Consider the following 121,896-nt stretch of genomic DNA (forward strand, 5'->3'; position numbering starts at 1 on the left):
CCACAGTCACTCAGGGGGTCTGTGTCATTGGCTCGATCAAACTACACTTTGCTATTGGGTCCTTTGTCCTTTGCTACGAGACTGCTGAATGCTGGAGGTGTTGGCCATAGCCTTTAAATCAACTGATTACCACCTCAGGATCAAAAGCATATTTTTATCTTTTAAATCTTGTTATATGTCCATCAGGTTTCTACTACCCCAAGCAACTCACTCATGAGAACGGAGGCAGGGTTTTCTAGCCAGTGGCCTTGCCTCTGAATGGGACCATCTCAGATGAGGTCTCATTCCCACAGGGGCCCTTCTTGATTCCTTGCCTGTCTGCGTCTAATTATGGAGGTTGTGGATTCTCAGCCTGGTCTCTTTTTGTTATGAAGAGATGATTTAATTTGTAAACAATTGCCCAGTGATTTAAGAGGCTCTGCTTGTTTATGTTTTGAAGCTTATGAGTTTGGTCTTCTGAAACAGCATAATAAATTGCTTCATCTATCAGAAAAAGCAGAGGCTTATTTCACTCAAGCATCCCTGTGCCCCCTTCTCTCTGATCAAGACCTCTCAGGTCCTGGGGCCATCAATCCCAAAGTGTCTCTAGCCTCTCCTACAAGCTTGTATGGTGCCCTTTTTCAAGAATTCAAGTTAGGGATTTGCTCCAGACTTGTCTGATTTCTGCTTATGGGCCTATCTAAATCAATAGTTCTTAACCTTGATTTAGAACTGAGATGGGCTCTGTGAGGTGAACTTGAAGGCCTGTGATCACCCAGCAATTGTATGTAAAATTTGGTGCATTTCCTATGGTGGGGTGAGGAGATGCCAATAATCCTCTTTATTTCAGCCGGGTGCGGTAGCTCACACCTGCAATTCAAGCACTTTGGAGGCCAAGGCGGGCGGATCACCTGAGGTCGGGAGTTCAAGATCAGCCTGACCAACATGGTGAAACCCCGTCTTAAAAAAAAAAAAAAAGAAAGAAAGAAAAGGAAAAAATAATTCTCTCAATTTCTCAGTGGTGTCTATTACTTCTAAGGGAACTTTCCTGCTTTTACTCGTCTCTCCTGCCTCTGAACTTTCAGGAGCTACATCTGTTTCTTTAATTGTATTCAAGTTGCTTAGGTTATATGTTTGCTAGACTGTAAGCTCTGTGCAAGTCAGGATGATAGCCGGTGCTATTCACACCAGAGCTTCCACCCTTTCAAGTGCAAAGCGCATTAGCCTCCTTGCGCCAACACACACCAAAGGAATTGTAATTTTGTGTATTATTTGTAGATAATGCTTGATGCATAGACTACTTCCCAGACCACTTAACAAAAATTCTAGTCCCTCCGCTCTGGGAATCTGTAGCTCACAGGTTAAGATGTTGATTATAGGTAAGAAGAAAGGAAACATCCTTAGATATTAACAAATCTAACACTCCATTTTACAGATGAGGACACTAAAGCCTAGAGAAGGGAAGTGATTTGCCCAGGATCACACGAACAGTGCCTATCAGAGCTGGAGCTGGAAACCAAGTATTCGGACTCCTCTAATTCCATGTCTGTCCTTCATACTCTCTTTGTAGCTCCAGCTACACAGATATTCTCAAGTAGAAAAGTTAACTATCGGGTACTGTGCTTAATACCTGGGTGATGAAACTAATCTGTACAACAAACTCCCATGATGCAAGTTTACCTATGTAACAGTCACATGTATCCCCGAAATGAAAATAAAAGTTAAACAAAAAGAAGTGTTTGTGAAATCAATGCATGAATACTGGGAAGGGTGAAAAGCTATTTAAAAGCCTGAATATGCCTAAAGATTCGAAGTTTTTGGCTGGGCGTGATGGCTCACACCTGTAATCTCAGCACTTTGGGAAGCCAAGGTGGGTGGATCTCTTGAGGTCAGGAGTTCGAGACCAGCCTGGGCTAAATGGCAAAAGCACATTTCTACTAAAAATATAAAAACTAGCCAGGTGTGGTGGTGTGTGCTTATAATCCCAGCTACTTGGGAGGCTAAGGCACAAGAATTGCTTGAACCCAGGAGGTGAAGGTTGCAGTGAGCTGAGATTGCACCACTGCCCTCCAGCCTGGGTGACAGTGCGAGACTCTGTCTCAAAAAAAAAAAAAAAAAAAAAAAAAAGGCCGGGCGCGGTGGCTCAAGCCTGTAATCCCAGCACTTTGGGAGGCCGAGGCGGGTGGATCACGAGGTCAAGAGATCGAGACCATTCTGGTCAACATGGTGAAACCCCATCTCTCCTAAAAATACAAAAAAAAAATTAGCTGGGCATGGTGGCACGTGCCTGTAATCCCAGCTACTCGGGAGGCTGAGGCAGGAGAATTGCCTGAACCCAGGAGGCGGAGGTTGCGGTGAGCCGAGATCGCGCCATTGCACTCCAGCCTGGGTAACAAGAGCAAAACTCCGTCTCAAAAAAAAGAAAGAAAGAAAGAAAGAAAATTTTCTCTAGATAACTAAAATAAGTTAATGGAGCCTTGTTGTACTCTCTGCCCCCGGCCCCAGGCTCTGGCTGATGCTGCAGTTTGAGCCTGAAGGAAAAGAAAGAAGGAGGCTTCTCTCCTTGGAGCCTAAAGTCAAGGAGCATTAATTTGATTGCATTTGACTTCAACTTCAGTTTTCTAGTAAGAAGGCTTATCATACTGCCCAGTTCAAGCATATGTGTATTTATTTGATCATTATTTATTGAGCAACTTTATGCATTGAGCACTCTACAGATGTGAGGGTTAGTAAATTACACATAACCCCTGTCCTCTGGTTGCCAACAGTTTATGGGATAAGGGCTACACGCTGTACACATAGGCCATGGAGCCAACGGTCCCTATTCTCCTGATTCCAAGCATGACAGGGTCTTCATTGAGCAGTTTAGTTTAAGCAGCCACGGTCATTTCCTTTCCATGGTGTGCACTACTACATCTGCCATTCCCAACGCCAGGACTGGAAGGAGCTTGGAGGTCATGCAATTCAATCCCTTTATTTCACATGGGGAAACTGACGCCCATAGCAGCCAATCGGAGAGTCCGGGGCTGAGCCAGGACTATCACCTGGGTTTTGGAGGTGGGTTCTGAGGGCTGGATCAAGCCATGGGAAGAGAGGAGGACATTGTAGGGGAAGGCAAGAGCAAGAGCAAAGCCTGGAGGTGGGACTCTGCGTGGGGCGACGGGAGCAAGGGAAAGGCAGCCTTGGTTCCTGGTACGTTGTTCTCGAGTCAGACAAAGAAAGGCTGTCTTTGATGGGAGGCCGATGTCACTATCACAGAAGCCACCAGGCCAGCTTCAGAAACTGAGCTCAGTCCAAGGACTGATGCTGCCCGCAGGTACCAGGGTGCCTGGGAGGAAGGAAAAAGAAATATTGTTATCAAATATATGGAGTACTTCTGTGTACCAAAACGTTTCTGTATGTTGCCCCTGTCAATGAGAAAATTGTTGCTCATCTCACCCCTTCTCAAAGAATCGTGAGGACCAAATAATCACCACTGGTATCATGATAATAGCAGCAGTCATTTATTTGGGTGCAAACATGTGCTGAAGATAGAGTTGTGAGCCAGCAAGCATTCTTATACCCTACTCCTCACAGAGATAGTCAGAGCCAGTGTGTGCTCCCTGATTGTACAGTGAGGATACTGGCCTGCAGAGGAAAAGGGCCTTGTTCAAGGTCACACAGTGGGCCAGCAGCAGGTGGGATTAAAACCTGGGTTCTCCTGCCCACAGGTCACATCCTAGCCTGATACCACCCTGGCTCTGCAGCCAGACCCAGAGAGGATGAGTCCAGCCTTGAACCTCCACAGGTACACTGAGTTCTTCCAACAGGCTCTTCCTGCAGACCCCCACTCCTGACTCTGGGGGACAGCACCCCTAGATCTGTGTCTGCTCTGTCTGCGTCAAAAACAAAGGCATCACTTACAGGCCCAGCTGTCACCAGACCTGCACTAAAGCAAGGCATTTCAGTCCAGCAGGGGCCTGTCAGCAGCGCCAGAATCTCTGGTGTCTCTGTTAGTCTCCAGGTGATGGGCCTCGGGGGGGTTTCTGGTCTGCCTCTTCTTATCCAGGGGAAAAACAGCAGAGGGAAGCCTCAGGCCTAAATCTGAGGGACTGCTTTTGCAATAATGCAAAGCTCTTCCAAGCTCAAGGAGCAGAAACCAACTGAACTCTCTGGACAACGTTTGCGTGGCCTGAGAGGCAAGAGTTTAGGTTCTTTTACCAAGTAGCAGAACAAGGAGTTTTACACTAGGTAAACCTAGGGCGGGGACATGCCCCACAGTGAGCCTAGGTGGTGCCCAGGTACAGCACTGAGCAACATGGAACCGCTTCATGAGAAAGAGATGCAGAGTTCAGTTATATTTTCAATCCTTCTCATTATACCGTTTCAATTTGATGCTAACATGTCTTTAATACCTCTCTAAACCTTGCACGTGTGTGTGTGTGTGTGTGTGTGTGTGTGTGTGTGTGTATTAAAACTTTTTTTAAAGAGCAAGCCTTGGGCTTGGAGCCTTTGGCAAGCAAGAGTATCTAGTTAGAATTTAATAGCATTGTTTTTATTGTATTTATTTTTACTTTTAGCTCCTATTTATGGCAGGTGAGATTGGTTTTCCATTTGCAATAATGATATAAAGTTTCCATTTTAAAGACATTTATTTAAGTTAAAAAAGTGTCTATTTAAAGAAAAAATACTAAATGAATAATAATACAGGTGGTATGCAGACACAGTCTATGTGCTAAAGGTGGAACAGGAACGAGCGAAATCTGGGAAACTCTGACATATGCAATCATGGAATGAAAAAAGTCATCTACTCTGAGAATCAAAGACCATTGAATTTTAGAAACTGGGGCCTCTGGAATCCCAGAGCACAGAATCTTAGCACCATAAATCCTAAAACGAACAACATAATCTATGAGATGCCATAAAACATAGTCTCTCACAAAATATTAGCATGTGGGAGAGAAAGCCTTGGAGCCATCTGTCAGTTCAATTCCCTCTTTTTGATGTGAAGAAACTGAGGCCCCAAGAGGTTTAGGACAGAATGAAATAACATATGTGAAAGAGCCTCGTGAAACATAATGTGTTCTTTAAATATTGGGATATTTGTAAAGGGCCCCCCAAAGTCACAGGGCTTTCCAGCAGAGATCTGGGACTGAGATCAGCGTTCTTGATGCCTGTCCCTGCAGATGGTACTTTCTTAGGCCCCCTCAGAGATGGCGAGGCCCTCGAGCCTCAGGCCTGGCCTCTGCTGGAGCTGGGAGCAAATCTGTGGACGGCTGGCCTGCTGGGCTCCCTCCAGAGACGAGAGCAGAGGCCACGTTCAGGGGTCGTGGGCAGAGGGCACGGTGCAATGCTGTGTGGAGGGGTTGGGGCATATTTAGTTTTCTCCATCCTCGGAGCTATACAGTTGTCACCTGTAAAACCAGTGTGGCCTCCAAGGGAAAATCCACTCTATGACTTGAACTCAGCTTTTTTCGTTTGCTGAGGCCTCAGTTTCTCCTTCTGTCTAATAGACAGACACCTAAACACTCTTCCTGTCCCTCAGGGCTGCAAGTGGATTTCTGGGGTCTTATCTGTAAAGAGAGTAGGGCTTCATTCCATGAAGTCTTGGAGAGTCTCAATGGGGTCCTTGACATTAAGGAAGGCAAGGTCTTGAGAACTATTGAGGTGGTAAAGGGAAACGAAATCCATCACCCAGCTGGGAAAGAACCCTATCTCCCTGCTTCTGCAAGCATGGACTTCATTTCTTCATGTTCCTGGAATTTACGGGCCCTCCTTGGCCTGGGGGCGGCTTCCCTGGAAATTGGGACTCCAGGGTGTGGTTCTAAGTTGGGCCATGTGGTTAGGTCAGAGGTGCTGTTCTGATCTGGTATTTCTGGGTACCCAGCTTCTAGAAATGCCCACCTAGCCACAGGCACAAAGTGTGGCCCCATCAGGGTCCAGGCCTTCATCACACCACAAGGAGAGAGAGGCCTCTGGAGGGGGGTGGGGTTCGCGGGGCTGCGGGCAGGGGTGGGGGGCAACAATTTCCTCCAACCTCAGGCACAGTGCCCTTCCTTCTGGTGATCACATTGAAGAGGATTCCTTCAATGAAGTCTCCAGGATGTACAAGACCACAGAATTGCCCCTTTTTTTTGTGGCTAGCACTTTGTCTGCCAGGCCCAAATTTTCACAGCCACCTCTGAAGTGTGTTCTCTCTCCCTGTCCCCCAAGAACTGTTTCATGTGGCTGCTGGGAGGGGAAATACCAGGGGTAGTTGCTTCTCTCTAGCTGCCTGGCTGGGACTGTAGCAGCCCTCTCTTCCTGAGGTCGCCCGCAGCCCACCTTCTGGGTGCCAGGAGCCCTGGGTGTTCAGTGATGTGGATTCCTGTACAAGTTCCAGGTGGCCCCACAGCAGTCCCTACCAACACAACTGACGCTTCCCTGACACCATTCTCCAGACAGGCGCCTGGGGAGGAGGAGAAAAAAGACCACTTCTCTTCACCGGCCCTCAAAAGCATCTAAGCCATTCTCTCCGCATTAATCATGGAAAAGACACCGTGCCCCAGCCTGGGAGGGAGAAAGCGCCTTTTTCATCTGTCTCAACACAAAGTTCAGTCCTGGCTAACCTCTCACTCCTGACAGCTGTCCCACCATCTCTGACCCATCTCACCTTCTTCCACCCACACCTTCAAAGGGTAACAGGATTAAGTCAATTTCACTTTTTTTGAGAAGCCGATTGATAGCCTGTCTTGTCCACTGTGCCCAGCTCATGGCTCTTTGGCACCCATCTGTGGGTTCCCCACCCTCCCTGGCCGTCACCCTGGGCTGGGCCTGTTAAGTATTTCCTCATTAAAGCTCTGGCAGCTCCATTCAGGTCTGCAAGCCAACACCAATAGTTACAACCGCCCCGGAATGTTTGGACAGATTTCTGCAGTTACGAGTTTATGAAGTTGAAAGATTTTATAGATGGGGGAGCATGTTGGTGTTAAGGGAGACCATTTCTCCAGGGTCCTGGGTCTGCTGTCTTAAGATCCTAGCAGCAGGAAGAGGAGAGGAGAGGGCCAAAAGGAAAACCAGGGCCAACGAAGGAGCAAGAACAATAGAGCAAGGCCCCTCCAGCCGAGGTGGTTGGCTGAGTTAGGGACAGGAGTGTGGGAGGGGGCACTGAGACACACGTTTGGCTCCAAATGAGGAAATATAAACTCCACAAGGATGGGGCGCCAAGTCCTGAGCACATTTTATAATCAAAGGAACACCCATTTGATCTTTGTTGTCTTCTGCTGCCAGATCTGAAAACCTCAGAGCATGATCAGGGATTCTGGGGTAGGCTTCAGAGGAGCTGGGGACCTCACTGGATGCACAATGTTATGTGTGTGCTTTCCTGAGCAGAGGATCCCTACATTTCATTATATTCTAAAAGACATCTGCGACCAGAACGATTGAATTCTCCTTACCCTCTAATTGTATTGCTAGGCACGTTGCGGCCCATTCACTCATTCATCAACTGTCTGTTGACTGTCTAAGCACTGAGGGCACAGTGGGGAACCAGACAGTGGGTCACTGGCATGGTGTTCGTGTCGTGGGGGACATGCAAAGATAATGAACACAAGAACATATAAACAGGAAACATAAGATGATAAGTGTGCTGTGAAGACACTGACCTGGGCTCATGGGACAGAGAGCTGTGTAGCTAGGGAAACCTCTCTGAGGGTGTCCTTTCGACTGGGGCTCAAAATCCAGAGTCAGTCAGGTGAAGAGAGTTCTAGGCAGAGGGAACAACCAGTGCAAAGGCCCTGTTAGGGAAACGAGCTTGACACAAAACAGGGAGGTCAGTGTGGCAGGCGGGGCGTGAGCAAGAATCAGGAATGGAGGCTGGGCACGGCGGCTCAAGCCTGTAATCCCAGCACTTTGGGAGGCCGAGGCGGGTGGATCACGAGGTCAAGAGATCGAGACCATCCTGGTCAACATGGTGAAACACTGTCTCTACTAAAAACACAAAAAATTAGCTGGGCATGGTGGCATGTGCCTGTAATCCCAGCTACTCAGGAGGCTGAGGCAGGAGAATTGCCTGAACCCAGGAGGCGGAGGTTGTGGTGAGCCGAGATCGCGCCATTGCACTCCAGCCTGGGTAATGAGAGTGAAACTCTGTCTCAAAAAAAAAAAAAAAAAAAAAAGAATCAGGAATGAGAGCAGACAAGGCTGGCAGAATGGACTGTGGAGGACCATGGGAAGGAGTTTGGGGTTTATCCTGGAGGCAGTCGGAACCATGGAGAGTTTGAAGCAGCGAGGACAAGGGATCTCAAGAGGGGCAGATACTGCTCACTGTATCGGAGCACCTGAGTTGATCTTCAAGTTAGAGTTCCTCTTCCCGCTGTACAACACTGCCCCATTCCAGACCGTCCTGCTTCACTCCCTCTCTGCTGCTTGTGGAAAAAGAGGAAACTCAGGAAAAGTTCTTGGTGGCTGGAATTGCTTCCTTGACTGTTGCAGTCATTGAGCTGTAGACCGCACTGTGTTAAAGGACCCCACTGTAACATCAGGCTCAGAGAGGGAAAGGGACTTGCTCAAGGCCACACAGCACATGCCTGGCAGAGCAGGGACTAGACTCAGTTTCTCTTCCAGGGCTGTGGTCTCTCTGCTGGACCACGTGCTCTGGTTGATCATAATACACTCTTGTCCTGACCATCAGTCATTGATTAGAGCCAGGATGGGAGCCTGAAGTAGGGTGGCAGGGGTCCAGAGTCAGAGAGATGATGGGCAGAGAGAAGTCAAGTGGTCCGGGAAGGGAAGCGAGGGAATGGCCAGGAAATTTACACCTTACCATACCTCAGTTTCCTTGGATGTCCGATGGCACTGACTGGAGTACACTCATCGCAGGACTGTGGAGAAGGAGAGATCGGCGTCTGAGGAGCCCTTAGACACGCAGGTGTCCTCTTAGGACACGTTCTGCTGCTGCCTCCTTCCCTCTCCCTGGAGTTCCCCTTGGCTGTGGGGGTGAGGTGGTACCTGCCTTCCAGGAATGCCCAGGGATGCATTCCCGCTCTGAGAAGGCTTCCCCAGGATTTGCATCTGCAGCAACTGCCCCTGAAGCACGCTCTGCACTCTGGCGGCGTCCTGTGAGGCCCCTGTCTCTACCTCAGGGTGTGATAACGTGTGTCTACCTCTTTCCTCCTACTCAACTGAAGAACTGAGGTTTCCCTAACCAGGCACATTCCAAAAGAATAAGAACTGGGAGACTGAGGGAGGATTGCCAACTACATTTTTTTTTTTTTTTGCTGAGGACACTTTTAAATAACTTTTGTTTGCCATGGTCACAAATTCCTTAAAGAAAGGACTTTTGACATCAAACAAAGCAGGGAGGGCATAACCTGCATAAAAGATGATCCTTTCAAAGGAGGGAATGGAGCTTTGGGAAAATCCTTTTCCTACTGCCCTTTACCACAGAGCTATGAACACGGTCCCTGGACCAGAGTTTGGGTCTGTTCCTCATCACGCTCTGCCTAAGCAGACCCTTGGCAGGGCTCCGGGTGGTTTTCTTCCCCCAGACCCTACCAGCTGTGATATTCAAGGGGTTATTCTTTTCACCTTGAAAGAGGAGCAGGGTCCATGGATTCCAAAAACTGTGATTAATCCTTAAAAACTTCCAGGTTCCAACCAAAACGTGCATATGCTTTTAAATGTTTGTAGTGCCTCCCTCTCCCTCTCAGCTTTCAAGAAGTGAGGACTTCAAAGGCCATTTCCTTGTTGAAATAAACACTGGGGCTGGAGGGAGGGGAAAGAAACATGGGCTTGTTGAGTGGAAAAGAAAACGGTATTTTTCTTCTGCAAGGGATCCAGACCCATCACTGTGTAAATGGCCTCTAGACTGGAGGACAAACATTCAGAAGGTTGAGGACAGGGGCTTGGGGTGTCTGTGGGATGCGACGATCCATCCCTTTGTCCCTGTGTGTTCCAAGTCTTGGGTGGAAGGTAGCCTGGACAAAGTGCGACGTCAGTGACTGCCTGAGAAATGCTTGAGGGAGGAGCGTGACTCGAGAGCCTACTGGGTTCGCTTGCAGCTCCAGCACTTAGTAGCTCTGTGGATGAGTTTCCATGCCTCGATTTCCTCATCTGTAAAGTGGGGAGGAAGTTCTTGCGAGGACTGAGCCAGTTAATGCAATTGCTTAGAACGGTGCCTGGCACAGAGTAAGCACCGGGAGAATGTCAGCTCCCGCAGTTATTGATATTTATGAGAACCTTCAGAGGACAGGATCCCTAATTCCCTTCTCCTAGGCCTTGCTCAAGCTTGGAAAGTTTCATGATTCAAGTCCCCTCCCAACCTTATCCCACCTGCCTTGTTAGAGGAAGCAGCGGGAATCTCTGGAACAGGAGCAGGCCCTGGGCCAGCCCTCACAGTGTCATGGAGTAGATGGGCTCCGAGGCCACGGCTCTTCTGGAGAGGCATGGAGTGGAGGGTTGCACAGGAGCCTTTGGTGTGGTCCTGATTTACTATATAGGTTAAATGCCAACTTGCATCTTCCACAGAAGATGAAGGCACAAAAGAAGGCTGGGGCATCAGGTTCACCTTCAGATCGCCTGGGCTTAGCACCATGCCTGGGCAGAGCTGGCCAACCACACATATTGGCTGAACAGACAAGTGCAAGCTAAAAAGACATACCCTAGCAACAGCAAGGGTGAGAAAGAAAAGGCATTTTATGAGATCTTAGGCTAGTTTCATACAGATAGGTAAACTCCTCCTCCCTTTCTCCCTCCTCCCCCACTCTGTCTTTCCTTCTTCCCTCCTGCCCTTTCTTCCTTCCAAAATACATCAAGTAGCTACTAGGTGCCCAGCTCTATGTTAGGCACTGGGTGCCATGTTGAATAAGTTAGAGAAGATCCCTGCCATTATGGGGCTTATATTCCATTAGGGCAGGGGTCCCGAAACTTTTTACACAGGGGGCCAGTTCACTGTCCCTCAGACCATTGGAGGGCCGGACTATGCAAGGTGTGACACCCTTCACAGCCAGCGCTGCTGCCTCCACTATCCCAGACAGCGGTATACAGTGTCACAGGCCCAGCACCGCCTCCAGTGCTGTACACAGGGATGGCGGTGATCAGCCTGTGACACTGTGTATACAGCGTCCTGGACATCTGCAGCAGCGGTGGGCCTCTTCTGTGGGAAGCCCACTGCTGCATGTTTCCCCTATTATAAGACACTTCCTAAAAATAAGACAGCCCCTGTCTTTTGGGGGTAAAATTAATATAAGACAGGATCTTATAATAGGGGGAACATGGTGTGTAGTAATGTCGGGGGAGACTTTTGGGCAAAGGGAGGCTATAGGGGCCATTATGTTGTTGTACATTTGGGGGAGTGTGGGGGCCATTGTACTGTGTAGTAGTGGTTATAGTGCTTTGCCTTTCTTCCTACTTCTGCTGTTATTTCACACTGCTTCTGGTGATGTGGGGCGCCTGCAGCCACAGACCAGATGTGCATCATATGATGCACTTCTGGAGCCATGATGCGTGCGTCCCGCGTCACTGGACGTAGTACTGTACGTGAGCAATGCCGCTCTTTGCGGTGCCGCCACATACGGTACTCCAGTGAGCTCCTCTCACTGACCACCAATGAAAGAGGTGCCCCTTCCTGAAATGCGGCGGGGGCCGGATAAATGGCCTCAGGGGGCCGCATGTGGCAGTTTGGGGACCCCTGCATTAGGAGGCTGGCAAAAAGACAGGTTGCTAATAAATGTGCGGTATGATATCAGGTAATGATCAATGTTTTAGAGAAAAAGACTATCAGGGCTGTGTATATGCATGTGACTTTAGGTTGCACGGAAAGGAGAGGTTCTGCTGAGTGGTGAAGATAGTGAAGACTGAAATGAAGAAATGCACCATGTGAGCACAGCGGGGAACAGTGGTCCTGTAGGAGAACATACCAGGTTAAGGCCAGGTGGCGAGGGTAACCATACCCGGTTCCAAAGGTGTTGGCTATTGGACTCCAAAAAAGCCAAACGGGAAGGGCTTTCATTCAGGGTAGACTCCTCTGTGATGGCAAGGGAAAAAGCCCTAAAGAAGGGAAGGAATTGGCTGGGCGCTATGGCTCACACCTGTAATTCCAGCACTTTGGGAGGCTGAGGTGGTCAGAACACCTGAGCTCGAGAGTTCAAGACCAGCCTGACCAACATGGAGAAACCCTGTCTCTACTAAAAATACAAAATTAGCAGGGCATGGTGGCACATGCCTGTAATCCCAGCTATTTGGGAGGCTGAGGCAGGAGATTCGTTTGATGAAGGTTGCAGTGAGAGATCACGCCATTGCACTCTAGCCTGGACAACAAGAGCAAAACTCTGTCTCAGAAAGAGAGAAAGAGAGAAAGGAGGGAAGGAAGAAGGGAAGGAAGGAAAAGAAAGAAAGGAAAAGAAAGAAAAGAAAGAAAAAAGGAAGAAAGAGGAAGGAAGGAAGGAATTGCTCAAGCATGTCAGTGGCAGAGTAGACACAGAACCTGGCATCCTGGCCTTTGTCTAAACTCCTGCCACTGTGCCTATCCTCAGGTCTGGAGCTAAAAGTGTCCTAAAGGACCACCCCAGGTTAAAATCACACAAAAAGAAAGGTGGCAGGGCCTCTCAGGTCACCTAAAGCCCTCCCTGTACCTACTGCAGACCGGAAGACTAAGGACCAAAGAGAGTGGCCATTCCCCAAGCCACACAACAAGCCACTGGGGTTTCCAAACGAGCAGGGCCCGTCCTCTCTGAAGGCTGGCAAGGAGCTGAGTAGGGCTGAAGCAAAGGCTGCTGGAAGGGTGCATCAGTGAAGGCCCGGGGATTTAGTAGTCAGGCAGTGGCCGCAATGCTCTGTATTGTATTTCCATATGTCACATGTGCTATTTCTCTATGGCAATGATGCTTGCTTCGATATAAAATCAAACTAATGAGGGCCAGGGGAACAGCATCAGAAGCCTCTAATTAGTAAGGTTGTGTAGAAAAACTGCCCTTGCAGGAACTCTCTGCCAAACTCACGGGTGAAGCATAAGAGTGCAGTTGGGACTAGGAGAAGGTCTTCTCATCTGTGCACCGTGTTCGGGCTGCAAAGCAGTCTTCCTGCTTTCATACCCCCTACCTTATTTGAGTTGCACAAGAACCTATCTTATGAGGGTGGGGGACACATTTTCTCATCTTACCATTAAGAGGAATGAGCTGAAGGCAGAGTCCAGGTGTCCTGGTTCCCGGGCTACAGCTCCCCAATTCACCCCTTCTCTCCTAGTTTCTATGGACTCCATGGGGGAAGCTCAGAGGTCCCAGTGTCTTGACTCCTGGTGTTATGGATTGAATTGTGTTTCCCCAAAAGGTATGCTGAATGCCTAATCCCAGTACCTGTGAATGTGAGATTACAGTCGTGAACTGCATAATGATGCTTTGGTCAACAACAGATTGCATATGCAACAGAGATCCTATAAGATTATACTGAAGCTAAAACATTGCTGGCAACTAGGCATGTCATAGCGCAATGCATTATTTACGTGTTTGTGGTGATGCTGGCATACACAAACCTATTATTCTTCCAGTTATGTAAGAGTATGACACATGTAATCATGGCAAGTTCATAATACTTGATAATGATAATAAGCAGCTGGTATACCACTGGCTTATGTATTTACTATACATTGTTATTACTATTTTATTTTTAGTTATTTATTAGTATGATCATCATTATTTTAGAGTGTACTCCTTCTACTTACACATGAAAAAAAAGTTGGCCTGGTGCGGTGGCTCATGCCTAGAATTCCAGCACTCTGGCAGGTGTATTGCTTGAGCCTAGGAGTTTGAGACCAGCCTGGGAAACATGGCCAAATCCCATCCCTACACAAAGTACCAAAATGAGCTGAACATGGTGGCACATGCCTGTAGTACCAGCTACTCAGGAGGCTGAGGTGGGAGGAGTTTGAGAGCAGCCTGGGCAACACAATGAGATCCTATTTCTACAAAAAAATGAAATAAAATAAAAAGTAGCCAGGTGTGGTGGCACACATCTGTAGTCCTAGCTACCCTGGAGGCTGAGGTGGAAGGATTAATGGAGTCCAGGTGTTCAAGGGGACAGTGCGCTGTGATTGAGCCACTGCACTCCAGCCCGGGTAACAGAGTAAGACCCAGTCTCAAAGGAAAAGTTAGTGTAGCCAAAGTGTACGTGGTTTATAAAGTCTACGGTAGTGTACATGAATGCCCCAGGCCTTCACATTCACTCACCATTGACTCACTGACTCACCAGAGGAACTTCCGATCCTGCAGGTTCCATTCATGGTAAGTGCCCTATACAGGTGTAATTTTTTTTTTAATCTTTTTCATCTGTTTTTGTCTTTTTTGAGAGATAGGGTTTTGCTATGTTGCCCAGGCTGATCTTGAACTCATAGACTCAAGGCTGAGTCCCAGCCTCAACCCCTGTAGCTGGGATTACAGGTGCCACTGTTCCCAGCTTGTTTGTTTGTTTTTTTATTAATTAACTTGTACATGGTATTTTGCTGTGCCTTTTCTGTTGGCTATGTTTAGTTACACAATTACGTACCATTGTGTTCCAATTGCCTACAGTATTGAGTATAGGAATGTGTCGGACAGGTTTGTAGCCTAGGAGCGATGGGCCTATCATCCAGCCTAGGTGTAGAGTAGGCTATCCCATCTAGGTTTGTGTAAGTGCACTCTGTGATGTTCACGCATGATGAAATTGCCTAACAACATATTTCTCAGAACATATCCCAGCAGTGAACTCACACGTGACAATATTTGGAAATAGAGTCTTACAGATTAACTCAAGGTGAGTTGTACTGGATTGGTGGGGAAGGCTAATCCAATGTGATTGATGTCCTTATAAGAAGTGAGGAGAGATATACACACGGAATTCCACGTGAAAACACAGACACACAGACACACACAGGGACGATGCCACAGGACAACAGAGGCAGCCATGTGTCTACAAGCCAAGGATTCTTGGTGGCCACCAGAAGCTAAGAAGAGGCAAGGCCAAATTCTACCAAGAGCCTCAGAGGAGCATGACCCTATTGACATCTTGATTCTGGACTTCTAGCTTCCAGGACTGAGAGAATACATTTCAGCTGTTTAAGCCACCCACTTTGTGGTTCTTTGTTATGGCAGCCACAGGAAGTGAATCCACCAGTATTCAGTCTTGCCACCTGAAAGTGAGGGAGAGGGCCCCAGGCTTTTGATGCACTGACTTGATAAGACCAGCCCCTCTTAAGAGGCAAGGCCAAGACCAGAGCCTTCTTGTCCCTGCATGAACCTCGCTGATACCCAAGGTACCCCTCCCTACCCTGGACTATTCTGTTCAATGTAACCCGCATTCCTTGGTCCTACTGTGTGCTGGGCTGTGTGCTGCCACTGTGAAGGGAGGCGGGGGGATCCCGATGATGAAGATGTGACTCTGCCCAAGAAGCTGAGAACCTAGGGCGTTTGAAAGCACTAGGCAACTTGCCTTGAGAGTGGGCAGAGTGCTTCCATTTGGGGGATTGCAGAAGGCTTCATGGAAATGGTGAAATGTAAACGAGTCCTCAAAAGGTAGGCAGGATTTCAGCAAGCAGGGCTGCTACTGATAGCTTAATGCTTATAAATATCTTACTATGTGTGAGACATTGTTCTATGTGGTTTCCAGATGTTAACACACGAAATCCTCACAATAGCTCTGTGAATAGTGGAGTCACGACTATCTCATTTTACATATTAGGAAACCAAGGCCCAGAGAGGTTAAGAGCCCAGATCACACAGCTGACAAATAGCAGAGTCCACGTCTAAACACAGGCAGCCTGTCTCTTTACCGTGTCGCCGACTGGGGCAGAGATGGAGGCATGTATCATTCCTGGCAGAGAGAAAAATGTAAGCAACACCCTGAGATGGGGAGAGTCAAGGGCACTTTGGGGAAATGGGTAGTTTTCCAAGGTAGTGGACTTGGGGAAGGAGAAAACAGCAAAGGTAGGAGCATTCCACAAGGAACATGAAGGCTTTGCTCCGGTCTCGACTTGGTCAATGTCTAGCACAACACAGGAATTAAGACTGTGGGCTTTAAAAACGGGGGCTGCATCTTTAATGTGATTTTAGATGACATGCTGTATGAGTCAGAATAGCTTAGATTACACTGCAGTAAATAAACAACCTGAAAGTCTTAATGACTTATAACATCAAGCTTATTTCTGGCTTGTGTTACATAATCACTGTGGCTTTGCTGGGGGCCCTCTCTCCTCTGCACTGTCCTCACTCTGGGACCCAGGCTTTGGACAAGGGAGGGCTGACTGGCCTCACACCAGGAATTAAAATGTTCTAGCCCAGAAGTAATGTGCCATTTAGAAAGGGCCAGAACTGGTCACATGGCCCCACCCAATCACAAAGGAACCAGGAGGTGTCAACCCTCCATGTGCCTGGGAGGCAGAAAGCCAGAAATGTTTGCTGAACAGCACTAATGATGACGGCGTAGCTAAACCGTATTAAATAACAGTGAGGCACACGGTGAAACACTGATTTCCTTTTCCATCTCATTTTAGCTTTCAGATTATTTCAAGAGAAACCCTGACTCAGTTCAATGCTTGTGTATCATCAACACCTTTCTAACATTTGTTAATCTCTCCTGTTCATCAGTTGAATCAAGGTTTCAGATTCAGCTCGTTGAACAGCAACCGTAACTAGCTGGAATTTGCTAACATTATTTGATTTTCTTTGCTTTTATGTTTACTTTTGCCTAACATGTGTTTCTATTAATAGCAGTATTATGATAAATTCCCTTTGGGGGAGAAATTAATATAAGGACATAAAACACAATGAAAACTAGAGTCAGAAGGCCGGGTTCAAATCTTGAGTCTCCTACTTAGCCGTTGCTTGATCTTGGGCTTGTCATTGAATCTCTGAAGCTTCAATTTCTCCATCTCTAAAATGGCAGTTCCACAAGTAACCACACCAAAGGTTTGTTAGATATTACTCAAGCTCTGACTATACTGCCTGACCCATAGTAAGTTGTTGATGTTAGCAATTTTTATTACCTAGCTGGGTGGCCCCGTCCTTCTCTGGCTTCAGGAGATGATCTGTGGCAGGCTGTCTTCCCTGCTTAGGATAGTCAAGGTAGACGCAGGTCTTTGAATGCCAGTGTGACTGAACTTTGCAGGAAGGGAGAGGACCCCAGCAAGCCTGGGCAGCCCCCTCCCCTGCCAGGCCCAGGCCCTCCTCTGCAGGTGTTATGCTGAGCCACTGGCTGACAGCTGTGTTTTCTCTGCTCAGCAAAGGCCTTAACCATAAACAGCAGAAATCGGGTGACCCTCAGCCCCCAGAAAGCCTCACCTCAGGGGCCTGGGTGAGAAAGGGCTCCTTGTGTCTGAGGTAGGGGTGGGCTCTGCATTCCTCAAGTTCAACCATTTGGGCAGATTTTCTCCTGGAATGCAGCTGGAGGGCCCAGCCCCCCGCCAGAAATAGCAGGGTGGCTTTTTGTGGTGTCCCTGCCTGCTTTGGGGAGGGGCTCACTCCAAGGTCCCTGCTGGTGCTGAAAGGGCTGATGTTCACAGCAGTCTGGATGGGTCATGGATGGGCCTCAGAAAGATGGTTAAGCTCTTCTCAGCTTAGTTCTCATTCAGGCATTCGGGAGTCTTACTCTGGACTCTGGCCTACGGAAGCATGGAATTGCATCTAGCAAGAAATGCACACGTTTTAACATGGCCCGCAAGGTCCTGCCACTCCCTGCCCTCATCTCACCTTGCACTGCTCCCTTCTCCTTGCAGTCTCACTGTCTCCTGGCTGTGTCTTCCACAGCAAAGCCTTCTCCTGACACTGGTGCCTGCCTTGACCTTGCCCTGCCTGAGACACTCCTCCTGCCTCTTTATAAGCCCAGGCTCCCCTCATGGCTCAGCCCTCCTGGCTCAGGAAATGTCACCTTCTCAGAGAGGTTGCCCGCGGCCTCTCCATCTAAAGTGACCTCTTCCCGTCACTCTCCTGTTGTTTTCTTGTTTATTGTCCATTTGTCTGTTTATTGTCTCATTTCCCCCCACTAGAATGTAAGTTCCATAATGGTAGGGATCATGTCTGTTGATATCTGCATTTTCTTTGCTCAGCGAAGGGGTTAACCATGAACATCAGTGATATGGTTAGGCTTTCTGTCCCGACCTAAGTCTCCTCTTGAATTGTAATCCCCATAATCCCCACGTGTCAAGGGAGAGACAAGGTGGAGGTAACTGGATCATGGTGGGTGGGTCGTGACAGTGAGTTCTCATGAGATCTAATGGTTTTATAAGGGGCTCTTCCCTCTTTGCTCAGTACTTCTACCCGCTGCCTTGTGATGAAGGTGCTTTGCTTCCCCTTCATCTTCCACCATGATTGTAGGTTTCTTGAGGCCTTCCCCACCCATGCTGAACTGTGTGAGTCAATTAAACCTCTTTCCTTTAAAAACAATTTTTTTGGCCGGGTACGGTGGCTCAAGCCTGTAATCCCAGCACTTTGGGAGGCTGAGGCGGGTGGATCACGAGGTCAAGAGATCGAGACCATCCTGGTCAACATGGTGAAACCCCGTCTCTACTAAAAATACAAAAAAATTAACTGGGCATGGTGGTTCGTGCCTGTAATCCCAGCTACTCAGGAGGCTGAGGCAGGAGAATTGCCTGAACCCAGGAGGCGGAGGTTGCGGTGAGCCGAGATCGTGCCATTGCACTCCAGCCTGGGTAACAAGAGCAAAACTCCGTCTCAAAAAAAAAAAAAAACAAAAAAAAACCAACAATTTTTTTTTTTGAGATGGAGTTTTGCTCTGTTGCCAGGCTGGAGCGTAGTGGCACGATCTCAGCTCACGGCAACCTCCCCGTCCTGGGTTCCAGCAATTCTCCTGCCTCAGCCTCCCAAGTAGCTGGGACTACAGGTACATGCCACCATGCTCAGCTAATTTTTGTATTTTTAGTAGAGACAGGGTTCCACCATGTTGGTCAGGATCGTCTCCATCTCTTGACCTTGTGATCTGCCTGCCTTGGCCTCCCGAAGTGCTGGGATTACAGGTGTGAGCCACCACACCTGGCCGTCTTTCCTTTATAAATTACCCAGTCTCAGGCAGTTCTTTATAGCAGTATGAAAACGGACTAACAGAATCAGCAATCGAGTGACCGTCAGTCACCAGAAAGCCTCACCTCAGGGGCCTGTCCCTGATCTCTGCCCCTCACCCCTGTAAGTACTCAATACATAAATACTCATCAAATGAATGAATGAGTGAGTGAATGAATGAAAGCAGAATGTGAGAAGAGACCCTGGATAATGACTACTATAATATTATCTAAATAACAGCTACCAATTGCCAAGAGCTTTATCAGTGTCCCACACTGTGCTAATTGCATTATATACATTATCTCATTTAGTTTTGCAGTAGCAGGCACTGGTTTTCCCAGTTTCCCTTTTTCAGAGGCCAAGAGAGGCTCAGCAACTTCCCAAGGTCACGCTGTAAGAGGCAGGGTTAGGACTCCAACCCCAACCTAGGTTTGTCTTGTGCCAAACCCCATGCTCTTAATACTCCCAGTCACCCAGAGATGGAGGGTGACTTGTCCTCAAAGGAGTAAGGGGGGTTATCAGGGAAACTTCTCACTCCTCCCACCATCCCTTCCCAGCCAGACAGTTGCTGGAACTTTCTGCCCAGTGCTACTTTACAGAGAGCACTCAGGATCAGTGTCCAGCTTCTGGACAGCATGAAGGCAGCTCTGAGTCATCTGAATCCTGGCGGACCCCAACAGGTCAGCTCTCAGGCCATGACCGGAGGCCACGCATACACTGACTCTTTTACTCCTAGCCTAGCTGGAGGATGTGCCAGGCTCACCAAGGTCCATGGGAAAAGCCCTGAGGCTGAGCTGCGCTGCTCTCAGCTGCAAAGAATGTTGCTGACTCATAGCAGTGAGGCAGGCAGATGGTGACTCAGGCAGGGGTCACACAGGCACAGCCCCTAGGGAGGAGAAGAGAGGGTCTCATGGCAGGGTGCGGATCAGGTCCTATTTCATGGCCTGACATACAGTGAGGCCTCTCTCCATGCCAGCGATTGTTCGATTGTTATCATCTTGCTGAATGATTCAGATTGCCTTCCCCTCCGTGGGCCTGGACCTCCCTGCCTGTGAATGGAGCAGATGCAGAGGATGCCCTATGATGGGATGCCATCTGTGATTAAGGTAATCAAAGTGGGCGAGAACCAGGTGTGGCAAAGCTGCGAATTCCAGTGTGAAGAATCGAGATTGGACTTTCTGGAGGCCAAAGCCCAGACCAGAGAGTCAGGAGTCCTGGGTTCAAGGCCTTCCCTTTACAAGGACTCATTGTATGAACTTGGTAAACATTACCTTGCCTCTTTGAGCCCTGATTCTTGCATCTGTCAAAAGCCAGCTTCTCATGGTTAGAGTGTCCCGTCACCAACTTGACTTTGTCCACACTCTGTCCTCTGCTGAGAATGCCCTGGCCACCATCTCAGTCTCCTTATTCTTCAAGGACTTGTTCAAATGCCACTTTCTGAAAAAAGTCTTACAGAATCTCCAGTTCAAAATGAATCTCTCACAGATATTAAAACAATGACATAAATCTATATTTGATGACATAAAAAATGTCCAAAATATATTAAGCGAGAAAAAAGCAGGAGACAGAATAAAATACATTTTAATCTATGTATATGTCTATGAATGGAAATGCATAGGGAAAAAAGGGCCTAGAAGGATATGTATAAGTGTTAACTATGACAATCTCTGAGTCATGGAAATTATGTCTTGGTCTTTATTTTTCTCAATTTTTTTGAGGGTTTCTAAATGGCATGCAACAAGCATGTTGCTTTTATAAACAAGAGACCGTAGAGCCTCTTTCCAATTAAAAACATCATCTCCACTTTTCCTATACAAAGCCCTGAGTGTTGGTTATGGCTGCGGCCCTAAATTGTTGTGTGTGTTTATATAAGTCACTTCATCTCTCTAGGCCTCATTTTCTTATCTATAAAATGAAGAAATCGGCTGGGCACAGTGAGGCTCACTCCAATAATCTTAGCACTTTAGGAGGCTGAGCCTGGAGTTCAAGAGTGGCCTGGCCAACATGACAAAACCCCGTCTCTACTAAAAGTACAAAAATTAGCTGGGTGTGGTGGCGGGCACCTGTCATCCCAGCTACTCGGGAGGCTGAGGCAGAAGAATCGCTTGAACTCGGGAGGTGAAGTTTGCAGTGAGCCGAGATTGCGCCAATATACCCCAGTCTGAGTGACAGAGACTCCAACTCAAAAAAAAAAAAAAAAAAAAAAAAAGTCATACTCTGCCGTCTCTAAATTAATGTTCTCCAATAGAACTTTCTGTAATGATAGAAAATGTCTACCTCTTTGCTGCCCAGTTTGGTACGACTAGCTCTTGAAAGGTGGCTATTGCTACTTAGGAATTGAATTAATTTAAATCTAACTAGTGGCCATCATATTGACGGAGCAGTTCTAAATTTTCTCCTATCTCCAATGTTTGGTCATGTCACATCTTATTTATTAAACTACAGTTTAATAAATCATCTTTGATTGTGTCATATCTTATTTAAACTATAGTTTAACAAATAAGAACTCTTTTCTAAGAGAGTACTCTGTCTTCCACCCTTCGAGAATGTACTACCCTCAACTGCAGCCGCCTGGCTCCAGTGGGAGCTGCCCTTTCTTTTGTGAGCGCCACTGTAGACCCTGTTGATTGATCATCATTTCAAAACGAAACCCTCTCCATTCCCCCTTTCCCCTAGACCCTGGCAACCACCAATCCACACTGTGTCTCTATGAATTGACCTATTCCGGATATTTCACACAAATGGAATCGCACAATAGATGAAGTTTTGCATGTGGCTTGTTTCACTTACGGCCATGTTGCTGAAGTTCATCTGGGTTGCGGTATATATATCAGGACTTCGTTTCTGAAGTTCGCCAGGGCTGTGGTGTGTATCAGGACTTCGTTTCTGAAGTTCATCTGGGCTGTGGTGTATATCAGGACTTTGTTTCTGAAGTTCATCTGGGCTGTAGTGTATATCAGGACCTCGTTTCTGAAGTTTGTCTGGGCTGTGGTATATATCAGGACTGTGTTTCTGAAGTTCATCTGGACTGCGGTACATATCAGGACTTCGTTTCTGAAATTTATCCTGGTTGTAGTATCCAGACTGTGGTATCTATGAGGACTTAATTTCTTTATGTGGCTGAATAATATTCTACTGTGTGTACTTACTACAGTTTACGCATTCATCCATTGATAGGACATTTGGGCTGTCTCTACCTTTTGGCTGTTGTAAATAATGCCATTAGGAACATATATTGGAGTCCCTGTTTTCAACTCTTTCAGGTATATACCTAGGAGTGCAATTGCTGGGTCACATGGCAATTCTGTGTCTAACTTTGTGAAGGATTGCCAAACTATTTTCCACAGTGGCTGTACCACTTCACTTTCCTCCAGCCATGTCTAAATTCTCTGATACCTTTTAACTTGTACCTACAGAGTGGCTCTTAGTCCCTTCCTGGTCATGATGAGGGCTACTTGTCTGGAAGGATGACAGTGATGTCCAAATAAATGTAAAGGTGAAAGATGGAGACAGTTCAAGTCACCTCTGAAACTTGACTCCATCCTGTCTCCTTCTTTGTGGTTACATGAGTCAGGAAATCCCTCCTTTTGTCTAAGCTGGCAAGTTGGGCTTCTGCCACCCAAAGAGTTCAGCCTGATGCCCACTCAGTGCTGGGTTCCAAATCTTGTGTTTCAGGGTGCCCAAGGTAGAACCATCTATAATGTCAGCCACCAAATGCCAACCTGGACCCTGCAACTGAATCGCTGTTTGGTTTCCTCTGCTCTTCCCCAGGTCTTGAGCCGAGAGCTCCAGACAGAACCCTAAGGAAAACTTGACCCCTGGTAGGTCACCTGAATAAGACAGCAAGCCCGAGAGGCTGGTGGCAAAGGCAGGCCGGAGGTGGGTTGGAGGGGTCCCCTGAGAACACTGTGGAACAAGGAAAACAGAAGGGAGTCTGGAGGCCTGGCCAGGGTGAGGGGGGGAGGGAGGAGGAAGAGGAGGAAGAGGAGGAAGAGGAGGAGGAGGAGGAGGAGGAGGAGGAGGAGGAGGAGGAGGAGGAGGAGGAGGAAAAGGTGGAAAGAAAAACCCAGCAGAATCGCCAATGTTTAGATGGCCTTTCCCAGCGTAATTGAGACAGCTCGTCTTGTCTGTGGCCAAACATGAAGGTAAAGTTTTTTTCAGGTTTTGAAAAGAAATAACTCCAATTTTATTTTCTGGCTGGGAGAAAGGAATGAAAAGTGATGAAGAAGGGCAGTTTCGAAGACAGAGTCCAGGCCACTCTGATCCCTTAATTCTCTAGAATCTCAGATCTGAGATCTGGGCCATGGAGGCAGAGCCCAGCCAGTTGCTTCTCTAAATAGGATCTGGACAGCACACTCAGGCACAGAGAAGTCCTAGCTGCAGATGACAGAAGAAGATCCAGACGCAGGAGCACTGCAGTGTTTGGAGGATGAGCATCGGCCACAGGTGTCACCATAGTCTTGATAGGAAAATGGTCTTGTAATCATTTTCTAAACATAGGACAAAAAGACAATCCACCCTTCCCTCTTGCATGGTTAATTGAATTTTTCTTTTTAGTGTTTGATGGTTGCAATGCATAAAACATGAGATGTGGTCACTGAGCGCAATGCTGCTGCTGGTTGGTGACCCACAGACACAGGATTTTTGATAAATTCTCCTTCACGTGCTATTGGCTTGCTAGGGCTGCCATAACAAAACACCACAAACGTAGCAAGAGATTTAATTTATCAGTCCAGGAGGCTAAAAGTTGGAGATCAAGGTGTTGGCAGGGTTGACTTCTTCTAAGGCCGTGAAGGAATCTGTTCCAGGCCTCTCCCTGGCCCCTGGTGGTTTGCTGGCAATCTGTGGGCTCCCTGGCTTGGAGATGTGTCACCCTATCTCTCCATCATCACTTGGTGTTCTCCTTTTATATGTCCGCCTGTGTCCAAATTTCCCCTTTTTATAAGGACATCAGTCATATTGGATTAATGGCCTACACTAATGACCTCATTTTAACTTGATTATCTCTGCAAAGACCTAGATAAGGTCCACATTCTGAGGTGGAAAAACATATCTTGTTTTTCTGTTTTGTTTTGTTTTGTTTTGTTTTTGGGAGGGGTGGGGACATAATTCAACCCACAACATGATACCCATCAAAAAAAGAAAAAGAAAGCAAAAGAATTCCAGATGTGCTAGCTCACGCCTGTAATCCCAGCACTTTGGGAGGCTGAGGCAGGTGGATCACTTGAGGTCAGGAGTTCAACCTGGCCAACATAGCAAAACCCTGTCCGTACTAAATATACAAAAATTAGCCAGGTGTGGTGGCGGGTACCTGTAGTCCTAGCTACTTGGGAGGCTGAGGCAGGAGAATCACATGAACCTGGGAGGCGGAGGTTGCAGTGAGCTGAGATCGTGCCATTGCACTCCAGGCTGAGAGACAGTGAGACCTTGTTTTTTTTTTTTAAAAAAAAAAAAAAAAAAAAAAAAGGAGGGCTAGTTAAAAAAAAAAAAAAAAGGTTTTGGTGTGTGTATTTATAATGGTATGCCCCATATTGTAGAATATTCCTGACAGGAAATAATTTCCATTTTGTTTAAGCATCTTTGAGCACTGAGTCTTTTGCTCAGAATTTTACAGGTCTGAGAGTTGGAAGAATTTTCCACAGCCTAGTTCCTGGCTCCTTAGATTTCAAAATTGTCCCTCTTCTCTGACACATATACTTCTATTGCCAGGGACTGGAAGACACCTTCACCCTGCCATCCAAGCTTGGGGCCTGCACCTTTGTGTCATTATATGTCAGGTGAGTCAGCTCAGCGGACAGCAAGAGCCCTGGAAGACATTTTTATACCGAGACAGCTGACTTAACTGTACCTGTATATCTAGTTCAACTTCCCGTGAGCCAGACCCCCAAAATGCCACGGCCCTTCTAAAGCCATCTGTCCTGAGGAAAAATGACAGTGAGCAGGTCAGAGGGAAGAGTCATTGATCACAGTTGATTGCAGTTCAGATGACGGGCTCAATCTTCACAGATACATGATCATGTGAACACGTTGTTGGGGCCCCCCTCGGGGCTTAGAGGTCCCTGTGCCAGGGAGGGGTCTGGAAGCTTAAGCTATACTAGTTTCATGGTCAGTCTGTCTCAGAAAGGGTGCTTCTCCTTATCTTAAAATGTCCTGTGAACAGGCTGGGCATGGAGGTTCATGCCTGTAATCCCATCACTTTGGGAGGCCGAGGTGGGTGGATCATCTTAGTTCAGGAGTTTGAGACCAGCCTGGCCAACATAGTGAAACCCCGTCTTCACTAAAGATATAAAACATTAGCCAGATGTGGTGGTGCATGCCTGTAATCCCAGCTACCTGCAAGGCTGAGGCAGGAGAATCGCTTGAACCCAGGAGGCAAAGGTTGCAGTAAGCCGAGGTCTCGCAATTGCACTCCAGTCTGGTTGGCAGAGTGAGACTCCATCTCAAAAATAAAAATAAAAAAATCCTGCAAACATTCATGCGATACAGACTTAGTCATCTACTCTAAGCCAGGGTCTGTACTAGGAACGAGGAGGCAGAGACAAACTAAGCCAGCTGAGTGCACATCCAATTTCTAGATACCACAACATGAGGGGCCTGGCCCGGAGGGCCTGGGTTTGCCCAAGAGACTAGGTTCTCCTAAGGGTGGGTCACGGGATAAAAGGAAAAAAATCTAGGTTCAGATTACGCTCTAACATGGGACTTTTCTGTTTGATAAGCATATCGAAAGCTCCTATGAGAAGAAGCCTCCCTCCAGGGTAATCTTGATGCTGAAAGGCCCCTTCACAATCAGAATTCCAGACCAAAGTGAGTCTACCCATGAAGCCAGGAGCATGGGAATTGACACCTTCAAATGAGACCTCGGAGCCATGCTGCTTGCAGGAAATGATCCCCTGCCTGGAGTCCTGGATCCAGGCGACTAGGGCCTCAGCCTCCAGGTCCAACCTCCAGCCTTGGTCTGGAAGCTTCCTGCGGAGCAGAAACTCACATTCCTAAACCAGCCCTTCTAGCCAGTGACCAACCAATCCCCGCTGCCTGCCTCAGCTCCAGCCCAGCTTTATGCAGGACTGAGGCACTCTTAATCATGTGAAAGACTCATATTTTGGGGAATTCTCCTCTCTGAGCCTCAGGGACTTAAGTCTAAGGGAATGACAATAGACCATCAACTCCAAAAGGACCAGGTGGTTTGTCTTGTCCGTATCTGAAGTCTTAGTCCCAGTGAGTGAAAGGCCTGTAAATAGTTGCTCAGTAAGTGCTTGCTGAGTGAATGAATTGAATAAAGAGATCCTCAATTTCTGTATGGATAAGATAGCATTCTTACAGTAAGTGTTACTCATCCAGCAGCAAGTGACAGACTTCAACACAAATTGGCGTAAGAAAAAAGGAATGTATTGTTCCCATAACTGAAGTCCAGGGGAGTAGTTCTACCTTCAGGTAGGACTGGAAAGGATCCATATACTCAAACGGTGTTATCAGGGATCTGTCTCCCTTTACCTCTCATTTTGCTTTCCTCTTGGTTGCAGTGAGCTCCAGGCTGGTCCCAGGCTTCCAATCTTCTTGCTCTAAGTCTAACAGCAAAGCGGCAACGTGCAAGGTTAATACAATGGACAATCTTCTTCTCAAAAACCTCAGAAAATTCTCAGAACTGAGTCTCACTCACCGTCTTAGATCACTTGTGCATTCCTGAACTAATCCCTTTGGCCAGGGACATTTGATACTCTAATTGTTCAAGCCTACTCCTGGAGTCAACCCATCAGTGGAAACCCATCAAGGAAAATCTAGGTTCTGTTTCCAAGAAACGGGAGCAGCTACAAGGTGGCCAACAGGTGCCCACCACGGTATTGGACTGAAGTCTGAACATTTAGGCAACTCTTCCCTTCTCTAAGTCTCAGTCTCTTCATTTGTCATTGATCACAGTGATGACACTAACAAAATTCCTGCCCATTTTTACATCCCAGAGCTTTTGTGAGGTCCAAACAAAATCATGAGTTCTGAAAATAATTAACATTTATTGAGGCATCACTGGACATCTAGCCGTGTGCTAAGTAAACCCCCCCCTTTTTTTTTTTTTTTGAGACGGAGTTTCGCTCTTGTTACCCAGGCTGGAGTGCAATGGCACGATCTCGGCTCACCGCAACCTCCGCCTCCTGGGTTCAAGCAATTCTCCTGCCTCAGCCTCCTGAGTAGCTGGGATTACAGGCACGTGCCACCATGCCCAGCTAATTTTTTGTATCTTTAGTAGAGACGGGGTTTCACCATGTTGACCAGGATGGTCTCGATCTCTTGACCTCATGATCCACCCGCCTCAGCCTCCCAAAGTGCTGGGATTACAGGCTTGAGCCACTGCGCCTGGCTCTAAGTAAACCCTTTAAACATTTAGTCTAAGCTTTACAGCAATCCACATTACTGATGAGAAGCAGGTTGAGAGGCTACATGGCCTGTATACTGGTCACACAGCTAGGAAGGGTGGAGCTGGGGTTTACAGTAGTGCCCTCAAGCATTAAGCTATATATAAACTGTAAATAATTTTACAAGTATAAGGGATTATTAGTAACAGCATGTACTATTAATAATAGTAATTTTTTAAAACCCTGAAAGGAAATTGAAATAAATTCATACGAATGTTTGTTTAGCACCGACTATGGGCTGATCACTCACGAGGGGCTCAGAAAGAGACACATAAATAACTGTGAAACAGGCAGGTTGTGATCTAACAGAAGCATAAACATGCCTCAGGGGACTGTGGAGAGCAAGAGATTGACTCTGAATGGGGAAGGAAGGAGAAGGAGGTCTGGAAAGGTCTCTTGGAAGTGGTGGGATTTGAGCTGGGCTTTAAGATTAAAGGACTTCAACAAAGGAGGGGAAAGAGAAAGTCAACTTTTAAGAGACCTGGAAGGATCTAAAGACTCAGAGCAGAGTTCTTGGATAAGGGTTCAGCACTTCTATGCAAAATAACTTCCGCACCAGCAGGAACTTCAAAAGTGATTGACTTAGCAGAGCACAGCAGTTGCCATGGGAACAGAGGCAAGCCTCATCCCTGTCATTAGTGAGCATCTCTGGCTTCGAGCAGTCTAGCCAAGGCCAGGAGGCAGTGGGGGCTGGGTTACGCTATCCCTTAGAAGAAAAACCCAGCAAGATTGCTGCCTGGGAAAACTGACTCATTTCACAAGGAGGTAGAACTGACAGGTGACACCTGGGTTTGAAAAGATAGAAAGCCAGAGAAAGCCTCTGCCTCGAGGGGCTTTGGGACATCTTCAAGCTATTGGAGCAGGCAAGGGAGCCTCAAGGAGGGAATGGGAAGCCAGGGAACAGGCCTGAGAGCGGTTTCCAAGACGGATCCATTCCCACTCAGTCCTGGAGGAGGGGAGCAGTGCTGGAGGCAGCTTTACCCAGGATCCCCGAGTGGCAGGGGGTGGAGGGCATCTCCCAGAGCATGCATCCATGTCACTTCTAGGCCCACTCGGACCTCCCAGGCCCGCTGCCAGGGCATTCCACTGCCAGGGCATTCCACTGCATTGGGAGTGCTGGCATCTAACCACTCAAGTACAGAGGGGACCTCATTCACAGGCTTGGTGACAGGAGCACATATGGTAGGGACTTTAATGTAGCAGGCAATAGGTTTCACACCTAGATTCAAATCATGGCTTTGACACTTTTTTTTTTTTTTTTCCCTGAGTGGAGTCTTGCTCTGTTGCCAGGCTGGAGTGCAATGGCTTGATCTCGGCTCACTCTAACCTTCGCCTCCTGGGTTCAAGCGATTCTCCTGCCTCAGCCTCCCAAGTAGTTGGGGCGACAGGCGCCAATCACCAAGCCCAGCGAATTTTTGTATTTTTAGTAGAGATAGAGTTTCATCATGTTGGCCAGTATGGTCTCAATCTCTTGACCTTGTGATCTGCCTGCCTTGGCCTCCCAAAGTGCTGGGATTATAGGCATGAGTCACTGCACCTGGCCAGCTTTGACACTTTCTAGCTGTGTGACTTTGGGCAAATCACTTACCCTTCGTGTGTCTCTCACTTTCTCCACCAGCAAGATGCAAATAATGATAATAATCTTACCTGCCTTCTAGGACTGTGCGAGGATTTAGCGAGATGATGGATATAAAGAGTTGTGCATGGCACTGACACAGATTTTCAATAAATGTAAGCTATTATACTATTATTATCACTTCCAAATTTCAATTTGGTATCAAGTCAGGTGGTTATTTTTTTTTTTTTCACGCAGAGTCTCTTATCATTTGTGCCAAAATCCAGTTTCTCCAAGTATAATAGATGATGACAATGACAGCAGTAATAGTAGTGATGGGACCCATTTAGCTTCCACATATCCGGTGACATTATCATGAAGAAGGAAGGCAAAGTTCTAGTGCCCAATGCCAGGCTAAGCGCGTGAGCTTTGTACTGCAGGCAGCTAGTGGCTATGGAACATTTTGGAGAAGAATAACTTGATCAGGGGGAATGTAGATTTTTGCCCTGAGGCAATACACTTGCAGAAATAGAATCTGAGTATAACAACAATAATGCTTAGTAGCAAAAGCAATAATAGCTACCATTTTCAGAGAGATAATTGTTTACCAGGCACTGTGCTAAGAGCTTCAGAAGCCTTTTACGCTGTAATCTTCACAACAATCTCATGAGATTATATATTCCTCTTCCTCTTCCTCCCTCTTCCTCTTCCTCTTCCTCCTCCTCTCCTCCTCCTCCTCCTCCTCTTCCTCCTTCTTCTTCCCATTTTACAAATAAGGAAACTGGGCCAGGTGCAGTGGCTCACGCCTGTAATCCTGGCACTTTGGGAGGCCAAGGGTGGTGGATCACTTGAGATCAGCCGTTTGAGACCAGCATGGCCAACATGGAGAAACCCCGTCTCTACTAATAATACAAAAATTAGCCGAGTGTGGTGGCACATGCCTGTAGTCCCAGCTACTCGGGAGGCTGAGGCACAAGAATCACTTGAACCTGGGAGACAGAGGTTGCAGTGATCTGAGATTGCACCATTGCACTCTAGCCTGTGCAACAAGAGTGAAACTCTGTCTCAAAAAAAAAAAAAAAAAAAAAAAGAAGGAAAGAAAGAGAGAGAGAGAGAGAGAGAAAGAAAGAGAGAAAGAAAGAAAGAAAACTGGGCACAGAGAGGTTAATTCAGGTAGCTAAGTCACACAGCTAGCAAATGGCAGAGCTGGGCTGGAACACAGGGAATCTGGTTCTAGGAGCCTCACATTTAACCAGAATGTTTTTTTGTTGGGGGGCAGCCTGCCATCCTCACTTTTGAGAGCCCCTCCGTTTTTCTGCATCTGAGCACTGCCACTCTGTTTGATTCTCTGGGACTTCACCTCTTTCTTTGAAAGTGTGTGTGTGTTTGTGTGTATGTGTGTGGGTGGGTGTTTGTATAAGAGAGAAACTGCAGCTGACCAGTGATGACAGAAGCCTCTGGACATCAAAGTGGGCAGAGCCCTGGATGGATGGGCTGGAGGCAGGCCTGGGTCCCATTAGGCTAATTCCTCTCAAGGCTGGAAGAGGCCAGGGCGGGAACTTCTGAGAACATGGAGAACAAGTCCTTTCATACGACCGCCCTTTGAGCTGGCCTCGGGGTGGGACCGGGGTCGGGTGGGTGGAGGGTGGGGGTGTGGGGAGAGGTGAGGCCACAGTCAGGCTGGGCAAACAGATTGGGCAGCGGCTGTGAGCACAGAGTGCCCATTGTGTACCCAGAGCTCTGCTTTCAATAATCTTCTCCGAAGAATGTTTCATTGAGCGCCAGAGAAAGGAGCCATTGAAATGCCAGGGCTGGGTCCTCTGAAGGGTTAAAGACAAAGAGGCCATGGGTACCCGGGCTCTTGCCACTGGCTCAAAGACCTGATATGGGGATCGTGATCACCAAGACAAGGGGCACTCAGTGAGACCACCCACAGGTCCGGAAGCAAGGGTCAGAGGGGGATGTATGTCTGCCGCAGAAAGGCTAAAAGCGGTGCCCTAGTATCAAGCAGGAAAACCCCTTTCTTCCCAGAACCATTTTGCCCAAGTAATATCCAGCAAGATGTTAGATATCTCCTCAGATACCCCCTCAGCCTGCCTACTGTGGAGAGAACTCATCGGGCAGGTGTGTCTCTGCGTGCACTTCCTGCATGAACCCATATCAGGGGCCCTGCAATCCGTTCTCTGCAACACAGCCAGCATGGCTTCCTTAAACACCTCTGGCCTTTCCATTAATCAGTAACTAATTGGCCAGGTGTGGTGGCTCATGCCTGTAATCCCAGCACTTTGGGAGGCCAAGGTGGGTGGATCATGAGGTCAGGAGTTCGAGACCAGCATGGCCAACATGGTGAAACCCCATCTTTACTAAAAATACAAAAACTAGCCAGCCATGGTGGCAGGCACCTGTAATCCCAGCTACTCAGGAAGCTGAGGCAGGAAATTCGCTTGAACCTGGAAAGCGGAGGTTGCAGTGAGCCGAGATCATGCCGTTGCACTCCAGTCTGGGCAACAAGAACAAGACTCTGTCTCAAAAAAATAAAAATCAGTAATTAATTATAATGAATGATGCTCTAGCAGAGTGTGGGAGTTACAGTAAGAACCAGTGGTCACTAACTAGGTGACCAAAAGAACATGTAGAGTTTTCTCTTCCAAATAGAAAGAACTACTCATTAGAGGGGTATGGCCTGTCAGAGAGGACACCAGAATGGGATTCTCTGCTCCCACACTGACTGCCACACGTCTTTGCCAGCTACAGAAGCTCGTGGGGGTAGAAGTGTAGGTAACCCCATGCTGGCCTCTGTGGGTGGCACAGAGGAAGCAGAAGGTGGATGAGAGGGGCTTGCCTCTGGGGAGACAGGGCACTCTTGTTGGGCAGCTGAGAATGACCTCCACCATCACTATGGAACCTGCTTAAGATGCTGCTTTCTCACTGAGCCTGTGTCTGCAGAGAGAATGTTCTGCAACTGAAGCAGACCTTACTTTATGAACTGTTCATGTCAACCATTTTGGATGGAAACCTTGAAAAACAGATAATGCCTTTCTGGCTTTCTTAAAAAGAGGATCCTCAACTGGATCTAAACCGGAGGACGATCTATCGTTCACTTCTCTGATGGATGGTGATTTGGCCATGTTGCTGGATATTCAGGTGAATATAGCTCTTGGCTCCTACAAGAAAAAACCCCAAACTCCCAGGCTTTTGGAATTTATCAGTTTGATTTTTTTTTTTTCTTTCTTTTTTTTTTTTTTTTAGACGGAGTTTTGCTCTTGTTGCCCAGGCTGGAGTGCAATGGTGGGATCTTGGCTCACTGCAATCTCTGCCTCCCAGGTTCAAGTGATTCTCCTGCCTCAGCCTCCCAAATAGCTGGGATTATGGGCAAGCGTCACCACGCCTGGCTTATTTTACATTTTTAGGAGAGATGGGGTTTCTCCATGTTAGTAAGGCTGGTCTCGAACTCCCGACCTCAGGAGATCCACCCACCTTGGCCTCGCAAAGTGCTGGGATTACAGTCATGAACTACCGCGCCCGGCCCATCAGTTTGATTTTTATGTTTTTTTGTTTTTGTTTCTCCTTAATTTTTCACTGTGAAACATATGAACATATTTTGCTGTAAAATAGGCAAGTGTCTCAAGTCACTTTCTTATATACGCCATCTGAGCTGCTTCTAATATTCTTGGACTTGTAAAGGAAATGATTGGCCTTGTAAGAATTGTGAATGAAGTAAGAGTCAGTAGGTTTAGACTGGTAAAGTCCTGAGGAGTTCTCCTCTGAGTTCAGTGATTGAACTCTGTGATATTTTGACTGTTCAGAGGCCTTCTATGTTTTTTTTTGGTCTTTATTTGATTCAGCCTAGACAAATTGACCCCTAGAGAGAGGGCGACTGCATGCATAATTTGTGCATAAGGTTTTTCCCAAGGGCAGTAAATCAGAAGAAAATAATATTGGTATGTAGATAATTTTAGTTCAAAGATGGCCAAACATACACATATACCTACCCACTAACATGCACATGTGTGTGTGCGCACGTCTGCACACACATACACACACACACACACACACACACACACGAATGCCAATGAGAGACAAAGCCATGAAACCAACTCACCCAGTTTTTCACTTTTATATCTCAGTTCCCTAAAAAGTTGTCTGGGAACAAATAATTAAAATCCTAACATTTTCAAATGGGAGAGAGCTTTCAAAGTCCTTGAGTTTTGCTCGTCCTTTTTTTAGTTCAGGAATCTCTTCTATTACCTCCTGGATAGACGGGCACTTTAACCCTCTTCTTACATGGATCCAGTAATGGGAAGCTCTGCTTCTGTACATGTGAATGGTTATGATGATTGCTCTCTGTGCTTTTGAGAGGAAGGACTAAGTCCTACAGGTGAAATTTACTTTCTGAAGTCTGACTTCATCAATGGAAATCTGTGACAGGAAGTAACAAAACTACACCCCAGCCACATCTCATCTGCATTTTGTGTGCAAATATTAGGCTTTCTGTAGTGTTCTACTGTGGATGTTAAGTGATGAGAGCACATCTATGTGAATGGGGGGACAGATCATTCCTGTGTGGGGTGGACATTCCTGGTGTCAATTGTCTTGGAAACACTGAGTTCTGAAAGAGAAACTGAAAAGGCTAGTTTAACTGGCTGGAGAGGGAACGTCTGATTCTCTGAGTCTTAATTCGTAGCCTGCACTTGAGACATCTTGAAGTCTTGAGAATCTGTGTGGGTGAGAGTAGGGCCGATGGACATTATCACAGGGAAGAAAGCAGGTAAGCACCTTGTCTTGCAGAGAACACAGATGGAAGTTAAGTGAGCCGGTCTTGAAAGCTATGACCATGATTAACATTACACGTTGTGTTTATTTCCCCCTTGGCATCCTTGAGCCTTTGGAAATGTCTGGTTTAAATGTTCCAGCCCAGCCTAGCTGTGTAATGGCATCATTGGAATTGCTGAGGGTCAGTGTTTATTTCCCTAGAACATTAGAGGGAGGACGGTGCTCTCTGAAGCCTCTGTGGGTTTTGGTGATTACCAGGCATCCCCAGACTTTTTACACAGGGGGCCAGTTCACTGTCCCCCAGGCCGTTGGAGGGCTGCCACATACTGTGCTCCTCTCACTGACCACCAATGAACGAGGTGCCCCTTCCTGAAGTGTGGCGGGGGGCCGGATAAATGGCCTCAGGGGCTGCATGCGGCCCGCAGGCCGCAGTTTGGGGACGCCTGATGTAGATTCTCAACAGAAAAGTGAGTATTGGGGAACAAGAGGTGGACCTGAGGTCTACCCACTCCTTTCCATGTGGTGATTCACCCATCACTGCCATTCTTTTATTAAGCAGTGGCCAGATTGCCTACAAAAGCAATCCTGTGAATTGGTCTGAAATCTGTCTTCCTGTAACTTCCCCTCGTAGGACTTAGTCCTTCCCCTCAAAAGCACAGAGAGCAATCATCACAAGCATTCACATTCACCAAGTGCTTACTTGGTGAGCTGGACACTTTAATGAACATTGCGCTCTACCTCATATATACTATTATCCCATTTTACAGATGAAGAAATTGAGGCTGAGGGAGGTAAAATAACTTGTGCAAGGCCAGACCCCAAACGAGCGGCAGGATTTGAACTCAAGCAGTCTGATATCAAAGCCCACTGTCTTGAACTCTGAAGTACTGCTTGTCTCAGTGACAGAGATCTGCCTCCTGTGATCTTGCCTCCTTGGCCCTTTTTTGGTTTGGGGGGAATCCCCACCCCAGCCCTTTGCCGTTTCTCTTTGTGCATGGAGTAGAAGGAAGGCATCCCTGCCCAGTTCCTCTTGCCCTGGGGCAACAGAAAGAACGCAAAACCCTAGTCCACCTGACCTCCTGGGACTTGTCCCACTTCAACCCCCAGGACAGCCTCGTGGAAGCCTTCAGAAGCACCATTTTAGCGACCTTCCCTTTAGGAGGCTGTATTTTTCCTGTCTGTCCTCAAACATGTCTCTGCCAGAACAACAAGCTCAGTTTTCCCTTCTGATAAATCTGGTCACCCTAAATATGGGGCTTTGAGCAAATGGGAGCGGCTGGCCCCACGCAGCCCTCATTTCGAAATGCAGATTCACACGGGCTGCTATTTTGGAGGTCTGGTTTCTTTCCCCACACGCAGTGGTTTTAAGTAAGAGGGAAGGGATCATGACAGAATCTTGGCAGGGGAAAGATGCTAGGAGAGAAGATGCACCTGGGTAGTCTTTGCTTCCCAAAGTCCCCAAACACTGGCCCTTCAAGAAGCTGGGTGGCGAGGGAGAAAAGAGGGTCCATGGTCACATAACACTGGGATATACCGCTTACCCAGCCCCTCCTGCAGAGCTCAGTATGCATGTGAAACAGCTGAAGTCCTAGCAGTAAAGAAGCCTGACTGGTTTTGTTTAGCCCAGTTTTTCCATTTAAAAATGTAGCCTAGTAAAATTTTGCAAAACAATGATACAGAGCAGAGCTTGCAAACCAGTACCGACGGTCTGACATATTCCTGGGAGAGGTTTGATTTGGCCTGTAATGTGCTTAAATTTTGCTTTCAATTAGTCACTAACATTTCACAATTGGAATATTTCTCCAAGAAAGAGGGTATTCCTCTTGAAAAATCAGAAGATTAGGGACCTGGAATCACCGGTCCGTATTCCTGCCTGACCATGGTCAGCTGGAAACCAGGCTGTGATTTTTAACTTGCTGTAGCCCCTATGTCTCCTTAGGGAAAGACAGCTATCTCCTGCTCTACTCATTTCGGTTGCTCCTCGGGTTCCAGAGTCCCCCAAGCTTGTCTTCTCTGGTGTGGAGGTTTCCTTGGGTAGGCGTTGGCCTAGGTGACCACTGGGGCCCATTCATCCATTCATTCATGCAACAGATACTGATTGAGCTTATACTGTGGGCTGCACCCTGTGGATACAAGACGGATAAAACAGCCCCTGCCCTCTGGATTCCAGCGCTGGCATTCTAAGATTCTAGTTGGGAATTGCAGGAGGAGGAGGGAGGGGTTGAGGAGAGGGGGGCTGACAGGGCGGCAGCCAAGCTTCCCGACTGGCCCCGCGTGCTTGCCAAAGGCTTGCCGTTCCCCATCGCTTTCTCCACGGGCTCACCGAAGGGAGCTGCCCCTCCACCAGCCACGGTGCGCCTTAGAGAAATAGCCACTGACTTGCTCTGTGACTTAGACGCGTTGCGGCTCATCTCAGGGCCTCAGTTTCTCCATCTGTAGAATGACCCGGATGGACTAGAAAATGATGGGCTTTCCTTCCAGGGCTGGCATTCAGAGAGGCTAAGACTCCATGATCGAGCCATTCCGGAGCTGTTCCATCGAACTCCAAGCAGCCCCACTCCCTCCTTTCCCCATCCCGGTCAGGGGCGGGCGCTGGAGCCGGCAGGCCGGGAGGGCCTGGGCTTCCCGCCCGGGGGTGGAGCCGCTGCTCCGCGTCCCGCCCCTCCACCTGGGGATCGGCCCCGGCAGATGTTACAACTTTTTCGAATTCTCTCCCGCGTTGTCCCCTCGACCCGCCCAACTCGTGCCTCCCTTCCCTCCCCTTCTGGGGTCCTGCCCACCTCCCTGCTGGGAGCTGGACTGTTCTGAGGACTCCGGGTGGGGCGAGAGGCCGGGAAAGCAGAGGCGAGAGAAATTAGGAGGCGGGAGAAATCCAGGGCAAGAAGGAAGAGGGGAGTCAGAGAATGGTAGAGAACACTTTTTGGAAGCCGCCACGCCGCGTCTCAGGCTGGCCGGGCTGAGCTGGGGAAGAGGGAGCGAAGGCGGCTCGGGGCCGGCGCTCAGGCAGCGGGAGGCAGCTCCGCGAGGGCCTGACCTCCCCAGAGCGCCCCGCTGCGGCCGCGCAGATCTGGCCCCGCTGTCCCGCAGCCAGTCCAGGAACAGACACCGGGCCGCCCCCGGGGGCGCTGAACGCCCTCGCAGCATCCAGGTCGGCAGGCCGGTGGTGCGCCCTGGGCGCGCGAGGTGGTGAGGCCCCAGGTGCCCTGCGCGCCGGGACGCGCGGGCCGGCTTGGCGATGCACGCCCTCACCGGCTTCTCCCTGGTCAGCCTGCTCAGCTTCGGCTACCTGTCCTGGGACTGGGCCAAGCCGAGCCTCGTGGCCGATGGGCCCGGGAAGGCCGGCGAGCAGCCCACGGCCGCTCCGCCTCAGCCTCCGCACATCATCTTCATACTCACGGACGACCAAGGCTACCACGACGTGGGCTACCATGGTTCAGATATCGAGACCCCTACGCTGGACAGGCTGGCGGCCAAAGGGGTCAAGTTGGAGAATTACTACATCCAGCCCATCTGCACGCCTTCGCGGAGCCAGCTCCTCACAGGCAGGTAGGCGTAGCTTAAGGCCTTGGGGCTGGGCACCTAAGCCCGAAATCAACCCATTTTGTAGATTTCTCCTGCCGGTACCACCCCATGCTGGGATCTGGGAAATCTCCTATTGGCTGTGTAATCATTAGTAAGTCCCTTGCCCTCTCTGGGCCTCAATTTCCCTTCCCTTACGGTGAATGGGCTTCATCATCTTTGAGGTCTTCTTGCTTTCATGTTCCAGGACACTCACATTCCACACAATGTGGAGACATCTGGTCATCCCTTTGTTAGAGGAACATGGCAGCCTTCGACGTTTATTGCTGCTTCTATTTGTGGACACTGAGCAAGTCATTTAATTTCTCTAAGCCCCAGTTTTCTTGTCCATAAAATGGAGCAAAGAACAGTTTTCATCTTGAAAAGAAGTGGCAAAGGTGGAATGAGCTGTGTGTGACCTGCTTGGCTGTCAATATATGGCAGGCTCTATGTCACCTGAGGGATTCGGGTCCCCATACTGTTTGATGAATACATTGGGAGAAGACCAAGGAATTGACAGGTGGAAGAGAACGACACATACGATGCCATGACCTGTGTAGCCTTAGGCTGGTGACTTCCTTTCTGAGCCTCTGCTTTTTCATCTGCAAAATCCTCCCAGGTTGGCTGGGAGCCCCAAGTAGACATGCTGCTTTTTCGGTAAGGAAATGTCCACAGGTGAGGCAGCAGGATTACAGGATGAAAAGAGCAGGGAAACAGGAGGTGGGGGTACGGAAGGCACACTCTGGCCACTTAGGAGAAAATCCTGTGGCAGAGCTGAAGCTAATTCTCCTTGGATGGGGTCCAAGGCAATCTTTCTCCCAAGTTCCACCCAAGAGCCACTAGTGTGATCTCAGGAACCAGAAGCCTTAGTCTCCCTGTTTCTTAGTCTCACTATTTCTTGGTTGGGAGCAATTGAGGCAAGGGACTCAGGGAGGGCCCAGCTTGGGGCCTGTGCTCAACTTCAGGGTCTGTGGGAGATGGGATTGAGAGGCCAGGTGTTTGGCAGGGGTGCTGGAGCTGGGAATCAAATGGTGCCCTTTCTTCCTTTGATCTGGCACCCAGCATTTAGATCCAGGAACCAGAAGGAGAACAGAAGAAAGAAGGAGGGGTGTGTATGGGTTGGGGTGGGGTGCAGGGTGGTTGTGTAGTGGTGAAGACCCATGTCGACTTGCAGAAGAGGGAGGAATCTGCATTCCCAAGAGCTGTACACAACTTAACGTTTCTGTCCTAAGAGGTGACTTTTGGTTTAAGCAGAGGAGTGAACAGACAGCAACAGGGCAGTGGTCCAGTCCCCTGATCTGCGTAGCTGGCCAGTGCCTGCCCTCCACTCCCTGCGGTTGGCTCCATCTCATTGATGCTTATAGTGCTCATTAGCGTTTGTTAACACATCCAGTTGTGTTTTGTGATGCTAGAGAGAGGCAAAGTTTCTCAGGTGACTCACTTGCAGGTGGGCTTTGGTGACTGTTAGCTGGCCCATCCACTTTACAAACCAGTGCTCCACGGCACCCCACCTCTATGAAGACAGGCCCAGTGTGACTCAAGGCCCTAGGGTGCTTCTCATATCAATTCCAATCACTTATTAGCTTGACTGAGGCCTGGAGAGGCCGTTATCACCAAAAGATTTTGCGCATAAGTTGAGTAGACCCGAGTTCAAAGCTTAGCTCCACTGCTTGTCAGCTGTCTGAACTTGGGTCATTGCTGCACTTTGGACTCAGTTTCATCTTGTGTAGAATGGGGATGGTAATAAACTTCCCTGCAGGTTTTAAAAATGAGATTTAAATTAGGTAATGTGTGTGTATGACACATAGTGTTAAAAACGGCTATAGTAGCTAGTTATAGCTAACAACAATATCAGCTTTACGATAAGGAAACCAAAACAGAGAAACTAGCTCCTGTGCTCTGGTTGAAGATGTCAAGTATTCAGGGCTTGGCTTTATTTGGATGCCTGGGGGTGAAAAAAAGGTGTGGGATTCTAACATACTTGGGAAGTTCCAGGCTTCTTATTTACTCTGGGACTTTCGAGACTTGAGTAAAGGCAAGACACCATAAGCAGATCACATGGGAGCCTTGACCGCAGAAGGAGGAAGCTGGGATGTGAATGAGTAAGTGAGGAATTCAGGATTCGCCTGACCATTCACTCCTGTCTCAGGGTGGTAGCCAGGAGCAAGGGTCATATGAGCTTACAGGCAGGCACAAGGGAGCTGGTCTTGAAAAACTGGGAAACTGGATGAGTCTTAGAGATTTCCCATTTCAGCCAACTCCTACACAGGAGCAAACTGAGGCCCCCGTATGGGAAGAGACATGGCAACCCAGTTTGCTGAAAAGGAGTCCCTGCTTGGACTCTACTTGTATTTATGTTCAAGTCCTGGCTCTGTTCCTGACCACTGAGTGACCTTGGGCACGGCCCTTCCCCGTCCCTTAAAAAGACCTTAGGTCCTTTTTAAGATGAGATGAGTAAACTCAGGGATGAATTGGGTCCCTTCTGGCTCTAAAACCCTCTTGCGTGTCATTCATTTGTTCATTTCATAAATAATCGAGTGCCCTTTGAACATCACCTGGGTGCTAGGAAGAGAAGGTTGAATAAAGGACAGTCCCATTACATGTCACTGGGCCCGGAAGCATGTGCAAATGAGTATAATCCCATGGCCAAGTAAGAACATGATGGTGTGTACCAAATGCTAGAGCAACCCAGAAGCAAAAGTGACTAATTCTTGAGGAGAGTTATGAAAGACTTTACAGCACGGATCACATTTGGGCTGAGCTTTGAAGAGTGAGTTAGAATTTGCCTGGGAGAGCAGGGCTTGCTCTAGGCCCCAGAGCAAGTTAACAGCGTAGAGCTTGGGGATTCTGGAGCCAGACTGCCTGGGTTATAAATCCCACTCCAACTACTAGCTGTGTGAATCATCAGGCAAGTAATTTAATTTACCAAGCCTCGGTTCCCTTATTTGGAAAATGGGAACAATAATATGTACCTTCTAATTTGTGGTGAGGATTTGGTAAGATAATTCATGTAAGAGGCTTAGTGTAATGCCAGGCTCACAGTGAGTGCTCGGTATTAGCTGTTATTAGTGTCATTATTAACCTGGGTTCAAATTTTAACTCCCTAACTTCCTAGCTGTGTGATCCTAGGTGAGTGGTTTAACCATTCTGAGCTTCAGTCTCCTCAGATGTAAAAGGACAATACGATCGACTTCCAGTGATTTTGAGGATTGGTTGAGATCATGCATTTGAGGTGTTTAGCACATTAGATAATACCTGGTGGTTGCTGTAATTATTTTTGCTGGTAGCGCTGAGACCAGAGCCCACCTCATAGTGGTATTGGGGACTTGGTGGCCAGAGCAATGGTCTGTAGCTCACTTGTGCCTTCTGTGCCTTCCCTTCCTCCCCACCAGGTACCAGATACACACAGGACTCCAGCATTCCATCATCCGCCCACGACAGCCCAACTGCCTGCCCCTGGACCAGGTGACACTGCCCCAGAAGCTGCAGGAGGCGGGTTATTCAACCCACATGGTGGGCAAGTGGCACCTGGGCTTCTACCGGAAGGAGTGTCTGCCCACCCGTCGGGGCTTCGACACCTTCCTGGGCTCGCTCACGGGCAACGTGGACTATTACACCTATGACAACTGTGATGGCCCAGGCGTGTGTGGCTTCGACCTGCACGAGGGTGAGAATGTGGCCTGGGGGCTCAGCGGCCAGTACTCCACTATGCTTTATGCCCAGCGCGCCAGCCATATCCTGGCCAACCACAGCCCACAGCGGCCCCTCTTCCTCTACGTGGCCTTCCAGGCAGTGCACACACCCCTGCAGTCGCCTCGTGAGTACCTGTACCGCTACCGCACCATGGGCAACGTGGCCCGACGGAAGTACGCGGCCATGGTGACCTGCATGGATGAGGCTGTGCGCAACATCACCTGGGCTCTCAAGCGCTATGGTTTCTACAACAACAGTGTCATCATCTTCTCCAGTGACAACGGTGGCCAGACTTTCTCAGGGGGCAGCAACTGGCCTCTCCGAGGACGCAAGGGCACTTATTGGGAAGGTGGTGTGCGGGGCCTAGGCTTTGTCCATAGCCCCCTGCTCAAGCGAAAGCGACGGACGAGCCGGGCACTGATGCACATCACTGACTGGTACCCAACCCTGGTGGGTCTGGCAGGTGGTACCACCTCAGCAGCCGACGGGCTAGATGGCTATGACGTGTGGCCGGCCATCAGCGAGGGCCGGGCCTCGCCACGCACGGAGATCTTACACAACATTGACCCACTCTACAACCACGCTCAGCATGGCTCCCTGGAGGGGGGCTTTGGCATCTGGAACACGGCTGTGCAGGCTGCCATCCGCGTGGGTGAGTGGAAGCTGCTGACAGGAGACCCCGGCTATGGCGATTGGATTCCACCACAGACACTGGCCACCTTCCCGGGTAGCTGGTGGAACCTGGAACGAATGGCCAGTGTCCGCCAGGCTGTGTGGCTCTTCAATATCAGCGCTGACCCTTATGAACGAGAGGACCTGGCTGGCCAGCGGCCTGATGTGGTTCGCACCCTACTGGCTCGCCTGGCTGCATATAACCGCACAGCCATCCCGGTGCGCTACCCGGCTGAGAACCCCCGGGCTCATCCTGAATTTAATGGGGGTGCTTGGGGGCCCTGGGCCAGTGATGAGGAAGAAGAGGAAGAGGAGGAAGAGGAAGAGAGGGCTCGAAGCTTCTCCTGGGGTCGTCGCAAGAAAAAGTGCAAGATTTGCAAACTTCGATCCTTTTTCCGTAAACTCAACACCAGGCTGATGTCCCAGCGGATCTGACGGTGGGGAGGGAGGAAACCATCCTCTGGATGTTCTTCCCCACTCCGGCTTGGCCCTGCTCTTTCTCAGGGAGAAGCCCGTCACGTCTCCATCTACAGGGAATTGGAGAGTGTAGAGTCCCTTGGTTGAACTGGGCGGGGAACCTAGTTGGGGGTGGGTGGGAATAAACCAGACTGGGATATCTGTCTCGGTCCTGCCTCATAACTGACTTGCTCTGTGACCTCAGGTGACCCGCATGAGCTTTTGGCTTTGGTTCCGTCATCTGTAAAATGAGCTGTAATGACTTTGTGACTCTGTAGTGTGGCCCGGGAGTCTGGGGCCATGGTGGAGTTCCTGGCTGGCCTTGCCACCTGGCAACTCATTTAAGGCTTCTCCCTTAATTCGGGATCTTTATGGTGGTGTTTGGGTGAGGGGCCGCATGGGAGGGATCTCAAGGCCTGGCCCCCAGCGGAAGGAAGCATGGCAGTCTGGCTGCTTTCTACAGGGACTTCCTGAGCGCTGAGGGTGGAGGCGCAGGGATCAGGGCGGGGGCGTTGAACCTGGGTCTTCACATGGCCTGGGTCAGTCCTCAAGTCAGACTGGTGTCGGGGGCTGTGGTGCAAAGCTCTTCTTCCTACCCCTCCAGTACCCAGAGAAATTGGCTGGGCCATTAACCACTGCAGCACCAAGGGTGGTGGAAACAGCTGTGAAGAGCCCCCAAACCAGTACCCAGGACACCTGGGTTCTCCTCTGACCTTGGGCACAGTTCTTCCCCTTTAGGCCTTGATTTCCCCACCTGCAAGTGGGGATGCTAGCCCTGGCTCTGCCTCCCTCACGAGGCTGGGGAAGACTGGCCAAAGCGAGCTTGTGGAGGAGCTTGTGAACCTGATTAAAGTGCCGCGATGTGGAAGCGAGGGCTGCAGTGCTAGCTGACTGTGAGCACCTGTGGGTGTGCGCAGGTGTGTCCTGGGGGCAGGTGTGAGCTCACAGTTGGCCGAGTGAACAGGAGAGGAGGTGGACAGCCCGGCTAGGAGGTAGAAGGGATGGGAGTCCTGCCGCAGACTCACTGTGTGACCTCAGGCAAATCTCTGACCCTCTCTGGGCCTCAATATTCCACTCTGTTCAGTGGATGAGCTAAGAGCATTTGACCATTCTGGGCTAGTGTGCATGTGTGTGTGCACATGTGTGTGTCTCTGTGTATGTGTGTGTGTGTGTTGGGGTAGGGGGCAGGCTGAGTGGTGGAGAGGCCACGGCGGTTGCAAAGCCTGCCTGCCGCCTAGCGCGCCTCCATCCGCACACTGCGTTCTGCATATCTCCCTTCAGGTTCCAGTCGGCGCAGTGTGTGTAGGCGAAAGCCCTGCTGTGAATTTTGAAAATAGTTATTTTTGTCACTGGCAAAGGAGGCCTGTTAGGACTCATCAGCTTGTGGATGAGCAGGATGGGTGGGGTGGGTGCGGTGTGTGTGGGGGTTCAGGTACTGGTTACAGAGCTACATCCCCACCGCAGAGGTGGCCAAGTCCAGGAGTGAGGGTCTGGCCTGAGGCTGCTGGGTGAAGGTGACCATTCACGTGATAGGCCCCTTCCTCCTGGCCCTGTTCTTTTTACCCCTTATCACCTCCCCCAACTAGAATCCTTCCCTGCCTCCATGATGTTGATGCCTGGCTATGGTGGGCAGGACCCAGGACAGGCAGAGGCCTCTGGATTCCAGTGAATTTCAGTCTGCTCGGGAGGGAGACTCTGAAGAAGTCACCTGCTAAGGCAGTGGCCCAGGCCTGACACACCCTGGGAGATGAGCTGTCCATGGCTCGCCCACTCCTCAGGGTACTCCAGCTCTGCTGGGTGCTTGTCCCAGCTGTGTGGGCGGGGCCTTTCCAGGGTGGCATGGAGCCAGGGCTTCCCTGCCACTCCAGGCTTGCACGAGTTGTGTGGAGGCCTCTCCTGTGCCTGCTGAGTCAGCCCTGCCCGAGGCCTACCCTCCAGCTTCAGTCCCCACCTTTTTCCCGCAGCCCCTGCCCTTTGGGGTCACAAGTGCAGAACCATGAATGGCCCTTTCTGCTGTCCCCTAATCACTGAGGCTTACTCCCCCTGTCACCAACCTAAACCAAGAAAGGCTTACTCCCCCTGTCACCAACCTAAACCAAGACCAGCTGAGGAGGGGCTGGCACCTGTTCCTGGTGCCCTAAGAAGGAGGCTTGGTCCCAGGGTCCCAGGTCTCGGTCCAGTCTCAAATCCAGTCCAGAAGTTGGCTGGCTCAACCTAGCACCCAGCAAACAGCCCGCTGGCCCCACGCAAGCTTGAGCCTGCAACCTGGTCTAGGGAAGCTGGCGGCTGGCCTAGGCCTGAGATTGGTGGAGTCTTGGGTGCCCCAGAGCATTCAAGCACTACGACGACAGGCTCAGCCTGTTGCGACTTCTGCTCTTCCCAGCAATTAGCATGGCTCCCACCAGCCCCCTCCCATCTCCTGTGGCCCGAGTTTCCTCTAGCCGGGGCATCTGGATCTGGACTCTGCCAGGCTGCCAATTGGCACTGCCAGGCAGGTGCCTGTGCCATTTGAGCACCTGTGCAGGTGGGGAGGGAAGGGAAGGCAGATCAGAGACAGCTCTGGCCCCTCAGGCCACAGATCTGGGGAAATGGAGCCCAGAGATGCCTGGTGAGACCCCCTGTCTCTCCCTTGGCTGCACCAGATGGCAGCTGATCTGCCAGCTATAGAGGCCAGAGCCAGAGGGCAGCCTGTCTAAGCTGGACCCTCCCAGTGGGGCCGTGGGCTCTGGTGACCCATCTCCCAGGGACCAAGAGATAGCGCCTCACCTGGGAGGGCTGGTGCTCTGGGCTCCATCTTTCTCAGGAGAAAGTGGAGGTTCCACTGGGGAAACCTCCTGCAAGCTCTTCCGGGACTCGAACTCAGGCCCTCTAACTGCAGGGCGTGCTGTGTGGCCCTTGGCCCAGGAGCCACTGTCCTCTGTCTCATGGATGGCTGCTTCACTCTCCCCTGCACAGAGTGCCTTCTGTGTGGGGAGACCTCAGGGATGGTGCTGCTCCCTGACCCGTGACTTCCCCCACTTCTTCATGTAGGCCTAGCCTTACTGCAGTGAATGAATCCAATCACCCTTCACCCAGACCCTCAGCAGGACCATTTCTCTCTTGGCCCACTTTCTACCATTCTGCCCCCCACGCTCACGGCCCTTAGTGGAACAGGCCCGTGGGGACCCTTTGGGTGGCACGCTTTCTGTGGTGCCTACCCAGGCCCTGCAGGACCCCGAGGCATTCAGGCATATGTGTGTGAGCGCCTGTGTGGGCTATGGAAGGTGGCATTTGAACCAGCTGTCACAATGCCACTGGGGCTACAATCACCCACCGTGGAACCCAGCCCTGCTCTCCTTTTGTCCTTTCTGTCTCTGTGAGGCACTGCCTGTGTTCACATGCCAATCCCTATTCTGGCATGCCAGGGCTGGGTTCAGCAACCTCTGGGCCCCCATCCCTGGCCACCAGCCCATAGCATGCAGGTCTGCTCTCGAGCGCCACACGCATGTTGCAGATGGGGGCACACGTGCTGCCTCTTGTGCCTGCCTTGGCCCTGGGGAGTGGGGAGTTTGGCAGGAACAATGCCCCTGATGCAATCATCGGCTCATTCTCTCAGCGCCACAGAGGCACGGCTGGCTCTTCAGTGCCCGCCACCAGCGGGCACAGCTGCTAGCTTCTCGGGCTCAGGGGAGGCGTTGAATTAGCAGTCGTGCCTTCTCAGCAGAGTGGCTGTTACCCTCAGGATGGGGTGATGCCCGTCCTAGGCAGTGCCCACACCCCTGAGCTAGGCTCTGGAGGCCTCAGAATCTCAGAAGGGCATGTCTGTGTGCTCATGTATAAGACTTTCAGAGGGGACTCTTCCTCTTCTCCCTCCTTTTCCTCCCTCTTCTGCCTCTCCAGCCATCTCTCCACCACCGGGGTCCTACAGCCGGTGACTTGCCCTTCCCCCAGGACTACATGCACAGTGCAGGCCAGCAGGGGAGGGAAAGAAGAGTGGCAGAGAGGGAGATGGAAACCAGAAAGGAAGTCAAGAGGATGAGAAGGACAGAGAACCGAGAAGGAAAGATGCGAGGAAGGGAAGAGGAAAGTGAGGGGGAGGGGAAGGCAAGAGGAGAAAAGAAAGGAGAGTTGAGGCCGGGCGCGGTGGCTCACACCTGTAATTCCAGCACTTTGGGAGGCCCGGGTGGGTGGATCACAAGGTCAAGAGATCAAGACCGTCCTGGCCAACATGGTGAAACCCCATTTCTGCTAAAAATACGAAAATTAGCTGGACGTGGTGATGCCTAACTGTAGTCCCAGCTACTCGAGAGGCTGAGGCATGGGAATCTCTTGAACCCGGGAGGTGGAAGCTGCAGTGAGCCCATATCATGCCACTGCACTCCAGCCTGGTAACAGAGCAAGACTTTGTCTCAAAAAAAAAAAAAAAAAAATTAAAAATAAAAAAGGAGAGTTGAAAGGAGAGATGTGGAAGTAGGGAAGAAAGAGAAGTGACAGGAGCAGGGCTGTGCTGGCCCTGCTCCCAGTGGCCACAGAGGCCGCCCCCATGGTCCCCATCACAGACACAGAGAGAGGTGGCCATCTTCCTGCCTGCATTCCGTCACACCCTCCTCTGGGGGACCTGATGCCAGGGCCTTCCCCACATACTCTGCTCACTTCTGAGCATGCTCCATTCCATCAGGGGGAATGGGCAGAGGAAACAGGTCAGGCCAGCACCCATGCAGGACTGTCCCAGTTCAGAACTTTACACTTTCATTAATACAGCCTCATAGTCTCACAGCATGGTTGCTTTTTTGTTTTCCTGGTGAATTTTTAAAGCAGCATCATCGTTCCTTCGGCACCCGATGAGCTGGAGAGCCTTGTGATTCCTTTCCTTCTAGCTCTAGTCCTTTGTTCTATGGAAATTGCTGCAAACTAGGCTTAGACAAGGTGATCTCCAAACCATGAGCTAAACTCCAGTGCGGACTCAGGGAACAGTGCCCTGGAGAGCGGGGACTCAAGATGATGGTGTGTGCTTCTGTGATTCAGGGAGAGGGGTGTGAGGAGAGAGGACTTTTGAGTTTCTTGATAACAATTTCCCATTTGTTGAGCATGTATGGTATCAGCCACTGTGCTTGTCTTATTGAATCCACAGAACAGCCTGGAGGTAGGGAATATTATTGACCCAATTATGCAGATGAAGACACAGAGAAACAGAGGTTCGGATGTTCATCCAAAATCACACAGCCTGTAAGTCACGGAGTCACCCTAACTACTAAGCAACACTGCCTCACCTGTCCCTGTGCGATGGCAGGTGACCTCAGTGGTCACTACGGGCTCTTCCAGCACTTTCTCGTGTGGAAGCCATCCCCTCCTGGGGAACAGGCTAGAGGGTCTGGGGCAGGAGTGGCAGTGCAGCCCTCCCCTACCTCCCCACGGAGGCCTGTAGCTTAGTGTTCTGTGCCCTGCCTGCTGCCCACTGGCTGTGCAGCCCCCGGGCACAGGCCTCTCCTCTCTGCCTCTGAATTGCAACGTTGGCGGCAGAAGCGGGAAGCATATTGTGCGCAGAAACAAAGCTGAGTGGTTTTCCCTTTTTCTGAAGGTGGTAATGGTGCAATTAGTGGCTAAGCCATTACCCCCCTCCTCCCTTGCTCGCTTCCCCTCTTCCCCTCTGCCGCCCTCCCTTTCCTTTCCTGGGATCAGTGGCTGAATGGGAGAGCTCGCCCATCATTCTCCCCCACCCCCCACTCCCAGGAGGAGGGGTGGAATGGAGGGGTTATCTGGGTGTCTCCAGGGGGCCCCTGGATGTAGGAAAGTGATTCAGGGACTTTGGGGGGTTAGAGAATCCCAAGAGGCAGGTAACATCTCCTGCAAGTGAGAGGACTAGCAAGGCGATGTGGAGGCTCAGAAGGGGTGGGCTACAATCGCTGAGGGTCTGGATGGCTGGATCCTTTTCTCCAACCCATGTGCACCGGGGGCAGGTGCCGGCATGAAGCCTCAGCCCACCAAGCTGTGAAACGAGCCAAGGCGCCCCCTTTCCTGAGTGCAGAGGGGAAGGGGTAGGCAGGGTCTGAGATTCCAACTCCAAGCTATAGTGGTGGGGTGCTCATGGGCCTGCTTTAACCCTTCATTTTCCTACTCTAGAACCTAGAAAGAGGCCTCCTGTTTATATAGTTCTCAAAGGCCTTTACAGCCCTTAGCGCATTCCATCTCCATGGCCTTCCTCTGCAGGGCATCTTCATTCCTCTGTTGTGTAGAAAAGGAGGTAGAGGCTGAGAGAGGACAAGTGATTTGCCCATGATCACATAGCTAATAAATGTCGAAGACTCAGAGCCCAAACTCAGATTAGGCTTAAATTCCTTAGGCTTAAATTCCAATCTCTTTTCTTTTTAACTCCAAGACCTTGAAGAAAGATCGTGTGACTGTAGGTATGGCTGATGCTCTGAAGAGCTGAAGTCAGCAGGGAAGGTGCCCACAACATTTGGGAATGAAGATTTCAGGGCAGGTCTCTGGCCAGTGGCCTGGCCCGGGTAAGCCACGCCATGCTCACCTCCCTACAGCTGCCTCTCACCTCTTTCACCTTGAGTGGAAACACAAGCAGAAACTGGGACATGAGCCCCAGGAGACCAGATCTCCATGGTCCCCTTGGGGGCATGGGGTGGGAGAGAGGTTGTAGAGGAGGGCTCAGGAGGGGAGCAACTGTCACAGCTGTGAGAGGTGGGGGTGAGCAGGGCTCAGGGACAGAGAGGCAGTGTTGCTTAGTAGCAACATTCAGGGCTGCTCCCTCCAGAATCCTGGGGTGTCCTCTGCACTTCTCCCCCAGCTAGAGTGCTAGTGTGATAGATACGGTGGTAGAAGAGCTGAGAGAGCAGAAGCATAGCAAGAAAGACAGAGGCAGAAGCCAAAAAAAAAAAAAAAAAAAATACAGAGAGCAACAGGGAGACAGTTACAGAGACTACAGTGATCCGCAGAGGGAGAGCCATCCCCGTGAATTAGCCAACGTTTCCCTGTAAACCTTAGAACCCAGCTGTTGCCAGGGCAACGGGGCAATACCTGTCTCTCCAGAGATGAAGTTGCCAGGGTAACTGCATCCTGTCATTCTTTCCTGGGGACCATCCGGAATGCGGCACCCACTGGCCGTTACCATGGCAACTGCCTTTTTGCCCCACTTAATCCTATCCCGTCTGCTACAAGGGCCCCACAGTTGGAGGTGGGGGAGGTGGGAAGAGAAAAGATCACTTGTGGATGAAGTTTGTTCTATTCCACCTCCTCCAGCCCCTCCTTGGGTCCATCACCCCAGGGGTGCTGGGTCCGTCCACCCCCAGGTCCACACAGGCTTGCAGTATTGTGTGCGGTATGGCCAGGGCGTCCGAGAGCAGGTTTCGCAGTGGAAGGCAGGCAGGTGTTGGGGAGGCAGTTACCGGGGCAACGGGAACAGGGCGTTTCGGAGGTGGTTGCCATGGGGACCTGGATGCTGACGAAGGCTCGCGAGGCTGTGAGCAGCCACAGTGCCCTGCTCAGAAGCCCCGGGCTCGTCAGTCAAGCCGGTTCTCTGTTTGCACTTGGCAGCACGGGCAGGCAAGTGGCCCCTAGGTCCGGGAGCAGAGCAGCAGCGCCCCAGTCCTGGTCCCCCAGTCCCAAGCCTTGCCTGCCTGCCCAGCGCCAGGATGGCCACCATCACCTGCACCCGCTTCACGGAAGAGTACCAGCTCTTCGAGGAATTGGGCAAGTGAGTTGTGCCTCAGGGAGTTCTGGAGGGCATGGTGGGGGGGAGGTCAGTATCTTGAGTGAGGTGTGTGTGCCTGCCGTGCTTGGGGAGCATTCCTGTGTGTACAGATGAAGGCAGACTACATGAGTTTGGGGGTACCTGCCTGTGCACAGAGCGTCCAGAGTCGGGCGTGGGCATGTTTGTTGGTGCATAGATGTGCCAAGCTAGCCAGGCGAGTGTGTATGTAGGGATGAGGGGTTGACAGTGTATGCCAGTACACACACACACACATACACACACACATGCACACAAGTACGCACAACCTGGATACACACATATTCTTAGAGACTCAGGGTTAAAAAGGGATTTTCCTAGTCAGCTGGGTTCAAAGCTGGATTCCTTCTCCAGTTTTGCTTGAGGTGGCCATTTGGCTTCCACTTAGATACCTCCAGTGGCAGAGAATTCACCAGCACCCGGTAGTTCTTCCTGACTTTAGACACCTACAGTGACTGTACAGAGTGGCCAACTTCTCACTCCCTCCCCACCTCCCACTTCTCAGCGCCTGCCAGGAGTGAGGGCATCAGTACAGTAGGGGTTAATATCTGAGCCCGACAGGCTTCCTGGGTGTTGGGAGGTGGGGAGGGGCAATCAGGCAAGCTGTAGCGGGGGCAACGCTGTTTCAGGGGCTGGGGTATGAAGGGTGCAGCGGCTCTGGATCTTTGGCAAAGTTGCCCAGCCCAGAGCTCATTTTCTGTCCTGACGACTGCTGTGGAGAGAAGGGAGGGAGTGGAGGAAACAGGGGAGCCTCTTGTGGGTGGCCTGGTAGGCTGTGGAGTGGCAGGGAAGGGTTCCTGGATGTCCCAGTTGGGTTTCTGGAGGATCCTGGGACGGGCCAAGGGTTGAGTGCATTTTGGAGGCAGAGTTTGCCTTGTGGGCAAAGAAACACCAATGCCCTGTAGGTTTCTGCTGTGGCAGCAGGAGCACAGGGGCCCTGGAGACAGGTGTGTGCTGGTGTGAGTTCTGAATGTGTTTGCACCAGTGTGCATTTTGAGGAGTGATGTGTGTTGCTGTAAAAGGACTTTTGAGGGCAATTGATTGTGACACTGGGGTACACTTGTGTGGCCTGAAAGGGTGTGCAAGCATTCATGCATGTGCACCAGGAAGAGGTGCTTCATGTGTAAGGCCTGAAAATGCAAGTGTGCCTGGAAAGGGTGCATATGTCCTGTGAGTATCACAGGAGTGCTGTTGGTTGGGTCGAATGAGAGCAAGGGCGTGGACATGACTCATTATATGTGCACATGTATGGCAGGTTAGAGCTGTGTGCACATAGGAAGCCACATGTATATGAGGTCTGGGGGTGTGTGAGGATGCTCGTGTGAGATGTGGACACAATGGTGTTCCTATGAGGTCTTGGCATGCACATCTTTGAAAGCTGGGGTCATGCACACAGGAAGATGCACGGGTGTGCACACACATGTGTGTGCATGTGTGAGGCCTGGGCTCACAAGCTTGTGTGGGAGTATGGGTGTTACAGGCATGTGTGAGCTCATGCTGGTGTCTGCATATGTGTAGGAAGGAGGTGGCCCTGTGACTGTATACAAGAAGGCTGCTTGCACGCACACACACACACACACACCCCCCCACACCCAGGATATCCTACAGGCATATACCGCCTCCCATGAGCACACATACCCATGTGTAGGTGTGTGTTCACTCTTACCTGCAGACTTTCTGCTTTTCTGAATGTGCTTTTATTGGGGTAGGGGCAGAAACAAAATGTTTGGGGCTTCTCTAGAGGACTGAGGCTGTCTACAAACTTGTGCAGGGACCCCTCTCCAGGTGTTTTCCAGTGCGCGCCTAGAATCCAAGAATTCCCTGATTAGCGACGAAGCTGCCTTTCAGGGAGTGACCAAGACTGGGTTCCGGCAGGACTGCGTCATGAGTACAGTGAGATAGAGTTGAGATGTGACTCAAGCACTCAAAGTGAAAATAAAAGTGATGTTTTGCCCCGAGAGGAGATGGATATCATTAAGACTGGGTTTTGTGGGGACAACTTGGCAAAGAGACCCTTCATGAGACTTCACAAGGAATTTCAGGGGCAAGGGAGCCCTGGTGTGGCCATGGCAGGACAACCGAGGTAAAAGGCATGGCTAGGCCTTCTTTAATCAATTTCAGGCTTCTTTCTTCCAGAACCATCAGTGCTCTTAACCTTTTTTAGGTCACATATTCCTCCAGGAATCTGATGAAAGTCTAAATCTACGTTTCCCAGAAAAACGCACAAAGCTACGAAATGTTGCATGCAATGTCAGTAGCTTGCAGGACATCGGGAAGGCTGTGTATGAGCCAAAGGTTGCGGAAGCTTGTATTGGAGAAAAGGGGATGAAGCGGCCTGGTTCCACACCTCTGATGTCTGTGTTAAAAAGGCCAGAGCACATCACTGAGGAGCCTGGGGCTCCTGCTCTGCACAGCAGCTTCAGTCTGAGCATCCAGTGGTGCAGGGAGGGGCAGTGCCCTGTATGGCCATTAAAGACACAGGCTCTGTCCCTCACCACCCATAGCTCTGTGACACCGGGCAGGCTGTGCTACCTCTTCCCCTCCACTTGTAGTCTAGAGATAAAAGGAGCTGTGAGGATTCCATGAGATGGTGTATGTAGAGACACAGCCTTGAGCCTGGTGCATGATGGGCCCCCAGGGCCGATTGCTACCAGGGTGACTGTTGTTCTCAAAGGCTGGGCAAGGCTAAAAGCAAGGAACGGGACCTGCTTGTACCTTTTGCCTCCTCCAGGGCTGGGAGGAGGTTGACCAAACGGTGCTTCCCTGCTGGCGGGCCAGGAGGCAAATACTCCTCTTCTGTGGAAGGAAGCAATGAGGGTGCCTGCAAGGCTTGTCCTTCAATTGATGACCCATGGTTCCTGCCAGCTGGGACACTGCAGTCACCACCCAAAAGCTGAGCCCCCATCCCAGAACCCACTTCAGATCACTAGCAAGGTGTCTGGAAGAGGCAGCCAGGTTGGCCCTCAAAGGGCACATGGGAGCCTTTGGGTCTCCCTCTTCAAGGCCTTGGGCTGCCCAGCTGGAGAAGCAGGCAAAGCCCTCTGGAGGGCTTCTGGCATCCTGCCCAGTGAGGTCTGGCTCAGAACTGCAGGCCTTTGCAGAGGCCCAGGTAGGGCTGGCTACAGATGTGAGAAGAGCTGCTCTTCTCCAGCCCTGCTGGGCAGCCCTCTGGGAACCTGTGACTGGGGCTGGAGCCCTGGGCAGGGCCTCTGGAGCCTCTTGATGCTACTGGACTGCAGGTTCCACTGAAGCATATGATTTCAGAGGAGTCAAGAACTTGATTCCGGTCCCCTAGAAGGTTGGGGTGGGGCTGTCTCTGGGGATCCAGGATGAGCTCATCCTTCCTCCTTTGACCCAAGCCTCTTCTCTCCTGAGGATGAGAGAAATAAAAGCCCAGACCCTAGAGGCACAGAAGCTTGCAGGAAGCATGCTGGACCAGCTCCAGGGTTCAGTGTGGACTGAAGTGGCCAGGCCCGAGCTCCCAGCATACCCAGCCTTCTCCAAAGACCTCTCTGAGAAAGGGAAGAGTCCTAGTTATTGGGCGAAGGGGTGGACACAGATGCACCAGAGGGCCCAGGGAAGGGGTCACGTTCAAGGAAGTGGAAAATGAACCTTTTCCAGCCTTTGGCATTCTCTGGGCTTCTGATCCTTTCCCCAGGACGGGTTAGAAAGGCAGAAAGTTGCCCTACAGCCTGTGTCATCACTGGGCTGTATGGGAAGAGTCTCCAAAGGAGATTTTACTTGAGAGAGGGAGAGGGAGGGAGGAAAAGAGACTGGAGAGAGAGCTTAGCCCACTCTTTCCTCTCTAGAAACAGAGATTTGAAACTGACTCAAGGCAGAGCTGCAGTTGGAGACAGGGTTGTCAGGGCTGCAGTTGGCCAGCCCGGTTGACAGAGAGGAGAGGGCAGCTTCTTCCACCCGGGCTTCTTCTCACCTGGGCTGATTCATGGGTGGCAGTGTGGCCCAGAGGCAGCTCCCTGCACTGAGGTCCTGGGGCCTGGGTGCTCAAGTCTTCTCGTGGGACCCGAGCTCTAACATCTGTAGAATGTGCTTAGCAATCCTGCCTTTCGCAGGCAGAGCCGATGGGGGATGGACAATGTCATGTTGGAGAGAGAACACTGGGCATCCATGCACCCGAAAACTGGGGGCCATGCTTTTCCTCCACCTTTTATACCCTCTCCTATCCACAGCACTTTGGGGCCGGTGAGGCTCTTCATCCATGAGCTCATCTCTGGAGGAGGCGGGCAGGGCTTACTCATCCATCTTACAGATGAGGAGACCGCAGCTTGAGGAGGTGGAGAGACTGGCTCAGGGGATTGTGTCCAGGCCTCCAGCACCCGGCATATGGGGAAGACTGCTGAGAAGGATTGCAACTGGTGCCGTAGCTGGAGAACATCCTTCTTCTTGCCCACCAACAAGGGAAGCGGAGCAGTGGCCACATGGGCAGGGGAACTCTGATGTTGCTGATTTTCCAATCATGATTCCACCTCTAATATACTGGGCCATCTTGGGTGAATCATTTGCCCTTTGTGTGCCTCAGCTTTACCATCTGTAAAATAGGGATCATCATACCTCTGGAGATGCCTGCAATGCCCCATTAGAGATGCCACCCTCTGCAGCCTCCCTCTGTGGAGGGCACACATGGGAAATTGCAGACCCCCAGAGCATCAGAATCGTAAGGACCATGGAGATGCTCTGCTCATTGCATAGATGGTCCTTGCCTTGGTCTCTGGGAGCCAACGTTTAGAGAGAAGTGGCTTGGTTTGTCCAAGGCCACAGGAGAGACAGGGCCTGGGCTTGGGGACTAGATGATGTGCAGTGACCAGAGGCCGAAGGATGGGAAATTGAGGGGCAAGACCTCAAGGAAGGGGTGGCAGGAACAGGGAAGGGACAAGCTTTCCTCCCTCTCCTCCAAGCCATCAGAGCCGCAGGCACGCACATGTTCTGGTGCACGCTGCAGCCCTCCACCCCCGCGCAGCCGCCCCCACACAGGCTGAGACACACTGACACTCTGCTGAGCCTCCCTCCCTCCCTCCCTTCCTCCCTACCTCCCTTCACAAGCACACAGTGACACAGCCGCCAGCATCCCCTGCAGTCCGGGCCACGGCTGGCTCTGTGGGTGTGGGCAGAGCCTCCGAGCGCAGCACCTGCATCCTGTTGCTGATGTCTGCATGCTCACACACACCTGCGCACCTTCACACAGCTCACAGGAGCACACACATGCACATGGACACACATACACACTGGCTGTGACAGGGCATAGAGCATTGGTCTATCTCCCAGTGCAGGGAGAGCAAGATGGCGCTGGCAGGGTTTCTGGGCTCTCTCTGACTCTGTTTGTCTCCCTCTATGCTCGTCTCTCCATCTCTGTGGTCTCACTCTGTCTCTGTCTGTCTGCCTCTGCCTCTGTCTCTGTCCCCCTTTGCCTCAGTCCCCTTTCTGCATGGGAACTGCCTGTGGTCCTCTCTCCCAGCTTCTCTGTGGCACTGTAAGAAGCCTCCCACCCCAGGCAAGCCTGGTGCAACCCACCCTGCTGAGACCCAGTCCCAGTCCTCTAGGTCCTTGTGTGGCATGGCTGTCCACCACAGAGTCGGTGGGGGGTTGGGGGGGCTCTAAGGCCAGTGAGACATTCTGTGCTGGAGAAGGTTGAGGGCCTTGGTGTCTTGGGGCCATATAAAAGGTGGAACAAGCCGTGCACAGTGGCACGTAACTGTATTCCCAGCTACTTGGGAGGCTGAGGCTAGAGGATTGCTTGAGCCCAGGATGCTGGGCTGTAGTGTGATGTGCCGATCAGGTGTCTGCACCAAGTTCAACATCAGTATGGTGACCTCCTGGGAGTGGGAGACCACCAGGTTGCCTAAGGAGGGGTGAACTGGCCCAGGTCGGAAACGCAGCAGTTCAAAACTCCCGTGCTGATCAGTAGTGGGATCGCGCCTGTGAGCCACTGCACTCCAGCCTGGGCAACATACTGAGACCCTGTCTCTAGAAAAAAAAAAAAAAAAAAAAAATTTAGAAAAAGAAAAGAAAAAAATTTTTTTAAAAAAGGAGGAACACATCCAGGATCCTTGCATCCTTTCAACAGATATTTCCTGAGCATGGACTCTGTTCCCAGCCCTAGGTTGAGCCCAGCATGTACCACATGCAACACTTATGTGGTCTCTGCCCTGGCGAGGCTCACAATGCGGTACAAAGCCAAAAGTAATTAAATCACTTCGGAAATCATTATTTAAATGCAACTGTATAAGGGCTTTGGCCACACACATCGAGTTGTGAGTGCAAAGAGACCTCAATTAGTTGGGGTGAGGGAGGTATCAGGGAAAGTTCCCTGAGGCTGTGACATTAGGGAGCTGGAGGCTGAATAAGAGTTACCTAGAGGTTAGCTGGGTGTGGTGGCTCATGCCTGTAGTCCCAGCTACTTGGGAGGCTGAGGTGGGAGGATTGCTTGAGCCCAGGAAACTGAGCCTGCAGTGAGCTCTGATCATGCCATTGGACTCCAGCCTGGATGACAACAAGACCTTATCTCTGTTTTAAAAAGAGAGAGAACGTGAGAGGAGGGAAGAAGAGTTAACCAGAGGGTAGAGGGTGGAAGAGTGTTCCTAAGAGTGGGAACAACTCAGACAAAAGCTCTGAGGTATGTATTTCAGTGGAGCATGCAGCCCTAGGGGCCTATGGGGTCCTACTCTTTTCTGGCCTGGTCAGCCTGACCCTAATTTCTAGATGCTGGGTCCTAGCAGGACTATTAAAAACCTATAGATTGTCTGGAACAGGGGACCAGGCAGGGTGGTGAAGTTCTGGAAGCTGAATCAAGTGAGAGAACACTGAGGGACTGGGGGGCTTTAGCAGACAGAAGAGACCTCTTGGGGGCTATGTCTCCCTCCTCCCCAACCAATCATTTCTGCAGAGATGTCCTGGAGCTTGAGAGGCCCTAGAGGCAGAGCTGCCAACTTTCTAGAGTAAGGGAGGTAGCTTTCAGCTCCACAGAGGGAAGACATTCTTATGGTCAGAACTGTTCCTGCATCCCAGAGCTGGCTGTGGCCTCAGGAGCGAGTGCTCTGGCAGCAGAGATGTGCAAATTCCCACCCTCATTCACTTACCTTCCTTGCATGCCTCCTGCCCAAATCCCTACCCTCACCTGGGGAGATGCTTTGCTACAAGAATGAAGTGGGAGATGGTTTAGGGCCAGGGTATTCCATTTAGCATATTGGAGGGAAGAGAACTCCGTTGTCTTACAGATAGCAAGCTAAGGCCTTGCCCATGGTGACGCAAGCCAGTGACACAGGAGAACTGGACACTCCAGCCTCTGTCCACTCCAGTGCTTGGCTCTCCTATCCCTGGAAGCCTCTCTCCTCTGATGCTTGGATCTCTAAAAGACTTTGTGGTGTATACTCTGGACAGGGTCAGGCCATCAAAGACTGAGGAGAAAGTCACCCCTTGGCATGTCCCCTGCCTTGCTGGGCTGTAGCCCTGCCTTTAAGCACTGTAAAAAGAAAATTGAGGCTGGGTAAGGTGGCTCACACCTGTAATCCCAGCACTTTGGGAGGCTGAAGTGGGTGGATCTCCTAAGATTGGGAGTTCGAGGCCAGCCTGACCAACATGGAGAAACCTGTCTCTACTAAAAATACAAAATTAGCTGGGCATGGTGGCACATGCCTGTAATCCCAGCTACTCGGGAGGCTGAGGCAGGAGAATCGCTTGAACCCAGGAGGTGGAGGTTGCGGTGAGCCAAGATTGCATCACTGCACTTCAGTCTGGCCAACAAGAACGAAACTCCATCTCAAAAAACAAAACAAATAAACACCCCCAAAAAAACCAACAACAAAAAAAGAAAATAGAAATTTTTCTGTTTTTCTTTTTGTGACCCATTCGAAAAAACCCTTGCACAGCCAAAACAAGGAATCTGTTGGAACTTCTGTTGGTTCAGTGTTCCCTGCAGCAAACAGATTCTTCTGGTTCCCAGCCCTTCTGTGTCCCCCACAAGACTTCTGCTGAGTTGGTGTTTGGGGGTGGGGGGCAGTGCGGGACAGCTCGAACACACTGCGTCCCTGCAGCATCTTCTAGAGTCTGGGAGTGGGTGGCTGCAGGCGGTCGAGAGGACGGAAGAGGCGTGGTTTCAGTAACAGGTCCTGGGATTTTCTGGCTGCATATATAATGCTTTGGTCTGTGGAGTTCTGCTCCCAGAGCTGGGAAGAAGTGGGGAGAGTCAAGCAAAGGGGATGGTGAGCCCCCAGCCCCATCTTCTCAGAGCTGTTTGCCATTTGAGAACTTGCATAGCTGTATTTTGTTTGTTGATTATTAAGAAAAGGTACTAAGCCGGGCGCGGTGGCTCAAGCCTGTAATCCCAGCACTTTGGGAGGCCGAGGCGGGTGGATCCCGAGGTCGAGAGTTCGAGACCATCCCGGTCGACATGGTGAAACCCCGTCTCTACTAAAAATACAAAAAAAAAAAAAAAAAAAAAAAATCAGCTGGGCATGGTGACGTGTGCCTGTAGTCCCAGCTACTCAGGAGGCTGAGGCAGGAGAATTGCCTGAACCCAGGAGGCGGAGGTTGCGGTGAGCCGAGATCGTGCCATTGCACTCCAGCCTGGGTAACAAGAGCGAAACTCCGTCTCAAAAAAAAAAAAAAAAAAAAAAAAAAGGTACTAATGCCTCAATAAAAAAGAAAGAAAGAGAAGGCTTAAAAATTACTTATCAAAAAAGATTAAAAAATGAAAAAAAAAAAGAAAAATAAAGACAAAAACAAAAGAAAAAACTAAAAGAAAACAACAACAACAAAAATTATTTATCAACAGTTGATTTCACAGATGGATAAGCTGAGGCCTAAAAGCTTCTCTTTGTTTCTGAATGAATTAGATCCCAGCTTTTTAACTGTTTTGGGAATTAGGAGCCTTTAGAGAATCTCACCTAAGCTATGGGTACTCTTCTCCTCCCAAAGTGCCCACTCACTGTGACACGCAGAATGCTATTATTTTCCACGGGTGCCCCTACTCTAAAGCCCAGCTGTGGACCTCGAGGTCAGAACCCCTCTGACCTGAGAGTACTGCGTATTGGCAAAAGCAATGGACTATGAATCAGCAGTCCTGGGTTCAAAGCCTTGGTTCCAGTTTCTTCAGCTTTGGAATGGGAGAGGGTGGACTGCAACATGATGGGATATGCCAGGTTCTGATGCAGCCACATGTGGCCCACACTCTAGCCCAGTGCATGGTGCTGCCTCTGTGTCCAACCTCAGCTCTTTCCCTTTCCCCAGGCATTCTAACCCTGTCTATTCTGGGTTCCACGTCCTGGGTGATCAAATCAGCCAGCCTGGGCTATGTGTTATTGACCACCAAGGGGTTTTGGATGCAGATTCTCTCACATGTAACAGGTCTATCTGCAATTGACCAGGAACTTTCTGAAATCCTCCCCAGCTCATCTCAGAGAAGTGAAATGCTTAAGTATCTTAACGGAAAACGGGGAAAATTTGGGGAGGAGACTGGGATTTGATTATGAGGTGCCTGCCATGTAGCATCCAGGCAAGATAATGAGTAGCTAAAAATACGGGGCTAGAATTCCAAAGACAGGAGGGGGCTCTGCATGTGGATTTCAGTCTTGGGCAACGGTCAATGGCTTTAACTATTTGGGGAGTCATGGACTCCTTTGTGGAGCTGATGACTACGCATCCTTTTTCCAGAACAATGCACAGACACAGAATCATTTAAATACAGTTTTAAGTGGGTTCTTAAATGCCTAGAGCCTCCCCAGAGATCACAGCTAATGGCCCCTGGTAGAGGGGATGGGCGGAGTGGGAAGAGGGCGGGCGGAGAGAGGCCAGGGAGCAGCAGTACTAAGGGAAGGTGGGGCAGGGAAGGCATTGTCAGTGATGGGGGAGGCCGGGAAAGCGCTGCGATCTAGAAACAAAAGGAAGAGTGAGCTCAAAGCTGTGTTCAGTGGGGCCAAATGCTACCTGGGGTGGGGCAGGCAAGGTGCATTAGGCTCCCCGGGGGACTGCAAGGGATAGTGGTGAGGGTGGGAGGAGGAATGGGTGGGCGAACCTGGCATCGGCATTTCTTCCATGGAGCCCTGGGGGCGGCAGCCAGATTGTGGTGGGTTCATGGAGTGTGGGAGGTGGGAAGAGGAGGCGGCGGATGTCGGACATTTGTTCTGGAAGTTTGGCAGCAAAGAAAAAGGGAGAAAGGAAACAGCTCAGGCTGCTGGGTCGAGAGAAAGGTTCTTGGTGGTTTTGTTTTATTTGACGGGGGCGTTTTATTTTTCTGGAAGGAGGGACACCTGAGCATGTTTGAAGAAACAGTCAATAAAGGGCAGATAGTAAAGACTACCCTAAGGGGCCCAGACAATCAGACCCCCACGGAGCCCAGAGGGGAAGGAAGTGTGCGGTGAGTGTGCTCCTGTCTGCTGAGACTCACAGGTATACCATGGGCTCTGAGTGGCTTGGGGTGAGGGTGAAGAGGCTTCCTTTCGAGAAAGTGGCAGCAACCAGTCTTTGGTAGCAAAGACCCCTCACAAGTGGCCCCACGAGGGAGGCAGGGCTGGCATTCCTCACCCCCGTCTTTCAACTGAGGAAACTGAGGCCCAGAAGAACAAGCAAACTGGTAGCCTAGCTGAGTGAGGCTCAGGACCTGACTCCCCATCTAGTGCTCCCGGAGCTGCACTCGGCTGCATGTCAACGCTTCCTACTGTTTCAGGCCAGGGAGGGCGGTGGGCCCCTGTGGCCTGCCAGCCAGCTACACCCAGGACACCTTGCCCGCCAGGCAGCCAGAAAGCCATTTCCCAGCGTGAATCTTGCTTTTCACAGCCCATTAGCACGTTCCCACATTCTCAGCCGTGCACCGGACCCACTGTCACTGTGCCCTCTCGTCTGTCTGCTGGAGCGCTGGAGCGGGGCCTCCCTGCCTGCCCACACTCCTGCTCGTCTACCCTCAGGGGCAGGCTGCTCAGCCACCTCACTGTGGCCCACAACACCTCCGCCTTGGCTTGCTTCTTCCCCAAGCTTGGCAAACAATGTCCGTTTTGTTTCTAATGATGCCAGCTGTCCTCCTCCCTTCGTGGATAATGATGCCTGCACAAGGCACTGTTCCCTGAGCATTTACTATACCCCAGGGACTCTGCCAAACTCATTGCCTACCTTATTATCTCATTGAATCCTTGAAACAACTGCATAGGATGGGTGCTATTATTGTCCACATTTTGCAGGGGGAGGAGACAGGCTTACTGAGGTGAAGTAGCTTGCTAGGAAGTAGCTGACCCGTGATGTGAACTCTGCTCCTCTGTGTAGAGCCACACTCTCCATCACCCACATATTGTTATTTAAATTAAATCAAGTGAGAAATTGGGTGCCTAGTTCCGCTGGTCCCATTTCAAGTGCTCTGTAGCGTCTGTGGCTAGTGACTGCCGCGGTGGACAGCTCAGAGTGTTTCCATCATCACAGGAAGTTCTGTCGGAACTGGTATAAAACACTGGAGCTGGAAGGCCCCTGCATTCCTGAGCCTCATCCCCACCCCAGCCTCCACATTGCAGATGAAGAGAATGTGGCCCTCACTGGGGCCGGTCAGGGCTGTGGGCTGAGACTCGGCTCCTCCAGTGTCTGACTGTCTGTCTCTCCCCGACACACCCCTCCCTGCCTACATTCTGTGACCCTCTGGCTCGCATGGATGCGTCATACCTAGGGTGATACACGTGTGCTTTGTCTCACCTACAGCCCCATAGCATCACACACTTAGGGGCTAGACCAGGTTGCCAATACACGCCTATGGCCAGACACCCACCCCTTGCACCAGGAACACTGCCACCACCCCTCCTCCTTTGCACCCAGGGCCACTGTCCCACACCCCTCCAGGAATTCAGAAACACTTTCACAGACACTTCTAGGACTGCCCATGGCCATCCCCCACAGCCCTCACACCCAGGCCTCATCCCTTCCTCTTGGGACCCTTGGCCATCGCCTCCTGTCCTTGCCCTCCCCACCTTGGCCTCCTTGCGTGTCCAGCCCTGTCCTGTTCCCAAGCTCCAGCCCACCCACCCATCTGCTGGCCACCTGCTCAGCTCAGGGCCACAAGAGGAGTGGGCTGGCTCTTCTGTTTGCCAAGGTTTCCGGGCTGTGGCCACTTGTTCATGCAGGACAAGAATATAGAAATATGGCTTTTTAAAAAAACAGAAGATAAAAAGAGTTTAGGGCTGCCGACTCACTGCCCTCACTCTCATTTTGGCTCTGACTTTCCTCTCATCCCCACAGCCATGGCAGGCAGGGACGGAGCCTGAGGCTGCCTAGGTAGCAGCCTGGCCCCTTTCCTTGTCTCATTCAGCCCCCCTTTCTCCCCCCGCCATGTCCCATGTGCTTGGTACTGTGCCAAGTGTTTCAAACCAGTTACCTCACTTAATCTCCTGACAAACCCAGGAGGTAAAGGCTATCATTGCCCTCTAATAGGAAGACGCAGAAAGGTGATGTGTCAAGTTCAGCGTCACACATTTAGGGGTGGAGCTAGGATTGGCCCACAGGTCTTTGTGACTCCAGAGCCTCTGCTCTTGAAGACCACATTGTCTTGTCTTTGGCTGAGTCAGAAGAAAAAGTGCAAGTGACCTGGATTCTCTTTACAGCCTCAATTTAGAACATGCCTGCTCATGTGAGGCCTCGGTTTCCTGATCTGTTAAATGGGAGATCAGAATTGATCTTCACAGACCCAACTTCACAGGATTGCTTTGAGGGTCCAAAGGGTGCTTAGTGGTGAATGTACATTTGAAGGGAGGAAGATTTCTGGGCTTGGGAGGGACTGGTACCCTCAGGATCAGCCGCTCTAAACTTGTTTTGAGAAACTCCTCCCTCTGAGCATCTGATAAAAGCTGTGCACCTTTACCTCCCCTCCAAAACAAGCACTTACGTATACTTGGATACACCGGCTGTCCTTCAAGGGTTCAGGGTTCCCACACTGCCCCACCTATGGCATGGACCCCTGGTGAGGAACCTCTAATTTACACAAAAGCTTGCTGCTGTTCTGAAGAGGAAGTTCAGCAAGTATGGCTTCTCTTGTTTTATAGACATGGCTCTTACGGCCTCTGCTCACTGAGCTAGGGCCCAGGCTCATGAGGCCCATCCGGCCTCCCTGCACAGAGCGCTTACTGGCCCCCACCTAGGCTGATTTCCAAGGGCGGCAGGATACGCGGCAAGACTTCCCCGGAAGGCATTGGGCAGTGCTGGGCTCCCTGGGAAAAAAAATCACCCCTAGATGGAGTTAAAATGAAATTGCAGATTTCCTGGGCCTACACCCAGACGTACTGATTTAGGAGGTCTGGGTGGGGCCTTGGAATTTGCTTACTTTTTTTTCTTTCGAGACGGAGTCTTACTCTGTCACTCAGGCTGGAATGCAGTGATGCAATCTCAGCTCACTGTAACCTCCGCCTCCGGCACTTAAGTGATCCTCCTACGTCAGCCTCCTGAATGGCTGGGACCACAGACGTGCACCACCACGCCCAGCAGTAGAGATGGGGTTTCACCACGTTACCCAGGCTGGTCTCAAACTCCTGGGCTCAAGTGATCCTCTCAGCTTGGCCTCCCAAAGTGCTTGGATTGCAGACATGGGCCACCACTCCCCAGAATCTGTTTTTTTTTTTTTAAAAAGATCCAGCTGGGCCTGGTGGCTTAATGCCCGTAACCCCAGCACTTTGGGAGGCTGAGGCAGGCAGATCACGAAGTCAGGAGATTGAGACTATCCTGGCCAACATGGTGAAACCCCCATCTCTACTAAAAATACAAAAAACTAATGAGGAGTGGTGGCATGCACCTGTAGTCTCAACTACTCGGGAGGCTGAGGCAGGAGAATCGCTTGAACCCAGGAGGCAGAGGTTGCAGCGATCCAAGATCATGCCACTGCACTCCAGCCTGGGTGACAGAGCGAGACTCTGTCTCAAAAAAAGAAAAAAGGAAAAATATAAATAAAAGATCCTCCAGGGGAGTCTGAGGCAGCCAGTTTGATAACCACCGATCTAAGGTCTTTACCTAGAAGGGCATTTTGTCTCTCTAATGGAGAAATTATCTTCATCCCTCCCTCCCTCTGTCCAACCATCCCTCCATCTATTCCCTCATCCACCCAGCACATATTAATTGAGCTCTAGCTTTGGACCAAGCTTTGGCAGTTGCTGCTGAGCAGGACAAGACCTAGCTCCTGCACTCTGGAGCTTATAACCTTCCCTGCCTTCTGCCCTTCTTTTCCTGGAGTTCTCAGAACCTTACCCAGGTGTGGCCACTTTCAACATTTTTTTCTCAAAGGGCTTTTGAGTATCATGGCCCCCAGCTAGATGGGGACCTAAAGGTCTTCAGGTCCATCCCCATGCCTGGGTAGGGTGGGCACCTTTGAGAGACCAGTTGTCCCCGACCTTCCTTAGATGCCTTTTGCTGTTCCTAACGCGCCATCTGAAAATTTCCTCTCTTGTCTCATGTCAGTTTCTCTCACTCTTGCTGAAATCCACCTCCTGCTCCTGCAAGTAACACTCATGGAGGCTCTATTGGCACCAGACACTGGATAGTCAACCACTGGGGGCAGAGAGAAGAAAGTGAAAGTCCTGGCCCTCAGATACTCACTGTCAGGGTGGGAGAGATAAACAGGAGGAAGACCCACCACCAATCTGAGCTAGATGGAGATGTAGGGTTATGATATTATGATATAGTAAGAAATATAGAAATATATATTTGGTCATTTTCCCTGGTTCTTGACACAGAGTTCCCCAAACTCTTGGGGGTACTAATAGCATCTTTTGTTCTAATATTTGGTCTTAGAACCCAGTTCCTGACTTGGAGGTCTCACCTGCCTTGGAATTTCCTGGGTGATGAGAACATCTTTTGTTCTAATGAGGCAGCTTTGGGTGGGTGCCTGTGTGGGAGCTGGTCACAGAAAGACCAAACCATGATCAGAAGCTTGAAACTTTCAGCCCCTCCCACCATTCTCAGGGAGAGGAGAAGGGCTGGGGATTGAGTTAATAATCAATCATGCCTAGTGACGAGGCCTCCATAAAGGACTCTGAAATATGGAGCTCGAAGACCTTCTGGGTTGATGAACACATCCACATGTCTCAAGGGTGGCACACCCCAACTCCATGGGGACAGAAGTTCCTGTGTTCAAGACCCTTCCAGACCTTGTTCTGTGCCCCTCTTCATCTCGCTGCTCATCTACCCTTTATCATAACCTTTACTGTAAACACCAGCGTGCGCACGCGCGCGCACACAAACACACCCCCAGTAAAAGTAAGCGTTTCTCGGAGTTTTGTGAGCCATCATAGAAAATTATAAAAGGAGGGGGTTGTGGGTAACTTGATAACCCACTCTTTGTGATTGGCATCTGAAGCAAGGGGACCGTCTTATGGGGCTTATTCCTTAGCCTGTGAGGTCTGGACTAACTCTAGGTAGTTAGTTTCATAATTGAATTATAGGATACCCAACTGGTGTCCAGAGAATCAGTTGGTGTGAAAAAAAAAAAAACCTCTCCAGAGCTGGTGGCCAGAAGTGTGGGAATGATGGAAGGAAAGTGATTTTTTTTCTAAGCAGAGGTGCTCTGGAAGCATGGAGGAGGGGCCGCATAGCAGAGGAGAGTCTCTGGGAAGAGCCTGGGGTCCTGCTGCTTTCTTCCTGGTTAGCATATGGGCAGGCTGCACACCCCAAGAGGGACCCACAGCTGCACAAGGCCCTCTGTGTGCCCATGAATTCTGGCCCTCTCTAGCTGTCATACAAGGTTATATTTCTTGGTCTCTAGTCAGTATCCTGGCTCCTTCCTCCTCATCCTTCAGTTTCCCAGCCGCTCATTTCCTGCTGCCCAGACATGAAGCCAGTGCTCGGGGCGGTGTGCAGAGCAGGCATCTGTGCTAGCCTGCAGACTTCCTCAGTGCCTGCCAGCATCCTCCTCTATCTTGTCAGCCTCATCTTTTTGTGTGCTCAGAGGTGCCCATAAGCTTGGGATGGGGGACCCAAGTTTGGAGGATGTGATGGGCGAAGCCATGTCAAAAACCTTGACATGGCCCTGCATGCCAGGAAGTGGAAGGCTTACTTGGTGTGGAAGTCACACGGAGTGCTAACGTCTGAGTTCTAGACACAGCTCTGCCTGTTAGGAACCATGTGATCTTGAGCAATCTACACTGAGCTACATTGGAGCTCAAAGTCTCAAGGAATCAGAATCTGCATTTTAACAAGGTGCCTGTGTGATTTCCATGGACATTTAGGTTTGGGAAGCCTGCCCAGGAGACTCTTCTTGCCATTAGCATGGTGTTAGGGTGGCAATCGCGGTGACCCTGGTCAGTATCAGGCCCTTTTAGGACTCTTCTCTGTATACAAAGGGGTTGGACCACATGGCTTTTGCGGCAAAGAGTGTAAAATGGCATCTAGATTCTAGATCTAGCCTTAGACAGTTTTGTTTGGCCTAATACCGTCCTCAAATTCTTTTGGAACAGGTGGCAGTGTTTAAAAATTGGGCAATTTCTCCTCAATATCTGAACTTGTAGTTTTTCCTGAAAAACCAAATGAGGTAGGAAATGGGCCACATTCTACATGGCAACAATATTTTCCCCTGTGAGCTGGAAAACTCACAGCCCTTGCCCCAAGTTCTCTTCTAATTACTGATAGTTTGAGGATAAAATCCCCAGGGCCTCTTAAAACATGAAAAGATGCTCAGCCTCACTCTTAACATGACAACTACAATTAAATGACAGCAAATTTCCATTTTCCACCTGTCTCTCTAGCAAAAGAAAGTTGAGTAATACACTGTGTCAACGAGGGTAAAGGAACTGGTCCCCTTGCATGCTAGTGGGAAATTGAGTTGGTACAATCTTTTTTTTTTTTTTTTTTTTGAGACGGAGTTTCGCTTTTGTTACCCAGGCTGGAGTGCAATGGCGCGATCTCGGCTCACCACAACTTCCGCCTCCTGGGTTCAGGCAATTCTCCTGCCTCAGCCTCCTGAGTAGCTGGGATTACAGGCACGCGCCACCATGCCCAGCTAATTTTTTTGTGTTTTTAGTAGAGACGGGGTTTCACCATGTTGACCAGGATGGTCTCGATCTCTTGACCTCGTGATCCACCCTCCTCGGCCTCCCAAAGTGCTGGGATTACAGGCTTGAGCCACCGAGCCCGGCCTTGGTACAATCTTTAGTATGGACAGTCTCTCATTATCTATCAAAATCAGCAAACAACACCTACGGCTTGACCAGATAACACAAGGTCTGGAAATGTATCCCATACAGACACATGCATACAAAGGAGATATAATTCAAATGCACACATACTCGGCTAATCTTCGTAGCATTGTTTGTGATGGCTCTAGATGGAAACTCATCTGAGCGTCCATCAGTAGGGGACTGGCTGAATAAAGGATCGGAGAGCCATACAATTACAGACTAAGTAACAAGGAACTCTTAGATTACGATATGGAATGAGGATCTCCAAAAATATATTATCTACTGAAAAAAGGAAGGTGGAGAACAGTATACAAAGTCCAGTACCATTCATGGGTGGGACACCATCCGTGGAAAGAGACTAAGGATGTGGTAACTGTGGTCATCCCTGGGAAGGGGATGTCAGAGGCTGCAGCATGGGTGTGGCGGGAAGTCCGTTTACTACCTATTCCTTTATTTCTTCTGAACTTGGAACAGTCTCCATGTATCACCTACTCAGAGAATAAAAAACTAAAAACTTTCAGAGACATGGATTCTGCGGTTCTAACAGTACATGATTCTAATGTTTTATAACACGGTGACCCCAACTTTCATAGCATTGGCAGCTCCTCTTACTGGAGGCCAAGCTCCTAATCTTCTGCTTCTGGGGGCATCTTCTGGGTCTCTCTGGCCTCTGTCCCTGAGTTGGGCCACAGAAGCCCCTGTGAGCTTGAGCAGCTCTGATGAAGGGCTCCCTTTAGCTTGGGGCAGCCACGTGAACACCAACACCTCCTAGGGACATAGCGTTGGGCGTTTCCTCACCCTTTCCACCTTCTCCGTCCTCCTAGGGGAGCCTTCTCAGTGGTGCGAAGGTGTGTGAAGGTGCTGGCTGGCCAAGAGTACGCTGCCAAGATCATCAACACCAAGAAGCTGTCAGCCAGAGGTAGGTGTCTGATCTCCATGCCGCCCATCCTCTGGGGCTCTCCTCTCTCCCGCTACCTGTACTGCTTGGTTTAGAACCAGGACCCGGGGCTGAGCCCCTGGGTGATACTGATGGCAGGGGTGGGGGCTGCTCTTCCTGGGGGTGTCATGAGAATACATCTTCCCTTTTTCTTTCTTTTCCTTTTTTCGAGGCTGGAGACCACAGCCTCACCCAGACAGGCCAAGCTCTGTGCCCTGACAGGTGAGGGCTGAGGCGGCGGATGGGCCCTCCTTTCCCTGCCCTACTGCCACTCCCCTTCCCTTCTCCCCTCCAGACCTCTACTCTTGCCTCTGCCTGAACGCGATCTCCTGGCTCCTTTCATGAATGGCTGTTTCTCAGTCCTCAGGTCTCAGCTCAAGGTCACATCCTCTGAGAGGTTTTCCCAACCCCCCAATCTGAAGTGGTCTCCTCCTCCATTCTCTGGCTCTCCTCTCTCTCTCTCTCTCTCTCTCTCTCTTTCTCTTTTTAACGAGACAGAGTTTCACTCTTGTCGCCCAGGCTGGAGTGCAGTGGCGCCATCTCGGCTCACTGCCACCTCCCCCGCCCGAGTTCAAGTGATTCTCCTGCCTCAGCCTCCTGAGTAGCTGGGATTACAGGTGCCCGCCACCAAGCCCAGCTAAGTTTTTTCTTTGTATTTTTAGTAGAGATGGGGTTTCACCACTTTGCCCAGACTGGTCTCAAACTCTTGATCTCAGATGATCCGCCTGCCTCGGACTCCCAAAGTGCTGGGATTATAAGCATGAGCCACCATGCCAGGCCCATTTCTCTCTTATTGCTGTTTATTTCCTCTATAGCTTTCCCTGATCTAGACTCATCCTGTTTACTGATTAGGCCCCTTTAATACCCACCTCCCTTTTTGGGCTGTAAACTCCAAGAGGAGGGGCTGCTGTGCACCCAGCGCCTGGGGCAGCACCTGCACTCAGAGAGCAGCCAGTGAACTCCAAGTGTATTTGGCTTCAGCCGCGCCATTCTCTGGCCCTCCAGTTAGTTGATCTGCGGTGTGATCTGGGCTTTGGAAAAGATGCCCAGCTAACTATAATTTCAAATGAGTTTGAGAACCACTGTCCTAGGACCTTAGAATTGGTCCTGGGCCAGTGGCATCAGCATCGCCAGCAGCTTGTTAGAAAGGCAAAGTCTTGGCTGGGCGCAGTGGCTCATGTCTGTAATCCCAGCAGTTTGGGAGACTGAGTTGGGTGGATCATGAGATCAGGAGTTCAAGACCATCCGGGCCAAAATGGTGAAACCCCGTCTCTACTAAAAATATAAAAAATTAGCCGAGCATGGTGGTGGGTGCCTGTAGTACCAGCTACTTAGGAGGCTGAGGCAGGGGAATCCCTTGAACCCGGAGGTGGAAATTGCAGTGAGCCGAAATTGCTCCGCTGCATTCCAGCCTGATGACAGAGCGAGACTCTCTCCAAAACAACAAAAAAAAGAAAGGCAAAGTCTTCAGCCCCATTCCGGACTTGAAGAATCTGAATCTGCATTTTAACAAGATGCCTGGGTGATTGTGGACATTAAAATCCGGGAAGCCTGCCCAGGAGACTCACTTCTTGCCATTACTGTGTGTTTAAGACAGTGATGGTAGCAACCACTGTCAGTGTGTTGGAGAGGGTTATCTTCAAAGATGGCAGCCCCCACCCTGAATGAAATGGTGTATAAGCTTCCCTGGGGACTGCCTGGTGGTGGAGGGAATTCTGTTGGGTGAGGTGGGTGCAGGTGTGGGCTGTACAATCCACGGTTTGTGCAGTGCAGGAGGTGTTGTGTGAGGGGCTGGTAGTGTCCAGGTGTTTGACAGGTGCAGCTGTGCGGGGCCAGCGCCCGGCAGGTGCAGGTTCGTGGCGGTCCTCACAGCGGCTGGTACAGGAGGCTCATGCTGCTCCCTGCAGGCCTCCCAGCAGGCTCCGTGTTGGACTGTGTGTTTCTTCTTTGCTGCCTTTCTTCTCTGGCTGTGTTGCTGGGAGCTCAGCAGTTTCTTCCAGTTACCAACATCCCCCCGCGTCTTGAAGGTCAAAGGGGATCAGCAGAGGGGTGACTGGGGGTAGGATGGGGATCTCTGAAGGACCAGGAGCCCCACTTGGACCACGGTCAGTGTGAAAAGTCCAAGCTTATGGAAAGTTGGGAGCTATAGACAGAGCGGGCAGGAATGCTGGCAGGGGTGCTGCCTCATGGCCAGATGCCTGGATTGGCCTTGTCATTGCTGTGTGACTAGCAGCGGTCTGGTGCCCTTTCTGTGCATTGGGTGTTGAGTGACTACGGGAGATGTCCCAATCCCTGAGGTACAGCAGGGACAGGTGGTGATGGGTTGAGGCTTTTTCAGTGGGAGAGAGGGTCAGGCGCTAAGGTCGCCTGGATGCTGGAGAATCTCGGGTTAGTTCACTGCACTCTTGGGGCACAACCACACACCCACTTGCGGAGTGACCAAAAGACACAGATGTGTGTAGGAGAGTGGAGGGGCCACGGCTCCTCTTTGGCAGGTGACTAGGCTCCCCTGGGACAGTGCAGACCCTGGGCTATGCAGGCAGTCACTACCCAAGCCACCTCTCTTTGGCAACTTGTTGAGTCCTTGACCTCTTGGAAGGAAGGTGGCCCCGGCCTAGGTGAGTGTGGATGGCGGGGGAGGGGAGGTTATCAGAGAACCTTCTGGCAAAGTCTGCCAACTGCCAGGCACTTTTCTTCCCAGCAGGAGAGGAGGAGCAGGGCTTCTTTTAGCAGGATTCTTTGTTTGCCGCTCATGGTGCCTCGGGGGCGGGGAGGGGTTTAATGCGGAATATTGGACAACACATTCTAAGCGTCTCCTGCTGGTGCTCCTGGGTGACTTTTGGCAGCACCCCGCAGGGGCTGTGCCCACCCTCCAGGGAGCTGTGGCTTTCTTTTGCCCACCCTGCCCGGCCTCTTCTAGCAAGTGGTTCCCAAACCCAGAAGATATTTTTATATGTGTTTTCAATCTAGTCTTTAAAAAATATTCATAGTATAAACAAGTCAAAGAAACTATGAAGAAATGAAATGAAAAGTGAATTTTTTGCCTGTTCCAATCCCTGCCAAGTAGCTTTGGGAGCTTTTTTAAAAACGCAGCTGCCTGAGTTCCACCCATGAGGGTTGGATTGAGTAGGGGGGGCCCAAGTCCCTGCATTAAAAAATTCTATCATCAGTGACAGTAGCCATTAACACCAACCTAATACAATGACACAGGCTCAGCGCTAACCCCCAGCAGGTTCTCTGCCGCCTCCTAGCTCGTCCTCCTGATGACACACACAGACGTAGCACGCTAAGGGTGCACTGGGCACATGCAGGAGGCTGACGCAGCCAGAGGCGACTGGCCTGGGCACTGTGACCTCCACAGGCCCCACTCTCCACCTTGAGCATGAGGGGGTCACTTTCTCGGCTCCCCAGTGACCAGTCTTGGGGCACCAGGTGGGGAGCATGGCATGAGTTCATCCAGCCTGCACTAGAGTGTCATTCGGGTCCCTGCAAGGAAGCCTCTGAGGGGATAGTAAGACACGTGCTTCCCATCTCTGCTGTTCTCCTCCCCACCCTTTGCCTGGTACTCTTGGTTCTTGGGATGAGTGCTCTGGCCTCCCAGGATTGGGAAGTCCTTTGCAGGGGGCAGGTACTCCCTGTTCCCAGACTTGAGGTCTCTTTTTCTCCTGGCTTGTATGCCTCTTGCTGGAATCTCAGGCTGCCTGCCTGCTGGAATCCACTCCCCTCTGGAGGCAGAGCCCTGCGCATCTGCGTGATTGCATATACTATCAGGCCTGCAGTGACTGTCAGGCCTGCCCTGTCTTGTCCCACACTGCTGGAACTGTCTGGCCCCAGGGACCTCACCCCAGAATGTCCATCCACCCCTGTCTGCTGAGCTCTGCTAAGCCTTAGCTCCCACACCCTGGAGGTGACCCAACCCTCCAGGAAGGAAGGGAGAAGTTTCCCAAGATACTATCATGGGCACTGGGAGAAGCCCCTCCAGGTACCCAGGCAGGAGGCTGAAGACTTCTAGCTTCCCTCAGCCCTCTCACCATTGTGGGACTCTGATGAGCTGGTGGATCAATTCATCAATTAATTAATTATCAGAATGAGGCTGGGCTTGGTGGCTCATGCCTTTAATCCCAGTACTTTGGGAGGCCAAGGTGGGAGGATTCCTTGAGGCCAGGAGTTCAAGACCAGTCCGGGAAACATGGCAAGACCCTGTCTCTATTAAAAATACAAAAAATTAGCGGGGCATGGTGGCAGGTGCCTGTAGTCCCAGCTATTTGAGAGGGAGACTGATGTGGGAGAATCACCTGAGCCCAGGAAGTGGAGGCTGCAGTGAGCCATGATCCTGCCGCTGTTCTCCAGCCTGGGCAATGAGAGTGCGACCAAAAGTTTATTAGAATGGGAAGCAATATAGTATAGTAACTATGTACATGGGTTGCAATCCCAGTGCTGCCACTTGGACAAGCTGCTTAGCAGCTCTATGTCCCGCCCTGGGAACGTGGCAGTGACCAACAGAAAAGGTCTTGCTCTCATGGTGCCGGTTTTCTAGGGAGTGAGACTGAAAAGAACACTAAACACATCCACCAGCTGGGTAGCTTCAGGTAATGACACGTGTCAACCAAGAAAATAAGACAGGGTATGGGGAGGTGATGAGGCACGAGGGACACGCTTAGAAAAGGCAGCCAGGGAAGCTCTCCAAGGAGGTGACATTGCGCTGGGCCTGCCTGATGAGAACACCCAGGGAAGAGCTTTCTGGACAGAAGGCACAGCCGGTGCAGAGGTTGTGAGGTGGGAAGGAGCTTGGTGTGTCAGGCCACAGAGGAGGCCAGTGTGGCTGGAGCTTCCTAGCCAAGGTGAGGCTGGACCTGGTGAGGAGCTTGGATTGCGCTCTAAGTACATTGGGAAGCAGCTGGAGAGTTGGAAGCCAAGGAGTGACAGGAATTAATTGATGTTTTGAAAAGAGCTCTTTTGTGGGGCCGGGCGTAGTGGCTCACGCCTGTAATGCCGGCACTTTGAGAGTCCGAGGCAGGCAGATAACAAGGTCAGAAGTTCAAGATGAACCTGGCCAGCATGGAGAAACCCCATCTCTACTAAAAATTCAAAAAATTAGCTGGGCATGGCACCGGGTGCCTGTAATTCCAGCTATTCGGGAGGCTGAGGCAGGAAAATTGCTTGAACCTGGCAGGTGGAGGTAGCAGTGAGCCGAGATTGAGCAACTGCACTCCCGCCTCAGCCTGGGTGACAGATCGAGGCTCTGTCTCAAGAAAAAAAAAAAGGAGCGCCTTGTGGGAGGAAGGTGCAGGGGTAGAGGTTTCAGAGCTCTGAGTTTTCAGTGATTTTGGTGAGCGATTTTGATAAAGGGACTGCTCCTTTGTCAATGGGCCTCAGTTTATCCATCAATGTAACAGAGCACAGCCTCTGAGGTCAAAAGAAACATTGTCTCTATATGTCTTGAGGTTCTCTGTATCTTAGAAAATGAAAACATTGCAAGCGGGATTATAAGAAATATTGTATAATGTATATGTTTACACTCAATAAGATGAACATTTTAAAAAGTGACAAGGCAGCTTAATTGCACTATGCACAGGATGCTGATGAGATTTACACAATTAGTTCCTAGCATTTCCGGCAGTGAGGTCTGCTAACCAGACACAAGCTGGAGTTCCTTCTTTCAATCCTGTCAATGTTCTCTGCTCCTGGGTAACCTCACAGGGAGAAAACAACAAAATTCCAGATTTGGGGCTCCCAGCCCCTGAATGTATAGCCTAGGCCAGAAGCCCCCTTCCCCCTCCGACAGGCCTGACCTTGAGCTGCCTGAGTTCTGGTTCGGCTGGGGGTGGATTGGGGAGGTAGGGCATAGGGCGTGGAGCAGGGGGAGGGACCCGCATGGTCAGCTCTGGATGGGCATCCACTCCTCTGCCCGGGTGTCAGCCTCCCCTACCCTGGAGGTTACGAAAGGAGCCCACGGAGGGAGGGGGAACAAGGGATGCCCCCCCCCAACTTGGCCACACCTCCTCATCCCCAGCTTGCAGCCGGTCTTCAGCTGGAGAGTTGAGCCATGGAAACTGAATTGGACTTAATTGCTTTGCTGGTGGAAAAGCCACCTTTCAGTATTGATTTTGGCTTCCGCAGCCCTTGGAGGACAGCCAGTGATTGCTGTAGTGAAGGCGGCAGGGGGAAGGGGAGCTGGGTTCCTGGGGACAAGGGCTGGGACTTTCTCCATTCTCAGCACCCCCACCCTCATACCTGCCTGCTCTGAGAGGCCAGGGTTCTAGTGCGGGCTCGGCATCTGGGTGTTGGCATGAGTTTCCTTCTGTGGGCTTTAATTTTCCTGTTTGGGAGTTGGGGGCAAAGGGAGGTAGTGATTCTGAGTTGGGGCACAGAGAACAGTATAGCCCAGGATCGAAAGCCCAGCTCTGGAGGCTGACTTCCTGGGTACAAAGCATGCCTCCACTGCTCACTGCGGGACTGAGTTTGGGCAGGTACTTAGCCTCTCCGAAGCTCTGTCTCCTCCTCCGGAAAGCCAGAAAAATGACAGTAATTCCCTCAAAGGATTACAGTGAGGGCTGGAAAGGCGTATAAAGCCCTCTACACAGTGCTTGGCACAGAGATTTTCAAAAGGGGGTTCTTTTTTACGGTTTTGTTTGTTAAATTAAGGTGTTAACTACCAAATTGTGAAGAAAAGGACCAAAAAGGAAAATGAGAAATGCATTTTCAGTTCCAGCTCTGCCACCACAGAGGTTTCAGCTTGTTCAGACTGCAGTTTCCTCATCTATAAAAGGAGGAGAGTGGTGCCTCCAGCCTGGGATTGTTTGGGGGCACTGAGTAGGGTCATGTAGCCTACTGTGCCCAGCAGCAGGAGAATCAGAAGTCACAGTGGCAGACCCCAGGCCTCTCCCTTGGGTGTGTGGGGAGCCCCAGGGAACTCGCACAGCAGCCCAGAAGGCAGGTTGGGGAGCTCTGGGTCGGCCCCTGCAGATTTTTTGGGGGTCTCTGTGTCCCTGGTCCCAGAGTATCCTGAAAGGGAGGTGACTTCTGGGAATTAACACAGCCTTCTGGAAGAATAGCCACTCCCTTAGAAAGGTGCATTCATTCAATCATTTATTTTTTCATTTGGTTCCTTCTTTTTTTTTTTTTTGAGATAAAGTCTTGTCGCCTAGGCTGGAATGCAGTGGCATGACCTCAGCTTACTGCAACCTCCACCTTCAAGTGATTCTCCTGCCTCAGCCTCCTGAGCAGCTGGGATTACAAGCGCCTACCACCATGCCCAGCTAATTTGTGTATTTTTAGTTGAAATAGGGTTTCACCATGTTGCCTAGGCTGGTCTTGAACACCTGAGATCAGGTGATCCACCTGTCTCGGCCTCCCAACGTGTTAGTATTATAGGCATGAGCTATCGTGCTCAGCTTCATTCAGTTATTTACTGAACACCTACTAAGTGCCAGGTGTTTGGGTAGATGCCAGGGGTACATCTACCCAAGTCCCATGTGTAGGACCAAGTCCGTGCCCTCAAGGAACTAGATGTCCATAGGACTGAGTGGGACATGCTGTTCAGGGGCTCTGAAAGCACAGAGGATGGGCGCCTGCCTGCCTGGCAGTCGGGACCTGCTGCCAGGGGCCTGAGACATCTAAGGGTTGGTAGGAGTGAGTGATGACCAGTGAGCGGCAGGTGGGAGGTCGAAGAAGTGTTTCAAGCTGAGAGAATTGTATGTGCAATTCCCAGCTGCTCAGGAGGCTGAGGCAGGAGAATTGCATGTGCATGTTCCGAAGTGAGAGGGCCCAGCGGGGTCTCCCTGCAGAGGTGAAGTTCAGCCACTCAGTCTGGCCAGAGTCTAGGGCCTGAGAAACAGGCCTGGAGGCGTCTTGGAGAAGCCTCTCATTTAAGAGCTGTGGAAACGGAGGCCAGAGAGGGCAAAGACTGTGCTTGAGTCACTGCAGCCCAGGCCTCTTCCTATTTCCCCTGAACCCCACGGTCTTCCTGGAGAACTCTGAGGCCCTGGCCGGAAGGTGAGCTTTCCCAGCACCCAGGGGCTGCCCTGGGAGGTGAAGATAATACGAGGCTGTGAGGAGGGAGAGATGGAGGGTGGCGGTTCCTCCCTCACCGGGGACTCACCTGAGCCTCTGTGTTTCAGACCATCAGAAGCTGGAGCGTGAAGCCCGCATCTGCCGCCTGCTGAAGCACCCCAACATCGGTGAGCCTTGCGGGACAAGATGGGCGCGGGTCGGGGGGGTGCAGGCCCTGCTCCCTGCCCACCCTGGCAAGTGGGTGTTTGCGGGTTGGGTGGAGAGCAGCTGCTCTCTTCTCCGGGGATGGAGGCAGCAGAGATGGGAAAGGGGGCGTCTTTAATGGTTTCCACATTCCTCAGAGCCAGCTTGTTTCGGGGGAAGGTGAAGAAAGGCCCTTCCTCCCATCCCACACTGCCGGCAGCCTCCTTCGGAAAAGCTGTTTCAGGAAAACTTCTAAAGCTCTGGGAGAGATGAAAATAGGCCAGGGGGAAGCGCATGGCCTTGACCGCTGTGGCCCATTCCCCAAAAACATCCCCATGTTGATTCAGCCTGGCAGCGTGGCCCTGCCCTCCTCCCTCGACCTGGCACCTGCCTGCCTACAGGAGCAAGCTCCAACTCAGGCCCTGGCCCACAGGCTGGGCATGGGCTGCGTTGAGAGGCTGGGCCACCGTGGGCTGGGCCAGAGCAAGAGCAGCACCCATGGGGGTGCGCTCTGAAATAACACCTCACTGCCTGGCCCCCTCCCCCAGCCCTTGTGCGATTGCGATTGCGGGGCTGATCCCTGCCTGTCAGGGTCCTGAGTCATGAGGGCAGGAAGTGTGGCTTTGAGAGCTAATTCTGTCAGGGAATGGCTGTGTGACCTTGGGCAGGAGCACTGCCCTCTCTTAGTCGCTTTTCCCCATCCTCATGAGGGAAGAGCTGTCTGAAGCAGCATCTGGGGCACCTGGTGAAAAGGTGGACTTGGACTTAGTGGGCCGGGGATGGGGCTGGAATTTTGCAGTTCTAACATGCTTCGAGGAGATGCCAAGCCTGCTGACTCACAGACCACACGGAGGAGCAGGGCCTAGGCGACTGCTATGGACTCTTCCAACTCTGACAGCCAACACGCCTTCCCCCCAGGCAGGGAAGCCTCTCTCCGTGCCCAGGGCCCCAAGGGTTAACTCTCCTGCCAGAGAGAAGCGGCTCCATCTGCTATTTATACCCAGAAGGCACCTCCCCTTCCCTGTTCAAACAGCAGCCAGAGGCTCCCCAGCCAGCATCAGAGAAGACACAGCACAGGGCTGGCTGGAGCAGCCCTGGTTGAACCCTGGTCCCTGACCTACTAATGTCCTCGCTGTGTGGCCTTAGGCAGCCCCTGCCCATTCCAGGCCTCCAACCCCCAAGTTGTGTGATGGAGGGGGTTGGGAGTGACCTCTGACTGTAAGATTCTATGGTTCTTAGAGAGGTGGCTGGCTCCAGTGGAAGGAGGGGAGTGTGTGTGTGTGAGAGTGTGTGGAGTGTGCGTGAGTGAATGTGAGTGTGAGAATGTGTGAATGTGTGTGTATGAGTGTATGTGAATGTATGTGTGTGTGGCAGTGTGTGGAGTGTGTGTACATATGAGTGTGAATGCTTGTGAGTCTATGAATGTGTTCGTGTGTGAATGTGTATAAGTGCGTAAATGTGTGATGTTTGTGTGTGTGTGAATGTGTGTATGTGAGGCTGTGTTGAGTCTATGTGAATGCATGTGAGTCTGTGTAGATGTGGGTGAATGTGTGTAAGTGTGTGAATGTGTATATCTGTATAAATGTGTGTGAATGTGTGTGTATGTGAGTGTGGAGTGTGTGTGAATGCATGTATGTGAGTGTATGTGACAGTGTGTGGAGTGTGTGAATGTGAATGCATGTGTATGTGTGCATGTGTGAATGCGTGTGTGTGAATGCATGTCTGTGTGTGTGAATGCATGTATGTGTGTGTGCATATGAGTGTGAAGAGTGTGAATGCATGTATATGACTGTGTGAATGTGTGTGTGTGAATGTGTGTAAATCTGTGTGAGTGCCTGTGAGAGTAGGTAGTGTGTGAATGCATGTATGTGTGTGAATGTGAGTCTGTGTGTGTGAATGTGTGTGTCTGTGTGTATTGAGTCTAAGTGTGAGTGTGTGAATATGTATGTGAGTCTGTGTGTGTGAATATGTGTGTGTGTCTGTGAGTGTGTGAATGTGTGTATATGAGTCTGTGTGTGTGAATGTGTGTACGTGAGTCTGTGTGTGTGTGAATGTGTGTGAGTCTGTGTGTGTGTGAATATGTTTGTGTGTCTGTGAGTGTGTGAATATGTGTATGTGAGTCTGTGTGTGTGTGAATGTGTGTACGTGAGTCTGTGTGTGTGTGAATGTGTGTATGTGAGTCTGTGTAAGTGTGTGTATTGCTGCACAACTGCAACTGTCTCAGGTCAACACTGCCACCTCCTGTTCACACCTCCCTCTCGCTCTCATTCCCAGCTATAAAATGGGGGGCTTTGGACTTTGTGTGTTTTGGCTTTGGGCTGACCACAGCTCAAATCCTTGATTTGCTGTTTCATTGCTGTGTGACCCTGGACATGTTGCTCAACCACTTTGAAGCTCCATTTTAACTGGAAAATGGAAATGATACCTACCTCCTAGGATAGTGATGATGAAATAGAGCGTAGCATCATGACAGTCATTATCATGAACCTGCCCCCTTTCCCTCAGTCAACACCTTCCCTCAGAACAACCTTGTCTGAAGACACCCTCTTGCCTGAAACTCCGTAAGACTGTCATTTCTTGGGGCCATCAAGATTTTTAGTTATCACTGGAGGCACTGCATACAACATGGTGGTTAGGAGAATGGCGTTTGCAGCCAGGCGTCCAGTTTCAATCTCAGCTCTGCTGTTAACAAAATGTTTGAGCTTGGGCAGGCTGTGAACCTCTCAGCCTCAGTATCCTCCTCTGTGAAGTGGCGATAATCACAGCACCTACCTTCTAGGACTGTTGGAGGGTAAAGTGAGACAGCGCGAGTAAAGCACTTGGCACAAAGCCTAGCACGTGGTAAAAGCTCAGAAATGGAAGCCATCATCACCATCATCATCGTCGTCGTCGTCATTGGATCATTTACTCCTTCCTTGTTTACCTGATGTCAGGTGCATTATAGACCCACCACAGGCCAAGGTCTCTGCGAGGCCCTGAGAATGTGCAGGAGAAGTGGGGATGGGAGATAGGAGTGGGGGTGGTGGCTGATGCACAGGGGATTGGAAAGCAGAGCTGAGCATCCGGCACAGGATGACCCCAGAAGAGCTTGGAGCTGCTGTCAGGGCTGGAAGGGTCCTTGGAGGGTGCACTTTCCTGATTTTCCAAGCATCTTCCTTCAAAGTAGGTTGTAATCTTCCCAAAGCTGTGCAAAGAGGTACAGATGTGGGCTCGAAACCCGAAAGGCGAGCCTGTGCCTAGAGAAACCGGACTGAGTCCTGTTCGGCCTGCTTGGCCAATCTAGACAAGGTTACTGGTCGCTGCTTCCTTATGGCCACTGTCCAGTCCCCATGGGACCAGGTCAGTGAGGTCCCTGGCTCAGCACTGGTCAGTCCAACTGTGCTGTGCACAAAGCGTTTACTTCCAAGATCCTTCTTGGGAGCGGTCAGTAACCTGCTGTCTGTACCATCACCACCTGCAGATGGGACAGATCCCAGAAGGCCACTCCAAAGCACAGTCCTCCAAAGGACTGTGCTAGGGACAATCTGAAAGCTTAGTAAGTGATTTGTGGTGGGGAAGGGAAGTATGGTAAGTCAGCGATGAAGATGATAATGTCTCCATTTATTGAGTTCTTCCTAGTGCCAGGGACTGTGCTAAGTGACCACAGCGGTCCCACAGTATTGGCACTACTGTTTGGAATGGAGGCTCAGAGAGATTAAGTCATTTGCTCACAGCTACACAGCTTGTAAGAAGTGGATCTGGGAGGCCAACGCAGCAAGTCTGATTCCAGAGCCCTCGTTCCCAGTCCTTCTATTTAGCTTCCTGAGTGGATATCACAAATGTGGTGTCAGGGGCACACGAAAATAAGGGAACAAGTACTATCCTTCAACTGCCAAGAAAAAAATGCACCGTTGGAGAATCACAGGGATACCAGAAGTGCATGAATCAAGCTACGTAAATAAAAAGCTAGGCTGCAGATTTGTTTGTTCTATGACAATATTTTAAACAGTCAAAAGTGACAGCATGACTCAATGGGCACAGACATGTCAGTCATTCCACCAGGAGACAGGATCGTGATGACAGCCTATGGCCCTTGAATCTTGGGCTCTGGCTGAGTCATTTCTCAGGGCAGCCTCCACTGATGGGAGGGGAGGCTTTGTGTGGGAAAATGGCCCTGGCACAAGAAATCCTGTCTCCTGGGCTCCAAGGTGTGACTCGATGCCCCTCAGGGACTGAAGCCAACTCTAGTACCATCATGCAGGTGGTGCACTGCAAAAGTGGGAGCTGAATTCCAACCTGTGTGCCCCTCGCCTAGCTGCTCAGAGGAATGGCCACTTATCATCAGCACAAAGCCACCATCTGAGTGAGAGTCAGCTCTGGAGAAAACCTCCCTCAATTCCGTCAATTGCCCTGAGACCCAAGGACTTTCTCTAAAGGGGTTGAGGCCCCAGGTCAGAGGGTAGATCTGGGACTCCAGTCTTCTTGGGGCTCCTTCCAAAGCCTGTTGCTGTGGTTCTAAAAGTCCTTTCTGAGATGATTCTAGCTGCAGCTTGGCTTCTCAGAGCGTCTGATACTCAGGAAAGAGAAGCCAGAGACCATGGCCCACCAGAAAGAATAGGAAAGGGGTCACTCCCCAAAGACCACCTGGAGGAAGGCAGGGAGAGGGAAGAGTCTTTTGTGAAACTTTACCTTGATATACTAACAATGCAAGTTTATTGCAGATAAATGAGAAGACATATACTTTTTAAGTATCTCCTATAACCTCACATTTAGAACTAACATTTAATGATATGTGCTTCCATATGATATATGACATATGTGACTTCTCAAGTACTGTATACACATATCATCTCAGGTCAGGTTCCCTGGAAGCAGAGCCTGAGTCAGGGATTCAGGTGCTATTAGCATCCCACACTCCAGCACCTGGGGTTTGAATGCACTGACTTACCAAAGGGATTCTGGGCAGTGCCCAGATGTAGAACTGTCAGATTCTACACACCAAAAATGCAGTTAAATACACATTTACACTTTAAAAATTCAGCCTGCACTTACTTTGAAATGTACTACAAATTAAATAAATCAATGGACAGAGGAATGGTTAGAAACGTAATAATGGAAGTATAGGAAAACATTAATGATAGAATCTAGATAGTGGGCATCTGGGTGTTCACTTAACTGTATATTTGATTTTTTTTTTTTTTTTTTTGAGATAGTGTCTTGCACTTGTCACCCAGGCTGGAGTGCAGCGGTGTGATCTCGGCTCACTGCAACCTCTGTCTCCTGGGTTCAAGCGATTCTCCTGCCTCAGCCTCCTGAGTAGCTGGGACTACAGATGCCTGCCACCACACCCAGCTAATTTTTGTATTTTTCGTAGAGACAGGTTTTTGCCACATTAGCCAGGCTGGTCTCGAACTCCTGACCTCAGGTGATCTGCCCGCCTCAGCCTCCTGAGTAGCTGGTATTACAGGCATGTGCCATCACAACCGGCCTGAATTTTTTATAATAAAATTTTGAAAGGAATCAAAGCAGAATTATATATGCCTTTAAGATCTTGTTTTAGAATATATTTAAAACATCTTTCCGTTAATGTTTACAAATGTGTCGTCATTGAGGAATGCTTTAAATTTACATTTTATTATTATCATTATTATTTTGAGACATTCTCAGTCTCTTACTCAGGCTGGAGTGCAGTGGGGCGGTCTTGGCTCAGTGCAACCTCCGCCTCCTGGGCATAAACAATCTTCCCACCTTAGCTTCCCAAGTAGCTGGGACGACAAGCGCCTGCCACCATGCCCAGCTAATTTTGGTATTTTTTGTAGAGATGGGGTTTCACTATGTTGCCCAGGTTGGTCTTGAACTCTTGAGCTCAAGTGATCCACCTGCCTCAGCCTCCCATAGTGCTGGGATTACAGGGTGAGCCGCTGTACCTGGCCTAAATTTTTATTTTATCTTATTTCTATCTTATTTTATTTATTATTATTGTTTTTGAGATGGAGACTTGCTCTGTTGCCCACGCTGGAGTGCAGTGGCGCGATCTCGGCTCACTGCAACCTCCACCTCCCGGGTTTCATCACGTTGGCCAGGCTGGTCTCAAACTCCTGACCTCAGGTGATCCACCTGCCTCAGCCTCCTAATGTGCTGGGATTACAGATGTGAGCCACTGTGCACAGCCTAAATTTTCATTTTAATTTGTGCGCCTTCCTTCTCCATCTCTGGTGCCCATCCCCCTCTTTCTACAGGCACCAGCTCTGGGGTATTGGATGCCTGCCTCTCTCCAAACTTAATGTGCAAATACGAGAGCCATGAACAATTCTACTGAGTCGGAAATACATGCACCTGGCAAACATTCAGATGGCACTAGGATTCATAGTGAAAAGTGGGTCTCCTCTCATGACCCAGCTCCCCCAGTTCCCCTCCCAAGAGGCGCTCCCAGTGCCTGCTTCACTTTATTCTTCCAGAGAGACTTATGCCATATATATACGTAAATGCATCCTTTTAAAAAAGCACTACGCATGCTGTTTTGCGCGTGGCTTTTTCACCGAACGACATAATTCGGAGATGACTCTGAACCAGTAGATACATAACTGCTGCATTATTTTAGCAGCTGTGCCATTTTCCATTGTGCAGATGAATCGTCATTCACTGAGCCAGCACACCCCTGCATGGACATTTTTAGGCTGTGGTGCGGGGAAGGATGTGAGCTCTGTCCTGTGAGAACTTGCTCTTGACTGACAGGATGCGGCCCCAGAGTCAGCCCCAAGACTCAGGCCCTTCCTTCTAATAGCTCAGGGGTGCATGCTGGGAGCTCCGGGCTCTTGGGAGCTTTGCCTCTGTTCTGGGTAAATGGAGTGTGAGGAGATGACAGCTCCTCAGCACGCCAGAACGCAGGGACCCTGTCACTCCTGCCTCTGGCCTCCACGCTCCATTATCTCCTCAGGCTTGAGGGCAGAGCAGGATATGAGCTCAGGCAGCACTGGGTGAGCACCAACTGTGTGCCTCCTGGAACTCTCGTAACAAGCCTGCAAGTCTGGGAGTTTCATTTCCGTTCTTCAGGCAAGTAAAGAGAGGCTCAGAAAGGTCTAGCAACTTGCCAGAAGTCACACAGCTGGTAAGTGGTAGAGATTGGAGCCACAGGCTTTCCATGACTTGGGCCTGGCCAGCAACGAAACAGGGTTTTGGAGAGGGGAGGGGACTAAACTTTCACCTAAACAGGCATCTTTCGAGTTTAAGTCCAAGCCTCTTTCGGTAATGCCTGAGGTCTATGCGGACTCAATACAGTGAGCCTTTGTTCACTGGCGCTTGCCAAAGCACCTGGCACCTGGTGTGTACGAAGTGGCTGTCTGGGAGCATGGGATGTTGGATATAAGCGGGAGGGGAGGGACGGAGGGGGCCTGGGCAGCAGTATGTCCCGCTGTAACCAACTGCCTCGCCCCGCCCACAGTCCGACTCCATGACAGCATCTCCGAGGAGGGACACCACTACCTGATCTTCGACCTGTGAGTTTGGCCCCGTCTTGGGAGGTGCCAAGGGTGTCAGGGCAGCCTAATCACGGCTGACCTCGCTGGACCTCTTGGGCTGAATTCCTTCCTGTGGTCCAGAGTTTCCCCAAATGTGTTGGGCCTGCTACCCAAGCAGTGCAAGCTGACTTTCCTAAAACACCAACAAACACTTTTAGCTTTCATCCTATATTTATTTTTGCTTCTCTTCTATTTGTGGCCAGTGATGCTGGTTTTCCATTTTCAGTGGCAATATAAAGTTTCCTTCTGAAATGTTTAATTTTTTTTGAAGAATGTTGATTCAAAGAAAACCAATAATGAAATGATAGGCCTCAGTGGGTCCTGGGATGGCAGCGAAAATCAGTGATGGGGCCAGCCTCATCGATAAAAAATAGCCCTTGAGATATTGATCACAGGAGATGCCATAGGCTTCCTAATGAGCCTAGTGATGTGCTCTGAATGTTCCTAAGCTCCGGACTCCGGCCTGGCCCAGGTGGGAAAGAAGGGCCAGGGATGGCGGAGGAGAGGGGACTGGATGCCTTTGAGCCAGGCAGGCAATGGAAGACGGGAAGGGGACTGCAGCAGGGGACACCCCAGTAGCCCTGGGGCCCCTCCTTTTGTGACTGAGGTCCTGAGGTCCCTGAGCCCTATCCTTAGCTTCCTGGAGACTCCTCCAGATGAGGCAGCACCTGGGGTTGCCTCTATTGGAGGGTAATTCCATGCCTGTCTCCCCAGGGTCACTGGCGGGGAATTGTTTGAAGACATCGTGGCCCGGGAGTATTACAGTGAGGCAGATGCCAGGTGAGTGTCAGGAGCTGCCTGGCAATGGTGCCCAGGGACAGGGTATTCTGTCAGCTTCCCAGGGGAGGCCTGTGCTCACACCACCGTGACCCCTTCCTCTCTCTCTCCCTAGTCACTGTATCCAGCAGATCCTGGAGGCTGTGCTGCACTGCCACCAGATGGGGGTGGTGCACCGGGACCTGAAGGTGAGCAACCCACCGTGGGTGCGGCTCACCCCGGGAGCCCCTCCCCCCTCTGCACATCCCTCCTCCTGCAGAGCTGGACATGATCAGAATCCCTTTAATTTCTCTGAGTTAGGCTGGAAGTGTGTGTGGGGGGGTGGGGGGTGGGGGGCAAGATTATTTTCCCCACTGTTCAGATGAGGAAACTGAGCTTAGGAAGGTAGAGCTGGAGGGGCTTTGCCCTGAACCCAAGTTCTGCCATTTGGAGCCACACACAGACCAAGCCTCCAGCTTGGAAGATCCCTAGAGGGACTCCGGCAGCTTTGTCGTAGCTGCTGAGCCCCTGCAGTGTGTACCCATTCCTGCCACACTCCCACTGGAATATGATTTCCAGGCCAGCCTCATCCTGGGCACCCTCCCTGGGCATGCTCCCCTGGGTCTGGGTCCCTCTTTGGGGCACAGTGCTCTGAAGATGGCCCTGCCCCTCTCTGACCATCCTGGGCAGGCCATGGCTTCTCTCCTGAGCCCCAGGCAAGCTCTCTGTGGCTCATTCTAGATGAGGCAAGTGTGCACTTGAAGAGGGTCTCCAACCAGACTGCAGGCCGGCTCTCCCAGAGGGCCTGTTCCCATTATAGCTGCAGCCCCTGCACTGGAAGAGGAAGGAGGAGAGGCAGCCCAAATTTAGGCCACTCTGGATACAATTAGTGACACATTCATCAAATCAGGGCAGGACGGCTACTGAGACCCAGGACATGTTAGGAACATCGTCCCCAGAGGACAAAGGATGCCTTTGAGCCAGGCAGGCGGAGGAAGCTATATTTGTTTGGACCCAGCCTAGCTTTAGACAGCGAAAGGTCAGAGGTGGGACCCTTCAGAAGTCCCACTGGGAAGGGGGTCAGAAGACGACTGGAAACCAACAGTCTTCAGAGACTCCGAGCCTCTCCCCAAGCAGTAAATAGGAGTACTAACATTTACCAAGCACTTACTGTAGGCCACAGCGAAGTGCTTATATCAACTCTCTCAGTCAATCCAGGCACCACCCCATAAGGTAGGCATTTTTCTCACAGGAAACTAAAGCTCAGAGAAGTGAAATAATTTGCCCACATGTCACGGCATAGAGGTGGCAGCAACTGGGATCAGAAACGGGGACTGTCTAAGTGAGCCCACACTCTTAGCTCCCCTCCATCCTGAGTCCCAAGGTGCAGGGACCAGCAGGAAGTGGAGACATTCTGGAGGCTGAGCCAGTGCCAAGCAGCAGCCTCAATGCCCCAGAGGCCGGGCACGGGACCTTCCCAAGTCAGCTGCTGGCCCCTGATATAAGCCCCATCATCTTTCAGCCTAGAGCGGTTCAGATGGAGTCAGACTTTGCCTCGATTCTGGCTCTTTCTCTTGCTAGCTGCGTGATCTTGGCCAAGTCACTTAACCTCTCTGAGCCTGAGTTTTCTCATCTTGATATACACGACGAATACTTACGAAGCGCCTGCTCTGTGGCCCTGCAGCCTAGGTGCCGGTGTTAAAGTGGTGAACAGCACAGAGAAGGAACTCACATTCCACAAGGCTGACAGATAATGAATGGGCACATAGACAGATGGGGGAAATGGGGCAAATTGCGATGAGATCTATGAAGGTAGCAAAGAGGAGGAAAGACATGGGGCACCTGAGGGCTTCTCCTCTAGATAGAGTTAACCGTGGAGGGTCTCCTCGTCAGGGTGACATGAGAGTGAGGGCTGGACAAAGTAAAGGGGCCCGCCTTGTGAAGCTCAGGGGAGAAAAAATTAGAGGGAAACAGGAAGTGCAAAGGCCCTGAGGTTGAAACAAGATGGACTGTTTCAAGGGGCGTAAGAAGGTCACTGACAAACGTACGTAATAATAGCTACCCAAAAGGGTCATTGAGAGGATACATGAGATGATGCATGCAGAACACTTCACCCAGCGCCGGGCACATAGTAGGGGCACGATCAATTCTGCTGCTGCTGCTGCTGCTTTATTGCGATGGTGACCGAATCACCCCACCCTCACCTCAGCCCAGCTCCAGACCATGAAGTGGGGAGGGAGGCGTGGCTGATGGAAAAAGGGCCTTTCTGTTGTAGCAGACGGAGGTCTTGCCGTAGGATAGTCCGTCTCTGGGGACTGAGACTCAGGAGCCTGAGGCGGGGCTGGAGGTGGGGCCAGGGGCCCTGGGGGGCCACTGGGCTGCTCTTCTGTGAGCCCGGGTCCCCAGAGATGAGGCTCTGAATCTGCTGACGGTCTCTTGGCGCTTTTCTCCCCCTTTTCCCTCTTCTCTGGTCCTGACAAGCCTGAGAATCTGTTGCTGGCCTCCAAGCTCAAGGGTGCCGCAGTGAAGCTGGCAGACTTTGGCCTGGCCATAGAGGTGGAGGGGGAGCAGCAGGCATGGTTTGGTAAGTGGGGTGGGCTGGCAGGAGTGTTGGGGGCCAGCACTCCTTTGTGTTGATACATCAGCTTCTGGGAACCCCCTGCCCAAGTGGGCGTGGCTAGAGATGCTGTTGGCATCCCACCCAGCCTCTGAGCCAGTGGGCAGCACCCATCTGTGTCCCTGGGGGCCAGGCATGAGACCCTACGGGCTTCCACAGGGCTCCCTGGGGCCCCCTTTCTCCTTTCCTGTCACTCCCCTCCACCGTCTCTCCTCCCTATGGTTGAAGGCCTTAGGGAAGTTTCCACAGAGCTGCCCTAATAGTCTAGGTGCTTGAGATCATCATCCTGATTTTATAGATGAGGAAAAAACTGGCAGACAACTTGCAGAAAGTCAAGAAAGTTGAAAAGGGGTACACTAGGACTTAAGCTCAGATGGTCCAGCCTGCTTTGTGATTTTGGTGTCACTGGGTCTCTTTCAGCTACCTGGGAGTACTTTTTAGTGGGCAATATTGAGCCATGGTTAAGAACCAGAGTTCTGGGGTCAAATCTTGACTCTGCTACTTATAAAGTATGTGACTTTGGCTAAGTCACTTCACCTCTCTGTGCCTTCGTTCCTCATCTGTAAAATGGGAATAAGAATTGTATGCTCCTGCCGGGCCCTCGGTGGCTCACACCTGTAATTCCAGCACTTTGGGAGGCCGAGATGGGCAGATGACCTGAGGTCGAGAGTTCAAGACCAGCCTAACCAACAGGCAGAAACCCCATCTTTACTAAAAATACAAAATTAGCTGGTTACGGTAGCGCATGCCTGTAATCCCAGCTACTCAGGAGGCTGAGGCAGGAGAATCGCTTGAACCCTGGAGGCGGAGGTTGCGGTGAGCCGAGATTACACCACTGCACTCCAGGCAAAAAGAATGAGACTCTGTCTCAAACAACAACAACAACACACACACACACACACACACACACACACACACACACACAAGAATTGGATGTTCCTCAAGAGTGGTGTGAGGATTAAATGTGATCAAGCATGTAAAGCTCAGCCCAAGGCTTAGCATATACACGCAGTAACTCGGAACTATTCTTAAGATCACTTGTTAGAATACCTTGGGTCTTCATTATTTCAATTAACCCTCTCAACAACACTGGGAGGCACTTAAGATAGGAATCCCTAATCCCTCATTTGACAGATGAGGAAATAAGGACTAGCAGATAAAGAGACCTACCCAAGGGGCAAAGTCAGAGTTAGGACAGGCCTCCCTACGTCCCATGACCAACTCCAACAAGGGGGTGCAGAGTGGGCCAGGGCTGACCTCTCAGCCGGAGGCTCACACGGCAAGTACGTTTTGTCTTGAGGCCACTAGCAATGGATCACTAATGACTCCTGGAAGCGTGATGCTGAGAAGTTGATGATCCTGAGTGAGGACCCAGTGGGAAGGAGCTCTGTGCCTGATGACTGCTCTCTACCACTGGCTCTGGAGTGGGAAGTGGTGACAGGCGTGCTAGTTGTTGATCTGATCTAGAGGCTTTGCTGGCTCATCAGGCTTATGTCTTGGGCCCACGGGGGTTGCACAGTATAAACCCAAGTGCACCTGAGGGCCAGGGGCTGTTTTCCTCCGCTCCAGAGCAACCCTCATCCCCTCTTCCAGCAGGATCTTGCTGCAAGTTAGTTACGAGACAACCTCTGTGTATGTGTCTGCCTGTCTGTGTGTCTGGGAGCAGGGTTTGCAGGGACTCCTGGATACCTCTCCCCAGAAGTGCTGCGGAAGGACCCATACGGGAAGCCTGTGGACCTGTGGGCTTGTGGTGAGTTCATCCTAAGGCCCTTTTGTGCCCCTGGCTGCTCCCTGGCATCTGGGACCCCCTCTCTCCTTTCCCATCGCACCCCTCCCCATACGTCTTTGCCCCACAGGGGGTTGAAGGTTCTCTGGTCCTCTCTCCAGGGGTCATCCTGTACATCTTGCTGGTTGGGTACCCCCCATTCTGGGATGAGGACCAGCACCGCCTGTACCAGCAGATCAAAGCCGGCGCCTATGATGTGAGTGTCGCTCCTCTCTTCAGCCCCCATCATCCTCTGGTGTCCTTTCAATGAAAGCCGGCGCCAAGCCACTGTCTAGTCCTGGCTCAGGGGTGAACCCCAGGGGAGCACAAAGACTGACCAGGGCCAGGTGGTTACCATGCCGTGCCTAATGATTGGAGTATCCTGTGGGGCCCGGAAGGCAAGAAGCCGCGCCAAAAGGAATGAGGAGTAGGGGAGAGGCAGCCTCCCAAGCCAGGTTTTCTCTTTCTCATCTATACAAATCGTCATAATAGCTAACACTTCTAGAACACTCTTCTGAATGTTTTATGCATACTATTACATTGAATCCCCAAACCAATCTATGACATAGGTACTATTATTATTCCCATTTTACATATAGAGAAGCTGAGATACGGAGAGGTCAAGTAACTGTCCAAATCACATAGCTAAGTAATGGTGGAGCTGGGATTTGAACCCGAGCAGTCTGGCTCTACCATTAATGCTTCTAACTACCAAGCTATATTGCTTTTACGAAGATAGCTATTAAGCTATGTGCTATGTGTTTCATATTGTATTTAATTTTCAAAACATCTCTAGGGATAGCTCAAGGGGTCATGTGACTTACGCAGGTGACACAGCCCAGGAGGCAGAGCCAGGACTTCAACCCACGCCTTTTGATTCTGAAGTCTAGCTAAAGCCCCTGGCTGGCTGCTCTCCAAATAAGGCACAGTCTCAGAATGATGGATGGAGGGAGGCCTCCTTTCCCTCCACCATGTTCTGATTTGCATAGGGTCAGGGCGCCCTGCCCCTCCCCTGCAGTGAGGACCCCCAACTCCTCCTGGTGTGGATGCCCGAGTGGATGGGCAGTAGGACCCCTGCCTGCTCCCCTGCCAGTCAGGGGCTAGGGGATCGCAGGGGTGGCCTGGGGCAGGCTGGGCAAACCTGGCCCCTCTGCCCCTTCCAGTTCCCGTCACCGGAATGGGACACTGTCACCCCAGAAGCCAAGGACCTGATCAATAAGATGCTGACCATTAACCCATCTAAACGCATCACAGCTGCTGAAGCCCTAAAGCACCCCTGGATCTCGGTGAGCCTCCCTCAGCAGGACCTCTCCCAGGAGCCCCTCCGGACCTCATGGTCCAGGCCCCCACTGAGTTCTGGCCCTGGCCCTGGCCCATGGGGGCCGAGAAGACTTAATCCAAGAGACTGCCCCTCCTGTGGTTCTCAGGGTTAGTATGGAAACAAGGAGTGTTAGTTGGCTTACAACTGAGGGTGCTACTGGCATTGAATGTCTGGCGCCAGGATGCTAAGCACCCCGAAACATCCCCTAAGACACCCTGCTGAGTGGTACCCTTGGGTGTGCCTGTCTTCCAGCCTGCCTTCCGCTCACAGCCCTCTCCCCCACTTCCTCCAGCACCGCTCCACCGTGGCGTCCTGTATGCACAGACAGGAGACCGTGGACTGCCTGAAGAAGTTCAACGCCAGGAGGAAACTGAAGGTAACAGGTCCTCACCCTCCACAGTCCCAGACATGGGAATAGCTCTGCCTGGGTCTCCACCGAAGCCAGGAGACTCGCTCACTAGTTCTTTCCTTCATTGATTCAATAAGCATTTATTGAACATGCTGGACGGCGGGCTGGGCGTGGGGAGTGAGCGGTGTGTGACTGAGCCCTTGCTCTAGAGGAGAGGACAGACAAGTACCTGGGACATTACAGGGCAGTAATGAGTGTTGTGCCTGGGCAAGCCTCAAGGTGGTGGGAGAACACAGCCGGGCAATGGCATTCTGGGTCTGGAGCCAGGGGCGTTTAAGCTGAGACCTTGAAGGATAAGCAGATATTAGCCAAAGGTAGAGTCAGAATGGGAAAGTGTGGCCGGGTGCGGTGGCTCCTGCCTGTAATCCCAGCACTCTGGGAGGCTGAGGTAGGCAGATCACTTGAGGTCAGGAGTTTGAGACCAACGTGATGAAACCCTGTCTCTACTAGAAATACAAAAATTAGCTGGGTGTGGTGGCGCACGCCTGTAATCCCAGCTACTCAGGAGGCTGAGGCAGGAGAATTGCTTGAATCTGGGAGGTGGAGGTTGCGGTGAGCCGAGATCATACCAATGCACTCCAGCCTGGGCAATAAGACTTTGTCTAAAAAACAAACAAACAAACAAACAAACAAAAACAAGGGAACATGTTCCAGACAGAGAGAACAGGCTGTGCAGAAGTCTGGAAGTGCACATGACCCCTTAGGGGTGCCACAAGGGGTTCACAGTGCCTGGGGAGAGCTTTTGGGGGTGAGATGTGACTGGACATGAAACCCTGGTATGGGAAGGGGCCCCAGCTGCCAAGTACTGTGGAGGAATGGCTGAGGCACTCAGACAGTGATCATGGTCCCAAGGAGGCTCAGTGGCACCCAGGTGGGCCCAGAGCTTCGCACGCTTGCAGGTTCTGTGTGCTCTCAGTGCGGCGAGGGGCCCCTGGCCAGTGGAACAGAAGAGCCGTCAGTACACTGAGTATGTGAGGAAGAGGTGGAGGCCAGAATGCATGTGGAACCTCCTTACCTGCTGCCTTCAGGCATGGAGTGGAGGCTCAGGATGGGGACACACACCAAGGGGTGGTGGCTGGCATGATGCCAGGAGAACAGAGTCCCACCCCCGTCCGACAGTGGAAGCTGTGTCACAGAGGAAGTCTCAAAATACCAGAATCAGGAACTCTTAACATCACACACAGTGGGATTCAGACAGTGTCAAGTCAGGTCTGAATCAGATGGCTCTGGAACCAGAGGGGCCATCAGCCCCCAGCCTGCTTATTGATGGAAGAGAGTTTCTCTACATTAAGAATCCTCCTAGGATTCTCTGAGCCCAGGGGCCATGGAGGGATGAATTAGTCCTGGAGAGGGATGCTTTCAGCATGGGGGTCAGGGGAGGCAAGGTCTGCTGTTGCTGCCCAAGCAAGAAAAGTCGCTGGTCTTCGGGAGCCTCTGCTGGTACGTGTCCCCCAAGTTCATCAGCTTGGGCCAGGCTGAGGGGCCTATTAATATCTGCTCCTAGGATGGCCTTGTCCCAGGAGCTGTGCTGGCTAAAGCCTAGCTCACCCCAACTTCTCAGGGGGCAAGGGATGGGCTCTGGGCCAGGGTTGGGGTTGGGACAAATGGAGGGCAGGGTGGAAGCTTTGGCTTCCTCTCGGAATGCAGAACCTGCCTCTCCTTCCCGTGGTCCTCCCGTCTCCCTCTCCCTCCTGTGTCCCCTCCCTCTGGCCTCCTCTCCCACTGCCCTCCTCTTATCTCTTGCAGGGAGCCATTCTCACCACAATGCTGGCCACCAGGAACTTCTCCGGTAGGTGACAGGACATCAGCGTCCCCAGTAAGCCCTGCACCAGTTCCCTGGGGGCACTGTCCTGTCGAATATCTGGGCGCCCCCAGGCCACCGGGCCTGGGGAGAGTGGCAGTTACAGAGGACTCTGTGACTGGGGGCTTAGCTCGCCTGCCAAGCCTGTACCCAGAAGTGAAGAGAGGTCAAAAGTCAGCAAGCCTAGGGCCTACCAGGACTGGTTAGAGGATTAGTCTGGCTCCCCACTCCCCCAGCAATACCGGGTGGCCGGGAGGGGATGGCTTCCGACTGCAGGGGCTGAGGTCTCTGCGGGGTGGAGCCAGGCTTAGGAAGTAACAATATTGCCCACCATGATTGGAGCTCTGTGCTAAGCAGTCCCGTGCGTGCCCTCAGGTGGCCTTCATGACAAGGCAGCAGACGGGGTGCCGGGGGTGCTGCCATCCCTATTTCTGGGATGAGGAAGCAGGGCGCAGGAAGGTGAGCTGACTTGCCCCAAGTTGCATGGCTGGAGAGACAGAGCCTGCATTCAGCACAGGTTTGACCAACTCCGGAGCAAGTGCTTACGGAGCAAGGGCTCCGGAGCAAGGGCTAGGTCACCAGGGAGTCCAGGGCAGGAGCCTCCCAGACCCTTGGCCAAACTGGGCTGGTTAAGGCAGGGAGTGCCCAATTACCTGAGGCATGTGGCCTCGCAGAGAGGAGGGAAGGGATTATTGTCAGGATTTAGCAAGAAGCTCCTATTGGCACATCAGGGAGGGCTGGGCCAGTGCCCGCCAGAGGCTTCCTTCTGGGGAGCGCAGGCCGCTGGCAGGCTGCAGGGCAGATATAGATAGCAGATAGAGCAAAGCTCACCCGAAGGGCCCTCTGACTGGGGCTGGGGCCAGCCGAGAAAGCTGCGGCAGACCTGTGGCCAGCACCACAGTTAAGACGACGGCTCTGAGGACAGGGCAGCCTGCTGCATTGAGCGGGTCCACCGGCCCGTGTAACTGGTTGGGAGGAGTGAGACCCAGAGGTGGGCAGATACTGGAACTTCTGACTGGGCTTTTCCCACCTCGTTAAACTGCCTTCCCACCCTCTCCCTGGACAACGATCCTGCCATTCCGTCAGCTGAAAGATGAGCTCCCAGACAGTCAGAGTCTTTTTTTAACAACCGAAGCACCCTGGAGAACTCTGGTCCTGAGCTCGCAAAATGGCGGGCTGTGAGCTGGATTCAATCTCTTGATATGCTTTGTGGAGGGAGGGGTGTTAAAAAAACTTTTTTCTTGAATGAGTTTCTAACACTTAAAAATTAGGAGATTTTGTAGAAAACCCCAGATGTCTGTTGTCTTTTGAAAATCAGACGCTGTAGCCTCACTGACCCCCCAATCCTGTGACAGTGGGCTGGAGCTGAGAGAGGCCTCCGCCTTGAGGCTGGAGGAGAAAGCACCCCCCACCGCCCCACTGCCCATCCTAGTCCAACCCCCTAAAGCCTGTGGCGAATGGATGGCCATTCCCATCAGCTTCGGGATCCAGAGGTGGCCCCTGCCTTGGTTTCCAAGTAGGGAACTTTGAATGGGAGCCTTGAAGGGGTCTTACGTAGAAATATGGGGGTGACTGGGAAGGTAACCTGCCATGAGCCCCATCTCTCAGAGCCCCTGGGACATCAGTGACTCGTATGGCCCTCCTCTCAGCTCCCCTTCTCGAGGCCTCCAGGAGAAGTCTTATTTTGGCTGCCATTTCCTGAGCATCTGCGGCATATGGGTCAAGTGCTGTGCTAAGTACTTCACAGATGCCCTGTTTCGTTGAAGGTATTTGTTTAAGTCAGAAGCAGCCAGATGCCAGGGGGCAGGGCTGGACATTTAGGCCATTTCCTGGCTGATGCCCACTTTCAGGGCTCCGGCCGGGAGATAAGGAGGGAGGTAAGGGGAAATGACAGCAGGGGAGGCCTCCAGGGAGCTGTTGCTCTGCTTGTCCCTGCCACCTGGGCTGTAGCTGGCGGCAGCATGGGGAGGCCTGTGTGGCCTGAGGAGAGAGGCAGGGGATGGGTGCTTTGGCAGGGTGGGCCCCAGTGGGGGCATCTGCTTCTTGTCACCGGCAAGACGCAGCCTGCAGCTGTCCAGAGTGAGTAGGCAGGGCTGACACATGACCTCCGCAGCAGCATGGGGCTAAAATTAGAGAAGGCCAGGGCGGGGAGGGCGTGTCTAGCCTGGGGCCAGGCAGCCGGGCCTCTGGGTTGGCCGCCAGCACGGTGGTGACCAGGATTCAGAGGGAATCCCCAGGCTGAAACAGCAGCCTGCGGTCCTGGGACATGTTGGACACCTCCCTCAAACCATGAAGCCAGAGGGTTACGCTTGAGATTGCGGAGAAGGCGGGGAACCCAGGCCCACCCAGCGGGCGACTGGCAGTCCCTGGGCCACCAAGGAGGAAGCTGGAGGAGGAGGAGGCGTCCCCCAGGGTCGCTGGGCCAGCTCTGCTCCCCGCGGTCTGCCTCCCGGCTGCGCGTGGATGCTGCTCTTCCTCGCCCTGTGGGCCCTGGTGCCCTGCCTGGTGTTGTTAACCCTCTACTTTTTCTCCTCCACAGGAGGGAAGAGTGGGGGAAACAAGAAGAGCGATGGTGTGAAGGTAAGCCCCTCCGGCACCTGGCAGGGCCTGGTTCTGGCAGCGTTTCTGCCAACGGAGACAGGCTTTCAGGCCTGGAGCGAGACCTGGGCCTTGCTGATGGTGTCCTGGGCAGACGTGGGTCACATTCGTGGCCAGCCTGTCTCCAGACCCACAACGTGGGCTTCGGTGGCCACCATCGCGCCGTGACTGTTGGGGGCAGATGGGAGAGGCGGACTGGAGGAGGGTGGAAGTGACAGGTGTCCTGGGGCTGTGGCAGGTGCAAGGCAAGGGGCAGGTCAGAAGGAGATTGCTGTGTCTCCCCAGGGCTGGAGAGCTGCTGTGCAAGAGACGGTGCGAGGTGAGGGCAGAAATGGTCATGTGGGTGACCTCTGTCCTGCCTATGCCTGGGCTGAATGGAGCCCCTGCCCCGCTGCACACCCTAGTCCCTCCCAGAAAGCCCATGGAGGATGGACAGCCATTTCTCCAGGCTTTGGGTTCCAAGGTGCCCCCTCCCTCCAAGGCCGACTGGTGCTGGTTCGGTGCCGGAATCCCTTCCCCGATCCACGGGCCTGCCCTGGCCCATCCCCAGAGCCCGAGTTACTCCCCTCCACTCCCTGCGGTCCTCCTTCCCGTCTCTTCTCTCTTCTTCCTCTGCTCTCCAGGGCCTGGTCCCCTGCTCTCTGCGGTTCCCTCCTCCTTTGCCACTCGATCTTATCCTCTCTTGAGACCCTGCCTTTTTCTGGGCTCAGAGCCCTGCCTGGCTAGGGCCCCAGGGGTGGGGTGTGCCTGGGACATTAGAAGGTGTGGGATGCTGTGTGGATACAGCCAGGTGTGCTGGTGGCTTGAGGGCTTTGTCTAAAGAGGGATTTGTGGTCTCCGGCTGCTGGTTTTGGTCTGTCAAGGTTGCATGGGAGGAAGTCTGGGCTGGATGTCCATGGCCAGGACTGGGTCTCTGCTCTGCCCTTAGCCTTCTCCCAGCTTGAATTTTCCATAACTCCAATGAGTGGGGTATGGATTTGATGATCATTTCCAAGATGACAGCTTTAATAAACACAAAAAAGGCAACAAAATTGGATCTAATCACTCACCCTTCTCATCTTGGGTGCTAGCTAGAGGAATACATAATGATTTGATTATTAGTCCAGGTCAGTGGTTTTCACACTGAACTCTTTAGAGCCCAAAGCCGAAGGGGTGCAGTGGGAGTAGGGAGGAGGATGCCTGGTTTACACGGTTCTGAGCTTCTCATACCCACTTCAACCAGAATGTGACAGTGGTGAAGGGAGACCCTGGGCTTGCCTACAGCTAGACCTTGGTTGGGCACTTATATTCCCTGAGCCTGTGCTTCCTTCATGCGATGAGGCTGAAAGAGGTCTCCACCTCCTATGGTCATTAGTGAGGATTAACTAATACAAAGCATGTTGAGAGCTTGGCATGGTGCTGGAGAGCAGTCCACAGGCACACGATGCTAGGCTCCGTTATCTTTCCTGTTTCATATATTAGACTTCTGGGTTAGATTTCTCTCGAAAACAAAGTTTTCTCAAGAATATTTGAAAACCACAGACCTAAAGCCAAGTCAGTTTAGAAAGTTAACAGGCACTCATCCCAAATCCTGTAATGGAATCTGGCATTGAGTTTTGGCTTGCCCACTGTTTTGGGTTACCCTGAGCCAACCCCCGCCCCTCCATGTGTAGGGGTAACGGAGGGCTGTGCAATGTGCGGGGGCTGCCAGCTTTGGAGTAGCTGGGGCCCTCTCTGAGCCCTATGTGGAGACGCTGAGCTAGGGGTGCTGGACCCCCTGGGGAAAGCAGACTCCCTGGCCCTGGTTTGGGGGATCTGGGGACAGAGGCCACAGGCGCTGGTGGGCTGTGGCCCACGTTACTGGAGGAGAAGGAGGTAGAGAGAGAAGCTGCTGTGATCTGCTTGGCTGTTGGATGTGGCCCTGGTAGACGCTGGGCAAGGGATCAGGAGAGACCTCCATCAGGCTGGATCTTGGGAAGAAATGCTAATTAGCTCTTTTAGGGCAAGGCCAGGAGGTGTAAGCTCCAGATGGCAAGGACAGCTCACAGTATGGCGGGGCTCTGCGGGCCACTGCAGGCTTTCCAATGAGTACAGCTGAACACAGCATCGCTGCTTCCTGCGGCGCAGGACAGACTTCTCAGGGCAGCCTGGGTGTGGAACAAGAGGGGCTCAAAGGCCACTCCTGGCCCACCCATCTCTTTGTAGCTCAGCTTCCTTCACTCCCTTGGATGGAGGAGGAAAGACGTCCTATTGGAGGATGAGAATAACCTGGGGGCCTGGCCCAGGATATGGGGAGCCTGGCCCGCCATGTTTTCCTCCCGGAAGGAGTGTGGGGAGAATGGTGGAGCTGGGGGTCCAGGCGCGTTTTCAGTATGAGTGAAACTGGACCACAGTCAAGAAGCCATGGGTTCCAGTCTGAGCCCCACCATTCTCTCGCCGGGGGACCCAGGCCTGAGGTTCTGCTGCCTGTGCCAAGGGAGCACTGCAGCTCTTTGCAGCGCGCCGGTGAGAGGTCACACCAGAGGGGCCTGGGGGAGCCACGTCACAGGCTCCTTTAACTGACTCACGTTCAGCCCCGAGGGGAGGCACATGTTCCTCCTACCGCTGGAGACAACCCCATTTCATCCGGGCTTAACTGAAAAGGCAGCGACTGGCTCCAGCACTGCAGGAAGGGCAGCGCTCTGATGCTGTATTGTACTTTACGGGCCTTGAAGGGCTTTTCAAGGCTAATTTTGACCATACTCAGTTTCTATCATCCTTGCTAACCTTAAAACCACGCTTCCACATGTGGTTCTAAGAGAGGTGATTTCTGCTTTTAGTGAAAGAGGAAGATTTCTACTTTTCGTGAAAGTCGCTGTAAATTAAACTCTAAAGTGCTGGTCAATGCAAGATTATTAGCATCATCGTTTGTGATTCAGGGAAGTTGAGCCTTCCTATCACCAAGAAGCGACGTCCCGCTCCCGGCCACCGCTAGGCCTGGACTTCTAGGAGGAGGGCCTACTGCTCACCCCACTCAGCCCACGCACTGCCCCTGTTGGTGTCCCATTGTGCGTCGTGACCTCTCTCCCCATGTCCCATCCTGTCACTGTGCGTCCGAATCTGATGCAGTCTCTGCTCTGTGTTCCCTCTTCGTGTCCCGCCTGGAACCTCCTGGCCCCCGCGCGGCTCCTCAGGTTTCTGCTGACAGCTGAGCTGTGGGGGGCCTGGCCCCTTCCCCATTCTGTGCCTGGCCTGGCTCCAGCCAGGGAGGGAGGACGACCAGGGGAGAGGGGAGGGGAGTGGAGGAAAGAGGGGAAGAGGGAAGGGAGAGAGGAGGAGGAGATGAGAGGGAAGCGGAGGGGAGAGAAGAGAGGAAGAAGAGAGAGGGGAGGGGAAGAGAGGAGAGGAAGGAGGAGGAATTGAGGAGCAGGAAGAGAAGGGAGAGGAGAAGAGAAGAAGAAAGAGGAAGGAGGAGAGGGGAGGAGAAGGAAGGAGAGGGCAGAAGAGAGGACAGGAAAGAGCAGGAGAAGGAAGAGAGGAGGGAGGCGGAGGGGAGGGAAGAGGAGGGGAAAGGAGAGAGGAAGAAAAGAGGGAGGAGGCGAGGAAGGAAGGAGGAGAGGGGAGGGCAAGGGATGGGAGGAAAAGAGAGAGGAGGGGAGAAGAGGAGAAGCGTGGAAGAAAACAGGAAGGAGGAGAGAGGGGAGGAGAGAGGGGAGAAGAGGAAGAGAAGAGGAAGGAGAGGAAGGTGGAGAGGGGAAGGGAGGGGAGGAGAGGAGGGGCTGACTGCTGGTTGCCGATGGCAGAAGCCACACCATCCAGCCCAGCCGGGGAAGAGGCAGGGCCTGTGAGCGTTTATGCCTCTGTGAGCACATGGGCATTGGACGTGCCCAGTGAGCCATCCTGTCCCCTCTGTGGAGGCCCCGGATGGAAGGCACAGGGCCCTGAGTTCCTGGCAGGCAGAGGCTCACTGGATCTTGGAGTCAGAAACCCCGAATTAGACCTGAGAACCTCAAGGCATAGCCAGTGCCTCTCATGGTGAAGGCCTACCCTGTGGGCTCCTTGAGTCCCTTCTTTGCGGCAGGGAGAGGGGCCGCGTGGCCTCTGTGGTGTAAGGGCATCTAGGATAGGATGAGCCTTTGGAGAGGGGTCGAGCTCTGGGTACCTGGAGGCCTGGACAGAGGACAGAGCTCTGCAGGTCGGGCTTGGTTCGAGCCTCAGCTCTGCTAGTGGCTTGCCGCAAGGCCTTGGGCAGGCGACTGTACCTCTCTGGGCCTCAGTTTCTCATCTGTGCAATGCAAGAGTCAGTCTTCACTTGCTACCTTCTGTGAACGGGAGTCTCGAAGACTCCTGGCTCAGAGAGCTGAGGGAAGGAGAAGGTAATTTACATTTGTTCCCCTCTCCTTCCCTTGGTTCCACAGCCAATACAGAGGTTGCTACAAATCCCCAAAATGCTAGTATAGGCTAAATGGCAGGGCCAGAAGACTCAAGTTCTAGACTCAGCTCCACCTCTGGCCGAGCCTCAGTTTCTCCAGCAGCATAAAGGAGTGGAACAGGCCAGCCGGAGGTTGGGAATGCAAGCTGGATTTCAAAGGCCATAGAGGACTGGCTTCCACGCTGGCCCCTGCTTCGGCATCACCTGCAGATATTGTTTAAAATGGAGATGCTCAGGCCACACTCCAGACCTAGTTATCAGACTCCTCAGGGGGACCTGGTTCTGTTTACTGAAACAAGTTTCCCAAGTGACTATGACAGTCAATTGGGAATGAGGTCCTCCTGGCCGAGATGCACGGGCACCCTAGGAGAAGACACTGGGCCTCACCTCCAGGCCTGAGCACATTTTGTCCTTTGAGAGCACTGGATTCTGGAGGCCTCCAGTGACTGGCATCCAGAGCCAGGGTTGGCTTTTGCCGTCAGAGTTAGGCAAGGTGGGTGGCCCTGGTCCCAGACAGACTTGGCCATGAGCTTGGCTGTTAGATGGCTAGACCCAGGCAGTGTGCATGAGGACCCAGAGCTTCAGGCTGAGGACTGGCCCCCTAGTCAACTGTTGCTGGTGGCCTTGACTCCTTGACTCCTTGTCCCGATGCCAAGCCAACAAAGGACTACAGAGGATGACCCCGAGGCCCATCCTCCTCCCAAACCTCCCCTGTCGTTCCTCTGCTCCCTGCCGTTTTCACGCTGTGTCTTTTCCTGTCCCATCTCTTCTCCTTGTTTTTCCAGAAAAGAAAGTCCAGTTCCAGCGTTCAGTTAATGGTGAGTGTCTGCCGTCTTCTAACGCCGGTAAATGCTGGGCCTCAAACCCTTGCTCCTGCCTCCCTCCTGCAGGCTGCACTGGGAACCTGGGGCGGGGAGAGGGTGCTCAGGGCGTGCTTGGTACGTGTGCCTTGTGTGACAATATGTGTGTTGTGTGTGTGTGTGTGTTGTTTGCGTGTTTCTGTTGACACCTCCAACTCCACGGCCCAGACCGGCAGTCTGACAGCAGACCTGAGCCCTCCCTCGGTGTGAAGGTGGATCTGAACCTAATCCTACGTCCAGCCCTTGGCTTCTCGCTTCTCCCTGCCCTTCTGCTCTAGAACTCATCTCAGGCTTGGTTTGTGCCAGTCGCGGCGAGGGTGGGGCTTGGTTTGGCCAAAGTAGGAGGTGCCATGGAGGCCCCTCTTGAGCTGGTGTAAGGCTACCAGGCCCGCCGGTGGCAGGGGGCCGCCAGCCCTGCCTCTGTCTAGGGTCCAGTGGTGGCGTGCTGGCCCACCTCCCTCTTCTAGTTCCATCGCTGTCTCGCTCAGTCGTGTGGTTTTTCTCCCCTCTCAAGAGCCCACTCTCTCTCACACTGGGCCTCCCTCTCTCTCTCTTCCTCCCCGCCAGCGTGTGCTCCTCCCCACTCTGCAGCCGCCACGACGTCTCTCTGCCCCTCCACACCCCTTCTTCACCCTCTCGAGCAGAAAGGACCCAGGAACCCCATCCTCAGCCCTTCCAGAAAGGCCAGGGTTCTCCTTGCAGCCATCCCTGTCCCTCACCCCAGCCCCCGGCCACCTGCTCAGCTGGGCCTTCCCCCTCTTGAGGCTGAGAGTCCCACAGGGTTTTCAGGACAGCATCTGGAAGGCAGAGCCCGTGAGGCTCACAGAAACTAGCTGCGTCACCAGGCAGCCAGGGCCTGGCCATGCCTCGTCCCGCTCCCAGGCAGGCCTCATCGCCTCCTGTATTCTCTTTGGCAGGAATCCTCAGAGAGCACCAATACCACCATCGAGGATGAAGACACCAAAGGTAGGGAGGGGCCTTCAGGGTCCTGGAACCAGCTGGGCAGACCCCTTTCCTGACAGCTCCCACGTGCCAACCTCCTTTCTTGCTCGTCTGCAGAGGGCACCGTTCTGGTGCCTTATAAACGGCACGCTGGCAGGCACCATTCCCATGGGGGGCACTAGACCCACTGCTGGTGCGTAGATAAGTTTTCTTATCTTATGTATTGATTTTTATTTTATTTTTTTTGAGATGGAGTCTCACTCTGTCACCCAGGCTGGAGCGCTGTGGCATGATCTCGGCTCACTGCAACCTCCGCCTCCCGGGTTCATGCGATCCTCCTGGCTCAGCCTCCCAAGTGGCTGGGATGACAGGCACCCGCCACCACACCCGGCTACTTTTTGTATTTTTAGTAGAGATGCGGTTTTGCCATGTTGGCCAGGCTGGTCTCAAACGCCTGACCTCAGGAGATCCATCCGCCTTGGCCTCCCAAAGTGCTGGGATCACAGGCCTGAGTTGCCATGCCTGGCTGGTTTTCTTATTTTAGAGGTTATGTATTTAATGTGTATTAGAGAAACATTTAACATATTCAAGTCATACATGTATGGTCATGGTATACGTGTTCCTTTTGAAATAAGTGTTTTTGAGTTTTTTATAAAAGTGAATTGATTGTAAAAACATGAAGTAATAGTTAAGGAAGGGAGAGGCAAAATCGAGAAGGCTCCGGTGGCTAGAGTATGGGAAACACGGTGTAAAACCCACCAAAGATGCCAGTGCCACTGGAGCGAGTGGCAAGCAGGCCTCAACAGCTCTCAGGTGGAGGAGGAAGCAAAGTGCCAGGTAACTGAGTGGGATCAAAACAAGAATAGTAATGAGCGCTGCCATTCATGAAGCATTTGCCGTGCGCTAGCCCCGGTCCCAGCACCTTACCTGGACTGACTTCCTGCAGCGTCACAATAGCTGCTGCTGTGATCCTCATTCTACAGCTGAGGAAACAGAGGACAGAGAGGCCGAGTACGTCGGCCTATATTCTATGGTCCTATACTCTGTTGTCCTCATAAGGATGGTGCTGGGATTTGAACTCCGGCAGTCGGATTCTAGAGCCTGGCTGGTAACCACCACTCTGAAGGCCCTGGTAGTAGAAAGTGCGCTTGGAGCTTGGAGGAAGGGGCAGGGACTGCTGAATTCTGCCTTGGGACACCAAATCCTCCAAGTGTTAGCAGCCAGCCTCCTCCTTCCCCAGGACAGGGAGCTCAGTGGTTCCCATACTCAGGTGTGTAGCAGACACGCTTGGTCGTGGTGGTGGGGGCCATGGTCTCTGAAATATAAAAAAAGGCCATCGACCTGGACGGAACTCAGCAGTACCAGTTTAGATGTTTTGTCTTAGACTATAGAGCACTGTGTTTTGTAGGAAACATTTTTGTATAACTGTGATTCAGGCTTTAAGGCAGTTTTGACACCCCACATACCACGGCTGCCTTGTGTTACTGCCAGGATGCCTGTAAGATGAGCCCCACCCCATGTGTGTCCCTTCCTGGTCATTCCCAGCTTGGGGTGTGGTGGGTACTCTATCACCACAACCTGGCCCTAGAGCAAATCCATCTTCTATGATGGCACCAGGGACAACCTTCAAAAATACATTATCTTGAACTACTCAGGAGGCTGAGGCAGGAGGATCACTTGAGGCCAGGAGTTTGAGGCTGCAGTGACCTGTGATGGTGCCTGCGAATAGCCATTACACTCCAGCCTAGGCAACATACCAAGACCCTGCCTCTTAAGAAAAAAAAAAAAAAGGCTGGGCGCGGTGGCTCAAACCTGTAATCCCAGCACTTTGGAAGGCTGAGGCGGGTGGATCACGAGGTCAAGAGATCGAGACCATCCTGGTCAACATGGTGAAACCCCGTCTCTACCAAAAATACAAAAAATTAGCTGGGCATGGTGGCACGTGCCTGTAATCCCAGCTACTTAGGAGGCTGAGGCAGGAGAATTGCCTGAACCCAGGAGGCGGAGGTTGTGGTGAGCCAAGATCGCGCCATTGCACTCCAGCCTGGGTAACAAGAGCGAAACTCCGTCTCAAAAAAAAAAAAAAAAGAAAAAAGAAAATGAAAATGAATGAATGAATGAATGAGAAAATACATTATCTTGAAGAATTCCCTAGTAGGGTCAAGTCAGCATTCTGATTTTCACAAAAGTCCAGTGTTCTAAACACATTCCCAGGCCTGCCTCTGTGAATTCTGACTTCATAGGTATGTGGCAGGCCAAGAAATAGTGCTTCTAAGCCGTTCCCCTTATTTGAGGCTAGCTGTCCAATGATAAGAGTTGGGCTCTGGGATGTTGAGGAGACTGGATATAGCCACATAATCCCGGCCTCAGAACAGGCAGAAACTGTGGGGGTAATCTGCTCCATCTTCTCCACAGAAGTCCATTTACTGAATGACCTCAGACAACTTGCTTAACCTCTCTGAGCTTCAAATGCCTTAACAGTAAAGAGGTGATGAAATAGTAGCATCCTCAGAGGACTGCTGTGCGGATGAAATGAGAAGAGGCATATGAAGTGCACGTGTAGTGTTTGGCCCAGGGTAACTGTTTAACAAATCTCAATTTCTTTTTTTCCAACTGGAGTTCATGGTTGAATGATAGGCAGCCAGGTGACATTTTCTTGGAGCACCAATTTTACTCAAAGATGATTTTAAGGCAAATTTATATGTTAAATAGACAGATAAATATTTTGACTAGAATACAAAATTCGTACGTACTATTATTGTAAATTAACCATCAAAGACATTTTTCTCCTGGGGTAATGGCTTTGGGCTGCATCCCTGAGGTCTCATATTTGCAATCCTTATCCTGTGCTTTAGAACAATCAGGATGAGGCAATTTGTAGTCTTGAATTTTGGCTCACTTTCCAGATTTCCCCCCTTCCCAGAGGGAAAGCTGAGGCCTAGGAAGGAGAAAGGGTACATATGGCTTATTAATGGTAGGACTGGGCCCCTGTTTCCTGCCTCAATTTCCCCACATGTAAAAAAACTCAGAAGCCGCATCTGATGGAAGAAACACTCAGCCAGGAGCCTCTCTCCGTGTTTGGCAGGAGAAAGGAGCCTGTGTGCCTCCCCCAGCCTCTCCCGGCCTCAGAGAAAGTTTCCAGAGAACTATTTTCTGGTGTTAATTTGTTAAGTCTTCTTACAAAGTGAGAATAGCAGCTGGTGGGGTGGACTCTGACCTGACATGAAAGTTAATTAGAAATGTCATCCTCCAGGGAACATATTCCCCTGAGGAGAGAAAGAGACATTAATATTTCAGAGCCCCTCTGGCTCCCTGCCCTCTGAGCTGTGTGAGGCTCTGCCTTCTCCCCACTCCCCCATCTCTTCCTGATTCGCTCCATGAAAAATTAATTTCCTCTCCAACTAAAGAGCTGTCTCTGTCTCAGGCAGAGACATTCTGGGAAATATCAGTCAGGAATGCTGATCCCTTCTCAGTCTTAGCATGCTGTATTATCTTGAAAGAGTGTCCTAACCTCTCTGAGGTCTGGACTTTCCCATCTGTAGGGGAGCATTCCCGGATTGTCTGGGTGAACAGCTGGCAGATGAGAAAGGCCAGTGGTTGCTACTGAGCAGCTGCTGAGTGAACACAGCAGTGGGGCTGCTGAGGACATGGAAGAGGCCCAGAGTCAGAGTGGACTTCTCCAGATGTAAGAAGCATCAGGACCCCTGATCTTCTGTCCCACGGAACAAAGCAAGGGAGATTCCTGCCCGCTAGGCTTTATTGTTGGTAAACTCGATGTCCTGAGTAGCTGGAGGCACAGCCAAGTCAGGCACTGTCTCAGGCTACGTTAATAGAGGTATAATATCCAGAATTGGGGAGGAGATAGAGAGTGCTACCCCAGACCTGATACACTGCATTATTCAGGCCAAACCTGAGACTGTGTGCGCATACTCAGAGAGGTGTCTAGACAGCTCCAGGACCTTCAAGGATTAAATCGCCAGCTTGAGTCAGTGCCACATCCTGGAGGCCCTCAGCTCTGAGAAGAGAAGACTAGACATAGAGGCTGAGGGAGCGGGTGTTCACTTCAGGGCCCCAGCAAGCAGAAAGAAGACAAGAACTATATCTAGGGACTTTTGGAAGAGCCGATTTCAACTTGAAAGAGGAGGAAGTAAAAATAGCCAGAGCCGTCCAACAGTGCAGCCAGCTTCCCGGCAGGCCGAGAGCCCCGGGTCCAGCCAGAGCCACACCCCTCACACCAGGCTGCTGGGAAACATCCCTGCCCTGGCTAGAGACTCCAGGATGTCCTCAGGAGGAACTTCCAATTCAGAGATTCCCAGATGATAATAACCACGCTCTCATTTCCCAAGTGCAAGGCACCGCGCTAACTTCTTTACATAATGCAACATCCTTTACATAAGTGCGTCGATCGAAAGGACTCGGAGTAGCAACTGGCTCTCTAGGAGGACCACGTACATGTTAGCTGTTTCTGTTGACATAGTCTTAACTCACTTAATCCTTAGAACAACTTTACAAGGTAAGTACTATTAGTATCTTCATTATACATATAGGGAAACTGAGGCATGGGACATTCCCTTGCCCAAGGGAACAGCTATTAAGTGGCAGAGCCAGAATTGAAACCCAGGGAGGCTGGCACCGGAATCCATGCCCTCAGCCACTGTGCTAGACTCTGTGAGATGGCAGTGAGAAGCAGCCCAAGGAAATGAGCCACTGAGCACAGGCTGGTAGAATGATGAGTCAGAAGGGTCTTAAAGTCAGTGCAGGGAAGGCAAGGAGGGTGACACAGGTCCCATATCAGAAGCACGTGGATTTGCTCTGGTGGTCAGCCCTGATTCCATGTGGGAGTGGTTAGAAAGAGGTGGCTCTGGACCAGGCACAGGGGCTCACGCCTGTAATCCCAGCACTTTGAGGCCGACGTGGGCCGATCACCTGAGGTCAGGAGTTCATGACCAGCCTGGCCAACATGGTGAAAGCCCATCTCTGCTACAAACACAAAAATTAGCTGGGCGTGGTGGTGCAGGCCCGTAATCCCAGCTACTTGGGAGACTGAGGCAGGAGAATCACTTGAACCAGGAATGGGGAGGCTGCAGTGAGCTGAGATCACACCGCTGCACTCCAGCCTGTGAAATACAGAGAGATCCTATGTCAAAAAAAACAAAAACAAAACAAAGCAAAAAGCATGTGGCTCTGCCCGGGCTAGGCTTCTTCCCATCCTCAGTCTCCAGCTTCTAGGAAGGAGGGCACAGGCCAGGTTCCAGATGTCCTAGGGATAGTGGCTACCAGGCAACCTGGGCAAGTCCAAGGGGCAGGACAAAGATAGCAGCCCAGACCCTGGTTTGGTCCCATTCACTCATTCATTCTTTCATTCATTCATTCATTCACTAAGCACTTAATGTATTGAGTGCTGCTTCTGCCCCAGCCCCAAACATCTCCCCAGAGGGGCAGGTACAGCAACACCTGTGTGACCCAATGGCATTCATGGTCTAAAAATGGACTCATTCCCAGCCCAGGTGGTTCTGATTGGAGCCAGGAGAGAGAGAGAATTACCTGTTCACAGTCGTGGCTGACACTGAATGATCATCGCTCTAACTACCGAGGGTGGTGCTGGGCATGGTATGGGAGAGTGTGATGGGCTTTAGAACTGCAAACTCTGATGAGGGTCCCAGCTCCACTGGAGCTAATTACTTAGCTTTTCTCACTTTCAGTTTGCTCATCTGTGACGTGACAGTGGAGTTGTGCTATGTGGCTCTGGAACTTGGTAGACTAAGCACACAGCACATGGCCTGGTACACTCCCTCACTCATTCATTCACTCAAATGATCAAGGCTTATGGAGGCAGAGTCTGTTCCAGGCTCCAGGACACAGTAAGCAAGGGATGCTCAGCCCAGCCCCGGTGAGCTCCGCTGTGAGTTGGGGCATGCATAAGCATTCGGGCAAAGCAACTGCGTGAGGTCAGTGTTCTGAAAGGCAGTGAGCTGGGACTTCAAGGGCCTATGGAAGAGGCCCTGAGCAAGAAGCCCGGCTCTCCATCTGGTATGTGCCATGTCCTTGGGCAAATCACAACCCCCTCACTAGGCCTCAGTTTCTCTAAAGTTTGATTAGGAGGCTCTGGCCTCCAAGGGTTCTCTTAACCTGGATGTTCTATGATTCTGTGCCCTCTGGGCCTGAGGTGAGCTCCTGGGTGGGATGGTGTGGCGTGGGCAACCAGTGAGGATAGGGCTGGGGAGGGCCTCTGCTAGGCTTGGACTCCCTCCCAGGCTCCCAGACTGAGAAGTGCTGAGGCCAGACTTGAGTTTGCAATCCGGGCAATGTTTTCATCTCTTCACCCGAGACAGCTCCAGTGGGCCAATGAGCTGGCCAGGTTTAAAGCCAAGTGTAAGCCCGTGGAAGGAGGGAAAGTGGGCCTGCCTCTGGGAGACTGAGCAAGGCTTCTGTTAGGCTCCGCCAGGAGCCAGGACACCGGCTTCAAATTCCTCCATCACTGAGGCTCAGTCACCTCATATGTGAAGTGGAAGGAAGCTGGCCTTGCCTACCTCCCAGGGTGTTAGTGAAGAGCAGAGGCAACCCCTGGCAGGGGTACAGGGAAACAGGACATGGCTGCACTTCGGAGGCGCATCCCCTGTGTGCCAGGCTTTGGCCATTGCTTCGTGTGCATCCCATCACCCCACCCTCATAACCGCCCTGGGAGAACACCATCATCTCCATTTGACAGACCAGCAAACCACCTTGTGGCCCGCAGTTGCACAGCTTGTGAGGACCTGCACAGTCATTGAGGTGAACATCTGTCTAAGCTGAAGCCTGGATTCTTTCCACTATGTATTTGGCTCTGAATGAATGAGAGGTGGTGGTGTCCCCATTTTACAGATAAGAAAACTGAGGCTCAGAACATCACACATCTAATAAGACTGCCATCTAACACCACCAGAAAGACCAGCTGTTTGTGGTGTTTCAATGGCAGACAGGGGAGGGCCAGGTCTCAGCAACTGGGATTCATTATTCCTAGAAAGTTCTAGACAGCTTGGTGTCTAATTCCTATTGGCACCCAAATAGAGCAAAAAGCTCACCTAGGTTCAAGTGATGGGTATACCCTAAGACTTTTCTTAGTGGTCCTGGTTTTGGCTGTAAGGAAGCCCCTAGTTCATGGCTATCAGTGACATTGCCACAGTTGATCCTGTTTTGATTCACATGACAAAGCAAAGGTGGTAGGAATAAGTATTTGGGAGCCAAGACCTGGAGGCGCATCAGGCGTAGAGTCAGAATGTCCACCATGTGTTAGAGGCAAAGACCGCCAACAGAGACACTGGCTCTGCCGTTTGTAGTTGAGGAACGTTCACACCTTTTTTGCCTTTCTGGGCCTCAGTTTCTTCTGTGGAACGGGAGTGATGACGCCTAGCCTCCAGCAGCAATGCAAGGATAAATATCATCTGCATGAGGCCTTCAGGTCCCAGCACAGGGTCTGGCACATGATAAGGACTCAAGAAGTGGTAGCTGGTGCTTCGTTACCATCGCTATTATTATCATTATTTCTGTGTCCCCTTCTGCCTTTCAGTGCGGAAACAGGAAATTATAAAAGTGACAGAGCAGCTGATTGAAGCCATAAGCAATGGAGATTTTGAGTCCTACACGTGAGTCAGCTGGGCTCATTCTGCATGTCCTGCCTGGATCGTTGTTCAGCGGGTTACCGATGGCTAGCTTTGGGGACCCTCGTCTCCAACCCTCATCCACTCACTTTGCATGCGCTGTGCATCAGACTGAACTAACATTTCTATTTGCATCTGGACTTGATGCTTATATTGAGCTTTCTGTTCGCGACGCTTCTCTATATGTCAGTCCTCCTCCCCCGTCCTTCCTCCTCCTCACATCTTGTTCCTTGGGAAGAACGCCAACAAAACTCCCTTGCTTCCCTGAGGAAAGAGGGGGTGGACAGCATCATAGCATGGGCCTCCTCAAGAGATGAGCTGGGAAGGTGGGAAGCGAGACAGGCCCCCCTCATTCCTGCCCAGTGGGCCTGGGGGCTCACCCTCCACTCCCTTGGACCTCTGATCTCAGATGGGCAGGAGCAGGCAGGATCCACAGGGAGTGTCCCTTTGGTGAGCAGGCATGAGCAGTACCTCTAAGCAGAATCTGAACTCCTCTGAGAAATAAGGCAGCATGCACAAAGATTACATAAAATGAGACATCCCATCCACACCTGGACTCGCCTTTGGATGGGGCAGCTCTGCGTGTGAGGGCTGAGCCAGGGTACCTGTGCTGCCCACTCACGCCTTTCCTGGTCTGGCCCAGAAACAAACTTCGGTGGGGCCCTCAGCTGGTCCCGGGGAGAGTAAGTATTCTGGGCTTAGTCTTTAAGAGTTTGGCCAGTGCTGACAAAGCCTGGGCCTGGAGACCAGACATATGCTTTTTGGAGGACAAAGACTGCCCACCAGGCAGAGTGATTTTTCCCTGCTGGGTTAAGGTGAGTTGGGCATAGCCTGGCTGACGTTCGCTCCTTGGGCAGCCTGGTCCTGGTTTCCAAGGTGCCCAGAGCTGGCTTGCCTCTCAAAGGCTTGGCAGGCCAGGTGCATTCTAATTGTAGAAGGGATTTCAGCGGCAGCAGGTGGCAAAGCCCCCTAGAAGGTCACTGGCTCCCTTTGGAAGAACAGGGGCTTGGAAGATGCATGTGTGGAACTGAGGGTGACGTGTGCCTATGTGTATGCATGCACTTGTACACATGTGTGCACGTTTGGGACTGTGCACAAGGAGGGTGTGCAGGTGCGTGTGCATATGTATACCAGAGTGTTGCACTGAAGCATGGAAGTGGGCTGTTCAGCTGGTCTCGCAGCCAGTTCTAGAAAGAGTAAACTTGGAATGTATCATGCCAGTGGCTCTGGAAGGACCCAGCCAGGGAATGAAGGAAAGCGAGGTGGGTCCTATGGTCCCCAAGCTCCTCAGTGGCACTTCTGGGGGTCCTGGGGAACCCCTCACACCTATGGGATGTCACTTCTGACATCTGCAGCCTGCTCTACGTTCTGACCCCTTGCCATGACCTCTGGGTCCAGGATGCCCTGTGTAACCCTATGTTCCTTCATCTCTCTGAGCCTCAGTTTCCCCATAGGTACAGTGGAGTTGGGGCAATGGCCTCCAAGTCCCTTCACTCTAGGAGGCAGGAATACCAAGGAGCCTCCAGGGTTGGGGATTCTTCAGTGGGGGTGCGTAGTCTCCCACATGCCCAGACCCCCACCCTTGGGGGATTCTGGAGCTGAAAGGGTCCTGGGTACCCCGTTTGGTCTGAGCACAGTCCGCCAGCTCCTGGCGTAAGCCTTCTGGAGAATCTGGGGTCATGAGTAGAGAAGCAAGTTGTCTGGGGCCACCCAAACAGACAGAACAGAGCAGGGACAGTGCACCCTGCAAATGCTTTCTCCAGCTCAGACGGTGCTGGGCCTGACACCCCCTCCTGGGTGTCCCCAGTGCTACCCTGGGTTGAGAGCTTTGCTTGTCCTGGGACATTTCCTGTCCCTGGCTTCATTGCTATTGCCATGGGGGTCCATGTTATGCCACAGAAGATCCCACAGACCTGTTTCCCTGGAACGAGGAAAAGACAGCTTGTTCCCTTCCCTTGTCTGGCTGTCAGGGTCTCCCAGAAGACTAAGACTTGGAAGGGAACAATAGCTGAAAATACACAGCCTCCGTCATGCCCTGTGCTTCTCCTCCCAGATATTACCTCATGTAATGCTATTTTTCTCATCCTACAGAAGAAGAAACTGAGGCTCACAGCCAAGGCGGCTGGTAACAATAGGGAACCCTTGTTCAAATTAGCAAAACTCGCCCCTTCCAGGTATATACCTGGCTTGATGAGCAGAAGTCACTTTTATGTGAAGGAAAAGGCGGTGCCCCCAAGTCCCGACCCCACAGGAAGATAAATTAGAAAAAGCCCCCTCTGGATCCACTGCCCTGAACCAGGGAGTGCAATTTGGAGAGTCGAGAGCAAACGGAATTTCCTCCCCACAGCACCATTAGTGCACTGTGCAGCCCTGCACACCACCCATGGTACTCTCGCTTAAAGTGGCTAAGCCACTTGCCTGGGGTCTCAAAGCCACTGGTGAGCCAGGGCCTGAACTTAGGCTTCCTGGATCTAGATGGCACACACCAGTCAGTGATATCCCATACTTTATAGCTTGCTTGCAAGCCCCTCCCCGTCCACTAACTTCAACGATCCTGTGAGGTGGGTGCAATCATTCCTATTTCACAGGCTCACCCTCCAAAGGTCCAGTGAGAAGCCGCCCCAGCCCCTCTTTCCTCTGGCTTCTTTCCCCCAGGAAGATGTGCGACCCTGGCATGACAGCCTTCGAACCTGAGGCCCTGGGGAACCTGGTTGAGGGCCTGGACTTCCATCGATTCTATTTTGAAAACCGTGAGCAATTCCTTCTCTCTGTGGTGCCTGTTGTCTGCTCTCGTTCCATGTCCTGCCGGATGGCACAGCAGGGTGACGGGCAGGGCCCCAGGGGCGGCTCAGGAGCCAGCGAAGAGGAAGCTCTCATGTGGACTGGGGTTGGTACCCTCTTGGTTCCCTCTCCTAACCCTGGCCCATCGACTACCAGCTGCCCCTCCTGTGGTTGAAGATGGGGCAGGCGAGGTCCCAGAGACCAGGGACACTCAGGACAAGCCCTCCCAGGCCTCTCCTTGCCAATGACTCTGGGCAGGGTCTAGGGAGGGCCTTGATTCCCATATTATAGATAAGGGAGCCTTCCCACTGGCACATACACCCCCAAGTTATAGTCATCTTGATGCCTGGGTCCAGCTGAGCTGCCCAGCTGGTCACAAGCTGGCTGGTGGGTTGTTACGCAAGTGGCCTCTGTGGGTGGGCAGTTTGGGAAAGAGGTGAGGACAGCGAGCTCACACTGCTGTGCCCCTGCCTGTTGTCTAGGTCTCTGCCCTGCATGTCTGTCCTTCCCGGGCCTCTCCTTTGCAGGAGAGACCTTGGCAGCTTTGCAACCAGGAGCCGTCAGCGGGTAGAGGCTGGGCCTGACCTACGGTGCTTTCTGCCTGTGTCTGTGTTTCCCTAGGCCAGGGGTCAGGTAGGGATGAATTAAAATGCACACAGGTTAGAATCATGCAGCTTAGGACAGGGAGGAAGGACCTAGGAAGTGGCATATCCAGGGTCCCCCAAAGTCAAGGGCATGTACCACTGAGGCTACACAGTGATTTCAGGTGCATGTGGGCACCACTTAAAACAGCATTGGTTTACACAGTGAGAGAGCTCTTTCCTTCTTAATTCTCTTTCAATACTCTGGCTTCATCAGGGGGAAAGTCTTTGCTAGGTGCTAGCCTGTCTTCAACACCTCTCTGCCGCTTCGTAATTTCCCTCTTTATCAAAGAGAAAACAAATCTCAGGCTCAGATCTCTTTCAGGCAAGAGCATGGTGCAAGGATTATATAACTTTCTTTCATTTTCACCAGCCTTATTGTTAGAACTTTATTCATGATACTGATTGTTCATTAATGGTTATGTCAATATGTTTTGTTTTAAAATAAATCTATAGCCAGGTACAGTGGATCACGCTTGTAATCCCAGCACTTCAGGGAAATACTTTTTTTTTTTTTTTTTTTTGAGACCGAGTCTCACTCTATCACTCAGGCTGGAATGCAATGGCATGATCTCTCCTTACTGCAACCTGGGTTCAAGCGATTCTCCTGCCTCAGCCTCCTGAGTAGCTGGGATTACAGGCACCTGCCACCATGCCTGGCTAATTGTTGTATTTTTAGTAGAGACAGGGTTTCACCATGTTGGCCAGGCTGGTCTTGAACTCCTGATCTCAAGTGATCTGTCCACCTTGGCCTCCCAAAATGCTGGGATTACAGGTGTGAGACACCACACCTGGCCTGGGAAATACTTTAATGAAGTAAGTACAGGTGGCACTTGTGAATGGGAAAAATAACGAAGAAGGTACTTCAATGACTGAAGTAGGATCTAGTCCAACTCTTCATCATACAGAGGGGAAACTGAGGCTCAGAGAGGAGAAGCGACTTGTCTAAAGGAATCCAGAAAGCCAGTGGCAGAACCTAGAGCTGACTCACCCCAGTGCCCTTTCCCTTCCCTGTAGCACCTGCTGCAGCTGCACATTAGCAAGCCTCTACTGGGTGACACTCCTCTCCTGGCTTGTACCCTCTCTGAATTGTATAGCATACAGAGGCTAAGGACACCCTCCAAAAAGCTGTGAAGAAGAAAGCAACATCTTCCTTTAGTAAATCAAACAAATTCTTGAAGGCTAGCAGGAAGATTAAATTCTCGGCCAGGCGCAGTGGCTCATGCCTGTAATCCCAGCACTTTGGGAGGTCGAGGCGGGAGGATCACCTGAGGTCAGGAGCTCAAGACCAATCTGGCCAACATGGTGAAAGCCTGCCTCTACCTAAAAATACAAAAAGTAGCCAGGTGTGGTGGCACACGCCTGTAATCCCAGCTACTAGGGAGGCTGAGGCACGAGAATTGCTTGAATTTGGGAGGCAGAGGTTGCAATGAGTTGAGATGGCACCACTGTACTCCAGCTTGGGTGACAGAGGGAGACTCTGTCTCAAAAAAAAAAAAAAAAAAAAAAAAAAAGATAGAATTCTCAGGCAAGGAGAGGTGGCTGGACCCTGTAGGTTCTACCACCCTGGAGCTCCCTCAGTGATTATGGTGGTCACCATCCTACAGTCTGTCCTCTGGGGGCACCAGTCCCCCAGGGTAAACTTACAATCCCCACAAAGCAGGGACCAGGCTAAGGCTCAACTGTAAAGGCTGAGGGATCACAAGATGGAAATCATCACAGAGAGGAAGCCACGCAGCCCTTTGCCTGCATCTATGCAGAGGCCCCTCTTAGCGTTGGCCCCCCAACCCCAGGCTTAAACATCTGGTCACCTCCAGCACAGAACTCACAAGGGCAGACCCAGAGTAACTGCTCACTCCTGGCCAAGCCCCACCTTCCAGAGCCCTATTTTTTCCTGTTGACGACTTGGCTCTGTCTCCCACCCTATGCACAACGATAGATATTGGAAGCCTCCTATCTTTTCAAAAGACATCACATCAAGTGGCATTTCTTTACAAATACCTCTTAAGACCCCAGCCCTTACGGACTGTAGCAAGGCCCAGTGCCCTCAACAATGCTAAGCTCTGTTTGTACCTCCTGGGATTGTTCTAGATTGTCCTAACCCAGTCTCACCTGGAAACTGACTTTTTTAAGAAATAATTTTATCTATCTATCTATCTATCTATCTATCTATCTATCTATCAACCAGGTTATGAAACTGGCTATTTTTCATATTTTTCGTGCTTTGTTGCCCAGGCTGGTCTCGAACTCCTGGGCTCACGTGATCCACCTACCTCGGCCTCCTAAAGTTCTGGAATTACAGGCATGAGCCACCGCTCCCGGCCAAAACTGACTTTTTTTAGATTCCACTGCATTTTTTTCAGGAATTAGCCCGGCCTGGGACAAGTCAGATTGCTTCTCTGGACCTTATTTGCATATCTGTGGAATGGATATGTTGAAGAGATGGTCTGGTATACCTCCCGCCCTGAACGCTGTCAGGGACACTTACAGAGCTCTCCCCAGATTCTACAGTTGGGCTGCTGGATGACCTCTGACCTCCAAGGTCACTCCCAAGTCTATGATGCTAAAGCTCTGCATTCTGCATGTCCAAGAGCCCAGAATTCTGTTATTCTATGTGGCTAAGACTTGGTGAAGTCCTTTATCTAAAGCCTGGGTGTAACGTGTTCTAACAGGAGATGGGTGCTATTGGATACTTTCTGCAATCCTAAAAAAAAAAAAAAAACAAGGCACTTTACATTTTTCAGAAAATCAGTGGCTCACCAACCTGGCTTGGCACCAGGATCAAGGGGTAAGGAAGGAGAAGGGAGATTTTTAACATTAGAGATTCTTGATCTCCGCTCTCTAAGGGTGGGCTTGGGGAAGCTGTGCTTAAAGTCGGCACTTTGCGTGATTCAGACCTGCATTCAGGCTACACAAACAGAAGGGTTCCTCTCAGGCCCCAGATACAGATCGCCACTGTCCAACCCCTCCCCGGGTCGTTGCCTTTCCATGCTTTCATTTTCTACCTTGAGGAGAGCATCGAGTTTCTAGAATCAACATAATAATAGTAACGGTGGTGTCTCATTTTATGTGGTGGGATCTGGCGTCAAGGACTTTGTCAGCCCTATCATGACTCCAAGAGTTACGTATTGCTCCCTAACTCTGGAAAGCCTCATGACCTTGCAATGACCCCCATGACCGCTAATATCATCCCTATCATTTCAAGGTTCTAAGATTCTACAATTCTCATATTCCCCCAAGTTTCCACAATTCTGTCTCTATCTACAGTAGAAGTGGTCAGCAGACCCACGGGCTGTGTCTGAACTGCAGATATATTTCACATGGCCTGCATGATGTTTTAAGTTTGAATTCGATGAAATTTTAACAATGAAGAGTTTTCATATAAAAATTCAGATTTCCAGATTCTCTTGAAAAAAACCAGGTGTGTCAATACCAGTGTCGCTCACATAGCAGCCACCGGGAAGCTGTGTGTGGGATGCCCTCTTTAGGTGGGACGAGGCATTCTGTTTGCCACAGTCCCCATCACTCCCTATTGCCTCCCTGACCCAGAGGCAAAGGGTCAGTTGTCATTTAGCATCTTATACCTGGCTCAGCCCCTGTTGTTTCTGTGCCTGCCTGGCACCTGGGGAGATCCGGCTTTGAGACTGTGCTCGGAGCTCATCTGGTTCTAGAATCATCTAGGCTTACTCCCATGTGGCTAACAGTCTATGATTCTAACATTCCATTTTCCCATGTTGGATGAATTCTGCATGTCTGAACTCCACTGTATCTAAGCTGGGGTGTGAGGTCCCCATCATCTAGAAGTTCTACCTTACCCCAGTAGCTGAGCCCCGCCACAGAGGCCCCCTCCCTGCAAATGAAGCAGGCAGGGCGCCTCCGCTGAGAGGGCGGCTGGGAGTGGAGAAAGTGAAGAAAGACAGTGAGAAGGAAGCCCCCGGTTGCATCTCCTCTGCCCCTCCCGTCCCCACCTCCAGTGTGGTCCCGGAACAGCAAGCCCGTGCACACCACGATCCTGAATCCCCACATCCACCTGATGGGCGATGAGTCGGCCTGCATTGCCTACATCCGCATCACGCAGTACCTGGATGCCGGCGGTATCCCACGCACCGCCCAATCGGAGGAGACCCGCGTCTGGCACCGCCGGGACGGCAAATGGCAGATTGTCCACTTCCACAGATCTGGGGCGCCCTCCGTCCTGCCCCAGTAAGAATCCCTCCTTCCCGCCTCCCAGATTAATGTAAAGGACAGGGGTGTTGCCCTGGAAGGGTTATATCGGGGAAACTGCTTCCTTCAGCTCTGAAGAGCTACAGAGTGGGCAGACCCCAAGAAGGAGACCAGGCCTGCAGGTCTGGGGGAAGAGCTGTGCGGGAGCTACGGGGGCTGCTTGGACTCCATCTAAGCCCTGGGGGCGGCAGGGTGGGTGGGTTGCCCATGCAGGAAGCACCATACCCTGAGAAGCACCCTGTGTGTGTCTTACAGCTGAGGGACCAGGCCAGGGTCGCTGCGTTGCTGAGCCGCAGAGATCCACTCTGTCCGTGGAATGGAGCTGCTGGTTCTCCCAGGTGGATTTTGCTGGAATTCCCCCATCTCATCACCCCACCACTGTCACTTCTGTACCTGCATCAAGAAAACCCGCTTGTCCACAAAAGTCATCGCGACTTCAGAGCCAATGGCCACATCTCTCCACCTCTCACCCCCACCCTCTCCCCGGCCAGGCTGGGGCTTCCTCAGGCCTGAGTGCCCATGGCACTGGCCCCCCTCCCACGCCCCAGCGGCTGTCTGCATGGCCTGCCTTGGGCTGTAGGCTGGAATGCCCGGGCTGTATGCCCACCAGGGGCTGGGGAGAAGCAGAGGTGGCACGGTGAGGAAGGCAGCATCCGCCAGTCCCTCTCCTGGACCTCTCCTCTTCCAGGGTGGCCGAGGAAGGGCAGATGACACCCCCAGCCCCCTAAGCCAACCGCTCTGAAGGAGTGGGGAGAGGAGCAGACGCCAGGAGCCTCCTGCCTCAAAGCGCTCCCCGAGTCTTCTCCCTCCTGTGCTGACCTCGGGGTGGTCTGACCCTTCCCTCAGTGTGGGGGTCGCGGCCCACTCAGGTGCCCCTACTTGCTTTCTGCTTCCTTCCGGTGAAGTCCACCTCCAACATTCACCCCCCCACACACCCCACCATTGTCCCTGGAGAATTCCAGCTTCGTCGTATCTCAGAGAGGAAATCTAATTGTTTTTTGGGGCAAAAGAAAGCAACGTTTAGGTATCACTTCTACTTGGACCGCATGCCTTTTTATAGCCAAATTTCTGTGTATTTCGTAAATGGATTTTGCGTTCCTGGATATTTATGTAATAACTAGACTTCTCAGATTATTGTGAGAAGGGTCGGGTTGGAAGGGGTGTAGGAAGAGGGATGAGGGGTAGTTTTTTTTCTGTTCTAGTTTTTTTTTTTTTTTTTTTTTTGTCATCTCTGAAATGGACCTTGTCACCTGTGGTTATTAGGGTCGAGGCGAACTCAGCTCCAGAGAGAAGGGCCTCTCTGCCGTTTCTGTCCCAAAGTGAGCTGACACAAGCGTTCCTTTTGGGACTGTGGAAGCATCAGATGCCAGCGCTGACTCAGGAATAGCAAGGCAGGGCAGAGAGGAGGAGGGAGGCTGTAGGGATGGAAATATCTGGACTTTTCTTTGCTTCCCTCCCAAACGGGGGTCTTCACTACCGCACTTCCCAGGATTTCATCTCACCATATCTGCGTGCCGCCCCCAGCACCCCCCACCCACCTCTGGGGGGCCCATGAGCATGTGCTCTCATTGCCTCTCCCCTCATGGCGTCTGATGACCACAGCAGAGCACCGGGAATTTCTCCTCTTCGCGCGTCATCCTGCAGCCTCGGGTTCACATCCTCTTTCTTTTCCTCTTTCCCTCTTTCTCTGGGATTGACTCTGAGTGGAATACCTTGGCACATCCACTAGGATCTACTGTCTGCACTGTTTTCTTTGCATGACTTTATATGCAGTAAGTATGTTGAAAACAAACGCAAAGAAGAAAACACTCAACAAAACCAATCTACATGTTTTGGACTAAAAAAAAAAAAAAATAGAGGTTGTATTCTCAGTGTCCGACTCGGAATTATGTTGCTGCCTCTCTGTGCTTTTGGCCTCTGTGTGGCCGTGTTTTGCCAGCATGAGATACTGTCCCCTCTGGAGGATTTTAGGGGAGGGAGAGCCACGTCCCCAGGGATTGGAGGAGGCTCTGGTACCCTCAACCCTCCTGGGTGTTGGTTGGAGCAGAACTGGTGAGGATGTTTGATCCAAGACTTTCTTCTGAGTTCTCCCCGATCACCAGCTGTCTGCTGGGTTCTTAAGTCCTGCTGCCCAGACCCAGGCAACACAGGCAGCACCAGGTCTGCAAGCCAGGAGAGATGCTGCCCAGGCCTCCTGGTTTCCAAGCTGGTCCATCACTGGCCTCTGTCCTTGGCAGAGACCTTGCTGCCCAGGTCCTGGGGTGGGCTCTTGGCCTGCCCCAAGCCCAGAGGGCTTCCCAGTAAGGCCTAGTGATGCCATTGTCCCTGGTGCAAAACCACCTGTCCCGCTTGTGAGCTGCCGGTTCCCCAGTCACGCGTGAGGGTGTGGCCTTCACCAGGGGCTGCTGCAATTACCGAGCAAGGTCTGAGCTCTTCTTCAGCCTCAGTCTCCTCATTGGTTAAAAGGGTTCATTGCTCCCATCCAGCTGATAAAGGAGCAAACATCTGGCGATGTGAAGCCTAATTTACCTGCAGGAACTGGCAGGGATAGTCACTGGCAGGACTCCTGTTTATTTCTAGAACTGGCCAGGCCCCACGCCCTCCCCCGCCTGCCCCAGATTCCCCTCTTCGGTGCCTGTCAACTGCTTTTCAGCAGTGGACTGCAGGGGAAAGAGCAGTGGTTTGGGGTGAGTAGGCTTCAATTCTCGGCTCTGACCTGACTTGCTGTGTGACCTTGGACAAATTCCTTCCCCTCTCTGGAGCTTGGTTTCCCCGCCAGAGGAAACTGAGCTGTGGGAGCCTGAGGTCCTGCCTTTCACTGGCTGACACACCTCCTGTCCACTGTGTCCCTCTCCAAGTGCCAGAGAAGTGGAGGCAGGTCGCTACCCCAGGCTGTGATGGCCCCCACTGTGAAGGCTAGCCTGTGGGTGGGCAGCCACCTGGTGCCGCCACAGGGCACCAGGGATGATCCTGAGGCAGCAGGCAGGGGAAACTCACAGAAAAAGCTGCCCAGAGCCCCTCTCACCAGACAAACTCCATGCTCCTCCAAAACACCCTTTAGATGCAAAAAAAAAAAAACAAAAAAAAACAAAACCCAAACCCAAGTCAAAACCTTGGCTCCAGCATGCAAACACGTTTACAGGAAAGTATTCTCCTGGGTTTGTGCCCACAACGGTGCGAACCCTGACCCAGGGCCTCCTGTGTCCCTTCAAAGGGAGACCCTTTGGGGGGATGAGTTTGCCAGACTCCCCGTGCTGGTTTCTTTGTTACTATTTGTTTGGGGGTTTGTTTTAGTTCTTTTTTGTTTTCCTTTTCTTTTTTAAAACTATGTGGCTGTGAACTTGAATGACCACTGCTCAAACTTTCTGCTATTTGGGGGGTGGGATGGGAAGAAGGGGCGTCTGTTTTATTCTTGGTGTTTTCAGTGCAATAAATAGCTACAAACTTCTGTGCCCTCTGTGTGTTCCTGTCTTGGTCAAGCCCCGGCCCTGGAGGTTTTTGTTTGTTTTCAGTTCTAGATCTGCCCCAGGGCAAGATAAAAGCCTCGGTCTTCATTCTGATGGTCACATGCTCAAAGCTGAACCAGTCACTGTGGGATTATGCCTGGACCACGTGCCCCACCTGTAGAGCCAGGGAGGAGGTCAGCTTTCTCCCAGGGACATGGGGTACCTTCAGCAAGGGCTAGGGGGTGGCTATGGGTTGCCTGAGCCCAAGAGCTAAAGTCTCCCTTGTGCCTTGGGGCAAGGTTCTTCTCAGGCCCTCAGTTTCCCCGTACAATTCGGAGGTTACTCCACAAGTCCCCCACCATTCTCTTCCCTCAGCCCAGCCTCACAGACAAGCACCCAGGACTCAGCACACCAGAGAGTGCTTTAAAGAATGGAGAAGGGAAAAGATATTATCTTTATTCATAAACATATGTCTGGGCCAAGTAGCTGGGACACTTTGGTCCTTGGAGCCCAAGCTGCTGGCCTCTGGCGGGGCAGAGTCAAAGTGGGATGCAGAGGCTTTGGCCACCTTCAGACCACGGCAGAGTGATCAACCTTCCCAGCTACCTATGCGAAATGTTCAATGCTAAAACCAGGACAGCACCAGGCCAACCAGACCAGCTGGTCACCCTAAGCCGTGACCCCATTGCCCAGAGGCCTGGTTGCCACGGGGCTCAGGGAAGGTGCCCATGGGAGCCCACAATTCCCTCTAGACCATACTCCAGGTGCCTGAGACTCCAGAATCCCTGCACCAGCTGCTTTCCAGGTGTATCCTCGCTGCTGGTGTGTGGAACGGCCAGGGCGGTGTCTGTGGGGAGTGTGCTCGTGGCACATAGGGACCTTCACAGTGAGAGCACAGGCCAAGGCTGAGAAAAGCAAGAGAGGCTTGGGGGCTTCCATTTTCCACCCTTGCCCCAGAGTCTGCAAGGGTTAATACCAGGCGTCCTCCCAGCCCTGCCTTCACTTGCGCCGGTGGCTCCTGCGGAAAGCCTTGAGGGCTTAGATGGCCATTGTGCGTTTTTACCAGCAGGTGGCAGCACCGGAGCAGGTTTCAGGCGGTCCTTGGCTCCAGCGTGTCTGCCTTGCCCTGGGAGACAGCCTTTAACTCTCAAAAAGTACTGACTCCACCTAAAACTATTCTGATCTCACAGGAGCATGATAGTCTACAGTTCACAGAGTGCTTTCACAACACCTCTTGTCCCAGCTGCAACAGTCCTATTTCGAAGATGAAAATAATGAGACTCAAAGGCAAAGAGGCGCGAGGACTCACCCCAGCCTTCTAAAACTCCGAGCAAGGCACTCTGTTCCCTCCAGGGGCCTCCCCTGCCCTGGTCTGTGCTGCCCTGCCCCCATCTCTGGACGGCCAACGAGGAGTGACTGGGATTCTTAGGACCTCCTCCCTTTTTGACCCTCTTCCCTTTCCAGCCTCGGCCTTCTCTCTCGGTTGTCTACACCCGCAGTCTCCATACCCCAAAACGCACGGCAGAGGGCCGTTTCCCCCTCATTTTCCAGCTGAATGTACTGTGACACCTTCTCACCCTTCAGGACATGGTTCCAGCATCTTCTCTGGGAAGTTCCCCCACCCTCCCCGGCCTCCCCCATACCCCGGGGTAGGTCCCTCCTGGGCTTCCACCATCCACTCCACCGTCCTCACCACAGATCTCTGGTTTGAAGTCACCTAAGCAAGTGTCTGCAGAACTATGTGCTCTTTGAAGGCAGAACAGCGTCTTGTCCATGCTCCAGATGCACGCAGCAGATACGGTCATTCTTGCACAGGAGACCCCCGCAGATGCGTCCTGGAATGAAGGAGGAGTGGAGGCTGTACGGGCTTGAGTATTCCACCCACCCAGAAATAACAACAGTGAACACTTACTGGGGACAGACCGATGCCAGGCACTCCCCACCTCTTTTATAGGTGCTCTCTCAATCCTCCGCACACCCCTCCACTGCGGGCACTATTATTCTCTTCATTCTGTGAATAAGAAGACTGTGTGCCCAGAGGGAAGGAACCCGCCCAAGATGGCCCAGGGCACGAGGGAGGGAGGTGAGACTGAGGCTCTCAGCCTCGGTGAACACCTGCTTCCCACACCTGC

At 51.5% G+C, this 121,896-nt stretch overlaps 2 protein-coding genes and 1 long non-coding RNA gene across 6 annotated transcripts in view; all 3 read left to right on the plus strand.

The window, feature by feature from the left end:
- Nucleotides 1-1,705, plus strand: part of LOC104652345 (uncharacterized) — a 14,378-nt gene extending 12,673 nt beyond the window's left edge. The window contains exon 4 of the long non-coding RNA XR_005579803.2: nucleotides 1,415-1,705. This is a non-coding gene — a long non-coding RNA (uncharacterized LOC104652345). The remainder of the gene's footprint in view (nucleotides 1-1,414) is intronic.
- Nucleotides 1,706-36,369: 34,664 nt separating this feature from the next.
- On the plus strand, nucleotides 36,370-43,449 carry ARSI (arylsulfatase family member I). The gene is made up of 2 exons (XM_003934014.4): nucleotides 36,370-37,256; nucleotides 40,661-43,449. The coding sequence occupies exons 1-2, from the start codon at nucleotides 36,946-36,948 to the stop codon at nucleotides 42,066-42,068; spliced, it is 1,719 nt and encodes a 572-aa protein (XP_003934063.3). The 5' UTR covers nucleotides 36,370-36,945; the 3' UTR covers nucleotides 42,069-43,449.
- A 6,068-nt stretch (nucleotides 43,450-49,517) lies between these two features.
- CAMK2A (calcium/calmodulin dependent protein kinase II alpha) lies at nucleotides 49,518-119,411 on the plus strand. Of its 4 annotated transcripts, XM_003934012.4 has the most exons (19): nucleotides 49,521-49,773; nucleotides 67,772-67,866; nucleotides 76,005-76,064; nucleotides 83,501-83,555; nucleotides 84,291-84,356; nucleotides 84,469-84,541; nucleotides 86,814-86,916; nucleotides 88,616-88,699; nucleotides 88,837-88,931; nucleotides 89,878-90,000; nucleotides 90,328-90,411; nucleotides 92,191-92,233; nucleotides 94,785-94,825; nucleotides 100,019-100,051; nucleotides 101,011-101,059; nucleotides 108,582-108,657; nucleotides 111,328-111,422; nucleotides 116,069-116,297; nucleotides 116,574-119,411. In XM_003934012.4, the coding sequence occupies exons 1-19, from the start codon at nucleotides 49,712-49,714 to the stop codon at nucleotides 116,575-116,577; spliced, it is 1,470 nt and encodes a 489-aa protein (XP_003934061.3). In that variant the 5' UTR covers nucleotides 49,521-49,711; the 3' UTR covers nucleotides 116,578-119,411. The 4 variants fall into 4 exon arrangements, with proteins under 4 accessions (XP_010342847.3, XP_010342848.3, XP_003934061.3 ...); XM_003934013.4 differs by lacking the exon at nucleotides 100,019-100,051 and having other exon boundaries at nucleotides 49,522-49,773; XM_010344545.3 differs by lacking the exons at nucleotides 108,582-108,657; nucleotides 111,328-111,422 and having other exon boundaries at nucleotides 49,518-49,773.
- The last annotated feature ends 2,485 nt before the right edge of the window (nucleotides 119,412-121,896 follow it).

This window comes from Saimiri boliviensis, chromosome 1, assembly GCF_048565385.1.
Source record: "Saimiri boliviensis isolate mSaiBol1 chromosome 1, mSaiBol1.pri, whole genome shotgun sequence".
Classification (NCBI taxonomy): Eukaryota; Metazoa; Chordata; class Mammalia; order Primates; family Cebidae; genus Saimiri; species Saimiri boliviensis.

What these genes read in the sequence shown, in the direction of transcription:
- ARSI (XM_003934014.4), top strand. Translation starts at nt 36,946, where the DNA reads ATGCACGCCCTCACCGGCTTCTCCCTGGTCAGCCTGCTCAGCTTCGGC. An exon ending in AGCCAGCTCCTCACAGGCAG is followed by an intron (nt 37,257 to 40,660) that starts GTAGGCGTAGCT and finishes CCTCCCCACCAG; the next exon opens with GTACCAGATACACACAGGAC.
- CAMK2A (XM_003934012.4), top strand. Translation starts at nt 49,712, where the DNA reads ATGGCCACCATCACCTGCACCCGCTTCACGGAAGAGTACCAGCTCTTC. An exon ending in TACAGTGAGGCAGATGCCAG is followed by an intron (nt 84,357 to 84,468) that starts GTGAGTGTCAGG and finishes CTCTCTCCCTAG; the next exon opens with TCACTGTATCCAGCAGATCC. An exon ending in GGAGATTTTGAGTCCTACAC is followed by an intron (nt 108,658 to 111,327) that starts GTGAGTCAGCTG and finishes TCTTTCCCCCAG; the next exon opens with GAAGATGTGCGACCCTGGCA.